The sequence below is a fragment of the Cibotium barometz genome, chromosome 58 (assembly GCF_041138505.1).
Source record: "Cibotium barometz isolate CiBa-2024 chromosome 58, ASM4113850v1, whole genome shotgun sequence".
Lineage (NCBI taxonomy): Eukaryota > Viridiplantae > Streptophyta > Polypodiopsida > Cyatheales > Cibotiaceae > Cibotium > Cibotium barometz.
Genome location: NC_141103.1, coordinates 23,960,103 through 24,097,419, shown reverse-complemented (window position 1 = coordinate 24,097,419; position 137,317 = coordinate 23,960,103). Strand labels below are relative to the sequence as shown.

Sequence of the window (137,317 nt, the reverse complement as noted above, 5' to 3'; positions counted from 1 at the left end):
TTCCTTTGATTTGGCTCAAGGATTTCAAAATGAGAATTCAACATCAAGGATTAACCTTTTGAACGTGATATCCTCTCTAGACACAATTTCTAGAGAAATCTTCTCTCTCTAAAAATGTTTAATCATTTATTCCAATAATTCTAAAGGTTCTAATTCTAATTACTTCTCAGATAAGGGTCATCTATCTCTATGCTATCAATTTAGTCTTAAGTTTGTTAAGTTGGGCATTGCCCTACACTCATCTAGTATGACTTCTCTCTCTAAAATACGCTTTTCTCTCACTAGAATCAGCCCATTCAATTGCATTGGCTTACTCAAATTTCAGAGAGTAATTTCTTAAAATTCCTTTTAATTTCAAGGCTCGATTCACCATCTTGGTTTACAAAAAGATCTACCTTATTTAGGCTTAATTACATCGAGTTGTTGCACACTTGTGCACATAGACACACATGTCAACTTCTTTCATAAGATGTTAATCTAGATTTAACTTGCATCAATTTTTACACATAACTCCAACTCCTAAAAAGCTTAGATTATTTTTATTTTTATTTAAGCATTAATTACTAATCTCTCATCTTTTCTCTCTAGCTTTACTAAGCTAGCTATCCTATGAAAAATTTGAGATGAGTCACCACCAATATCTTCTCTATTTCAAGGTTTAGGTTACTCATCTAGCTAGTGGCACTTTAAGGTTAATGATCTTTAGGTTGGAGGGTCAAGGAAGTACATTGTTTACACAATATGCTTACCTATCAATAAGCTTATTTTGGATTAAGGTTTTAGCTTAGGAAAAAAAATTCTACACCAAGGTCAATTTCATGAGCATAAAGAATAAGGTTCTATACCAACTAACTTCCCATTATAATATACATCCTAAGGTTTGCATGTACAAAGAACTCATTTATTCAATTCTTTGGAATTTCTCTTTTATAGAGAACTAAATATTCAAGGGAAAATTAGTATTCTCTAGGATATCTATTCAATTCAAAGAATAGAATTGATAATGACAATTGGTGAGCCAAACTATGCATTTTTTACCAATTTAAAGCATAAATATATGAAATATGAGTTCAAGGCTTACCTTATATATGCATTTTGATGAATTCTTTAATGGCTGGGAGATCGAGAATTAGGTGAATTGTTCTTTAGGGATTGATGCCCTTCTTTGACTCTTCTCAATTCCCTTCAAGGCTTACCTTATATATATATTTTGATGAATTCTTTGATGGCTAGGAGCTCAAGAATCAGGTGAGTTTTTCTTTAGGGATTGATGCCCTTCTTTGACTCTTCTCAATTCCCTTTTGTCCAACCAAATTAAGCTTGGGTTGATGAAAGACTACTCTAAACTTGATTTATGGACCACTGGTCAGTGTTGCACCTAGTAAATTGTGATTGTATACTTGTTCCAATTAAGTACCCTAACAATGATGAGATCTAGCACCTAGTTGCGCTTTATGACACCCTAATACTATTGAAAGTGACAACTAGTTGCTTCCCCCCAAGATAAGCTATGAACTAAGCATGTGTAAAGCTTAGATTAGAGGTTTTTAATGATGATCATTCTCTCCTAATCAAAAATTGATGAATTTTGCTCGTGGAGGGAGGAGGTGTGCAGAGGCTTTTAATAGGCCAACTAGTCCCTATGCATGCCCAACTAGCCCTCTACCAAGTGGCTGGTTAGCTTCCATCCCATTGTGGGCTTAACTAGATAATTTGTGGGGGGCTGGATTCTCATGACTGATTTTGTGTGATTCTCAACTAGTTAAAATGGTGGCTACATTAGTTAATTATGTTCTATAGTGTGCTAGACTAAGGCTTATCAATTTGCATGGGCATGCATGCACTAAAGTTAACTATTAAAGATATGCACGAGATCGCATTTTTGAAAAACAACTTCCCACGTACCACTCTTGATTTCTACCCATGGGTATTCAACTTTCCACCTAACAAATCCACCCTTGGTTTTTCACCATACCATGGTTTTGGAACTAAGTTAACCTTAGGAGATTTTATTAATTAATGTGCACACTCTTTATTACCAAAGTTGTATATGGATGGTCGGTTGTTTTAAAGCGGAGTTTCTAATTGGATTTAAACCTACATCATGCAAGTTTTATGTGATCCCCACACGTACATTGAAAAAGGGCATCATCCTCGGAAGGGGATGGATCACGGCCACGGATTACATCGTTAGCTAGCAAAAGGGGACCACAACACTCGAGCTCCCCTTCAGAATATTCACTAGACCTAGGGGGTGACCATGGTCTACACGTTGACAGCAGCAGCAGTGCACTACGAACAGTTTCTGAGCAACATGACATCTGTAGCCTTCTTTCATATATGTAGGAAGCATCAACAAAGTCCCGAGATCTCCTGACGACATCAATTAGCAGGCTATCCACAGTAGAGCAGGCTGTCTAGTATGTTTTTTTCCATGGTCTTCTTGGAGTTCATTTTGCGACCAGTATATGCCTTTTCATGGTCTTCTTGGAGTTCACCAGTATATGCCTTTTCAAGGTCTTCTTGGAGTTCACCAGTATATGCCTTTTCATGGTCTTCTTGGATTCGATTTGAAGGTTTAGGCTCATCAAATGGTGGAGTTCGAGATTTCTTGTTGATGGTGTTTCAAAGATACCATGGGATGGTGTATGCAAGCATTGTCATTGAAGGTCTAATTTAAGTTTGATGAAGACAAGGGGTTTTTCTTGGGATTCTTGGAAAAGGTTTCTTGGCCATGGTGCTCAAATGTTGAAGATTCTTGAAGATTTGTTGGGATTTCTTTGAGACCTTTGTTGAAAGCTTCTTGGTGATGATCCTATGCAAGCATCGATGATACAAGGCTTAGCAATCATGCAAATGATCTTCCGGAGGCTTCATACACTTGATTTTGCAAATCTTGGAAGCAAATCTTGGAAGAAATGCATTTCCATGATATGATGCATAGCCCTCACCTCTTTGGAAGCTAAATGTGTATGTTTAGAGCACCATTACACACCATTGATAGTTTTCTTGAAGCATTGGACACTTCCTTGAAGCATTTTGAGACTCTTCATGCTTCACAGAAGAGATTTAAAGCATTTGAGAAGCAGTCAATGTGGATGAGAGAACCTTGAGTTCATCAGCATCATCCCAAGCCTCGTCCTCCACTTTATGAGCCACCACCTTAGGTAACCCCTAACATTCCAACACTCCTCTCACCTCACCGCGCGTTGGCTACCCCCTCAAACCATTATGGAGATCTAAAGCCTTATTGGGGAAAAGACAAATACCACCTCCCAAACCTCAACCTCAACCCTTCTAAGGAAGGTCACACCAAGAAAGAATGGGTACCCAAAAGTTCCATAGCTAGCCAGGGTGAGTACGATGCCCATGAAAGATCTTGATAGCCACTATTTGGCCACCAAAAGCCCAACCGTGAGTGAAGATCTACCAAGAAATAGAGTTTTACCCAAACCTGGAGCCTCGTCGGATCCTCGTCAAGCTTCTTAGAAGCCTAGGGCTTCTACGAAGGAAACCCGTATGTTTGGGTTCAAAAACTTCACCATCTGCATAAATCTAGACACCAAAAAGATCCAAGCAACATTAGTAATAGCCAGTACCACCGTAGAAGTCCGAGCTTCATTGGATCCCGATAAAATGCACAAGGATTCTACAAAGGAAATCCTCACATCTAGGTGCCGAGATCAAAGAAACCCGTGCCCTGGACCCCTGCAAAACGCGCCCTCAAACATCAAATCCAAGTGGGTGTGGAGACCCAAAACCATACCTTTGATGCCGACTCGAAAACTTAAGTAGGAATGAAGAGCAATGGCTTCCACATCAACTCATGTGGTACATGCTAAATAGGATCTCAACAACTGCATTAAGCAAGCATGGGTGGTCGGATCATCCTCCAAAGAGAATAAAATTAAATTAGAATAATCCACTAGGTACTAGATCAAGAATATGCTTCTCCACTAGAATATCATCTAGAGCATCATAATACTCTAACTCAGACATAGCATCATAAAAGATATCATCATTAAAAGAATGATCATCATGACTATGATCCACATAAACAACATCATGAAGAACGTGTGTCACCAATCAAAGTGATATCATCACTAAGAATAAAATCCATGGGCATCATAAGAGAAATATGCTCCTTCCTCCCTATGTGTTGCATAGCACAAGGAGGGCCTTCAAGAAATGTACCTCCAATATCAACATCAAAGATTATAAACACATAGAACCATAAATATATAATATCCACATGCCAATATAGCATGGAAAAATCCATCCTCTCTTGTTGTAACATATAATCCATAAGCATATGCCTAATCATCTATCATATAAAAGAGCACATGAAAATTTCCATAAAGATCCATAGGTCTTGTCACCCATCATAGGCAATAAGGTGAATATATTCTTGTGAATAATTGTAAACCAACTTATGGATGGATAGGCAAATCAACCCTATCATGCCTCACAAAATAATGGAATAAACCCTCCATCACATGGAAAAATCCATCAACATGGATCCCAACATGCATAAAAATATCATGAATATCATCATGGATCACCATAAAAATAATATAATGAGAAACATCATCATCATGGGCAACATCATCACCATGATAATCAAAGAAAGCAAAAAGTACATAATCACTTAATCACCATCATTGCTCGTGATAAAAATAATCATCACAAGTAAGCACATCATCCATGCACAATGCATGATCCATAAAAACACCGTCAACATGATGGAAATTGGACCAAGAATCTGGTCATAGCTACATGAGAACACTCTCTATCCATGACATATGGCTGAACTAGAATATGAGAAGTATCCTCTAATGGAGAATCAAGAATCACATCATCCTGTGCATGTGCCGCATCATCATGGCATCCATCGATCACATTACCTATGTTCTCGAAATCATGAGGTAATATGATATCATCACACACATGTGAGTCAAAACTATGCACATCGACATCTCTGTCATCCTGACTATGCACTTTGATATCTCTACCATATTGATCATCTAACAAACCCTGAGATCCATATGATGTGAAGCTAGGCACATCCGAGAACTCCTCCAGACAATTCTGGCCTTCTAGATTCTCCCATGCACTCTCAACCCCACCATATCCATTCCATCATCCTGGCTATGAAGGTCAATATCATCACCACTATCCTACTCTAAGTCACTCTCATAAGCTTCCTCTAACTCCTCTATGGGCTGATTGCAAGGTTTCTATCCTCCTCAAACTTGAACAAGACTTACATCTACCCCTCTCATGATAACCATAAGCATCATCCAATGTGTCAGAAAACTCTTACTTATCGCTAGCTTTCTTCAAAAATTTTAGGTGAAGATGCTTTCCAGAAAATTTTAAATAACTCCTTTGCTAAATCGATTGCATCCATCTCTCTTACGACAAGGCTCAGTCAAATACGAGCATGCAGATGTGCAATGATCCTTCTTTAAGAAAAAAAAAATCTTCTTCTTCTCCATCACGACAACGAGTAATGTACATTGCAAATAGAGCTTGGTGCTATACCAAGATCAATGCCATGCACAAGACTACTGCTTAGACTTTGACCTCGAACTCAGACCTCAGCTCGAACCTCCAGTTCCAGCGAGCCTGATCGGCCTTGGTAAGCTTGGATCCTTCTGAATCTCGCTTCCGTTCGGACTACGTTAACGTTCTCCGCCTATCCCAAGCACCCGTCTGGTCTCGACCCGCCGACGGAAGGAATACACGTTACCACTGGCTTCCTTCACGACACACGATCATAACAGGCGGATTGCAGCGCGCTGGTTGACATGTTATCAACGTGAGAAAGACACCCATAGCAACAGCGCCCCATCATCGGCAAAGGGTTAATGGAGGATCTCCATTAACGTACTGAGAAAACGCTGCAATTAAATGCACGCATGGAAAACACAACAAGAAAGACATTTCCATTAAAGCTGTGCATTGATTCATTCATCTAATCTATTGCTCTGCATATCATGCCCGATTACAAAAGATGATAATAGTGGTTATATCCCCTATGCCTATGCATGCAACTATTGGCTCCATCCCTTGGGATCCCCCATTTGGCTCCTAAGGTTAATACAAAGACTATAAGGAAATGCCCATCAACACACACGTGCACACTCTACTTTGCACAATTGTACACTCCCGTGCATGTATCCACTCAAAATGCCCATCAGCACACCACTGTGAGAGGAATCTATCACAAGCACCACAACCCAACAAAAATAACAATAGAAGGCACCAGAACACCTAGCCACTATTCCTTGGTCCGCAGTTGCCCCAATGGGATACTTCAATACCCTCCCAGCCTCCCTAACCAATCTAGCAACTGACTCAGGCTGTTCTTTAAGATCAGCTTCTATTTCCAATGATTCTGATCTACTACCTAACAACCTCTTCTGATGACCATAGTTGACATCCGGTGACTAAACTCATCTCCAGCTGACGCAGAAGTGCTCAGATTCTGCCTCCAAAGTCTTCTCTTTGTAGCCTGTTAGAAATCTGCTCTCCAGAGTCCCAAAGTGTCTTCCACTGTCTACCCTGCTAGCCTCAAATCCTTGTCCTAAAGCCTCTTAGAACTAAGCAGCTGACCTCTGTCTGACCACCATAAACTCTTCTGATTGCCACAGACAAGTTAGATTTTGACTTACTTCTACTTCCAAAATCAGATGGCTTACTCCAGTCCAAAATTGATCCTCTAGTATCCACCTCAATCCTCCAGCGCCTGCAAACTTATAGACACACTCCCTAGATCTTTTTGACTGTCTTGTTGACCCTCCTCTAACCTTTTCTTCACCTTCCTCCTATAGAGTTTTGCCTAAGAATTCTGCTACACAGAGCTGTCTACTTTCGAACTCTACAGTTTATCTGAAACCTCCCAAAATGTCTTTTGACAGCTACAGACCTCAGATGTCACTTATCTTAACAAGATATCACCTCCCAAGATCTCTACTGACTACTACAAGCCCATAACTACCTCCGAAAGGACTGTTTCCACCCAACTAGCCTAACTGACTCGGCTGACAAAGAACATCACTCCTTTGACTCAGCTAACACCACAGGGAGCTCAAAGCACTTAAACACAACCAGAACCAATCTTCAGAAACTATCGACTGACCGCTAGTGTCAAAGTGCTGACACAGAAACCCTGTAAGATAACCAGGCCTTCTGGAAATTGTCCTCAGACAGCTCCAAAACTATCAGCAATACCTCACAATCACTTCCTTTCAACTAAAATAGATCAGATTAAGGTCCCATCACAACTTGCTGGCTGACTTAGAATCAAGCCTTTCCAAGCCGACTTGCCTAACTTAAACTCAACCAGAGTTAATTCTCCACCTGCAGCGTAGAGTCACCAAGATCACTCCATCCATGTAACACAAAGTTGAATCAAAACACAGAAGTAGTCATTAATACCACACAAGACTGTGTAACACATAACAAACCTTTAATCTTGAGCAGGTGATTGAAACAAGCAACAGATCAAAAGAAACTCTTACACACATGAACCCAAATAAACCCAAACTTATATTTTCAAACTTCTACAAGATCATCAACAACTATATTATCTACAGCAACTGTCTTGGAGGCTTCATTGGGGCTAATACAACGGGGAGATGCTTGAGCAATCCTCAAGTCTGGTCCAAGTTCCACCAATATTGCACTATGAGAGGTTATGGGACACAATCTCCCACACAAAACCCTCTCCTACTCCTGTAATTCCTTGCAGTGGAAAGATCTTAGTCTTCTCTCATAAACCCCACGTCGCCGTTTACATAGAACAAATCCTCAAATAACCAGCTTCACAGCAATCTCACAACACAGAACTAGCTTTCCTTGCAATCGCTTCGTCCACACTAATGCTCTCACAAAATTCTATCACCCAATAAAACTCGCTTACACATCCCCCTCTCCTTCTTGTGTAGCTATGCTCTATCGCCATGCATACTCTCACCTGCTCTACCCAATTCTGTCCGCTAGCCACCATGCAACAGTCCTAACATCAGCTTATTATACAATGAGTTACCAATGCGTAGCTATCCATGCAAGATCCTATGTTTCCTAAGGTCGTTGATCATACCCAATGTATTATTTTCTTCTCTTGGGGTTGGGGTGAGCACCTTCATGGAGCATATCCTCTTGGCCACAAAAAAAAAACTATCTTTTGCCAAACCCCCCCCCCCCCCCCCCCCCATGGTTGAATTATTCATGCTCAACCACTCGCTATGGATTCTTTGAAACAATCTTCAGCAAAACAATACATCCAGCTCCCAATAACCTTCTTCATGCTCTTCTGGCTAGTAGCTTCATCATCAAGTAAGTCTTCATCTACTATCTTTGAATCTTTCTGGACTATCATAACTGTGCACCAGTATGGCTTTAATCTGTAGCCATTTACTCTCTTTGAATGAAGTTGATCATCTAGACCTACCAGCTAGTAAGTTTCATTCTCATAAATGTGCACAACTTTGAAAGGTCCTTCCCACTTGATTTGGAATTTTGTGTGAACATTTCAACTAGCCCATTACATTGTGGGATAATAAGGGGTTGAAAACATGTGTAATGTACAATTTCTGCATAAGCTCTTCTATAATCTGGCCTCTGAAACCAGGTCCTTGATCTTTGAACAACTCTAAGGGCATACTAAATCTTGCAGAGATATCCTCAAAGACAAACTTGGCCACTTCCTTAGTAGTAATGCTTTTTACACATCTAGCCTCAGCCCACCTGGTTAAGTAATCCACTCCAATTAAGATGTAGATCCTACCCCTGGCAGTTGTGGGTAGAGGACCAATTGCATCTGTTAATCCATGGCGGACATTGCGACATACTATATTTTACGTCATTAATTTAAATATTCTGAGTCATGGGCCGGGCTTGTCGGCACCATATGTTAAGGATGAAGGGATTGGGTGATCGCCGATGAGAGGCGCACCTTGGATATCAGTAGGATAAGGGTTAGGGTCGGCCGGCCATGTATGGCACCCAAGTGTGAACGGCCAAGTCACCTATATGAGTCAAATGTAACCCTAAAATCCTCATTCTCATGTGTTGTGAATACAAGAGTGCTCTTGCCTTATCTCTTTGGTTTCCTTCTCCTGCGTTTGTGAGAGAGAGAGAGAGAGTGAGTGAGAGAGCGATCGAGCACTGTGTAGCGGCACGGCGGCGGCGGAGAGGCGGTAGAGCGGCGACGGCGGCTCCTCCTTCACGGCTGCGACGCGGGAATCCTTCAAGGCGGCAGTTAAGCGGTGAGTGACACACCTTTTGCATTCTGTTTTGAGCTTGCCTTCCTGGTTGTATGCTTGCAGCCATTCGTGGCTCGCATACGGTGTCCGGCAAGTCCCCAGCTACGACCTGTGCGGCAAAAGCGCACATTTTTGGCGCCGCTGCCGGGGAGTTGCCCTGCACCAAGCTCCAGTTTGCAGCTCGGCTACTGCGTGAAGTTTAATCTACACTGTAGGAAAGGCGTCTGTGTTGCTGTTGAGGTGTTTCTGTGGTTTTCAATCTCTGTTTCTGCAATTTGTCTTCTGTATTCCTGTTTCTTTTGTTATATTTTCGCTCCGCGTGTGGGCGTACGTTCTGTTATCTGGTTTCTGCGTGTGAGAGGGATTTCTGAATCCCCAGATCTGTGCTGTGTGTGCGAACTGCGCCGCGGCCAAGGTTGAACCGTAAGGAAACCCTAGAAAACTTATCCCACAGAAAAAACAGAAAATAAAAAATAAGAAAATTATTTAAAAAAAAAAGAAAAAAATTAAATTTTATTTTCAAAGAAAGAACCAAACGTGTGGAGAGGAAAGCTTTTCTAATTGGAGAAAATTTTTTTGAAAAGAAAGAACCCCAATTGACCCACGACCCCGGCCCCGGCCCCGGTCTCGGTCTTTTGATATATATATATAGGAGAGTGAGCCTCCATAGCTTTCTCTCAAGTGAGAGCTTATGGGAAGTCGTGCCCTATATGTAGCCCACTCCCCAAGGAGTAAAGTGAGCATGTGGGATAAAGCCCTCACCCTTTCCTCCACAAGCAAATAGGCTTTTGCCCCTTTCCCCCAAAGGAAACGGACTGTTTTGAGGACTACAAGAGCTCTGGATAGGCAAACACGGTGCTGTAAAGCACACTAGGACCCTTTAAACGATACGCTCGTTTCGAGCTATCACACGCCCTAGTCCAAGTTCGACCGTAAGTAAGGGGGTCAAAAACGGGTTAAAAACAACACAAAAACAAGTAAAAACGGGGTGCGAAACACCTAAGAAACCACTTGTGTGAGTTTCAAGGGTAGTTACCAACGCACGTAGGGTACCCACGTCACATGCATCTACGCTCTGGTCGGGTGCTAGAGCCTGAACCACTAGAAAGCGTTTCAGTCTACGCAGGCTCACACCATCCCTCCACGTTGGCATCTTGGCCTTCGGCTGGAACCCAAGGGAGTGCAACCCAAGATCCACGAATAGTGGATAGTGACTCGTCCTCTGACTCAGAAGCCATGGAAGGACACCCTACCAAGAACCCTGAGGAGACAAGCCAAAACATGCCAGTGTGGGCCCCACAACCCGGATCTAGCATGTTTAGTCGTCTAATAGAGACCTTTAGTAGAGCTACACGCTCTGAACATGCGACAAGCGAAGTAAATGAGGAAGGAGGGGTAGTAGATTCGCCATTCACATCTTATGTAGACCCTACCCTCCCAAAGAGTGTCCATGTGGATATTCTACCCACTTCGTTTAATGAGGGCCCTACTGAGCTACCACATTCCGATGCTCCTCCTAAAGTAGAGGTCCCTAGGAGCCAATCCATAAGAAGTGACATTGCGTCCACTTCAAGAGAACCGTTTGGCACACCAAGTCTGGATGGGATATTTCTCAATGAAAATTGGGAATATGATCTACACACAGAGACTCTAACGGACCTATACACGGGTTACACATATCATGTAGGTTGGTTAGAAGTCCTACGATCTACATCTAGCGCCACTAATCTAGAGGAGCAACAACACATGATATGTGAGGTGATTCATAGAATTATCCAAATTGAGAGGCAAAATAGGGGAGTGAACTTAGTTTCCACTGGCCCTATGAGATTTTTGGATACGGGCAAGGCCAAACAACCAACCCTATCACAATTGGAGACTCCCTCCGTGAGTCCCATAGACCCTTCATATGTTGTTTCGCCTGGAGTCTCAATGCAGGTTGAGCCCACGAGTAGTAACTTTAGCTTTCCAACCTTGGCTCAACTTTCCATTAGGGAATCCGCAATGCCTACCCCAATGATGAGCATGACAGAAAGTGCACCTGTTACCACTGTAGTTAGTACGACACCACTACCTAGTGGAACAGTACCTACAACAGTGCATGGTAGTGCCTATCGGCCTTATGTATCTATTGCTACTCATGCCCATGTAGCTCCTACGCCTCCTAGTATGCCAATGGCGTATGCTCCACGACCGCCTTATCACCACCCTTATCCAAGAGGAGCTAGGCCTAGCCACATATCATATCCTACGTCATTTGCCAACCTACTCAGACCAACGCCAACTCCTATCAGCCAGGCTATCCCAGAAGTGCCTCCACCAACTATGCCTGCTCACCTAGGTGATCTCGCAGCGTTTGCTCAGACGATCGGACGATCTATTGCGGAAAACATGCGGGGTATGCCTGAGAGAGAACCTAGAAGCAAGGCAGTACAAGTGGCTAAGCTCACTCAAAACTTCAGTGGTAACGAGGATGTTAGGAAGCACATTGAAGTCTTTGAGCACGTGTGTGATTCCTTGGAAGAACACAATGAGCTGCATAAGTGTAAAGCCTTAGGCTTAACCTTGAGTGGGAAGGCCGGAGATTGGTATCGAACCTTAAGGGTTGAAGAGCACACTCACTACCCCACTCTCAAGAGATTGTTCTTGAAAGAATACATACGCGAGGGTGTGCTTTGGGGGGTAGCATCTCAACTCCAAAAAGCTGAACGCGAGGAAGGGGAGTCAGTGAGAGACTTTATAAGTCTATTGAAGCATCTAAATTCTCGCTGCACTCCCGATGAACGCTTCAATAACAACCAACTCCTCGATAGATTCATCCGAGGATTGCGCCACGAGGACATTTACAATGGCCTAGTCATTAGAGGTCTTACAACGTGGGAAGCAGTCACTGCCAATGCAATCCAGTTAGAAGACAACTTGATGATTGCAGGTAAAAAGGTGTCTTCAGAAACAAAATCCGTTAGTTCGTAAGTATCTGGGCACGAGCCAATGACGGTAAAACCAATTGCCAAGGAGCCCAAGATATCTGAAATGTCTGTGACCGACCTTACTAAGGCTCTCCAAGAATACTTCAGGGGTAATCGAGCTCCTCAGAATAGCCATATGTACCCAAGGAGAGAGCAACAATGGTGTTCGGTGTGCTTAGGACCACATAGCACGAGTGAATGTCCCACATTCAGAGTCAAATTCAATGGGAATTGCAATGCATGTGGTAAGTATGGCCATCAATCTAAAGATTGCCTAACACTTAAGCGAATGTTGGCAAACCAGGCACCACTAGCTTGGTCAAACACACCTCAAGTACCCGCGCTAATGCCTGCACAACCTATCGAGCAACCGTCACAGCACATAGTTCCAAATAATCCGAATGTAGTCCAGTCTGTGCCGTTACCACCGCCAGTGCTAGGACCACAACCTCCACATCCAAGGATTACCCCTGTAAACCAGATGGGTTGTGAGTCACATAGTGCATGTGGGGATTATGAAGAGGAGATAGACCCCACTGCTCCATACGGGATTGATACGTTTGAAATGATTCCCCAGTACTACATGGAGGATCATTTCGGGCAAGTCAAGCCTGTATATCAAGCGGCTGCTCTTGCCACAAGAGGGCAAAACCTTAATACCATGGCGAGGAGACCACCTCTTCAATGTTACGAGTGTGGTGGACCGCATCGTGTAGCGGAGTGCCCTAATAGGTTACAAAAGATCGCTACTCAGATGCAACCAAATCAAGGGAGCACATCGGGAATGCCGGTACTTACATGTAATCGTTGTGGCATAGATCATTTGATCGCTCAATGTCCACATAATCCTAATGCACCCAAGATTACGCCATTGAATTTGGTTGAGGTCACCAACCAAGCACGAAGAACCACACCCGTTGTACCCGCGAATGTAGTTACACGGTCAATGCTTCAAAATCAAAACTACATTCTTGAAGAAAGGGATACTGCATCAATCGCTCAGGCAAAGAAAAAGAAAACACGGCGGAAGAGATCGCTTAATGCCACGAGCTCCAAGCCTAGTTCAAAGACTAACATAGGGACAGGAGACGACCCCGTGTATATGAATGATCCTGAAGATGATTCCGATTCAATAGAAACCATGGGGACCAAAGCCACTACCTTAAGGGAGGAACCCACTCGGGAGCTCAATGAAGGAGAATCAAGCGAGTACCAAAATAAGGGGAAACGGAAGGAAACTTCCTCGGCCCCACAACCAAGTCAGTTAATGCCCCCTCGACCACCCAAACTGACTGAGACTCCCCAAGACAAGCCACGTGGGCCAAAAACCCTCAAGAAAAAGATTGGAACTTACCCAAACCTAGTTGAGGAGATTGAACAAGTGCAACACTTAAGGGGTTTGGTGGAAGAAACACAAAGAGAACTGGAGCCAAACCCGAGAAAAATCAAAATTCCAGACACAGTGTTTCCTACGCAAGTTCAGCCTCACCGGAACCATAAACCGTTAGCTATACCTAGTATCATTCGGGAAGAAAGTGAGGATAGGACATTTGGAAGTGGGCAAACACCCTTCTTGCTGGAAAGAATGTTTAGTGAGGGAATGCCTGACCCCATCGAAGAGGAAGTGATTCCATCTTCACCAGTCCCTAGTCAAGGGGCGATGTCTCGAAAAGTACCGTTGAATGTGTCTAAGCTAATGGATTTCATGTCCTCTGAGATCAGAACCACGATCATATCCAAATTATACGGAGATCCTGAGCTATTCTTAGCTCTTCGGGCATTTCTCAATGGATAACTAAAGGCGGGGCTACCACAATTTGCAAATATGGATAGACCCGACACGCTTCAAGATGAAGGGGAGCATTGGGATCTACAACCCAACTTTGATGAAGATTCGGTCGTGGAAATACCTGTGAACAAGTTGGGACAGTACTTTGAAGGTGACGAATCTAATGCCACCCTCCCCATTACTACCAAGGGATTAACTCTAAAGGGAATCCTTGATGGTGGTGCTGGAGTGAGCATTGTGACTAAAAACTGTTGGGAATCTATGGGAAGGCCTCACCTCGAAGTCACAAACATAGTGGTTAAGATGGCAAACGGAACCATAGCTAAACCTATTGGAATGTTAAGGGACCTTAAGATCAAGGTCCTGGGATACAAGGTAAAACATACCTTCATTGTAATGGATTTCTCCAAGCATCCTATGTCATATCAAATGATCTTAGGACGTCCTTTCATGAGGGAAGCACAAATGGTACATGACTGGTCGAAAAACCATGTCTACCTACAATTCCAGGACTCTGTCATTCGAGTTGATCTTGAGAATGGTCGTGCACATCCTTTAGGAAGCAAGGTTATCATCGATAATCGATCGGATACCACTGTTCACTCTGCCCCATTAAGGTATTGCTATACATGCAAAAAAGAGACTGATGATGGGAAAGATTCTCCTTATATGGATGTCCTACCGGGTATGACTGAGTCGGATAACGTGGATTGGGTACACCTAGCGGCAACCATAGACACATGGGGAAATAGAGGCACAAGTTGGGTAACACCTGAAGGGCAAGATATGCCACCGTTAGTGCCAATAAACATGATAGGTGTTATGCACATGACTCCTGATGGCGAGAACGTGGCAAACTCCACCGACACTGAAAGTAGCGAAGACTCTGACCAATGCAACTCTGAGTATGAATCTCAAGAAGAAACTGACCCTGAGCCTGATGGGGAAAATGAATCAAATATTCACCCAAATGTGGAAGCAAGGTGCTCAAGGCCTAGGACAGTGGCCTCCTGCAGTTCATCCGAAAGTGAAGATCGACCAAGTGAGTCCGAATCGGATAGAAACAAAAATCAAAAACTTGGTAAGAAGAAAACGAGACATAAGCGCCAACGCTATCGAGCTAATGTACGAACTGCAATAAACAAGGAAAGATCCACTGCAGAATGGCTTAGTTATGTAGGAGCCATTGATGCTCATCGGAAGATAGCGGATAATTGGGGACAATACCTCCAAAGCGTCATGTGGTGTATTCCGCAACCTCATGACGTCGCCCAATTAGAAATCGAAGAGAAGCCGAAACTAAGTCGTACTGCAAGAAGGCGGCAAAACCAAGAGTTGGCTCAACAACAAAAGGAAGCGGAATTGAAAGAAAAAAGTCTGGCACAACAAGAACCAGTAGACTTACACCCCGCACCCGAGCATTTCAAATCATTCACCACAGGGGAACGTAAAGTGGTCTACACAAAAGCCCAACGAACGCCTACCAATGGGAGTAGCGGTGTCTACGATGGCCCTGCGGTAGTTAAGGAGATAGACTTAGCAGATCCGGGTGAGGAGTCTAAACCAGTTTATATTGCTCAAGACCTCACCAAGGCGGAAGAAGCTGCACTTACGAAGCTTCTTAAAGAATTCAAGGACATATTTGCTTGGACATATCATGATATGAAGGGTGTTCCACCCTCGGTGGTGCAACACACGATTCCAATGATTAGCACTGCTAAACCAGTCCAGCAACGTCCCTACCCAATGAATCCTAAGTACGCAAAGATTGTACAAGAGAAAATTGAAAAGCTGGTAAAATGTGGATTCATATACCCAATTGAGCACTCAGAATGGGTTTCTCCGATAGTCATCGTGCCAAAGAAGAATGGGAAACTCAGAGTGTGCGTTGATCTCAAAAAGGTTAATGCAGCCACCAGAAGGGATCATTACCCCTTGCCATATTCTGAACATGTTCTTGAAAGAGTGGCAGGCAAGGAGGCATATAGCTTTTTAGATGGGTACTCGGGTTACAATCAGATCACAATTGCAGTCGAGGACCAAGCTAAAACAGCATTTATCATGGAGTTTGGAGTGTTTGCCTTTCGCGTCATGGCTTTTGGCTTGACCAATGCACCTGCAACATTCCAATGATTGATAAACACGGCCTTTAAGGAATATCTAAGGGACTTCTGTGAAGCTTTCTTAGATGATCTTTGTGTTCATTCCTCTTGGGACGAGCACTTGATGTGTCTACGAAAAATATTTGAAAGGTGTAGATTATATCGCATCTCATTGAATCCTTTCAAATGCCAATTCTGGGTTAAACACGGAGTTATCTTAGGGCATATAGTGTCCAAAAATGGGATTTCCACTGACGAGAGTAAAATCAAGGTCATTCTGGAATTACCCCCACCCACCAACTACAAGGGAGTCCAACGCTTTATGGGCCACGTTGGTTATTATCGAAGATTTATTCTCTTCTTCGCCGAGATAGCTCGACCATTGTATAAGCTTCTCATCGAGTTTATTTGGACCGAAGAATGTGACCGTGCCTATGAGCTATTAAAGAAGGCCTTGGCGAGTGCTCCAATCTTGAGAATGCCTAACTGGGATTTACTCTTCCATGTGCATATTGATGCATCAAACTTTGCTATTGGGTGTGTGTTAACTCAACCTGGAGAACATAAGCTAGACTACCCCATTAGCTTTGCCAGTCGCCAGTTGAACGATGCTGAGATGAACTACACCACTACGGAGCGAGAAGGGTTGGCAATGATATATGCAGTAAGGAAATTTCGTTATTACCTCCTTGCCACCAAGTTTGTTTTCTATGTGGATCATCAAGCATTGTTGTATCTGGTAAATAAACCATGCTCCACAGGAAGAATCACACGATGGCTATTGATTCTTCTTGAGTTTGATTTCACGGTTGTTGTGAGACCTGGCAAGAAACATGTTATGGCTGATCATTTGTCTCGCATACCCAATGGTGAGGCTCCTACAGGGGTTGATGATGACTTACCTGACACTTCCCTGTTCATGGTGGAGACAATGCCTGAATGGAGTGAGAAGATTGTTAACTTTTTGGTTAATGGCTTTCCACCCAAGGAGCTTCGTAAAGATCTAGCTCGAAAGCTGATCAAAGAATGCGAACCCTATTGCCTGATAGCCGGGACTCTTTATAAAAGAGGAAAGGATGACGTTCTTAGGCGTTGTGCCCGAGAAGATGAGTATCTATACATTTTGCAAGAGGCACATATGGGTGTAGCCGGTGGTCACTTCTCGGGAGACTTAACTGCGCGAAAGATCTTACAATCAGGGTATTGGTGGCCCACTATGTTCCAAGATGCATCACTCTTTGTGAAGGGTTGCGATGAATGCCAACGATATAAGAAACCCCAGAGGAAAGATCAGATGCCCCTACATCCAATCAAAGTAAACCAACCATTTGAAAAGTGGGGTTTAGACTTTGTAGGTCCAATTAGCCCAGCGGCCCGAAACACACAATCTCGCTATATTATTGTGGCCACTGACTATATGACCAAATGGGCTGAAGCGAAAGCGACACGTAAGGCAGATGCAAGGACAACAGCCAAGTTCCTCTTTGAAAATATAATCACACGCTTCGGTTGTCCTTTTGAACTTGTGAGCGACAATGGAACGCATTTTATAAATGACGTGATTAAGGAGCTCACAACAAATTTCATGATATCCCATCACAAATCTACTCCTTATTATCCGCAAGCGAATGGCCAAGCCGAGAGTACAAACAAGACATTAATCTCTGTTTTGACAAAGACAGTTGAAGCTCATCGCACGGATTGGGATCTAAAGCTCACGACAGCTTTATGGGCCTATCGTACTGCGTACAAAGTGGCTATTAATTGCACACCATTCAAAATGGTATATGGCCAAGAAGCAGTCATGCCGTGGGAATTTGTCATTCCTAGTCTTCGTGTTGCTACTCAAGAGGGTTGGGATGGTAATCCCTTAGCAGAGCGTCTGTATATCCTTGAGCGACTAAACGAAGAAAGACAATTGGCTGTATACAATGCCCTTGTGGAGAAGGATAGAAGGAAAAAATGGTTTGATCGCCATCTAAAGGACAAGGACATCAAGGTTGGGGATAAAGTCCTGATGTATGGAGTGCGAAACGAAAAGAAGAAGCTCAAATATGCTGGTAAGGGACCATATAGAGTATGTGAAATTACACCGCAAGGTACCATCAGAGTGGAGACTCTCGACGGAGTTGAAACCATTGGATTCCTTAATGGGAGTAAATTCAAAAGATACTATGACCCCCTGAGCCAGGAGGAGTTACACGCAATCCATCAAAAGAAGGCAGCTAAAGAACAGGCTGAGCTTAAAAAGATACAAGCAAGAGTCGAAGCCAAAGAACGTCAACAGCGTGCTAGGAGACGACGAGAAGCCAACTTGGGAATTACGCAAGTATTTTTCGAGGAAGCAGAGGAGGATGCATTGGAATCTGACCCACCTCTAAGATACCCAATTGAGTTACAGAGTCCTTACGGGGAGGTGCTGTATAATGCATTATTGGATACAGGAGCTCAACACAATTTGCTATCATATGGCGTGTGGTGTCAACTGGGAAAACCACCTTTATCCAAGAGTTCTATCCAAGTTCAAGGAATCAGCAAGAAGAAAACCCCTGTCTCAGGAATTCTGCACACTCCGGTTGCTTATGACAAGGGAACCATAATTCAAAGCTTTTTGGTTATGCCTGCTGGTACCATGGAAGGGACTGTAATCTTAGGGCGTAAATGGATGATGGCCACCAAGTGCAATATTGATTGGGCAACCAGACAAGTCACAACGCAAGAACCAACACTAGGTCTGACCGCTCAAAATCCCGCACCTAAGTCATCCACTCAAATATTAGATAACGAAAAATCACAAAGTCCAGTGGCAAAACCATCTTCGATTGTTGGCCACCCCTCTAACGCTTCAACGCCAAGAGTGGAAACAGGCAAGGTGGTCCCTAAAGCTTCGCTTACTATGCCAAAGAGTACATATAAATGGGTCCCCAAAGCTTCGTTAACAGCTACTTCCCCTGCTCAATCTCGTTCAGCCACCAAGAAGCCTCGTAAAAGGAAAGTAGCTACCCACCCGAGAAAGGGCAATGTAACATTGCGGTGGATCCCTAAAAAATTATTAGTAGCCCAAGGGTACTACGAGGGGAATGACCAGATTTGGGTTCCTAAACATAAGGTGAATCCCTCTACATCACCTATAAAACCTTGCAAACCAATTGTTGCCACCCCAATGACAATTCAAGACCGTGGTAAGGGAAAGGTAACAGAGTGCTCCGCACCACTTCCAGAGTTAGTTTGGATTCCCAAACGATATCGATCATTACCACCTAGCTCAGGAAGGGGGGAGCCACATGAAGCTTCTAGCTCCTCATGCCAGGCACACAATCATATAGAAGTTTCTACATGCTCTACACCTACTCTTGTCAACACCCAACAAAAAACCGATGAGTCTACGTCTCCCCTTGTAATAGTATCATCGGAAACCATTTCCTCCATTCGTCAATGGGAGCGTACACTACCATCTCTACAATTGGATGTGGCCACAAGGGTCATAAAAAGCTATTTGCCCACATCACAACCTATGACCCGCTGGACAAATTGGTTCCAAGAGGCTGCAACATCATTGTAAATAATATGATCTACCCAAGGAAAGGGGGAGCATGTACTCACGCTCGACATTCTAATGCTTTCTCCTTAACCTTCTCCCCTGACCATGTAATTGCCAAATTCAAGGGGATGTATATATATAGCTTCATACATAAACAAAACAAAGAAAACAAAATAAAAAAATAGTAAAAAGAGCAAGAGCACGTTAAGAGCAGAGATATCCGTATACAATCAAGAACTAGATTGTCCTGTCATAAACCTACTGATGCTATATCTGTGTTTGCAGGTATGGCAGATGCCCGATCATCATACACTTCATCCACTCCTACCTTTGGTGAGAGGTATCATCTGTACCTTTCTCAGATATTCCACATGTGCTATCCTGTAATTGAAACTGAATGGGATCATATAGATGTACTAGCCAGAGAGGAAAATATTGAGGAATTAGAATGGCTAATTCGCCTATTGACCATGACCGACCCCTACTCCGTAGAGGACATATCCCCGATAGCCCAATGCTTTCCTTTTCCACAAGATGACTATCCTCGCATGGTTACATTTTTGATGAGTTTATGTGGATGGGAAAATGAAAAGGAAATATCTGACAATGATGAATGGACGGATGAAACTCATGGCACTACTGAGGTTGATTTTATTTATTTGGATGATGCGGATAGAGGCTTAGCCTTAGGGCTAGAGCCAGGACTCTACAACATCCTCTTACCGTATCCTCAGTAGTAGTGTGGTGACTGGTAGGTAGGTTAGCGTTTCCAAGTTTTTTCTAGTTTAGATTCCTTAAACAAGTCTTGAAATTTTCACACTGATGTGCCTCTCGAGGTATAGTGCTTGTTAGTTGATTGTACAGGTTAAAAAGTTTGAGGTGGGTTCGCTTCCAAGTCCAGAGACTGCCGCAACGTTCATCAAAATATATCTACATCAAATTGCAAGCTGTCTCGTCAAATCAAGGAGATCTCCAATTACAGGTGTAATTCTTTCATACCCACTCTCTTTCGTTTTTACTGTTCAATCAATTGCATAAACTATAATGCATGACCACATGGAAATTATCAATGTACTACTTAGTTTTTGAAGTTGCTTGCATGCTAGTGTAAATCATTAATGAGCTTAACTTTATTGGAAATATTCCTAGGCAGCATGACGTCTTTAGTTAACCTTGGAATACGATTGTCTTAGGTCTAGGGTCAAACCATCTTAATGTTTGAACACCTGGCTGTGTGTGTGTTGACCTCTAGGACATAGATTTTACCCCTTGTCGAAAAGATGTAAGAACACATTTTAGTTCAGGAGCGAAGATCAAAACAAACTTTAAAAAAAAAAAGCCTACAATAAATGGCAATACAAGTCTATGATGTGCTTTAATGTTGGCCTATTGCCTTATTGATACTTGGTAGGCGAGGAGTATTCTACTCCAGACCGATGCCTTGGTTGGTAGGGGGTAGCCTTGCCTAAAGTGAGCTAATAGATTCCTGGATAATGCCTTGTGTTAAACATGGTACCAGGATCGATGTTAGTTTTGCCTTAGGAAGGTCGCCATTGTGTATAAAAATTGTCATGTGCAAAAAAAAAAAAGAGGCAAAAGGCTCCTGTAACTCTGATGTTTCTTGTGTCCCTAGGCTCGTGGTAACTACTTGTTCTTAGAGTAGACATAGTATGGTCATCTGTTTATTTATTAAGCTTGGTTATTTTCCTTGACTTAGGCCAGTTATAAACCTTGATTAACCTTTGACACCTTGCTAACTCTTGAATTCCTTTCAATAATTTTAAACTCCTATTAATTTGCTACACTAGCTCACTCATGTACCCTTAAACTAAGTTCTAATAGCATCATCCATTGTGGTCTCACACGCTTGAATTTATACACTTTATATCTTTTGAATTCCAGCATACCTTCACTCTACTTCCCTGTTTTGCAGACGGTCTACCACAACAACCCTCTCGAGCTTACCATACCATAGCTTCCGAGGACGGAATCTACATCAGGAAGGGGGGCATGTTAACCCATGGCGGACATTGCGACATACTATATTTTACGTCATTAATTTAAATATTCTGAGTCATGGGCCGGGCTTGTCGGCACCATATGTTAAGGATGAAGGGATTGGGTGATCGCCGATGAGAGGCGCACCTTGGATATCAGTAGGATAAGGGTTAGGGTCGGCCGGCCATGTATGGCGCCCAAGTGTGAACGGCCAAGTCACCTATATGAGTCAAATGTAACCCTAAAATCCTCATTCTCATGTGTTGTGAATACAAGAGTGCTCTTGCCTTATCTCTTTGGTTTCCTTCTCCTGCGTTTGTGAGAGAGAGAGAGAGAGTGAGTGAGAGAGCGATCGAGCACTGTGTAGCGGCACGGCGGCGGCGGAGAGGCGGTAGAGCGACGACGGCGGCTCCTCCTTCACGGCTGCGACGCGGGAATCCTTCAAGGCGGCAGTTAAGCGGTGAGTGACACACCTTTTGCATTCTGTTTTGAGCTTGCCTTCCTGGTTGTATGCTTGCAGCCATTCGTGGCTCGCATACGGTGTCCGGCAAGTCCCCAGCTACGACCTGTGCGGCAAAAGCGCACAGCATCTAAATCCCGTTTCTCAAAAGCCCCATATGGAATAAAAGTTTTCATCAACTTATGGTGTAACACTCTCCTTCCTTGTTTCCAACATGGCTCACAGCTTCTGCACCAATGGTAGACATCCTTCCTCAAAGTAGACTACACATAACGTACAACAGTAAGAATCTTTCTCAAAGTTAACTTTAAGGAAAAGTGCCCTCTCCACATACCCCTTCATGACATGAAGCCATTATGGTAAAGATCTCTTCTCTGGTTTTGGGACCCTTCTCCAAACCAAATCCTTGCCCTTCATATACAGTTGATCATTAACAATACTGTACTACAGGGCCCTCCTTATGAAACCATATTTCTGTTTTCTGGATAAACTTGAAGGTACCGGATCTATGTGCAAAAACTCTTCAACTTCATGTAAACTCTCTCTTCCAACATAACTAGGGTAGGTTACAGTCATGGCATATGCATCTAAATCCTTGCCTAACCCCCCTCTGGCTAATGTATCTATACAGCCTGGTTTTGTTTCCTCTTCACATGTTGAATATGGACCTCTTGAAATTTTCTAGCATCCTTCTGATTTGAAAGCATCACTCCTTCAACTTGGGATTCTTGGCCTTCCAGACATTTTGAAGTTGCCTAATAACCAGTAAATCGTCTCCCTTGATGATAAGTTCACTAATCCCTCTCTTAAGACACTATTGGGGTCCATATTCTAAAGTGGCATACTCAGCTTCATTGCTAGTCTGCACTTGCAATTTAATACCTTCTTCATATACTACTATACCTTTTGGATTCAACAAAACAACCCCTCCATTAGCTACCCCTAAGCTTCTCTTAAAGTCTCCATCAAAAAACATAGTAAAAGCATTGGACAAATCTACTTCAAGGTCTTTCCACTTGGGTACCTTCTTCTTCATCATTGTCTCTTCCCTCAATACCAAAGGATTATATCTATATGTCAAAATATTTGCTAATGTAGCCCATGTACTATCCTCCACTATGCAAGTCAATTGGAACTCTTGTAACTCAACCAGCCATTTAGACAATCTCTTTGATGGAAGGTAAGATTGAATCAAGTGGATTGAATCAAGTGGGAAAGTAAAGAGTAATGTGTCAGTATAGTGAAAGGCTTAGGAAGTAAGTAAGACCTGAATTTTCTTAAGGTAAACACCATAGCTACCATTACAAGCTCTGCCTTAGAATAAGTCCTTTCTCCAACTATATTTGTTCTGCTAACAAAATATACTGGTCTCATATAGGAATGCTCCCTTCCTTGCTGTAACAATATTGCAACTATGGCATCTTCTCCCACACTAGGATTTACAAAGAATTTCTTACTCCAGTCTAGGGACAGTTACAATGGATATAAAGCCTGAGATATAAGATAAATGAATCGAGCCAGGTATCTTACCTTATGTGTGAATGTCATCAGTTGCTTCACATTATGAGGTCCCTCTAACAGTAGAAAATCTTCCACTTTTGCAAGATCTACCTCAATTCCATTCTCAGAAACCACATTTCCAAGTAGGGTTACCTTGGCCTGAGCTAAGTGACACTTGTCAGGGTTCAACTTTCCACCCAGTTCATCCAGCCTTTTCAATGCCATCCTCAGCTTCTCACAGTGAACTAATTTGTCACTATAAATACATAAATCATATATGAACACTCTAATGAAGGACCCCAGATAGGGCTCAAACACCAAGTTCAAAAATATTTGGAAAGTAGCAAGTGCATTTGTAAGCCCAAAGGGCATCACCTTGTATGCAAAGCACCCCCATGGTGTAATGAAAGTAGTTTTCTTCTAATCCTTTTGGGCAATAGAAATTTGGAAGTAACCAGAATATCCATCACAGACACTGTACCTTTCATGCCTAGCTACACTATCAAAGATTTCATCTTGAAAAGGCAATGGGTAATGGTCCCTCTTGGTCACAGCATTCAAAGGCTTGAAGTCTACATAGACTCTCCACTTTCCATTCTTCTTAGGAGTAATCACAACTGGAGAAGCCCACTCAGAGTTGTCAAATGGAAAGATGAAACCTACTTTCAAGAGCTTACTCACCTCTTCTCTCAATACCTAATGTTGCACTACCCCTAATCTTCTCAATCTTTGCACCACTGGCTTAGCTTCAAGCTTCAATTGTATCTCATGTTGCACAGCTGACACCCCCCTAACTTGAGTATAAGAAGAAATAAAAAGATCTAGAAACTACTACAACATTGTCAGATACTCTTTCCCACCACTGCTAGATCTTTAGCAAGAATTTTTTGCAAAACTTCTTCCTTAGCTGACTGCTGTTCCACCTCAGCTTCTACCTTCTCCCTTCTTTTGTACGCAGCTATAAAGACATGCACATGAGGTCAGTATCTGGTTTCAACAATGGAACTTCTCCCTCATCATCGTCTGAGCTATCCTCTTCTGTCTCATAGTCCTCTATTTTAGAATCCTTTGAGGAACTGATTTCTACAACCTCATCTTCATCCTATAAAGTATTCTCTGGGATCAATTCTCTCCCCTTAGCCATGTCATTTGACTTGCTTCCTAGCAAGCTGATCCAAACCCAAAATCAGGTGTCCTCTCCACCAATTTTGCCCTAATCTCATTGCTATCAACCATAGTCTCCCCAAAATCAAAGGGTAAGCTTATGTCCTTACTGACATGAACATCCATCTCAGCTTCCAGCCCAAGAATAGTCACATGCACCCTCTTTACTACTCCCAGACATCTAACCTTTGAATTATTGGCCATTCTAACTCTGAATTTTGAAGATGCACTCACCTTAAGTCTTAAGGCTTCCATAGTTTGCTGGGTCATTACACAAACTTGGGCACCACCATCAATGTACACTCTAGGAACCTTAAACTTGTTAATCCAAGCATCCATGACAAGCAGATAATCCTTGTCTCCTTTAACATGTACTATATTCAACTGTCCTTCTTTCTTCTCCTTCTCCTTCTTGGAAATCCTTGTACTAACCAGTTTGCTCCAAGTTCTCCTGAGTTTGGGACACATCTGTATCAGTGGGGTGCCAAGACAAAGTAGGACCCTTCTGCTGGAGATCCTTCTTCAAATCATATTCTTCCACTTGAAACCCTAGAGAAAAATCTTACATTCCTATATGCCTCCTGGGTCTTCTCTTTTTCTTACCCGGTCCTCTATCTACTTCCCCTTCTTCCTTTTGGATGGTCCTGCTTCATCTTCACCTTCTGCACCCCTGGTTCTTTTGTTGGCTAACATATTTGCTTCCTCATACCTTCCTTCCTCATCCCTTCTAATCAGATCAACCTCACCTAGTCTGGGCCCATTTGTTGGTTGTGGCTAAACTTGAGGTCCTGGTGGGTGTGGAATCTCTTCTGACATCTAGCACTTCCCCCCTTCAAGATGCCAGATGATATACATCTCCTCCCATTCTCCTGGGGTAATTACACTAAGGGGAGATATGACCCCTTTCCATACAATTAAAACATTGGACATTCAAGTTAGGGCCTCCTCTGGCTTTGCCTCTCATACCTTCTCTATCTCTTGCCCTAGGGGCATTTCTGCCTCCTTGTTGCAACAAACTCAAATTTAAGTTCTCCATTTGTTGGGTTAACTGATTGATAGCTCGCATTAATTGTCACAGCAGCCACTGGAATTGGAGCACTCCTCCCTTCCTATGTCCTCCTCCAATCATAGCAAGTCTACTCTCAACTGGAACCTCCTCCTGCTTCTGAGCCAGTTTCTGAAGCTTCCACTCCTCCTCTCTTGTAATCCTTAAAGATTTATCAAAGGTACCTGGTCTTTTTAACTCAACCTTCTCCTTCATATCAAGATGAATGGATTGAATGAACATATCCTTTTTACGAAGTATAGGTGGGCGCTTTGCTCCCAATGAAGCATCTCATCTGCCCCACACGTCCTCAAAATGGTCGACAAATCGATCAAATACATCCGACAAACTATGCTTTAGTTTTTGTATATCTTGCCAAATAGCATCCAGGGGTTCACCTTTCTTCAAATGTTGCACCAGAGCTCCTTTAACATCCTCATATGCCTGCCCCTAGTGTGGCTGATTCCTCTAAGTCTAGAACCACCTTTTTGCATCCCCTTTTAATAACATGGACAACAGTGTCAATTTGTCCTCATCTCTCTTCTTTCCAAATGGAAAAGCTGCTAGCTCCATCCCCGGATAAAAAGTCCTCTGGATCCTCATTAGTATGCCCGTGAAACATAGGATAAGACATCATTGTAGCCATCTCCACAGCTAACACTTCTTAGCTTCCACCAACAGTCTGAAAGGTGCCTTGAAAGACCTCCTCGGTGGGGACACCAAAACAATGATGGCTTCAGGAGATACTTCCTCTATAGTTCCTTCTTTCTGAAGCACACCACCGTGAGAGGAGTCAATCACAAACACCACAACCTAGCAAAAATAACATTAGAGGGCACCAGAACATCCAACCACTATTCCTTGGTCCTCAGCTATCCCAATGGGATACTTCAATACCCTCCCAGCCTCCCTAGTCAATCCAACAGAGCTGACTCAGGTTGTCCTCTAAGATCAGCTCCTATTTCCAATTATTTGGATCTACTACTACCTAACAACCTCTCCTGACCATAGTTGACATCCAGCTGACTAAACTCATCTCCATCCAGACGCAGAAGTGCTCAGATTCAACCTCCGAAGTCCTCTCTTTGTATCGTGTCTCAGAACTCTTCTCTCCAGAGTCCCAAAGAGTCCTCCACCATCTTCTAGCCTCAAATCCTTGTCCTAAAGCTTCTCAGAACTAAGCAACTGACCTCTGTTTGACCATAAACTCTCCTGGCTATCACAAACAAGTTAGATTTTGAATGTCTTCGACTTTCGAGATCGGATGACTCAAGTCTAAAATTGATCCTCTAGTATCCACCTCGATCCTCCAGCATCCACAGACTTATATAGACACACTTAGCAGCCGGCTAACTCTAGCCCTGGCCGCCCGACTCCCCCTAGTCTTACCCTTGTAGGGTCCCTGTATCGGTCTCATGGTGGCCTCACACACTGGTATGAGAGCTATGCGATCTACACGCTAGCCAATTGCACCGTCATTGCATCAGTGCAGCCCTCGCCATAATCCGCATCAACTCATGGGAGAAAGAGGCGCATAGCAATTTGTGGCGTGAGACAATAGCCCAGCCATAGTATACGGCTTCTTTCAGCCTTTGCATAGTCGCCTCGTACGGCTGTTTGCTCAGTCGTTGCATAGCTAGCTGCTACAAGCGCACCACCACAGCCGGCGGCCACAAGAGAACCACCGGCGCTTAACACAAGCAACAGACACACAACAGGCTGCACACAACAGCCATAGCGCAGAGCCAGCCACAATAGCATAAAAGTGTGTTGTATACAACCGGTAGGAGGACGACACCCACGGCTGCGTGAGGCGATCATACTGGCAACAGCGCGGCGCAGAGAGATTTCACAAAACCACAAGCGCAGCACTATAGTGCCACACATCAAACACAAGGGGCCGGCCAAAAGAACCGAAGGCAACGAAACCAGCACCATTAACAGCAGCCGTCGAGCGTGTTTTTTATAAAAAAAGCACACAACACCATCAACAACAAGGTTGAGGAGAGAGGAGAACATACAGTCGCCATATCTCTCTCTCTCTCTCTCTCTCTCTCTCTCTCCCCCGGACAAGACAAGGGGCGATCAATAGTCTCTCTCTCTTTCTCTTGTGTCTGCATGGGAAGGGACTCACAACAGAACCGCCGATTCACGTGCAGCCAAGTTAGAGAAGAGGCTTTCTCTCTCGCTTTCGAGGAGGCTTTTTCTCTACAGTCCGCACACAGCAGGGGGGCAAGAGTGGCCAAGCACCACACAACAAACAAAATGACAGCGCAACAACAACACGGAGCATGTGCAGACGAGCCGCATCACTTCAGAGATAGCAACAAAAATCAGATTTCGGTGAGCCGATTTTGGTTAGGTACTAGTCTTCATCTTGCATACGAATTTGATTTGTTACCATGACCTGTGAAGTTTTTGAGAACCCTGAGGGTCAACAGCATGGTGGTCATCCATCTTTGGATATCAATATGGCTGATCTAGATGTGGGTGATCACGGATTTGTGGATTTATACGCATACACTTTGTTAGAATCACACGCACAACATATTGAACAAAATTTATTGAACAAAATTTACTTGTTCTTTCTCAAAGTTTACAGACCATGCAAGAGACTCTTAAGCAGTTGGTCGCTAATTCAAGGCTTCGGAGTGTCTCGGTTGATACTCTAGGGACATCTACTCTTGGGGGGGTAACTTAAGACACCAAAACGTCCAGAAAGTGGCAGCTATGCTTAAGAGCATGAAGCCTCCTATGTTCCGGAGCAGCGAAGAGGAGTGTAATAAAGATGTAGTGAACACTTTTTTTACAAAAGTGGACATACTTGCACCTTTTGAAGCGTTCTCCTAATGTTGTTCATGCTCTCGAGGCAAGTCTTATGCTTGAGGGCAAGGCCTACAACTGGTGGATGAGCCTCGGCGAGAGCGATCGACCTACGTCATGGATGGCTTTTTTGAGACACTTTTTCGAAAAGAATTCTTACCTGAGAACGAGAAGGATTGCAACTAGAATGCTTGGAACAACTGTAAGATGGAAGGTCTAACGTTGACCCAATACATTTCTAAGTATCGCGAGATAATTCTCAAGCTTGAGGATTTGGATGATTTTCAGAAAGCACGAGGTTTTCTACGTGGTCTAGATAATGAATATAAGACTAAGGTTAAAACTCAATATCCTAAAACTTTAGAAAAGGCCATAAAAAGTGCACAAATCTTTGATGATAATATTGAGAAGAAACGCACGGGTTGGAGTATTCGACTTCCATCGTTCTAAGGGAAATAAACGGAAGGGAGCCAAACAAGGTAGTGACGCGGTTAAGAAGGCTAAGGGGCCAAGGGGTCCCTTGTCTCCGCAAGATTATGAGCAAACTAAAAAGAAAAAATGATATTTTATTTTGCATGGCTATGCTGATCACGATAAACAGAATTGTCCAAAGAATTGTGGCAAAGATGTCGATAAGGGCGGTAGTAAGGCAGTGCACACAATGCAAGTCTTGCCAGTTGAAACATTTTTTGAAGTTCAAGTATTCCATACTAATGCTACGCATGAGTGTTATGTAACCTCTATGATGTGGATACCCCCCTCTTTTGGGCCTTATGATCTGATTTGGATGCATGGACACATCAACAGACGAAGAGTTTATGTCATAATTGACCATGGGGCTACACAACTTTTTGAATTATTACTTGGTTAAAAAAATAAAATTACCACAAAGCCCTAGTGATCACAAATACATGATATCTCTTGCTAATGGGCATGATAAGCATGTATAGGACATGGTGGTTAATCAAGTACTACTCATTATTCAAGGACATGAAATGCACTTAGATTTTCAAGTTATGCATATTAAGAGAGTTGATATTATTTTGGGTCGTGAATGGTTATTTCATTTAAGACCATCTCTTTCTCGTAGTTATTTAGATAATGCTTTTGATTTTGAGGTAAATGCGATGTGCCCCCATCTCCACACTCATTTGTTCTGTTGAAGTGGACCGCCTTGTACATGCTCATGAAATAGAAAATCTCTTTTTGTGTTACATGTCTCCTTCAATTTTTTCTCATGATGATGCTAGTGGTGGTGATTTTAATTCCAGTTTGAGTATTAAATCTCTTAATTCTGACATATGTGAACAACATGTTAGTGTTATGCATAATAATGAACAAACTCACATTTTTCCTAAGCTCACTCAACAAGTTTCTAATTCTTTGCAAAGCCTTTTGCTTGAATTTCATGATGTGTTTCCAAGCAACTTGCTGTTTGGTTTTCCCCCTAGATGCAATGTACAGCATGCCATTGAAGTGCTCAAGGATGTTAAGTCTTAGCGCTAGTGAAGCCAATGAGGTAAAGTAGCAACTTGCTGACTACCTCGCGCCAGAGGCTTCATTAGGCCTAGTAATTCGCCATGGACATCATCAATTTTATTGGTGAAGAAAAAAGATAGGTCTATGCATTTATGCGTGGACTATCGTGGTTTGAATGCAATCATGATAAAGAATAAGTATCCATTACCACGAGTTGATGAGCTTTTTGATCAACTGCAAGGTGCGATACGTGAGCAAGATTGACTTAAGATCGAGCTATCATCAAGTTCGCATCCGCATGGAGGATGTGCCTAACACAGCTTTTCGTACTAGATTTGGACATTATGAGTTTTTAGTTATGCCGTTTCTTCTAATTAATGCTCCAGCTACGTTTAAAACGCTTATGGATAGCGTCTTACGCCCATATCTTGGTTGATTCGTTGTAGTATTTCTTGATGATATTTTGATCTTTAGTCACATAGAGGAAGAGCATTTACAATACTTAAGATAAGTGTTTGACTTGCTAAGGCAAAACGCACTTTACGCTAAAGAGAGCAAGTGTGAGTTCTTTGCCTCAGAGATTCATTATTTGGGTCACATAATCTTGGCAAAGGGAATTCAGGTGGATCCTGCGAAAGTAGAGACAATCCTTAAGTGGCCTCATCCAACCAATTTAGAGGAATTACAAACATTTCTTGGGTTGGTAGGATTCTATTGTAAATTCATCCGAGATTATGCTAAGTTAGCTGTTCCAATGACAGATCAATTAAAATCTAAGGGTCACAACTTTGTTTGGGATGCTAACCAACAACAAAGTTTCGATCCTCTTAAGATTGCCATAGCTACCGCACCTATGTTGGCAATAGTAGATCCTAATCAACCGTTTGTGGTTGAAACAGATGCTAGTGATCATGCAGTTGGTGATGTGCTTCTTCAAGGAGGAATACCAATAGCTTTTGAGAGAAAGAAGTTGGATAGAGCTTAGCGAAATTATTCTGCATATGAATATGAGCTTTATGCCATCATTTATGCTCTAGGAAAGTGGAGACATTATCTCTACGGTGCTAAGTTTGAGATTGTCTTTGATCATGAGAGCATCAAATGGTTGACAACTCAAACTGATTTAAAAGGTCGTAAAGCTTGGTGGGCAGAAATCCTCCAAGAATTCGACTTTCAACTACGGTATCAAAAGGTCCGATACAATGTCGTGGCTAATGCCTTAAGTTGCATGCTTCAAGTCAACTCGTTGAGTTTCACGGAGTTGAAAAGTGAATTTTTAGATTCACTCAAAGGCAAGTGCGAACATGATCAGTCATATGCAAAGGTGTGGAAAGTTGTTACATGCAAGGATCCCTCACACTCCGTAGTAGCAAGTGTAGATGATAGTTCCATACCCAGCTCTCTCTTTCTAAGGACGAGCTTAATTATTGGAAGCATTTTTCCATCGATAATAGGTACTTGTTACATAAAGGAAGAGTATGTGTACCCTCGGACTCAGACACTAGGAGCCAAATACCTTTAATGTCATGATAGTCCATGTGCAGGTTATCCTGGAATTCGGAAGACCTATGCCTTAGTGAGAAGGCGATTTTATTAGCCTGGACTTCACAAGGACATCCAAGAATATGTTTTGTATTGTCAAAAATGCCAGGTCAATAAAGCTGAGCATCTTAAGATAGGTGGGACAACCCTTAGAGATCCTTGATGGTAAGTGGGAAAGCATCTCTATGGATTTTATTGTAGGTCTACCTACAACTAGAAGAGGCCATGATGCCATTTGGGTTGTAGTAGATAGGTTGACCAAGCTATCTCGGTTTATTCCGACTAAAACCAAGGTGAAAACATCAGAGGTAGCTCGGCTTTTCATTGAGAATATCTATCGACTCTATGGGCTGCCACCCAATATAGTCAGTGATAGAGATCAGAAGTTTAATAGTCACTTCTAACGAGTAGTATTCAAAAGGTTGAACACAATGCTCAGTATGAGCACTACTGATGACCACCCCCAGAGTGATGGTTAGACAGAAAGTGTCAACCAAGTACTCGAGGATATGCTAAGGGCATATGTCAGTAAATGGCAAACGAATTGGGAAGATTACTTACCAATTTTAGAATTTGCCTATAATAGTGTGAAGCATGTCGCTACAGGCTTTAGTCCTTCCAAACCTCGATCTCCAGTAGCTGTGGAGTTAGCTACTTAAATAATTCAAAAGGTTAAATATTTTTTGTAACATCTTAACGATATGCTGAAGATCGCTCGAAGGAAAATGTTAAACAAGCCCAACATCGTTACAAGCATTATGCGAACAAACAACACAGAGTGGTCACATTTGAAAAGGGTGACCAAGTATTTCTCAAGGTTCCCCCAAGTTCGGAAACATTGAGGATTGGAAAAGTGCCAAAGTTGTTGCCTCGGTATTGTGGACCTTTCACAGTACTAAAGCGTGTAGGTAAATTTGCCTACAAGTTAGCTTTGCGAGAACATTTCAAGGTTCATCCTGTTTTTCATGTTAGTCGTTTGTGGAAACGACTAGGCGAAGATGCCAATGTGGTGGATATAGGTGTTCTTGTAGATTTAATTGAGCCTCCGATTTTACAACACGAGCTAGAGCGCATCTTGGATTTTCAAGAGAAGTGAACTCGTCATAGAATTAGGCAACAGTGTCTAATTAAGTGGAAAGATAGATTGGAAGAAGGTTATACTTGGGAGGTCGTTAGAACTCTCAAGACCCGATATCCTACCTTTGTTTTCGAGAATGAAAACTCTTCCAAAGAGGGAAGTAATGTCAAGAGACAAGGATAGGACTAAGGAGAGTCGAGCGGTTCACGGAAGTCCGGACTAGTGTGGACGGCTAGGGCTATAGCTAGCTGGCTAGGGTCCCCATATCTGGTGGTTGGGTGGAAAGTTGCCCTATTCTCTTCTAGGAGGTCTCATGGTGGCCTCTCACTTTCTGACTATCCTACCTACCCTCCTCTGACCTTTCCTTCACCTTCCTCCTCTCAAAGTTCTGCCACAAAGGTGTCTACTTCCAAAGTCTACAGTTAATCTAAAACCTCCCAAAATGTCCTCTGATAGCTACAGGCCCTCAGATGTCACTCATCTTAGCAACATATCACCTCCCAAGCTCTCTACAAGTCCACAGCTACCTCTGAAAGGACTGTTTCCACCCAACTAGCCTAACTAACCCGACTAGCATAGAAAATCACTCCTTTGAGTCAGCTAACACCACATGAACCTCAAAACACTTAAACACAACCAAAACCAATCCTAAAAAATTATCAGCTGACCATCAGTGTCAAACTGCTGACATAGAAACCCTGTAAGATAACCAAGCCTTCTAACAGTTGTCCTCAAACATCACCAAAACAATCAGCTATACCTCAGAATCACTTCCTTTTAACTCAAATAGATCAGAATAAGGTCCTAGCACAACTTGCTGACCTTTCTGATGTCTTGCTGACTCAAAATCAACCCTTTCTAGGCTGACTGGCCCAACTTAAACTCAACCAGAGTTAACTCTCCACCTGCAATCTTTTCACCAAGAGCACTCCATCCATGTAACATGGAGTTGAATCAAAACACATAAGTAGTCTGTAATACCACACAACTTGATTCTCTGTGTACTCAAAGAAGACTATGCAACACATAACAAACCTTCAATCTTGAGCACATGATTGAAACAAGCAATAGATCAAAAGAAACTCTTACACACATGACCCCAAAGAAACCCAAACTTATATTTTCAAACTTCCACAAGATCATCAACAACTATTTAATTTGCAGCAACTATCCGCAAGCTTCACTGGCTAATACAACGGGGAGATGCTTGAGCAATCCTCAAGATCCAACAGTATTGCACTATGAGAGGTTTTGGGACACAATCTCTCTCGCAAAACCCTCTCCCATTCCTGCAATTCCCTGCTCTAGACAGATCTTAGTCTTCTCTCACAAACCCCACGTCGTCGTTCACATAAAACAGATCCTCAGATAACCAGCTTCACATTGATCAGCAATCTCTTTGTCTACACCAATGCTCTCACAAAATGCTATCACCCACAAAACTCGCTTACACATCCCCCTCTCCTTCTTATGCAACTATGCTCCAGTGCCATGCATACTCTACCCAATTCTATCAGCTAGCCACCATGCAACAATCCTAACATCAACTTATTACATCGAGTTACCAATGCGCAGCTACCCATGCAAGATCCTATGTTTCCTAAGGTCTTTGATCATGCCCAATGTATTATTTTCTTTTCTAGGGGTTGGGGTGAGCACCTTCATGAAGCATATCCCCTTGGCCACAAAAAAAACCTATCAACGCACATGCATGTACGTACATTTACACCTTCACACCCCGCCTACGCTTTTCCATTCCCACCTCCGTGCATTCACGCACACGCGTATTCACACACATGCACTTGCGCACTTGCACAATTGCACACTCTCGTGCACCCATCCACTCACACACCTGCATGTACCCACATTCACACCTTCACACCTGCCTACGCTTTCCGATTCACCTGTACACACCCATGTGTGCACAAACACCCACACATCAAATATAACGTGAATTCGGCACTGATATATATAGTGACTGTGCTGATGTGGCACTTGAGTCAAATTGACACGTTCTCAAAAGTTTGATCGCCTGATAGGTGATCTAAAGTAAGATCGCGATGATTTGAGGGGTCTGGCGATTTGTAAAGTTGAATCGACAATTCCAAGATAATGATCGGAGGGTGGAATCAAAGGAATAAAATAATGATCGGAGGGTGGAATCAAAGGAATAAAATTATGAATTGAGAAGCAGGATCGATGATTAAAGCTGTCAGTCGGTGAGGTCAGATTGCGATCATGGAAGTAGGACCGATGATCAAAGATGTGTGATTGGTGAGGTGGGATCCGATCTTAGAAGTGAGATCGACCATTGAAAATGTTGAATCGTGAAATGGGATCATTTAGGAGTTACATCGCCCAACCAAGTCTATGGAAAGGGACGGGGGTTTGCGCATAGAGAGAGAAGGGGCGGGGTTTGCCAAGCCTGCGTGTGCAGAGAGTGAAGGAAGCAAGGCCAACGAGGAAAGAGAGCAGGTGGAGAGGGAAAGGGCCAGCCGGGTCTGTGAAAGTGATGTGCTAGCGTGGTCTACAGGTGGAGAGAGAAAGTGCCACCTAGGACTGCGAGAGGAGAGAGAAAGAAGTTGTGATTGCCTTGGCCGCTTGTGCAGAGAGAGGACAAGACTCTGCCTTGGCCGCCAGCAAGCAGGGAGGAAGTGGAGAGAGCAAGGCTTGGGCCAGAAGTAGAAAGGCTGACAGGTTGACTCTTGCCCTTGACAACCTAACAGATCACAGAGAAGACGCAAGGGTCTTGTGCCCTTGACCAATGCAGAGCAAGGAGAAAAAGAAAGGTTGACCTTTCCCTTGGCCACCACGCAGAGCAGCGTGGAGAGGGGGAGCAAAGAAGTCTCTTGGCGCGAGAGAAGAGGACAGGACATGCACCTTGGCCACTAGCGAGCAAAGGGCCTAGTGTCTAGGTCACCTTCACGCCAGCGAGTAGGGAGCACAGAAGAGACAAGTGTCTTTTGCCCTAGCACCTGCGTAGAGAGGAGAAACACCCATATTGCATGAATGTTGATGAGCACCTAGAACAAATTGTAGCAAGCTCCCGAGCTCCCAACAATAGAAGGATCCCATGTGCTTCACAGCATATCACCATCCTGAGTTCCAACAACCCAGACCCACAAATCAAAAGGGGCCTCCATCTTTACAACTTCAGAAGTTGCCCTGTCAACAAGACGAACTGGCCAAGCTCCAACTAGAGCAGTTTAAGGACTCTGAGAGCTTCCTTGAGAACTGATCGTGTCCTCTAGCTGCCCCAAAGCAACGCCTAGAGAAGGAAAGGGAAGGGTAGCCCATGTCGATATTGCACATAGTCCTCAACTTGTAAAGTTGGCCATGGGGAGTTGAATCAGAAGCTTTCCTTCCGTCCACAAATGCTAGAGCTCATATGGTAGAGATAGGAAACTTTGATTCTTTTTATTAGAAGAACAAGCGCATCTTTTCTGCAGAAGAGGTGTTGGATCTTGCTAGGCAAACAAGAAAACTGCTTCCAATATCTGTGGCTATCCCACGTACCCTCACTCTCGTAGACCAGGTTAAGCTTGGAGAGTTGCTTGAAAAAGGAGGTGTTGATATCATCCAAATGGAAGGCGGAACAAGCTCAAACCCCTTAAACGCAAGAGCACATGACTTGCCGCCTTCCCTGTTCCCAACCATCGACAACAAAAAGAGGGAGAGAGAGAGAGAGAGACTTGAATGAGTGAAGGGAGCCAAAATTGCTTTTGTTCCAAGGGCAATACCTAACGAAATCTCCCTCCCACAACCTGAAGAGGTGCAAACAATCGATCTCAAGCCAGATTTGTTTTCATCTACGTGTTTAACCCATGACATGCAGTAAATCAAACTTACACCTTCTTTTATGAACATGCATGTGTAAGTGTCCATTTGTCACAACAAGAGGGCATGCATGCTTGTGCTACAAGCTTGGGTGTGTGTGTGTGTATGAGACATTGAGATAAACCGCTAGTGTACATGCAATCACTTGGGGTTTCTATCCTTGCCTTCTCTTTATAACAACAAAGGCAACTTGGGTGTGTGTATTTAAGGAACTAGTTGGGAACCTGTCTTCCCATGTCTTTTGAGGTTTCAAAAATCAAATTCTACCTAAACCTCCTCCTCCCTTTCCCGAACCTCCAAATTCTTGCCACATGGCAACTTTGTGAAACTCTTCCTTAAGATAATATAGAGATGTGTTATCTTCTTACTTTCATGGTTATTACATGCTCATGCAAGAGCGAGAGTCACTTGTAGGGATCATATCGTAGCTTGCCCACTATCTCCAAAGGTGGTGATTGTGTAGCCCCTTGTGGTACTCAGGTGTGTGCATAAGTAGGGTGAAATTTCATGCGTCCATAGGGTAGACTTAGAACCCTACCTGGAAAAAAACAGGCTATTGCTTGTGACATATTAAGTGCGCCCATAAGATAAACTTAGAACCCTATCTAGAAGAAAAAATGGGTCATTACTTGTGACATATTAAGTGACAAAATGAGCTATGAAATTTCTCTCCATGAATCTATGTTCACTCGAATTTTGCTAGGCCTAGAAGACGAGTGTTGCTCCCTCTTCAAAAAACAACAAAACAACAAAACAAAATAAAACGACTTTCACTATCATAGGCTATTTTACTATTTTTTCTTATAAATTAAATCCATCATCTATTTATGAATGTTTTAAGTATATGTGTTTGTAAATAGACATGTATATATTCGTAAGCATTTCATACACATATACATATATATACATGTGTGTGTGTGTGTGTGTGTGTGTGTGTATATGTATATGTATATGTATATATATATGTATATACCTAGATGAATCCAGATACATGCCCAAATTCACCTTTTAGGAACGTGCATGTTATATACTCATGGTAGTCAACCCACAAGACTATATAACTATCAACTCCATTATGCATAGTATGGACTAGAGATACTACGACATCCCCACTAAGCAGTGCCCAATAGTGGGTGTAGAACTCTGTATCAAGATATGCTCTCACACACGCACTCGACACACACACACACACACACACACACACAAAAGAGCATATATTCACACAAAGGCCTTCGTACTGAGTTTCTATCAAACCTCTGGAGATGTGTGTGTGTGTGCGCGCGCGCGCATACATATATACATATACATATGCACAATACATACATATGCATGCATGTGTGTGTGTGTGTGTATGTATTGTGCATATGTATATGTATATATGTATGCACACACACTTGCGCGCATCTCCAAAGGTTTGATAGAAACTCAGTACGAAGGCCTTTGTGTGAATATATGCTCGTGTGTGTGTGTGTGTGTGTGTGGAGTGCGTGTGTGAGAGCATCTCTTGATACAGAGTTCTACACCCACTATTGGGCACTGCTGACGTTAGCGGGGATGTCGTAGTATCTCTAGTCCATACTATGCACAATGGGGTTGATAGTTATATAGTCTTGTGGGTTGACTACCATGAGTAGATAACATGCACGTCCACACACACACACACACACAGAGATAGAGAGCATGTGTGTGTGTGTGGGCGTGTGTGCCTGTGTGTTTACATACATACATACATACATACGCGCGCGCGCATAGGAGAGAGAATGCAATTGCAAGACCTCATCACAAAGAACATCTCATGTAGCCACAAGGGTACAAGGATAATTGAGATCCATCTGTTAGGATCTATGCTCTAATGAAATGTTAGGATAGAATTCACAAGCTCTTGTCTAACAAAGGTGTATTCTATTAGCAATTAACCAACTTTAGCTAACTACCGGGGATTTATTTATACCCTGATCGAATAGAACTCTGAATAGGTAATCAATAAGCTATTGCAATCCCAGCCATTCTCTTCTTATTCCTACACCACATATATGATCTCATGCTCTTCAAGGGAGTATTTCAATCTCCATCTTCATGACAAGCATCAACGCAATACATATACTTCTCATGCAAATATTGTTTTACCATTGTTGAACACCTCACAGATCTTTGTTGGGGGCTCAAAAGTGAGCATCCTTACTACCTTTACAACATTGTTTCACACAAAGTACCTGCAATTATGGACCCTCGAGCAGCAAAAAATAACCCCATTCATCCTAATAAAAGCCTAACCACATTGAGCTCACAGATCTTGTTGTGTTAGTGCTATCTAAATCAAAAGACTTGAGATACATAAACATCTCAAACCTCCATATTATTCATTTCAAAAGGAGATGTATTTTCTTCTCATGTGATTACTGTCTGCAAAAATAAGGTGGTGTACATGTTAAGCCATTGATCTACATTACCTAGGAAATAAAATGGATATCCAAGATGTGATAACCTGTTATCCTCCATGATGTTGAAGGTTATTATATCCCTATGACAAGGTTAGTAGACCACAAAACTTAATTGCTCAATTCAATGCATTCCTGATGTTGAATAGAGCACACAAAACGAACCTTGAGAGTTGAATGATGGTAATGTACGTGGACAAGAGTTTGTATGGAGATGGAAAGGGAGAGGGTGAAAGGAGTTCAAAGCGCATTGACTTCCAATCACATGCCTACACAGTATGACTTTTGCATAAAGACTCCCAGATAAAAGAGGTGGACTAAAACAGACAGGAAACATTATGCCACCTAATACACACCACCACCTAATAGCTTTTACCACAATGGATAAGACTTCCTGCTCCCAAAAATAGACCAAATAGTGCAGCGCTTCCAAGAGTAGTTTGACCCACATGTCGCAGTTTGAGTACTCCCGGAATCTGTAAAATGTATGCACTCTTTAGCACTTGATACGCTTCAAACGTACAATTCAAACTTTGCACTCATCTCGAACAAGAAAAAGCTCGAGATCACAAGCTGCTCTGATTTCTTAAAAACGCATGCAATTCTCAAATTGAAAAAAAGGGGGGATTACCAACACCAAGGATGGATCTAGATGATCCAGAAGGTTGACCGCAGGGTAGCAAAGTCAGTACAATTACTGGCTTTGAAAGGGAAAAGTCTGGAAAAAGGATCCTTATGAATCTATGTGCCTCGCTATTCAAGCCTTCAAAATTCTCAAGATATACCAACAAAGGGCTTGAAGCCTTTTGGGTGGTGGTGGATAGATCAACCAGGATGATCACATTCATATAGCTAAGACTCAAATAAAAACTTCACCCTTCGCCCAATAGTGTTTAAAGAAGATGTTTGATTGGTATGTATGGCTCGCCAACTGTGCGTTATGTACCAAAGGCTAACCCATGGGTTAAATTGTTAACATAGGGAATAGGTTGGCTAATCTATGGGTTATGGGACCCAAAAGATTAGTAAAAGCAGGCTGATTATAAGGGCTAAGGCTTATAAGTAACTAACAAGTATAGCTTCTTTTGGGAAAAGCTACGTAAGTGGGGGTTATGTGATGAGAGGTTGTATTGTATTGTCATGTGACAAGATGGTCATGTATTGTATAGCTTCTTTTGGGAAAAGCTACGTAAGTGGGGGTTATGTGATGAGTGGTTGTATTGTATTGTCATGTGACAAGATGGTATGTGCCTAGACCATGTGCCACATGCACAACATGTGGACATGCTTAATTCCCAGTTTTAGACTGTGATTAGGCACCTTTTTGGGGCAATAAACAGCCACAATTAAAGGTAGGTTCTTTACCCAAGGCAGTCAAAAGAAGCTGGAGGACATAACCTGGCAGTTTAGCATTTTACTAGTATTTTGGCATTTATTTGCCGAAGGACCTGGCCGACTGCAGCATAGAGGTGTATTTAGGAGCCTATAAGTAGGCAAGTTCAGTTCCTTTTTTAATCATCTGATCCCAGGTTTGTGGGACAGATCATAGGCTTAGGTGTTTCCTTTTGGAGGCCATGTTGTCTAGGATCTTTGTACACATGGATCCATATATACAAAAAAAAAAGCATTGTTTCAGCAACATCTCTCTCTCTTCTTTCTGTTCATCTTTGCGTTTTGCACGCAGCTCTCCGCATGTTACATTGGTGTAAGAGACTGGTGGAAGTCCTAGAGGTGCTGAATTAGTGCAGATTTGGAAAATGCACAATACAAAGATGGTTGTTTTTGGCCCATACAAGAAACGCAGCCAAGTGGTTCTTCAACCTCAGATATCCCAATGGTGCCAGAATGAGGGCAACCATGGAGTATAGAGCTCCCATGTGGATATCATGGGGTATGAAGCCCCTGCATGCTCAACCCGTTTGCCATGGTACAAGGATGAGGGGAGGAACAAGGGGTTGTAGGTTTCCAAGAAGGGATCTAGCACTCAGCCCCAGAAAGGTACAGTTTTAAGCCCAAGGAGGGGACAAGAAGAACACGTGCACGTTTCTCAATGCAAAACAGAGCATTAGTGATTGGAGCAATCCACGGTTGTAGCAAAAGGTTTCCAAGACAAGATCCAAGTGGTCAAGAGTGCCTCAAGTTTTGGAAGCAGAATGCCGAGGATGAAGTCCACATGCACGTAAGGGGATGATGTCAATCATCCAAGATCAGCTGGATTCCCGTCATCAAGCTTAGCAAGAAGGGATGTCATATGCACAACATATGGACATGCTTAATCCCCAATTTTAGGCTGCGATTAGGCACCTTTTTGGGGGCTGTAAACAGCCAAAGGGTCATTCTTAACATTCAAAGACAGAGGTTGCACACCCATGACCAAGGGCATGCAACCATGACATTTGGATTTGAGAACACCTCCAAATCAATGTTTTCCATTTACCCACAAAGAAGGACAGTAAGCTAAGGTTTATGCACACTCAGGCTTAGATCTATTTTGGGTCTTTACCAATCATAAGTACTCACGCTTCCGCGTAGTTAGCATGTTACCTTGGTCACAATACGAACACATTTTATGAGCATTTTCGATGACTTATTATGGCCTCCAAAGGGCTGGCTACCAAAAATCATATATAAAGGCAAGTCAAGAGTCATTCTAAGAATACGACTTGCTACCAAAATCCCTATATAAAGGCAAGTCAAGAGTCATTCTTAGTCACAGACAAAGGTTGCAAAGCCAAGACTAAAGGCAAGAGAGCCAAGACCAAGGGCATGCAACCATGACATTTGGATTTGCAAAGTATACCTCATGCCCAGCCTAGAATCAACGAGAATACTTGTTGAGATATCGAGCTTAGCTAGTATGGACATGGATGACATGCAAATCGATCAGAGTAGCTTGAGATTCAAGTCTGAACCTTTGGACTTGACTTGCATCTAGTCCTTGGATTCAAATCAAGGTGAGAGGAGTTTAGACTTGACTTTCACCCCCAATCAAGAATCCTTGGGTCCAAATCATATGGATGGAAGGATTTAGGAGTTTTGTAGTTGAGTCCAAATCTCAAATCAGTGTTTTTAAGGATCATGCCACTCATACTCACCAGGGTCCCACTGGAGCCGGGCCAAGGGGCGCGCAGCATAAGCCCATATGCGCCAATCAGAGTCCACATCTGCAGGGTCTGGATCAATATGCCACTTCCAGGCAGCGGCGGCTACTACCCGTATCCTCTGAAAGATGCACTCTGCTACCAAAGGCGACTCCGCCTCCACTCTCTGAAGTCTACCCTCATCCTGGATCTCATAGTAAAGGCATCTACCATCCTCAGTGCAAGCTCTGACAGCAATCAGGATCTCCAATTGTGTAAAGGCTCCCATCCACCGTGGGGCCGCTGGCTCGAGAGGCGTGAACCACTCCTCAATGAGTGCCTCCTGAATGTCATCCCTCATAATCAGCCCCCCTCTGAAGTGGCTCAGCCTCTCCACCTGGATCTCCTCTGGGAGACTCCAGAAGGCCTGCCAGTCTCCAAAACTGCGTGCTGGGCCTGCCGCCGCCAATGGTCCCCAGGCTAGACAAGGCCGAGAACCCAGCATATTGTCTTACTCTGTGCGTACCGCGGGGCTCCAGATGAGCGGCTGTCTGGCCCGCTCCTCATCACAAGTAGGAGGTCTCTGAGAAAGCCTCGGTCTCAGCAGCTCCCAAGCTCGCAGGATGCTCAAGGCAAATCTGTCCTCCCATCCTCTACTGAGGCCTGTCCTCCTCATCTCTATGAAGATCCATCGTATCTCTGGTGCCCAAATGCCCCCTGCTGGGGGAGCCCTAGCCTGCAATGGCTGAAAAAGAAGCTCCTTTCAAGGCTCAACGCCTGGAAGCAGCCCCCGAACAATAAGCTTTCCCAATAAGGCTCTACTCTGATCGACTGGATCTATAATGCCCAAGCCCCCCTGGGCCAGCGGAAGAGTAATAACTGCCCAAGCAACCTTAGCCCCGGCTGGCTGACCATCCCGCCCAGACCAAAGAAAGTTCCTGATCAGCCTCTGTACCTGGCTAATGCAAGAGCTCGAGAAGATCCAGCAAGACGTGATGTACCACATGGTCGCTAAAAGCACCTGATTTCTCACCACCACCCTCCCAGCCAAGGATAGCCGAGCTGTACTCCAATACAAAAGCCTCTTCCGAATGCTCAGAAGAAGCGGGGCAATCTGCTGCTCAGGTGACAAATCAAGTCCAATCTGGCATCCCAAATACCGCACTGCTATGCCAGGAGGAATCCATCTAAAACCCGGATCTGGGCTCCATGCCGAAGCGGGAGCTCTACTGATCCAAAAGGCCACTGTCTTGCGCCAATTGATCAATGCTCCCGAAGCTGCACCAAAAACCTGTAGCGACTGCTTTGCCCTCTGAAGATTGGCCTCCTGGCCATGCAAAAACAATCCCGTGTCATCAGCAAACTCAGAATCGAGCAGGTCCTCACCCCGGACTGGGAGTTGGAGTCCTCTCAAACCAACCTCCTCTGCTGTCAGATACATGCTCATAGCCTCAGCAAATAAGAGAAAAAGAAACGGGGCGAGAGGGCACCCCTGACGGACTGATCTGGTCAACTCAAAACTCGGCCCCCGTCCTCCTGCCGTCAGCACCTGGCTACGAGCTGTGGAATATAGAGCCGCCACTCCTCGAATCCAAACTGGCTCAAAACCCAAGCGAAGCATAGTGCCCTCTAAGAAACCCCAATCGACTCTATCGTATGCCTTCTCAAAATCGAGAAGCATCACAACCAGGTCCTCATCGAGAAATCTAGCTCGGGCCGTCGCCTCCCAGAAGGTGAAAATGTTGTCAAGGATACTGCGCTCCTTGACGAATCCTGTCTGGGTAGCATGAATCAGTTCCCCAAGGAAGGGCTCGATCCTCAAACTCAAGGCCTTTGCCAGGACCTTGTAGAGAGTATTGAGGATCGTAATAGATCTCCAATGCCGAATATCATCTGACACTCCCTCCCCCTTGGGGATAAGAAAGATCAAGCCCTCGAAAAAGCTCTCTGGCATCACCCCAGTGTCCAAAACATACTGAAAGCCCCTGCGGAGGCCTGGCCCCAAAAGGTCCCAATAGCGCATAAAAAAGGCAGGCGTCAATCCGTCCTCCCCGGGGCAGCTATGGCGCGGAAGGACCCTCAAAGCCTCAACAAGCTCATCCTCTGAAAGAGGCTCTCCCAGAACTGTGCGCATACGATCTGTGACCCTCCTCTGCACATGGGCCCACACAGTCTGTCTGCAAGCATCACGTGCCTCCGTGGCTGGCTCCACTAAAAGCAGGTCTCTATAGAACTCAGTGGCAATGGCTCTAATCTCCCCAGGCTCAGTGGCTTAAAATCCGTCCTGCCTCCTAAGCTGGCGTACTCCTGCTCGAGCATGGCGGGGTCCGGTAATCTCAAAGAACTCCCCAGTCACTCTATCACCAAGCTGCGTCCACTGAGAGGCCTGGCGATGATAGTAGAACTCATGTCTCTGCTCCTCTGCCTCTCTAACCTCCTAGCGTGCCTGGCTCAGCTGGGACGCCACCCACTCACATATAGGCTGCTGCTCCTGAAGGCGCTGGAGCGAAGCAAGGCTACGTCTCAAGCGACGCTCCCGCTCTCGTGTCTCTCCCAGCCGTGTCAAGGCTACAGTGTGCAAAAAAGAGCTGAGCTCGATGAGCTGCATCTAGGTCAGAGCTCTGGCTATCATGCCATATCCTCTCAATGTCCTCAGAAAGACTAGGATCTGTACGTATTCTCTCTGGGATCCTCAACTGCAAGCTGGTCTCCCGTGTCCTCTCCTCAAGTGTCAAAATAACTGGCGCATGGTCTGAAAAAGAGGTGCCAGCGAGAATGCCAACGGAGCTCCCTCGCTCCCCGAACCTGTCGCCCACATAGAAGCGATCAATCCGTGATAGATTAGTCCCTCCTTGCCGGCGATCCGACCGAGAGAAACTAAGACTGTCCTGAGAGCGGGAGAAAGCCTCATGCTGCCATGCATCAGTGATCCGTAGTGTCATGCAAAATCGCTCCCAAGCTGCAAGCTCCGTGCCGTGCACTGTAACATGACTGCCTCCCACCCTATCAGCCGGGTCCTCAAGCATGTTGAAGTCTCCCCCTACACACCAATGTGCGGCCTCAGGCAATGCATCTGTAACAAGGGTCCAGAACTCTGCTCTGGCACTAGTATGGTTGGGCGCATAGACATTGAGCACGCCAAAGCGCTCATCGTGCATCCTCAGAATAACATACTGTGCTCTACCAGGCACAATGACCCCGCGATCCACAATGGCATGCCGCCATACATCCGCAATGACCATACATACTCCTCCCTGCCCACCCAAGGGGCCAAATCCTGCAGACCAAAATGTGTCCCATCTACGAGGCATCACCGAACCATATCTCCGAATCCTGCTCTCACTCAAATGGTGTTCTTGCATCATCAGAATATCAATACTGCCCCCAACCAGGCATCTCTGAAGCTCTTGCCTCAAGCAACCACAGTAACGTACATAGTGTGCGCCGCCAAGGCCCTATACATTCCATGAGATGATCCTCATGGATGACCTGCTAAGGTGGAGGCTGTCTCAGCCATACGGCGGGCCTTCGCAAGCGGCTTGGATGGAGAATAGTCCCCATCCGAGCGGCTACGAATCTGCCCACCCGGTGTGCTGCAAGAATCTCAGATCAGGCGCCAGTGGCTGTGTCCCATGGCGACTGCCTCCCGCTCAGAGAGAGCAACCTCGTGTATGCATACATTGCTAGGTCGGCCACTATGCGAACCACCAAATGTCGAATCCCGAAGGCATCCGCACTCCCGGTATCAAAGAAATGAGCCAGCTCCCAGAGTCGGCCTATCACGTCTGTCATCTCCAAATCGCTCACATGGTGAGAAAACTCAACTGCTTGAGTCTTCAAAATACTAAGAGCGAGATCCAGAGTCCACTCCCGGTCGCTAGTGCCACAGAGAGGGAAGGAGAAGGCCACCGCTGAATCAAGTGCCTCCTCCCCTCGGGCCAGAGGTATCACCACATGAACTCTGATGGGTGCTGGCTCATGGGGGCCCTCCGCTCCAAAAAGCCGTGTGAAGGAGTAGTCAAAAGGCTCCGAGCGCTGTCGAGTGTCGAGACTACTCAGCCGACTGCGGATAGAGGATATCCGTGAAGCCCGAATCGGCATAGTAGGTCTCCTCGGCGGAGCTCGAGCAAGGTCGATGCTCAGTGCCCGCCGGACTGCAGGTGAGCACCAGGGTACTGCCAGGGCCTCCCGAGGAGCTGAGGCGAGCGGAGGGGGAGGAGGGGGGGGGGAGAAGGGGGTGGGGAAGGAGCCGCTGCCAAAACGGGAGCGGGAACGGGAGGAGGCGAAGATGGAAGCGAGGCGGGAGGGCGGGACGGGGGAGGGGGGGTGGGGGTGGGGGTGGGGGTGGGGGCGAAGGAGGGGGTGCTGGCATCTCCTGATCCTGCGTCTACGCTAGGGTCTCCTCCTGGAGGGGAGCAAAGTTGTTCCTCACTGGAACCCAGTGATGCTGAGACTGTGACTGCTGCTGCATCGATCTCTGGGCATGCTGTTGTGGCTGTCTCCCTCTACGGCGCCCCTGTCCAGGCTGCCAATCCGAGGTCTCTATGGGCTGAGCAGGTGTCCTAGAGGCTGCCTGCCGAGCCGCATCTGTGGGCGGGCCATCGGGCCGGGGTCTCTTGCGAGGGCAGGCCTTGGCCAGGTGGCCAACCTGCCTGCATATAAAACACTGATTCGGGAGCCCCGAAAACTCCACTCTCTGATCGATCCATCCCCCCCTATCCTAGGTAGCTGAATGACCTTCGGAAGGGAGGAGATGTCAGGAACCAAAACCCTGACCGAAGGCAGGCCAGCGGCTCTAGCCACCACTGAAGCTGCTGTGGGACCAGTCTCAAGCACCGAGCCCACCAATGCTCCTAACCTAGAAAGGAGCGGAAGGTACTCGCGGCGGAGTCCAGGGAAGCAAACTGTGACATGGAAGAGGCGCTCTCCCTGCTCGGCTGCTGCTGGGTCGAAGCCATGCTGCCAAGGTCTGAAGAAGGCCCGAGCGCCCCTAATGTCCAGGGGGCTCATGGCTAGGACTTGGGCCACGCTCTGGGCTGACTCGAACTCAATCTGGTAGTGTCTGCGGCCCAGTAACTGAACGTCCATGATCTTGCCCACATCTGCAAGAAGGCGGGCCTGGAGAAGATCCCGGATCTCCCCTCTGCTGGGGCGAGTGCCGACTATACGGCAGATGGTGGAATGTGCCTGGAGGCGTTCCACCTGTGCAGCGAGGCTCGCTTCCTCTTCTGGTGAAAGAGAAAGCCTGATGGAGGTATCCTCAGGGGCGGGCGAGGGGGCTGCGGAAGAGTCCCTCTGAGGCGGGGTGGGAGGAAACTCCATCAGTGTCTGAAGCTTAATCGAAGGCGAAGCGAAAACGGAGTGTCCTGCGAGAACCGAGCTGCACAAAAGGCGGAGCGGGGAGGGGGCGGAGGGGGAAAGGCGGAAGACAGAGGGGGAGGGGGAAAACCAGAGGGGGGTGGAAAAAAGGGAGGAGGAAAAAAGAGGGGGAGAGGCTTAAGGCAGAGGCGGCGAAAGGGCAGGGGGGGCGGAGGAAACGCGAAGAGGTGGGGGGAGAAGGCGAAGGCAGGCGGAGGGGGCGGGTCACGAAGGAAGGGGAGAGAGCAGGGGTGCGAAGGAGACGGAGCAGGGGGGGGGCGCGAAAGAGAAGGGGCGGGGGCCAGGCGGGGGGGGGGAGCAAACGCGAGGGCGGAGAGGACGGGGCAGGCGGGGGGAGCAAACGCGAGGGCGGAGAGGACGGGTGAGCGTGCAGGCTGCAGCGCCAGCAAGGGGGGAGCGGAAGCTTCAGCGAGTACTTCGTCACATTTATTGATGATTACTCCCAATATAGTTGGGTGCATCCATTAAAGCAAAAGTCAGAGGTTTTTATGTACTTTAGGTACTTCGTATCCATGGCTGAAAATGCATGTGAATGTAAAGTTGGCACCCTTCGTTCAGATCGAGAGGGGGAGTATATGTCCAAGGAATTTCATGCATATATGGTTGAAAAAAGCATAAGGCATCGATGTTCAGTGCCATACACACATCAGCAAAATGGTGTGGCTGAGAGGAAGAACAGGTCTCTCATGGAGATGGCACGATGTATGGTGAAAGCCCAAGATTTACCTCATGGTTTTTGGTTAGAGGCAACTATGTGCGCAAACTATGTGTTGAACAAATGCCCTACCAAGGCCTTGCAGTCTAAAACTCCTTATGAAGCTTAGCATGGCAAGAAGTCTTTTGTGGCTCATTTGCGTGTTTTTGGTTGTATTGCTTATGCTCTTGTGCCTGAGCAACAACGCAGTAAGCTTGATGATAAGGCAGTTAAATGCATATTTGTGGGATACAGTTCAGAAAGCAAGGGATATAGACTCTACCATTCGGCCTCAAAGCAGATTTTGGTAAGTAGAGATGTTTTTTTTGTCGAAAACTCAGTTCAGCCCATGCTTTCATGCAAAAAACAACAGAATGTATGCTCACAGGACATGTTTGATTCGCTCCTACCTTTGTTTAATGAAGGGCAGCCATATGTAGAGCAATTGAATGCTCAACCAAGTGCTCAAATTCAGCCTTTGGAGGTGCAAAATCAGCCTTTTGATGAGGCAATTATTGAGGATGTAGTTATGAGGAGAGAGGAGTCATAGAAGAATCTAGGCGTATGCCAAAATGGCTTATGCAAACATTGAGGGATAGCAAGTTGGTAGCTCCTTTACCTAGCAGAACTCGTGCAAGTTCTCATCATACAGATTATTCTCATGTGGATCATGTTCTCATTTCTACTTTATGTAATGAGGAGAAACATGTTTCCTTTGAGGAAGCACAGAATGATAATCATTGGATGCATGCTATGCAGGATGAGTATAACTCTATACTCAAGAATGACACCTGGTATTTGACAGATCTACCTCATGGCAAGAAGGCCATTGATACTAAGTGGATTTACAAGTTAAAACGCAAAGCAGATGGTAGCATTGATCGCTACAAGTCCAGACTTATTGCAAAGGGGTATGCCCAGCAAAAGAGCATTGATTATGATGAGACCTTCGCACCCACATCTCGTATGACTACCATTAGGTGTCTCATTACTTTGGCAGCACATCATGGGTGGAATGTACATCAGTTAGACATTAAGACTGCATTCTTGAATGGTGATTTACATGAGGAGGCGTATGTATCGCAGCCTCTTGGTTTTGTTGTGAAAGGAGAAGAGTCTAAAGTATGCAAATTGAAAAAGGTTCTTTATGGCCTTAAGCAAGCTCCTAGAGCATGGTATGAGAAGATTCATACATACTTGGTTGCAAATGATTACATGGCAAATTTATTCACGAAGGCTCTTCCTCGTGAAAAGTTCGAAGCTTTTTGTAAAGCTTTGGGCTTACTGCCTTTTCACGATTGATCGACCATACCCTATATATGTTCACATCATCACTCCAGGGGGGATTTGTAGCATTCTATGGTAGTGATGTGTGTGAACACACTTAACACCGCCAAGGCACTTTTTCCCTCACACTAAGAGATTTTTTTCCTCGTGAGTATGTACACCCTCTTATCTACTCATTTTGGGGTGTGTACTTATCTTTTGTATCTGGCACACATTTTTTTATTCTAATCTAGTGAGTTTGTGTGCTCTCAAGCTTCTCTATCTTGTGTGTGTGCATTGTTGCAACCCTAACCCTAATTCCAACAAATTGATGCAAAGCATTCAGGGCTTAGATCTATTTTGGATCTTTGCCAATCATTGTAATTACTCATTCATTTAAAAATATACAGTAAGAGTGCGTTAGGTAAAGAGTCTCTCTCTACTTCTCTGTGTCAATTTTGCACATGTGATAGCGTTTAAACTCTGTACATTAGCGTTAATCATCATTAAGCACACTTTCGCACAGTTTGCATGATACATTGGTATCAAATTTCAATGCCTAGGGCAGTTCTAAGTAGGAGTTGTGCATGCTAAAATAGGGTTTGCAAGCAATTAGGGTTTCCCTGTTTTGCATTAGTTCAACCCTTGCATCACTATGCTTTAGTTTGTATGCCTAATTAGGGTTTGGCATTTTGCATAGATAGCCAAATTCGGGCTTGTATATTTGAATCCGCAATCAGCATTGTGTATGTGCGTTAGGGTTCTATGCGCAAGTCATGCATGTAGCCTTAGTTTTGCATGCAAATCAGGTCAAGCCGAGGTAGGCAACCAAGCCCATGATATCGGTGGTGGAAGAGTCAAAGCAAGTACTGGATTTCATCTCAAATAACCAGCAGATTTCCAAAGTGGCAATAACGCCAACCATTCAGGTATGTCTCTCTGAATCTATGAATGAGAATGAGTCCAATGCCACAAGAGTTGGAATCCAAGAGAGCAAAAGAGTCTCCCATGTCAGAAGACCATCCATTGGTGAAGGAGCCAGAAGAAGAGCCAGCAATTCCACAAGGTAGCAATGGCAAAGGCGCTAAAGAATTGAGAGATGAGCCTACAAATTGACCAAGTCGAGAAAGGAGCACAGGTGCAAGGTTTTAGCAAGAGGGGATGTCATGTGCACACCTTAATCCAATGCCAAGTAGCCATGATTATTCCTTGCAAACGTTTGAAGGGCAAAGTTAGAGGCCGTATATGGGTAGTTTGGCACAATTTTGACAGACCTCTAGGTGCCTAGGACATGTATCAATAGTTGGAACAAGTATTGGGCACAATATGAACACATTTTATGGCATTTTTATGGCCTCAAAAGGGTTGGCCAACCTGCCAATCAATATCCCTATATAAAGACAATTCAAGGATCATTCTTAGCATTTAGAGACACAACTTGTAGAGCCAAGACCAAGGACATGCAGCCACGACATTTGGATTTGCAAAGTACACCTCCAAATCAACATTTTCCATTAACACACAAAGGAGGACAGTAAGCTTCAAATGCATAGCATTCAAGGCTTAGATCTATTTCGAATCTTTGCCAATCATTGTAATTACTAATTCATTTAGTAATAAACACTAGGTAAAGAGTCTCGCTCTTCTTCTCTATGATATTTTGCGCATGTGATTAGCATTAATCTCCATTAATCATCATCAAGTACGCTTCCGCATAGTAAGCATGTTACATCAGAAGGCTAATTTTGGATTGGTCTAGTGCTTGTCTTGTATTTAGGTGATCTTGGAAGGATTCAATTGCAAGAATCTTAGATTCTGTCACATGAATCCTTGACAAATTGGTATCAAAGCTACCACAAACCAACAAAGGACAAAGAGGTGATGCACAGAGCGCAAATTCTAAGCTTTCCGATCTGCTTTCCTTCAGTTTCCCAGAAAACGAGTATTTTTCTCTTTCTATAGCTAGGATTTGATGCATACTTAGCACAATGATTGCACGACTCAAAGATACTTTGATTGATGTTAAAAACTTCAAAGAGTACAATACTGAGGAGCCTTAATACACAATACTGACACAACACACACGGAGGCAATGACACATGGCAAGTGCCCATGACATCACTACTTATCGCACACACATAAATGGCTACATGAGGTGGTTCACACACTTAATCACATAAGTGAGTATTTACACACACATACAAGAGCTGTTCACACAAACACAAGCGGGCACAAAAACAAGGGTACATACACATATACAACCGGTTCACACACAGACTCCAAATACCCAACAAACCCCTCTTTGAAGCGAAGACCCTTACACAAGACAAGATTCTATCACCTAGCCCATCCATGCTGCCTCAGAGCAAGACTCACCATGTGTCACCTCCTAATCTCTCTGATCAGGGTTTTGGACCGAGGTAGCGAAGTTCAGCACTTTGTCACCCCCCCTAGCTCCTAACAAGGATAAAAGATAACACAGAGCCTTTTATAACATTAAGGTCCTTTAACACACAGGATTATTACATCTCATTTCGTGGGACATCTTGGGTAAAGAGCCCAACAAAACTCACACAATATTAAAAAGGGGCTTAAAAAGCCCAATCATAGTCTTCCTCGTTGTTGAGGGAGACTTGGACGGTTGCTGCGTCAATTTCTTCGATCAGCTCCTCTTCTTCGGTTATCAAATTTGCATGGTGCTTCTCCTGCTCTTTCGCAAGCTTTTTAAAGCATTGTGACTCCTTGTGTCCCAAAAGTTGGCAGTATCTACACTTCATCTTTTTGTTGGATCTCCAGTTTTGTGCTCCAGCAAAGATCTTATCATCCTCAAGGCTGTTGCTAGATACTTGGCCATCTGTGATCTTTTCCAATAAGTAGGGCTACCATGTCCTCGAATATTGAGGAAGCTAGGCGCAATACTTCGAGGGATGATTGGAATCAAGTAACATCTTGCATACTTTTTGTAAGAACAACCATTTTATCTTCATCATCAGGTTCACACTTCAAGCTAGTGACCTGTTGAACTAATGAGTAGAACTTTGGAAGATGGTCACTTAATTCTTCATTGTTTTCCATCTTAAGATCACAAAATTTAAGCTTCATAAATACTTTGGAATTAGTGATTTTGTTTCCAAAGATACCTTCTAAATTGCTCCGTTGGCTGTCGATTTGAAGTCAACATGATGTATGAGTGAATCTGCAAGTCCGAGGTCGATGATGACGATTGCCCGTTGATGGTGTTGCCTCAAAATTTTCAACTCAGAAACCTCAGCCAGAGGATCACTCTCATAGTCGGAGACAATCTCCCACAGTCCCTCCTGCATCAAGAGTAATTGGTATCCCATATCCAAAACCTAATTTTTGAGAACTTGTCCATAAGATAGATGTTTGATGAAGTGGCCCGATCCATTTTGAAGTTTATGCAGAGCGTACAAAGGCTAGAAGCAGGCGGAAAAAGGCTTTGCCAGTCGGCTCACAGTGAGCTCGAGGGTAGAGGGCATCAACAGGAGAAATGCAAGGGTTCTAAAGAGGTGCAGAAGACGATCCCCAAAAACGCAGCTACAGATCTGACCAAAATGCAGCCACAGATGGCATAGACAGAGCTGGTACAGGAGGGGCTGGGCGAAGCAGACCAAGCCGCGACCACCAGGTGCTGAGCGGCGGTTATGTGGACACTAGTGCTGCCAGCAAGATGGGCAGGCACCGCTGAGTGGTGGTACGCCCAGCAATAGTGCCACCCAAAAGTGGCAGCGGAAATCTCTAGGCAGGCGGCAGACGGCTCCACAGTGGCAGTAGCAAGCTGAATGTGGCTCTGATTCCATTTGTGGTAATTAGGGTTAGCAGAGCCAACAGCTATGGAAGCTGAAACAGATCCACGGTGATGTGTGTAGAGAGAGAGTGAGAGATGTAACAAACTCAAAGAGAGAGGCGCAGTGATTGCACGACTCAAAGATACTTTGATTGATGTTAAAAGCTTCAAAGAGTACAATGCTTTTATAAGCTTTTAGAGCCTTGTCTTTTGACATAACACACACTGAGGCAATGACACATGGCAAGTGCCCATGACATCACTGCTTATCACCACATGTAAATGGCTACAAGAGGTTGTTCACACGCACTTACTTACTCACATAAGTGAGTATTTACAGACATACAGGGGCTCTTGACACAGAGACACAAGCGGGAAGAGAAACAAGGGTGTACACGTATACGACCGGTACACACACATACAGAGACACCAAATACCCAACAGTGGTATCGTCCTCATCCACCTAGGATGTCCAACATAAGGGAGTCGATCACTGTAGAGAGACTCACCATGTCCACTACTAATGGGAAGGTGTCTTGAAGTAATAGAACAAAGCTTTTACCAAAAAAAAGGGGTGTGTGTGTGTGTGAGAGAGAGAGAGAGAGAGTCAACACCAGCTCATAGGTCCCTCAGCTTACAGAGAGCAGTGCCACTTGTTCAAAAGACCAGTGATGTATAGATGGCCTGCAAGGTGGGTGCGTGCTAGTTCGAACAACCAGAATGTGTGCACCCATTCATCCTGCCAGCTACCGAAGGGTAAGTGTACCGGCCACCTACAAAGGAGGTGCAACCTTGGACTGTGCAATGCTGTGCCAACACCCATGTACAGTCAGGATTTGCATGAACACAAGCAGCTGTGCGGAGTTGCATGAGCTGTACGTGTGGGACGTCCACAGTTGTATGGAGGAGGATCAGCAAGTACAAAAATCACGTGTGAAAGAGAGAGTTTGGCTGCCCATAGGCAAGCAATGTAGTGACCAATGTATTTCCTCATTAAAAAGAAGAAAAGTGACTACGACCAGACCAATACTTGATTTTGGCATGCTCTTCTTCACAAGAAGGGCACAGGCAATAAGTTTTGACAGGACTTCACAAGGCATTCTATCTAAGTTGATAATATAAAATCCTAACATAGGAGGGGACCATCTTTGACAGGACTTCACAAAGAGGGCACAGGCAATAAGTTTTGACAGAACTTCACAAGGCATTGTATATAAGTTGATAATATAAAATCGTAACACAGGAGGGGACCATCTTTGGTCCCTAGTGCAGATTACTTCAGCACTCACAGGCACCACATACATGTAACGCATTCTCTATTGCATTATGTTTCCTTTTGATTCAGATCTCAAGGGGTCAAGCCTGTTACATCATCTTCTTCTCCTTATTGATTGCCACTCGGATGGACTCAGCATACCAAAACTGCAACCCTGAAGATCGCAAAACAGCAAAAAACAATCTCGCTTTTTGGTGGTGCTTGCATTGATGCAGCTGTCACTGTTTCACCTGCAGCCCTATTTACAGCTCCACTCACCACTGTCTGCCAATGTTGCCAAACACCATTAAGTCAGGCTATATTAATTTCAACCATGCTCTATATCTTGCACGATAAGGTCCTAGATCTACCTACACCATGCTCTGTACCTCCACCACGGTATGAAAATTCTTGTCAAGACATCCCAAAAACCTTTTGTGGCCGCCACAGTTCGGCCTACAACCAAGTTTCAGCAGACTCTTGCAAAACTAAATGAGCATCTTTGAGTTCTCACCCCTACCTGCCACCACACACAGTCTGCTGAATGAACATATATCCTCACCATGTCCACCACCAGAAGTAGGAAGCAGACTTGCCATGGCAACCATTATAATCTGTAACCACAAAACTGGAGCCACATGGGAGCAAACCCACCAAATACGACAACATAAAGCCCAGGTACACCTTGCTTGCAAATTGCTTTCCTTAATCGGAAGTCAACTTCATGTTCTCCATGTTAAAGCCTTGTTTACCTTTCTCCAGGGTACTCATAGGATTCCCCAAATTGCCTTAAAAATTTAAAGCCCTTTATACAAACTTTTCAATATGTAACATTTCTACAATCTGTGATTCTTGCAGCACACCGGGTGGGCAGATTCGTAGCCGCTCGGATGGGGACTATTCTCCATCCAAGCCGCTAGCGAAGGCCCGCCGTACGGTTGAGACAATATCCACCTCAGCAGGTCACCCATGAGGATGATCTCATGGAATGTACAGGGCCTTGGCGGAGCACATTATATACGTTATCGTGGTTGCTTGAGGCAGGAGCTTCAAAGATGCCTGGTTGGGGGCAGTATTGATATTTTGATGATGCAGGAGCACCACTTGGGTGAGAGCAGGATCCGGAGATATGGGTCGGTGATGCCTGGTAGATGGGACACCTTTTGGTCTGCAGGGTTTGGCCCTTTGGGTGGGCAGGGAGGAGTATGCATGGTCATTGCGGATGTATGGCAGCAGGCCATTGTGGATCGCGGGATCATTGTGCCTGGTAGAGCACAGTATGTCATTCTGAGGACGCATGATGTGCTCAATGTCTATGCGCCCAACCATGCTAGTGCCAGAGCAGAGTTCTCGACCCAGGTTACGGATGCATTGCCAGAGGCCGCACATTGGTGTGTCGGGGGAGACTTCAACATGCTTGAGGACCCGGCCGATAGGGTGGGAGGCAGTCATGTTACAGTGCACGGCACGGAGCTTGCAGCTTGGGAGCGATTTTGCATGTCAGTGAGGATCACTGATGCATGGCAGCATGGGGCCTTCTCTCGCTCTCAGGACAGTCTTAGTTTCTCTCGGTCGGATCGCCGGCAGGGAGGGACTAATCTATCACGGATTGATCGCTTCTATGTGGGCGACAGGTTAGGGGAGCGAGGGGGCTCCGTTGGCATTCTTGCTGGCACCTCTTTTTCAGACCATGCGCCAGTTATTTTGACACTTGAGGAGAGGACACGGGAGACCAGCTTGCAGTTGAGGATCCCAGAGAGGGTTCTTACAGATCCCAGTCTCGCTGAGGACATTGAGAGGATATGGCATGATAGTCAGAGCTCCAACCAGGATGCAGCAGGCCAGTGTGCCCAGGGACTCATCGAGCTTAGCTCTTTTCTGCACGCTGCAGCCTTGACACGGCTGGGAGAGACTCGCGAGCGGGAGCATCGGCTGAGACGCAGCCTTGCTTCGCTTCAGCGCCTTCAGGAGCAGCAGCCTGCATGTGAGTGGGTGGCGTCCCAGCTGAGCCAGGAACGCCAAGAGGTTAGAGAGGCAGAGGAGCAGAGACGTGAGTTTTACTATCGTCGCCACGCCTCTCAGTGGACGCAGCTTGGTGATAGAGTGACTGGGGAGTTTTTTGAGATTACTGGACCCCGCCATGCTCGCGCAGGAGTCCGCCAGCTTGGGAGGCCGGACGGATCGGTAGCTACTGAGTCCGAGGAGATCAGAGCCATTGCCACTGGGTTCTATAGAGACCTGCTTTCAGCGGAGCCAGCCACTGAGGCTCGGGATGCTTCCAGACAGACTGTGGGGGCCCATGTGCAGAGGAGGGTCACAGATCGTATGCGTACAGTTCTGGGTGAGCCTCTTTCAGAGGTTGAGCTTGCAGAGGCCTTGAGGGTCCTCCCGCGCCATAGTTGCCCAGGGGAGGACGGATTGACGCCTGCCTTTTTTATGCGCTATTGGGACCTTTTGGGGCCAGGCCTCCGCAAGGGCTTTCAGTATGTTTTGGACACTGGGGTGATGCCACAGAGCTTTTCAGAGGGCTTGATCTTTCTTATCCCCAAGGGGGAGGGAGTATCAGATGATATTCGGCATTGGAGACCTGTTACGATCCTCAATACTGTCTACAAGGTCTTAGCAAAGGCCTTGAGTTTGAAGATCCAGCCCTTCCTGGGGGAGTTGATTCATGCTACCCAGACAGGATTCGTCAAGGAGCGTAGTATCCTTGACAACATTTTCACCTTCTAGGAGGCGACGGCCCGAGCTAGATTTCTTGGTGAGGACTTGGTCGTGATGCTTCTCGATTTTGAGAAGGCATACGATAGAGTCGATTGGGGTTTCTTAGAGGGCACTATGCTTCGCCTGGGCTTTGAGCCAGGTTGGATTCGAGGGGTGGTGGCTTTGTATTCCACAGCTCGTAGCCAGGTGCTGATTGCAGGAGGACGGGGGCCGAGTTTTGAGCTGACCAGATCAGTCCGTCAGGGGTGTCCTCTCGCCCCGTTTCTTTTTCTCTTCTTTGCTGAGGCTATGAGCATGTATTTGACGGCAGAGGAGGTTGGTTTGAGAGGACTCCAACTCCCAGTCCGGGGGGAGGACCTGCTCGATGCTGAGTTTGCTGATGACACGGGCTTATTTTTGCATGGCCAGGAGGCCAATCTTCATCGGGCAGAGCAGTCGCTCCAGGTTTTTAGTGCAGCTTCGGGAGCATTGATCAATTGGCGCAAGACAGTGGCCTTTTGGATCGGTAGCGCTCCCACTCCGGCATGGAGCCCAGACCCGGGTTTTAGATGGATTCCTCCTGGCACAGCAGTGCGATATTTATTTGTCACCTGAGCAGCAGATTGCCCCGCTTCTTCTGATTCGGAAGAAGCTTTTGTATTGGAGTACAGCTCGGCTATCCTTGGCTGGGAGGGTGGTGGTGGCAAATCAGGTGCTTTTAGCAACCATGTGGTACATTACGTCTTGTTGGATCTTCTCGAGCTCTTGCATCAGCCAGGTACAGAGGCTGATCAGGAACTTTCTTTGGTCTGGGCAGGATGGTCAAACAGCCCGGGCAAAGGTTGCTTGGGCAGTTATTACACTTCCGCTGGCCCAGGGAGGCTTGGGCATTATAGATCCAGTTGATCAGAGTAGAGCCTTATTGGGGAAGCTTATTGTTCAGGGGCTGCTTCTAGGCGCTGAACCTTGGAAAGAGCTTCTTTTGCAGCGGCTGCAGGCTCGGGCTCCCCCAGTAGGGGGCACTTGGGCACCAGAGATACGATGGATCTTCATAGAGATGAGGAGGACATGCCTCAGTAGAGGATGGGAGGACAGATTTGCCTTGAGCATCCTGAGAGCTTGGGAGTTGCTGAGACCGGGGCTCTCTCAGAGACCTCCTTCTTGTGTTGAGGAGCGGGCCAGACAGCCGCTCATCTGGAGCCCAGCGGTTCGCATAGAGCAGGGTCATATGTTGGGTTCTCGGCCTCGTCTAGCCTGGGGACCATTGGCGACAGGCCCAACACGTAGTTTTGGAGATTGGCAGGCCTTCTGCAGCCTCCCAGAGGAGATCTAGGTGGAGAGGCCGAGTCACTTCAGAGGGGGGTTGATTATGAGGGATGACATTCAGGAGGCACTCACAGGGGAGTGGTTCACGCCTCTCGAGCTAGTGGCCCCACGGTGGATGGGAGCCTTTACACAGTTGGAGATCCTGATTGCTGTCAGAGCTTGCACTGAGGATGGCAGATGCCTCTACTATGAGATCCAGGATGAGGGCAGACTTCAAAGAGTGGAGGTGGAGTCGCCTTTGGTTGCAGAGTGCATCTTTCAGAGGATACGGGTAGTGGCCGCCACTTCTCGGAAGTGGCATATTGACCTAGACCCTGCAGATGTGCTCCCTGATTGGCGCATATGGGCATATGCAGCGCGCCCCTTGGCTCGGCTCCAGTGGGACCCTGGTGAGTATGAGTGGCATGATCCTTATGCATCCCTTGAGGCCACAGAGATCACCTTTTTCCAGTATACTGTTCGGTTGGGGCGACATATTTTGACGGCGAGGAGGATGGTCTCTCCAGCTGCATCGGGGCACTGGCGGCTATACAGGGACTCTCACAGGAGTTCCTGGAGGATTTTTGGACCGGGCTCTGGGCTAGTCGACAGGCACGCAAGGTCTCGACTTTCCAGTGGGGCTGGTCGCCCCCACAGGGGCTCAGCAGTTGGCACCTGGCTTGTCTACAGCGGTCTTCCAGCGGCCTGCGTCCGATGTGGCCACCCTCTGGAGACACAGAGACATTGCCTATGGGATTGCCCTCAGGCACAGCAGATTTGGCTGCGGATGCTGCGCATTCTGGCCCCCCTCTCTCCAGAGGGTATGTATACGTGGGGTGCCGCTGCTTGGTCGACTTTGTCAGGGCCTGCTATGGGCTATGAGGCGGAGCAGGACAGCCACGCCATCAGATTCATTAGGGGCCAGCCTCGCCTTGTTCCTTCACCGGATTTCTCGTCCGACAGCTGGACACAGGAGAGGGATCTACGATGGGAGCTCCTCAGCAGCCTCACCATCTAGTTCACCTGGAGGGCCCGGTGTTTCAGGGCCTTTGAGGGGAGACTGGAGCCACCAGCAGAGACTGTTCGGGGGATTTGGCAGGAGTTGATCCACACCCTGCGAGGACAGTATGACCGCATCCGAGGAGACTTGGATGAGGCGATCTTGCGGCGCCAGGCTTTTCACACCACTTGGCGCAGCGGCCCCTTCTATACCCTACACGCGGGGTCCCCCCGTTGGCACTACAGGCCACCTGTTTGGCTTTTCCCCCCTCCTATTGTATGATATAGCCCCTCAGTTCTTTGTACTGATGCTTGTACTTTTCAGCACCTAGGGAGAGTCTCCCTGGCTGCCTTGTTTTGTTCTCTGCTCTGTTTTCTTATGAGCAAGAGAGGATCTTTTGTAGCCCTACGGGCGTTTTTTATATAACTAATGAAAGGATCTTTTCTCGGGAAAAAAAAAACATTTCTACAATTATCCTTAGAGTAAGAAAACAATTCATTGTCTATAACTCCTGCAACAAGCGAGCCTAGTGCCCCCTGTTAGCAGCCATCGTGCCCGCTACGTCTCATACACAAAATCCTAAAGCACCATACTTATGACGATCTTAAAAGAAAAAATCCACGATAGCATGGTGTAGAACCACTTTCTGATTGATCTATATCTTTTCGCATCATATAGCATTGTTAAGGCAGGCAGAGCTATCACAACTAGACCCTTTGGTTCACAGCTTTAAGGGTGGAAGTTGCTGATGATGTGTGCCATGTGCCCTGCAGGACATAAAACCTACACAGACCTTAAAAAGTTTCTAGCATAATTAACAGCGAATGGTAAAGGCCACCTGTACAAACGTGCATGCCAGGCACCCTAGGTCCCTGGTTCGAGACTTACTAACACACAAAATTTGTCAAATTCTCCTATCCAGCTTGGGCACGCCAGACATCTTTTTGTCAAAAAGGTCTCTACTTGGTGGGCCCGACACCACATCAGGTGCACTGTACTCCCCCAAGTGAGCCATTGCTTCCCTCACTTTCGACCTGGAAAGTTGTGAACCCAGCCTAAGATTCTTGCAAACACAGCAAGTTCTACACAAAACATGAATTACACAAGCACAAGATGACAGCCATACTGCAGTAGAAAAACGTATATGTTTTATGCAGCTATCAATATTTGATACACTTATGAAATTATCAAACAGATCATATATATATATATATACCTAGATGAATCCAAGAACATGCCCAAATTCACCTTTTAGGAACATGCATGTTATATACTCATGGTAGTCAACCCACAAGACTATATAACTATCAACTCCATTATGCATAGTATGGACTAGATACGACGACATCCCCACTAACGTCATCAATGCCCAATAGTGGGTGTAGAACTCTGTATCAAGATATGCTCTCACACATGCACTCCAGAAACACACACACACACACATAAGAGCATATATTCACACAAAGCCCTTCGTACTAAGTTTCTGTCAAACCTCCGGAGATGCAGGGCAGACTCGGCCATAATGAAGCCTAGCACTAAGGGAAGTAGCAATTAGAAAGAATTAGTACAGCAAATAAGTAGTTGATAGGGCAAATGCACCGCTAAAGATAGAAAGAATAAGCACAATATCAACTGGCCGTACCTTGTACCGAACAGCCTCATATGTTCCATAGACAGCACCTGTAATAGATAGTTAGCAAAACAACAGCTCAATATCATCTAATAGTGAAACTAAACATAAATGGTTGTTGTTGGAGTATTACTACTATAAGAATGTAGTTTTTTTTACTGTTTTCAAAAAATTAAACAGTACATTGACACAAAAACCTCCTTTATTCTATACAATGGAGTGATTTTTTTTAAATAAAAAACAGCTTTTTATGCTTTTTATTGAGTAAGCATGCTTTAATCATTTTCTTAAAACAAGAAATCCAAGTTTCTTTATAGCTTGATGAGAATCCTTCCAAACCCTCCTCAAAAGAGAGAGCTTGTGACACACCCACGAGTATGCAGGGCAGAGCCAAACATCAATAGCAACCGATGGGCTAAGTCGGACAACACAAGTTACACGTGGCACTACCACGTGGCAATGATGATGTAGTAGTAGTTATGTGGCACTGATGAAATGGCAATCGGGTACAGATGGCCATTTCATCAGTGGGATATACATGGGTAGCCAAATCGTCGTATTCATCTACTTTTCTCAGTGTTGGACTCACATAGTGTTTCTCTGTTGTCAAAGTGCTAGCTAGGAGTGTATAGTAGGTCACAGGGCTGTGATTCGATGTCTTCATTCTCCACCACATCTTGTACTTGAATTTCAGTTGTATTACTTCTTACTTGTACATAATACAACGCAGTAGTTTAGGACTCTTGTGTGTGTTGTATGTGTGATTCCACCGCACTCTTCTTTCTATCTCTGGAAAATACTAGCACATAGGCACAAGTGTTCTACAATTGGTATCTGAGCCTAGGAACCTGCAAATCTCTTTTTTTTTCTGGCACCCGTGTGCGTTGATTGCTTCGATAGGGTAGAGCACCTATATTCCCAAGAATGCACAAGTTCAAGTTTGGGGAAAGTGAATATTTGGGTTCTCTTCATTGCACCTGCCCCACCAAACCCTTACCTCCTCACGCAGGGCTGAAATCCCTCACCCGGTCCTTGATCACTTACTCACTGATTTGCTTCTTGGTATGAAGGCATCCATGGACGCACAAACAACTAAAATGGAGGCTATATCTGCCCGTCTCAACAAGATGGAGTCAGCACCTCGAGCACCTAGTATTCCAGATCTGGAATCTACAAGGGCTTGTGCTTCGGAGCAGGTGTTGCACGATTCTAAGGATGAAGTGGTAAAACTTTCTCGAGGAGGATTTTTTACTCCTTTTGATGCAGGTAAGGATGTACTAGATGAGCTTCACTCCCAATCCAACAATCATGTCTACACCTGCATGCATAGTCACCAGAAACGAGAAATGGGAATGGAAACGTTCGAGGAATGGAAATGGGGAAACGAGTTTTTAGGGTGGAAACGGCCATTTCTTGTGACAATATCACTTGGGAAATGAGAAACGGCCATGGAAACGGATGGGGTCCTGAAACGGAGAAACATGTTTTTCTAGGGACAGAAACGGCCGTTTCTTGTGACTATGCTTGCATGTAATCGGCAAGAGAGACACCATTCACGCATCACCGATGGTCTCCTTCGCAGAGTCCCTCTCCACCGGATTCTCCGACGGTGGACAGTTCCCGTTCCCTTCACTAACTCGACGTCGAGGGACTACCGGTTTGCGGAGTACTTCCTCCATGCCTCGTGAGGAACAAACTCAATTAATGAAGCTTTTGAAACCTCCGAAGTTCATTGGGAAGATGTACAAAGAAGTCGTCACCAATTGGACCTGTGAGATGGCTACCACATTGGCAAGAGCAAGTGGTTTAGATATTTCCATTTGGTGCGAACAGCTTTGACGGGTGTTGCTCTCTTGTGATGGGAAGACCACCTCAAGCACCACTCCGTGACTTGCTGGGCTGACTGCCGCAAGGTGGTCTTGAAGCAGTTTATTCCCGTAGATTACAAGTGTGAATTGAAGAAACACTAGAAGCGTTTTATGCAGAAACATGGCAAATTGATAACCAACTACCTCAATCATTTCTGTTGATGCTCCCAAGGATTGTCCAACGGTTGGAGCAAGTTGAGCGATTTGTGGATGGTTTGAAACCATCTTTGCAAGCAGACATTCGTGCACATCTATCACATGCGAAAGCTCTGGAGTCTTCTTTCAGCCCTAAACATCATCCTCGAACAACCTGATGCAAAACACAAGCAAAAGAGATGAAGAGAAAAGAGAGAGAGAGAGAGAGAGAGAGAGAGAGAAAGAAAGAAAGAAAGATTTTATTAACGTCTTCCAAAAGACTGAACTCGGCCTATGAGACAAATCAGTGTACCTGTGTGGGGTATCCTCTGTCATCCCAACAAAATGAAAAAGTATTGAACTAAAAAGCTGAATCTGGGTGTGCAATAAGTACAATGAGTGGGGGGGAGGGGATGGAGCTCTACTACTAGGAGAATGCAAAGCTATATGCATGGAGTATACAATCATGATATGCAACCTAGCTAGCTCCATCCTGTACCATGAATATCCTGCTGAGTTTCAGTATATTCATATTATACAAAAAGGATACATCTTGGCAAGCGCTTGGCTGCCCCCCAAAAGGTGGAAAACACCTAATCTATACCTATTCTAATGAGTCAATCCACTAGGGACTGAATTAATGTCGAGGAACCAAGCGATGCCTATTTATAAGCCTTGAAAACAATTGTGGGCTGGCCGACCTAAACCGACACAGATATCTCTCCATAAATCCTGGCCGACAGCCTCCTGGATATTCCCACAGTCGTCCAGCCCATGCCTAGCTATTGTAGCTCCAAACTCTACATAGAGATACAATATCACTTTGTTCATGAGAAGATCTTGGCTAGTGACATCTTGCTTCTTTATTGTTCGTCGGAGGACAATGTGGCGGACCTCTTCACGAAGTCTCTACCTCAGGCTATGCTCCGACGGCACTCCAACTCACTGGGGTTGGTTCCACATCTAGGAGCTGAGAGGGGTTGTTAACAGTCATCTCCTGTCTGTACACTATATCAGGGCCTCTGTTGTGGGTGTGCCCGCCCGTTTTAGTGTTTTCCCATTTTTTCTCACTCTCCATGTATTTTCCCCATTTTTCAGAGGTGTGGCTGGGCTGTCGGCTGTCCCCAAATGCTAGCCGACTGTGAGTTGCTGCCCAACTTATGTTCAGTAGTCCTAGCCGACTGCATGCACCTGGCCGACCAGGTTTTTGGTGGTCGTGAGTAGCCCAGGTGCTGGTTGTGGGCATGGGCTGCTGTCGGCCTGTTTTAGGCTGGCCGACCAACAGCCTAGGGCCGTATAAAATGGCCCCTATGCCCCCACGCTTCACACATTGTATTCCGGGATTTTCTTTGGTGTATATAGTAGAGTTACACAGCTTCTCTCTCTCTCTCTCTCTTTCAGCTGTGTCTTGCTCTCTACAGAGCAGTTGTCTTCATTTCCATTGTGCATTCTGACAAGATTGCACTCCCGAAAGGAAGTGCATTTTCCTGCTATGGCGAGCCACGATGACGAGAGAGAACGACACCCTTGGGAACAAAGTGCACCAGGCAGTCCTTGTAGGGCAGTAGGCATGAGTGTACGGGAGATGGTCCAGCAAATGATGCTAGCAATCGCAGAACAGGGTAACAAATTGGAAGAGCACGAGGCACAGATCTTGGCCTTGGAAGAGCGCACCCGTTCTCCAACACCTCTTTCTCCGTCTCCTCCTCCCTCTCCTACCGTTTCCCAGATTCCAGATCCTCTACTACATGACCCTTTTGAAGGGGTACGACCGCACCCGAGTTCGATGCTCGAGTTGCAAATGCGAGCAATGGAGATTCAACAGATAGAAGACCGTGCGGCAGTAGCCCGTGATGCTGCACAAGACGCCGCGAGGCGACGCATGGAACACGAAAGATACCTTGTGGCTTTGGATGCAAGAATGACACCAGCGGCTTCCTCGAGTTGTTTTCCCAACTTCCAAGTGTGAAAGCGTTGGGTTTTATGAGCATTTAATGCTATTTAAACCAGTCGTGGAGATTTTACTACTGGCCGACTTCAGGAGGCTGGCCGACTTGCAACATGAGAGGGTATTTAAAGCCCAGCCAATATTTTCATGTTTGCTCTCTCATAATTCACAACGGATTGTTGCCTTCCAAGGGCCAGGACAGCCAAGGGGAAAGCTTCAATCAAGGTCAAAGGTGCAGGTCAAGATTCTGTCTTTATTTTCTGATTTACATCATTCTAATAAAGCAAATACACCATTCGTGGTGGGGGCCCTACAGAGGGTATTTGGGACCCAATACTGTGTCTTCTTCTCCCTCTTTCTCTCTTTGCCTCCCTTTCTCTCCCTCTTTCTCTCTTCGCCTCCCTTTCCCTATCCCTATCCCTATCCATATCCGCCCTTGCTCAAGCCCCCAAGGCAGCAACATAATCCTATCTGCTACTCCCTCTTGAGTCTTGTCACATGTACCTGCCTCCCCAGTTGCAGCTGGCCACCTATGGGGGCCACCAGCTGAGGACCACAATCAGTACTATAAGGGGGACCCCTTCAGTCCAACATGGACGGCTCGCCAACAATAAGGACTAGAAGTGAGAAGGAGAGGAAATACAACTCGATTCGGGCGAGCACAGAGAAGATTGGCGACCCCCATATCAAAACATGCTTGACCACCATGAGAGAAGTATGCAAAATGCAGGATACGGACATTGAGAACCTGCAAAAGAAATTTGGGGAGAACAAGGATAGTGATGACCTTATGTGTGGGTTGCGTGCCTCCATGCAAGAGGAGATGGATAGGTGGAAGGCAGACATGCAGGTATACATGGCAACTCAACTAAGCAAGATGCAGGAGGAAATGGTCCAAATGTTGGACGCAAAAACTGTCACCATTGAGCTATCTAATGGTCCTCTTATCTTCTTGTGTGAGCTTTGGGCTCTGGATGAGCATACTCCGTAGTGGTGCTCCACCGCTAGGACTGGCACGGCGTGATTCGTAGTGCCAGGGACGGGTGGATTGCACACGGTGTATGTTTCTGGATTACCACCGCTAGGACTGGCACGGCGTGATTCGTAGTGTCAGGGACGGGTGGATTGTACAGTGTGTGTGTGTACCTGGAATTGACTTTCCGGTGGGCCTGTTTGTGCCCGGAAATGTCAAGTATTGTGCAAGTACATGAACGGAGATTATCCTTTAACAATGCTGCATTGTGCACTCATGTTTGCCTGCCTTTGAAATGTTTTCGCGTGAACTGGTTTCGTTTGCATGCTTGACATGTGTGTCTAGCTCAGGGGTCGGGGACGCCCTCCCGTGAGCCGTGGAATGCCTTGTCTTCTGACAGGTTTTGTGGCGTGTGAACAGGTGGGAAATCCTTATTTTAATAAGAGTTTTAAGTTATAAGTCTTATAACTTACAGGTTTCATACTTCATTAAAAGTAGGTGGACACTTTATAAGTGTGGGCACCTTCTTTTGGCCTGGGCACCCTTTTATAGCATGTGGGGTGGGGGTTGGCCACCTACCCCACCTACCACACCCAATCCTTTGCATGGGAGGAAGGCGCCTCACTTCCAGCCCTCTCCCTTGCATTTTGGAGGAAGAAAACACAATTGCTGGCTGGGATTTAGAGAAAACAGGCTGGAGCACTCATTATTTGCTGATTCTGGTCGTACAGCAGGTACAGCAGGTACAGCACCATCATTACTTGCTGATTCTGGTCGTACAGCAGGTACAGCAAGTACAGTACCATCATTACTTGCTGATTCTGGTCGTACAGCAGGTACAGCAGGTACAGTACCATCATTACTTGCTGATTCTGGTCGTACAGCTCGTACAGCAGGTACAGCAGGTACAGTACCATCATTACTTGCTGATTCTGGTCGTACAACAGGTACAGCAGGTACAGTACCATCATTACTTGCTGATTCTGGTCGTACAGCAAGTGCAGCAGGTACAGCAGGTACAGTACCATCATTACTTGCTGATTCTGGTCGTACAGCAAGTACAGCAGGTACAGTACCATCATTATTTGCTGATTCTGGTCGTGCAGCAGGTACAGCAGGTCAAACCAGTGGGGTTATCCGCGTGGATTTAGGACTTACGCATTTCCTACAAGTGGCCCAGGTTGTTTCACTCTTCCTACTGGCTGTACGGTGGCTCCAGAAGATTTTCATCGCGAAGAATGAGGAATTCTCCTGCTCTCCTATGTCTGGACTCCTCTTCCATTCACCGAGTCAACTCCGTGAGGGTGCCCCATCGCTAGGACTGGCACGGCGTGATCCGTAGTGCCAGGGACGGGTGGATTGCACGCGGAGTGTGACTCTGGAAGGTGCTATGGACGGGGCAGCCCTTGGTGACTGCTGACTCGGCATCAACAAACATATTTGGGTTTGATACTTTGTTTTTCATTGTGCATTGCTTATTGGAAATCTGGCCTTGGGCCCGTGTACTTGTAACAAATTCTCCCAAGTAATAATATCATTCCTTGGGGGGGGGGCGGCCGTTCCGGCCTCAGTGTGGTGTCATCTATCTATGCTCAGAGTTGTTAATTACTTTCTTTTGCTATTTTGTCTTGTGCTATTGTCTTTTAAGAGTGCATATTAAAGTGCTAATTGGAGAAGTGAGTCCAGGAAGGGGTGACCCCTGCTTGGGTCTCGTTTCAGTGGTATCAGAGCACGGATCTTCCTTTTTCTACATTGGGAGACGATCCAAAGGCTTCCTGACCACTCTCCATTAGTGACTTTACTCTTATTATGGCTAGCCAAGCAAGTAGCAAGGAAGTGCCAAATTCAAAGGGGCACTCCAGTGGAACACAAGCAAGTGGACGGATGCCTTATGCCCGTGATCATGTATGGTTGGGACAGCCGTCCCGTGGCAAGGAGAAAATGCATGAGCAAGAGCAAGAGCCAAGTGCCATGAATGCTGAAATTCAGCGTATGCGAGAGCTTCTCCATGCCAGGGAGATGGAACTGGCCAGCCTACGTGAGGACCCACACATTCAACAAGTGCTAGATGCAAAGAAAAAGGAGGCAACCGTCTTTCAAGACTTTGAAGCTTTGGCTCGTGGATCAGGGCTGAAACCTCGTGAGCTAGCTCTTTCATTCTTAGTGGAAAAGGGTGATGTATTGCAGGGCCAGGATGGGGAGCTTGTTATAAAGAGATCTCCATTGGTGGACATGCCTGGGATAGCCTCTCCAAAGCTGAAATCTGCTGTCCACAAAGAGGAGCCTTCCATTACATCCCGACGTGATTCTACCTTATATGGGAGGCATAGCCATGCCTATGAAGGTAACATTACTTCTAGAGATGATCGTTACAAGCCTCATTCTTCATCATTGCAGGTTTCTCATGGGCTTAGAGAGCACCGACATCCCCGTACTACTACTTTACCTATTGAACTCTCCCATGAAGAGCCATTTCTTCATGCTCCCATCTCCACATCCTCTCCGGATCATGCTTATGCTGCAAGAGAAAGTGGTGGGGCTACACACATGCATGCAGGTACAGCACATGGTTCACGTCCACGTATGCCACCTAAGTATGCAGGAGCATCTATGGATGCCAGGGCTGATCCACATGAACGTGGAATCAAGAGGACGCATGGGGATTATGAGCATCATGTTCATAAGCAAAAGGAATTCAAAGCCGGGGACAAATCCGTCAAGTTCGAGACATATCATGGTGAGTTTGATGCTTCCAAGGTTATGTCATTTGTTTCCCAATTTGACATTGCTTTTAGTGATGAGGATTTTTCAGAAAAGTCCAAGGTGAGGCATGCCAGCATGTTCTTGAAGGGCACGGCCGCTCATTGGTGGCTTGCAGAAAAGCTCTCAGGCACTCCCGTGGACACTTGGGCTGAATTCAAAACTAGATTCTATGTCCAATTCTTACCCCCTAATGCCAAGAAGAACATCCGCAAGAAGTGGGATTGGGTTAAGCAGAATGAAGGTGAGTCAGTTCATGCTTATGTATCCAAGTTTTGGAAAACACTCTTGGAAGTTTCCCCTATTATGCAGGTAAATGATGAGGAACGCAAGAGAAAGTTTGAATCGGGACTCCAACCGGTTTATCAATCGGGCTTGGAGTTGTACCCAAACCACACTCTACAACAGCTCATTTCAGCTGCTTTGGCCACCGAACAATTGGAGCAAAAGCTGAAGCAAAATTATAGAGATGGACATGCTCAAAAGGGGAAGGACAAGGCTGTCCCAAATCTGCATAAGGGTGGACAGCCACCTAAAAGGGACTCCAATGAAGTTAAGGGAGCTCCAAAAGCTGAAAGTACCTCAGAGAAGAAGCGTCCCAACAAAAGGCCTAACTATGGACTACTCCGGAACAAAGGGTGCAATATATACGTGACGGTAAGTGCTTTTCTTGTGGTAGTAAAGATCACATGGTCCGGCAATGCCCAAAGAAAGCAGGCAAAGAGGATGCAAAGGAAACCAAGGTTAATGTGCATATGGTGCCCGATGTACAAGGGGGGACAGCCCATGATACTTTGGATAGGATGGTATGCAAGGCATGGGGACAGCTCAAAGATCAACCCGCATTATTTATGTTTGATGATTGTGCCACGGACAACTTCATATCATTGGAAATGGCTACAGCATTGGGCATTAGTGTGGATGACATGGGACCGGAGATTGAGGCCGGAAGTGCATTTGTTGGCAAGAAAGTCAAGGTCACACCCCTTATTGGCAAGCTTCGCATGCATATTCAGGGATATTTGGACCATGAGAACTTCCTCATTGCACCATTAAATGGGTGTGATGTATTGCTTGGAAAGCCTTGGCACTCCCGTCTTGATCCTCGCAAGGCTTACAAGACCAACCGGATCACATTCATGCATAGGGGCAAAGAGCATGTTATTGATGCCGGTGTGGAAGGGAATTCTATCCCTATTGTATCCCACATTCAAATAAATAAAGCCATGAGAAAGGGTCTTTGCTCGTACATGATTTTTGTTCGTGATAGAGTAGACCATGTTGATCATTCTCTTGATTCTCTCACATGTGATAGGCTGGAATTTTTGAAACAATATGCAGATTGCTTTACAGATTCACTTCCAGGGGAGCTACCACCACCACGGCCGGAGGATCATCGTATAGACCTTGTGCCTGGCAGTTCTCCACCAAATAGGCCGGCATACCGTGTGAGTGCATCACAGCAGGAGGAGATCATGAAGCAAGTCAATGAGCTCATGCAAAAAGGTTTGATCCGCCCTAGCTCTTCACCGTATTGCTCTCCCGTACTTCTAGTGCAGAAGAAGGATCTCTCTTATCGTATGTGTGTGGATTATCGGGCTCTAAATAAGCTAACCATCAAGAATAGGTTTCCTATTCCTCGTATTGATGATATTTTGGATAGATTGGATGGCTCGGCATATTTCAGCCGAATTGATTTGAAGAGTGGATATCATCAAGTACGGGTAGTACCAGAGGATGTGCATAAGACCGCTTTCAGGACAGCATTTGGTTTGTACGAGTATCGTGTTATGCCTTTCGGTCTTACAAATGCTCCTGCCACTTTTAACCGTATGATGGACAGGATTTTTAGAGATCATCGATCGTTCACTGGAGTTTTCTTCGATGACATCTTGGTTTATTCCAAGAGTGAAGAAGAGCACAGAAAGCATTTGGCCATAGTCTTTGAAGAACTCCGAAAGCATAGACTTCACATCAATGCTAAGAAGAGTGAGTTCTTCCTCTCCGAAATTCATTATCTTGGGCATATTGTTTCTCAAGATGGCATACGAATGGATCCTGCCAAGATTGAGGCTATCAAGAATTGGCCTGAACTCAAGTCAGTGCATGAGGTTCGTAGTTTTCTTGCGTTATGCTCATACTATAGACGGTTCATATGGCATTTTGCTTTGATTGCTGCCCCTCTTCATCAGTTGACAAAGAAGAAAGTCCCCTTTCAGTGGACTTCATTGGAAAGCAAAGCTTTCTATTCACTAAAGGATGCAATCATATCTGGGCCCGTGTTGATCATTCCTGACTTGCACAAGCCATTCTTTGTGGAATGTGATGCATGTGGAGATTGTTTAGGTGCTGTCCTAAACCAGGAAGGACACCCCGTGGCATTTGAGAGCCGCCGTTTGCGTGATACGGAGCTTTCTTTGGGGATCTATGAGAAGGAGCTATTGGCAGTGATTCATGCATTGACCATATGGAAGCACTATCTTCTGGGTGCAGAGTTTATGGTGAAGACCGACAACCAAAGCTTACGGTATTTTCTCACACAAACTAAGCTCTCAGAGAAGCATATGCGGATGGCAAATTTCCTCTCTATGTTTCATTTTCAGATTGTGCATACACCGGGAAAGAAGAATGTGGTGGCCGATGCATTGTCTCGAAGGCCGTATGTAGCTTCTATCTCAATTGCCTCTCATGGAGACTTGTCGTCTATGCAAAATAAGTACCATATAGATGCTGATTTTTCAGATTTATGGGCTGATTTGGTGGCTGGTCATACTCATGCATCATATGTGATCAAAGATGGGTATCTCCTTAAAGATAATTGCCTTTGTGTGCTCACAGATTTGAGGCAAAAAGTGTTGGAAGAATGCCATGCTCCACCGTATGCAGGACATAGAGGTATTCTACCTACTACTCATATGGTTGAACGCTACTTCTTTTGGCCAGGGATGAGGAAGGACATTGAGGCTTATGTACGTGCTTGCCTCACTTGCCAAAAGGTCAAGTTTGATCGTCAGAAGTCTCCTGGATTGCTTCTACCATTGCCTATTCCCTCGCAGCCATGGGAGAGTATAGCTATGGATTTCATCATGGATTTGCCTCGCACTCAGCAAGGTAATGATGCTATATGGACTATCGTTGACCGGTTTAGTAAGCAAGCTCATTTCTTGCCGGTCAAGAAGACGATCAAGGCAGATCATATGGCAAAAGTTTTCTTATCACAGGTATTCAAGCATCATGGCATGCCTAAATCTATTGTGGGTGACCGTGATCCTCGAACTACCAGTCTCTTCTGGAGAGCACTTTTTGACAATATGGGCACAAAGCTGAATTTTTCATCCGCTTTTCATCCTCAATCCGATGGTCAAAGTGAAGCAGCAAATTCAGCCGTATTGGACCTTCTCAAATGCTATGTGGCTGATCAAAAGACTTTGTGGGAAAAGTATTTGCCACTTGTGGAGTTTGCATACAATAACACGGTGCATGCTTCTACTGGGAAGGCTCCCTTTGAGATAGTTTATGGCAAAGTGGTATTGCCTCCCATCCTACGTACTAAGGATGAGATTTTTGCTGCTGATGACTTTGTCAGGGACTTGGATGTTGCCTTTGCACAGGTACGGACAGCCATAGCCCGTTCTCAAGAGAAGCATAAGAAGGCTGCAGACAAGCATAGAAAGCATTTGGATGTCAAGGTAAATGAGTGGGTATTGCTGAAATTCGAAAAAGCTAGACTCCATAAGAGATCTGGTAAGGAGGGGATGTTTCCCAAGCTCTCATCCAGGTATTATGGGCCTTTCAAGGTCATTGAGCAGATCAATGAAGTTGCTTTTCGTTTAGCATTGCCATCCCATTGGAAGATACATAATGCTTTCCATGTTAGCCTCTTACGAAAGTATGTGGGTCCGGAACCAAGTCTTCCTATCATTGAGGATCCACCAGAAGTGGATGAGTTGGAAGAGATTTTGCAACCAGAGCAGATTGTGTTTCATAAAGAGCGTAAGCTATCTGCAGGCAAGCTTGTAAGACGCTATGGTGAAGTTCAAGAACTATCTCCCCATTGATGCTAAGTGGGTTGATGAGGACTACTTCAAAGATTATCCGCAGCTTCTCCATGACTATTTGGAAGCTTTTCAGTTGCGGACAACTGTTTAGAAGACGGGGAGATGTCACCATTGAGCTATCTAATGGTCCTCTTATCTTCTTGTGTGAGCTTTGGGCTCTGGATGAGCATACTCCGTAGTGGTGCTCCACCGCTAGGACTGGCACGGCGTGATTCGTAGTGCCAGGGACGGGTGGATTGCACACGGTGTATGTTTCTGGATTACCACCGCTAGGACTGGCACGGCGTGATTCGTAGTGTCAGGGACGGGTGGATTGTACAGTGTGTGTGTGTACCTGGAATTGACTTTCCGGTGGGCCTGTTTGTGCCCGGAAATGTCAAGTATTGTGCAAGTACATGAACGGAGATTATCCTTTAACAATGCTGCATTGTGCACTCATGTTTGCCTGCCTTTGAAATGTTTTCGCGTGAACTGGTTTCGTTTGCATGCTTGACATGTGTGTCTAGCTCAGGGGTCGGGGACGCCCTCCCGTGAGCCGTGGAATGCCTTGTCTTCTGACAGGTTTTGTGGCGTGTGAACAGGTGGGAAATCCTTATTTTAATAAGAGTTTTAAGTTATAAGTCTTATAACTTACAGGTTTCATACTTCATTAAAAGTAGGTGGACACTTTATAAGTGTGGGCACCTTCTTTTGGCCTGGGCACCCTTTTATAGCATGTGGGGTGGGGGTTGGCCACCTACCCCACCTACCACACCCAATCCTTTGCATGGGAGGAAGGCGCCTCACTTCCAGCCCTCTCCCTTGCATTTTGGAGGAAGAAAACACAATTGCTGGCTGGGATTTAGAGAAAACAGGCTGGAGCACTCATTATTTGCTGATTCTGGTCGTACAGCAGGTACAGCAGGTACAGCACCATCATTACTTGCTGATTCTGGTCGTACAGCAGGTACAGCAAGTACAGTACCATCATTACTTGCTGATTCTGGTCGTACAGCAGGTACAGCAGGTACAGTACCATCATTACTTGCTGATTCTGGTCGTACAACAGGTACAGCAGGTACAGCAAGTACAGTACCATCATTACTTGCTGATTCTGGTCGTACAGCAGGTACAGCAGGTACAGTACCATCATTACTTGCTGATTCTGGTCGTACAGCAGGTACAGTACCATCATTATTTGCTGATTCTGGTCGTACAGCAGGTACAGCAGGTACAGTACCATCATTACTTGCTGATTCTGGTCGTACAATAGGTACAGCAGGTACAGCAGGTACAGTACCATCATTATTTGCTGATTCTGGTCGTACAGCAGGTACAGCAGGTCAAACCAGTGGGGTTATCCGCGTGGATTTAGGACTTACGCATTTCCTACAAGTGGCCCAGGTTGTTTCACTCTTCCTACTGGCTGTACGGTGGCTCCAGAAGATTTTCATCGCGAAGAATGAGGAATTCTCCTGCTCTCCTATGTCTGGACTCCTCTTCCATTCACCGAGTCAACTCCGTGAGGGTGCCCCATCGCTAGGACTGGCACGGCGTGATCCGTAGTGCCAGGGACGGGTGGATTGCACGCGGAGTGTGACTCTGGAAGGTGCTATGGACGGGGCAGCCCTTGGTGACTGCTGACTCGGTATCAACAAACATATTTGGGTTTGATACTTTGTTTTTCATTGTGCATTGCTTATTGGAAATCTGGCCTTGGGCCCGTGTACTTGTAACAAATTCTCCCAAGTAATAATATCATTCCTTGGGGGGGGGCCGGCCGTTCCGGCCTCAGTGTGGTGTCATCTATCTATGCTCAGAGTTGTTAATTACTTTCTTTTGCTATTTTGTCTTGTGCTATTGTCTTTTAAGAGTGCATATTAAAGTGCTAATTGGAGAAGTGAGTCCAGGAAGGGGTGACCCCTGCTTGGGTCTCGTTTCAAAAACCAACCACCATACCTCACTAATCACGAGGTTGTCAAGAAGCAATGGAACCCACCATCATCCCCAAACATCATCAATGACACACTCGAAGAGGAGAAAAGAAGGAAGATTAGGGCATTGAATGTGAGAGTGGTGGGATGGAAGGAAGGAGCCTTGCCGAAAGAGGACGCCATAGCACTATGCAGAAAGCTAGAAATCCCTGATACCCCATTCGTTGAGGCATGGAGGTGGGCAAAGACATCACCAAGGAACGCACACTCATCCTCACGTTTGCGGGGTTGGAGGCGAGGCAAGCATTCCTTACCAAAAGGCGGGTACTAAAAGGAGAGAAGACTTACCTCGAAGACGATCTCACACTAGCTCAGGTGGCACACAGGAGGGAGTGCATGCCACGCATCTTGGATGCACGCAAGGCAGGGAAATGGGCAATGTACAGAGATGGGAGGGTGATCATCACCGAGTGACGTGCCCAATGATGGTGCGAGACCTATGAGACCAAGCTAGAGATTGCAGTTTGGAACTGCAATGGCGCCTTGAGGACAGATGTAGGTCTGTTCGGGGAGATATTTAGAGGGAGAGACTTGGTCTTAAGACTTATACACAGAGACACATCAGTGCCAGTGCCAGGGGAGTAGGCTTCCAGAGGTAAGAGAATACAGATGGGAGTATGTTCACCGCCCACACCCACGCATAACAAGGGGTACCCGAGGGTTGGGAGGGGTGGCTTTACTATACAGAGAGGAGCTTCAGCATGTGATACAGGTGGTCGGGCAGGATGAGGCTGCACGGTTTTTGTGGGTGAGGATCCAGACAGAGAGGGCCCGGGACATCTACCTTGCAGTGTGCTACTTTCCACCCTCCACTTCTAAATATGCCACCCATGGAGAGTCCCTGTACTTGCCCCTTTATGATGACATTATGAAGTTTTCCAATCTAGAGGACATCCTCCTAGCTGGAGACTTCAATGCCCGCACCGTATGTGCACAGGTACTCTTCTTTGACACGAATGATCCCATGTACCAGGAGATTGACACGGTGGGTACGGATCTTGAGCGGACATCACAGGATGCAGCAGCCCGCACAGAGTATGGAGAGTATCCCTTAGCCCTCAGCGGGGCTCGTAGGCTAGCCATTTATAATGGCCTAGCCAAATGGCCTCGATTCAACTCCTTCACCTCCTACCCCTTCAGACATGGAGCCAGTACAGTGGACTATCTAATGGGATCCCTCTCTCTCTCTCATCCCACTCATTCCTGAGTTTACCATCTCACCTCGCCCCACGGTGTTGCAGCCGACCATGCATACCTGACCTTCTCCCTCACATGCCGATACACCACCCAACCACCTACTTTGCCCCATCCCCGCCTGAGATACCACTTCACCAGAGAGACCTCTTCCATCTATTCTGATCATGTCTACCGCATCCTCTCTGACCTCAACCCCACATCCCACTTGATGAGCTTACCACACAACTCGCAGTCACCCTCCATACGTCCGCTGCAACCGCCTTCCCGCCGCACTCCAGAGCCACCCCTACATCACCAGGAGGGACTGTCCCACAAAATAGCTGGTATGACGAGGAATGTCATGATACCCAAGCCCGTCTACAAAAGGAGGTGGCGCTAGGATCCACCACTCACAAACAGGCGCAAGTGACCTTCTGATGTCTCACACGGAGGAAGAAGAGAGCCTACCTAGCCGGGCTTGAGCATGAGCTATACATGCTATTTCTTGGGAGGGACTGTAAGGAGGCCTGGAGGATCTTCCAAGATCATTGCCTGTCGACTCCGATTACTTCACCCGGCACCTGGCACACCCATGCCACCTCTCTCTACCATGCCCCTGAGCAGCCACCTCTCCCCCATCCACCCGAACCTAGTCCCCCACACTCTTCCTTCTTTCACCTGAGCATGGTGAGAGATGCTATTGACAGGATGCAAACTAGGAGAGCACAAGATCATGATGGACTCCTCACCGAGCATTTCTCTCATGCTAGGGACACACTAGCCCCTTTACTGGTTCACATGTTTAACACGGCTCTATGTGAGGGCTTCCCCGCCAGCTTGTCATCGAATACTATTGTACCGATCTTGAAAGCAGGTGACCCCATGGACCCCAACAACTACAGGACTATCATGATTGGTCACACCTTGGCCAAGATTTATGGTTCGATTTTGGAGCATGAGCTTAGTAGATGGTCCGAGGAGCAAAGACTCAGAGCAGCAAGGCAGGCAGGCTTCAAGAGAGGGCACTCCACACTAGATCATATCTTTACACTACGGGGGATCACTGAGGTGGGGAGAGCTCACGGGCATCGGATATAATGTTGCTTTGTGGATTTTTGCAAAGAGTTTGATACCTGTTGGGTGTTGGACTCACACACTCACACACACAAACCTGCACATTAGGGTTAGGTGCAGGGTAGAAAAGCTCACACAGAAATGAGAGAGAGAGAGAGAGAGAGAGAGAGAGAGAGAGAGAGAGAGCCAAAAGTGTGGTATCCACAAAATGCAAGTCAACCCTTGCATGTGTGCCACATCCATATAATATAGAAGTACAAAATATTATATGTTAGAGTGTCCTTTCACACTTGATGTCCAAGGGGAAAAACCACATGGGAAAAAGTGCCCTTGGTTAAGCCCTGTTCACACATAGCACTACCATAAGTGAGCATATGCCTACAAATCCCCCCTGTAGAGTGGAAGTGTGAACCTGTACAAGGTAGCAGATCACTCTCTGCATGAGAGTAAGCCCAAAGCTTTGCGGAAAGCTTCAAACTTTTCTCGAGGTAAAGCCTTTGTGAATAGATCTGCAACATTATCCTGTGTAGGGCAATAAGATAAACTGATCTCCCCTGCATGTAGCCTCTCTCTGACATAGTGATAATGAATCTCTATGTGCTTGGTACGTGCATGAAATACTGGATTTCGTGCCACGGCCATAGCACTCTGGCTATCAGTGAGAATGGTGGTGGGTGTCTGCTGACACTCACGAAGATCAGTCTCCTCAACCATACACAATCTACTGTAGCTGTAAAGACTGCCTTGTACTCAGCCTCACAAGTAGATGTAGCAACAGTGGGTTGCTTTTTATTCAACCAAGATATGCATGAGCTGCCTGTTGGGGTAAAGGTGTTATGCCCACCCTTATAGTGTGTACAAGCCCATAAGTTATAGTACATAGTACACTTAGTACTTTTAATATACTAAGTGCACTATGTGTACTAGTGCAATATACATGTGTGATAGGGGAGTCACACACTCATGCCTCATGAGTTGACTTATCCCCACAACTCTCTCTCTCTCTCTCTCCCTTGTGTTTCTCTGTGTATGTCTCCCACATAACTCTTAACCCTAACTAATTCTCTCCCATCAACTGGTATCAGAGCAGGTTGCCTCGGAAGAGTATGGCGAACTCGGGGAAGCGAGGGTTAGAAACCCCATCCAAGTTGTAGCAGAGATCCAAGCCTTTGAGGGGCTCTGCCAGACACTGCAAATTCTCCTATTCCTACACCGACCAGACCTTCACCAGCGGCTCGCTCGTCTTTGAGTCCATAACTCTCGGCAAGAGCGTGCAGGCCAACTTGCTCCTGGGCTGCGGGCGGCAGTACGCCGGACCAAATCTCGACAAAGCCGGAGGCGTGATCGAACTGGGCCAAGGCCCCCTCTCTCTGGCCTCTCAGCTACTGCCTAGCGGACTTCTTCGGCCCATCGTCCATCACTAGCTCGCTAGCCTTCGGCGAGTCGGCCTTCTAAACCCCGCCGCAGTACACGCCCTTGGTACAGAACCCATTTGCGGAGACGTTCTACTACGTGGGCGTAGAGGAGGTGAAGGTGGGTGGCGTGGCGTGGAGCTGACCATTCCGGCGGACGTGTGGAGAATCGACGGGCAAAGCAACCGGGGGACGATAGTAGGTCCAGCACGACCCTCCACCACCCGTCTTGTAGCTTGGCACTAGCCGAGCGAAGCGCACAGCAGCAATACGAAGCAAACATCCGACGTGAGCGAAGCGTGTAGCGCTGGGTTTAGACTGGCACCAGGTGAAGCGTGGAGTTCCAGCGCATAACGAATCGAGGCAAAGGAGTACTAGCTTTCTTCAAGGCACTCTTTCTGCACCAACAATCTGCAGCAGCAAGAATTGCCCCCATCTCCTGCAACAGCCTGCAAATTGAAGGAAAATCAGAAATTACAAGGTATTTGTCTCAATTTTTTTTGGGATTTGCAATTGAGCAAGTACAATCAACAATTGAGCAGGTACAGGTGCCCAATTGCTCAATTTTTTAGCACAATTGGCAAAATTGGGTGACATTGGTCACAATCAGGATCAATTTGCACGAAATTGGTCAAATCAGGATCAATTTGCAGGAAATTGGATGTCGAAATTTGGGGCTTTTGATGTAATTGTGCAATTAAGCACTCATACATGCTGTATGATGTGAAAAATCGCACATTTGGGCAAAATTGCAGCAAATTGCAGTGCAAATCAAGGGGCTTTTGTGCCGATTTGGTTGATTTGCATGCAGGCGATCGCATTTGATGCTGTGGATAATGTGTTGATGCCTTACAAGCACTCAATGTGCCTGTAAATCAAGGGGCTTTCATGTATTTGATGTATATGTGGCCAGGGGGAAGCTTCATGTGCGCCAATGTACCATGCATGATCAGAAATTGATCTCAAATCAAGGGGCTTTTCAAGTTTGTATGCTTGTTGAGCTTGGCAAAGCAGCAGGCAAGACATTTATGCCTTGAATCCTCAAAAATCAGCTTGCAGTCAAGGGGCTTTTGCCCAATTTCTGTTCGGGACTGTTGTATGCAGCGTACAGGACTGTTAAAGTCTGATTTTCACTCATTTGGACAGCCAGGAGAGCAATTATTGCTATTGTACCTGCTGGTACAGATTTGGCACAGCTTTGTGCATGTTTTGGCATGGCTGTACACTGTTTTGAGTGACCAAAAGGTTCAATTTCAGCTGCTGAACTTGCCGGTACAGGTTTGGTACATCATTGGTGAGCACTTGGTACTGCTGTACAACACTTTGGAAGGGCAAAAGAGCACATTTAAGGTGCTGTCCAAAATCTGCAGCAACCAGATTTTGGTGTTTTCATCACATAAAGTGGGAGAAAAGTTGCATTCTTGCTTCCGCAGTGGGAGATAAAGCTTGGGAGAAAAACTGTGAGCACTTTGTGTGCTTTTGGTGCAGTGTGTTTGCACATTTTGCAGGGAGTCAGGCATTGACAGGTTGCATTTTGCTATGGCAACCACAGGTGAGAGCTCTTCATTGCTTCACATCAAGAAGCTTGAAGGCTCGCAGAATTATGATATTTGGCAAACCCAGTGCTACAATGTGTTGCTCCAGAAAAAGCAGCACAAGCCTATCAAAGAAAGGGGTGTAATGCCCGCTTCTCTTACTGCTGAAGAGTGGGAAGATATGAATGAGCCGACAAGATCTACTATCATGTTGTCTGTGTCAGACTCATTACTTTTCAGCATTCGTGAAGAGAAGACAGCTTGGGGAATGTGGCAGAGATTGCAGGACTTGTATGCCCAACAAAGTGCCTCAAGCAAAGTGTATTGGTTGAAGAAACTCATAGGTCTTCAGATGAAGGAAGGGGCGTCTATGACAGCCCATCTAAATGAGTTTAATGGTATTGTCAGCCAGGTCATCAATCAAAAGTTGGCAATGGACGATGAGTTCAAAGCCACTTTTCTGTTATGCACTTTGCCAGAGAGTTGGGACACATTCAGGACAGCCACTAGCAATTCGCATGCTATGCTATCATATGCAGATGTTGAGGGTGCTCTTCTTCAAGAAGAGATGAACAGGAAAAACAACTCTGTTGGAAAGTCCAATGCAATGAATGCACGTGGGAGATCCCAGCAAAGGGGGAAAAGCCAAGAAAGGGGAAGGAGCAAGTCTCGCTCCAAAAAGGATTTGGAATGCCATTATTGTGGCAAGAAGGGACACATCAAAAAGCAATGCTACAAATGGAAAAATGATCAAAAGGAAAAGGGAAAAAGCAAAGACAAAGAGAAGGATGAAGCCAAAGATGTAAAGCCAAAGGGCAAAAGTGGAGTCAAGATCGAAGAAATCAATGTGTCACATGCAGGTGGCAGTGAGGATGAGGTCCTATTTACTTCTTCACTTGATGCCCATTCACTTCTTACAGGTGGTCATGGTATGCACTCATGGATCATTGATTCAGGTGCCTCCTTTCATGTCACAGGTTGCAGAGACTTGTTTGTCAGGTACACTGCTGGCAATGAAGGAGTGGTTTATTTGGGTGATAACCATGCATGCAAGATTCTTGGCAGAGGTGATGTGAGGCTTGTGTTTTCAGATGGCTCACAGCTTATGCTCCATGATGTCAAGCATGTGCCTGAGATCAAGAAGAATCTGCTTTCTACTGGACAGCTTGATGATGCTGATTATGTTACCACATTTGGTAGTGGAAAGTGGAAGATTAGTAAGGGCTCACTGGTTGTTGCCAGAGGCTCTAAGGTGGACACTCTTTATTTCATGCATGCAGGTGTTTGTCACCATGCTAATGTAAATGCAACCGAGCTGCCGGAAATCTCTATGTGGCATAGCCGGTTGGGACACATGAGTGTCAAAGGAATGGAGCAATTGTCTCGTTTGGGTTACTTGCCTTCTCTAAAGTTTTCAAGTTTTCAATTTTGTGAGCATTGTATATATGGTAGGCAACTACAGTGCCCCCACAAGAAAGCTCTTGGACAGAAAGATGCTCAGTTAGAGCTTGTGCATACAGATGTATGTGAGATGCCTCAGCTTTCTTTGGGAGGGGCAAAATATTTTGTGTCTTTTATAGATGATGCCACACGTAAGGTGTGGGTTTATCCTCTTCGTTTGAAGAGTGATACATTCTCAGTGTTTCAGAAGTTTGTTGCTCTTGTTGAGAATCAAACTGGCAAAACACTGAAGGCTTTGCGTTCCGACAATGGTGGAGAGTATACGTCCAAACAGTTTCAGGACTTTTGTGATGCTAAAGGCATCAAGAGGGAGCTCTCTACTCCTTATGATCCTGCACAAAACAGGACAGCAGAGAGGATGAACAGGACCATTCAGGAGAAGGTCCGTTCTATGTTGTCACATGCTGCATTACCTCATGGTTTTTGGGCTGAAGCTGTTATGACAGCCGTTCACCTTATAAACAAGTCACCTAACACGAGGCTTGGTGGGAAAGTGCCAGAAGAAGTATGGACAGGGAAGCCTCCGTCATACAAGCACTTGAGAGTGTTTGGTTGCGTTGCGTACGTGCACATACGCAGGGAAATACGCACCAAACTTGATCCTAAGTCTCACAAATGCATATTCCTAGGATATGGTGACAGAGGTGAAATGGGGTATAGACTTTGGGATCCCATGAATAGAAAGATCATACGCAGCAATGATGTCATTTTTGATGAAACATGCATATATAAGGAGCCTGCAAGGCAACAGGAGCCTGGCAGAGTCATCTTTGATGATGATGGACATCATGGACAACAACAAAGGGCTGTAAATCAGCCATTACAGCAGGAAAACCAGCCCTTAAATGGTGCTGAAAATGGTCCAAATGGACAGCCAGATATGGCAGAAGATATCCCTATGGATATACCACAGTTGGAGGAGATACCGGGCATGATATTTCAGCCTTATGGCATGGAACAGGAGCCACCAATGGGTGATATGCAGGCTGGACAGCAACCTGCAAATGATGGTCATTGGGTACGGAGGTCCACTAGACCCTCCAGAGCCCCTGACAGGTTTGTTCCAGGGGTTGACTACTTGATGCTCACTGACTGTGGGGAGCCCTCATGTTACAAAGAGGCTTTACAGAGGGCAGACAAAGCTCTATGGGAGCGTGCCATGAAGTCAGAGATGGATTCTCTGCATAAAAATGGAACTTGGAAGTTAGTGCCTTTGCCTGCAGGCAAGAAGGTTTTGCCATGCAAGTGGGTTTACAGGCTCAAAGTTGCACCAGATGCAAAGCCAAGATACAAAGCCAGGTTAGTGGCTAAGGGCTTTAAGCAGGAATATGGTGTGGACTTTGATGAGATCTTCTCTCCAGTGGTCAAAATGACCACACTTAGAGCTGTATTGGCTTTGGTTGCTCATGATGATCTGGACTTGATTCAGATGGATGTGAAGACTGCTTTTCTTCACGGTGATCTCCATGAGGAAATATATATGCAGCAGCCAGAGGGTTATGCAGTGAGTGGAAAGGAGAAGCTTGTATGCAAGCTGAAAAAGAGTCTTTATGGGCTCAAACAGGCACCAAGGGAATGGTATCATAAATTTGATACATTCATGAAATCACAGAAATTCAGGAGAAGTGACATAGATCACTGCTTGTCACCAAGAAAGCTTTGGATGGCAGTCTATTGATTCTCATCTTGTATGTTGATGATATGTTGATTGCCGGAAAATCTCGTAAAGAGATGGATGCCTTGAAGAAGAGGCTGCATGAAACCTTTGATATGAAGGATTTGGGTGATGCAAATCACATCTTGGGTATGCGGATACTTCGGGACAGAAATCAGCATGTGTTGTATTTGTCTCAGAAGGAATACATTGGCAAAGTCTTGCAGAGGTTCAATATGGACGGGGGGAAGAAAGCTAGTACTCCTTTGCCTCCATATGTGAAACTCAGTGCTATGGACAGCCCACAGTCAGATAGAGACAGGGCTGATATGGCCAAGATTCCGTATGCTTCAGCTTGTGGCAGTCTCATGTATGCCATGGTTGCTACTAGGCCGGACATTGCATTTGCAGTGGGAGTGGTTTCTAGATACATGGCCAACCCTGGCAAGAAGCATTGGGAAGCAGTGAAAGGTGTCATGAGATACTTGAAGGGCACACAGGATATGTGCATATGTTTTGGCAAACAGGATGCATTAGTGCATGGTTACACGGATTCGGATTATGCCGGTCATCCAGATAACAGGAAGTCTACTACCGGTTATGTATTTACATTCACAGGAGGTGCTGTGTCATGGATATCCAGGATGCAGAAGTGCACAGCCTTATCTACTACAGAGGCCGAGTATATTGCAGCCACAGAGGCTTGCAAGGAGGCATTATGGCTATCTCGGTTAGTGGTTGATTTGGGCTATACAGGGGATATTCCATTGTTGCATTGTGACAGTCAGAGTGCTATCCAGTTGGCAAAGAACCCTGTCTTTCATGCAAAGACGAAGCATGTGGATGTGAAGTATCACTTCATCAGAGAGGTGATAGAGAACAAGCAAATTCAGCTTGTTAAGATTCATACGGATGACAACCCGGCTGATCTGTTGACGAAGAGTTTGCCTCCGGAGCGGTTTGCTCATTGCAGACACTTGATGGGCATTGGATGAGGCCAGTTTCAGCCTTGATTTGGCCTTGTATATTATCATGTACATGCTGATTTTTCTTTTCCTTTACTTAAGGGCACTTTGCCTTTAAGTGGGAGGTTGTTGGGGTAAAGGCGTTATGCCCACCCTTATAGTGTGTACAAGCCCATAAGTTATAGTACATAGTACACTTAGTACTTTTAATGTACTAAGTGCACTATGTGTACTAGTGCAATATACATGTGTGATAGGGGAGTCACACACTCATGCCTCATGAGTTGACTTATCCCCACAACTCTCTCTCTCTCTCTCTCCCTTGTGTTTCTCTGTGTATGTCTCCCACATAACTCTTAACCCTAACTAATTCTCTCCCATCACTGCCAAGAAAAAAACAATTCCCACTCGTGGATTGCCTGGTATCATAATCACCAGCCCAATCTGAATCACTGTATGCATAAAGCTGCAAGCTGCCCCCCCTGGGATAGAACAAACCAAGATCCAGGGTACCCTTAAGATATCGAAAAATGCGTTTGACTGCTTGCCAATGCTTTGTGCCTGGGCTGTGCATGAATTTGCTCAACAAAGACACCCCAAAAGATATGTCTGGCCTCGTGTTACACAAGTAAATAAGGCATCCCACTGCCTGGCTGTAAATGCCGGCCTCAAAAGGCTCTCCAATATCATGCATAGTAAGCCGTACACCTGGTTCTACCGGAGTAGAAATGGGCTTACATTCATCCATGTGAAACCTTTTTAGCAAACTTTTTATGTACTTAGTTTGCTGCATAACAATGCCATCATCTGTATGCATAAACTGTATGCCGAGATAGTAGTGTAAAGGCCCCAAATCTGACATATCAAATTCAGCTTTCAAATCAGCTTTGAAATCTGAAATTTGTGCTTTGCTTGTACCTGTAATGAGCATGTCATCTACATACAAGATGACTATGAGAATATCGGCATTGGTTTTCTTCACATATAATGTGCTTTCAGCTGGACTATTCTCATAACCTTGGCTGGTTAGATGAGCATGTATCTTATCATACCAAGCTCTTGGAGCTTGCTTTAACCCATACAATGCTTTGTGCAACCTGCATACTTTATGTTCCTCACCAGGAACTACAAAACCAATGGGCTGATTTACATATACTTCCTCCTGTAAATCCCCATTTAAGAATGCAGTTTTGATATCCAATTGATGCACTTTCCATCCTTTATGGGTAGCCAATGCAATCACAGATCTTATTGTGGTCATTCTCGAAGTAGGAGCAAAAGTCTCTTCATAATCTATTCCCTTTTTCTGGGAGTAGCCTTTAGCCACAAGTCTTGCTTTGTACCTGTCAATAGTACCATCAGACTTTCTTTTGACTTTGTACACCCACTTTGTTCCAATTACATGCTTGCCTTTAGGCAATTCCACAAGATCCCATGTATTATTCTTCATGATAGAAGAAATTTCAGCTTGCATAGCTTGCAACCAATGCTCATTCTCATGTGCTTCTTCATAAGAAGAAGGCTCTTCTGAATCAAAGAGACCACCCATTGCGAATGCAGACTCCCCACGATGTACATTCAAAGCATGGCTGGAACTAGCCCTTGTTCTACCTGTGAGTGGAGCTGCAAGTTTGCTTTCTTGCAAAGTTTTCAGCAACCATCTTGGCACTGACTTGGCTGTGTCTATGGCTGTTTGCTCTTCCCTGACAAGATCTTCCACTTCTTCCATAGAAGGGGGCTGAATGGCTGGCTGGTCCACATGTTCTACATGTGGATTTTCTTGTGTAGGGGCTGGCTGATCTGAATCCCCCCTAATTGCAATGGGTAAAAGTCCATCAAACATGTCCTGTAAGCCTGTATCATTGCTTTTATACAAGCTGTACATGGGCTGTTCTGAATTTTCAGCAAATACCACATCTCTACTGACAAAAATCCTTCGTGTAGTTGGATTATAAAGACGGTATCCTTTGCTTTCATTGCTGTAGCCCACAAAAATGCATTTAATTGCTTTGTCATCAAGCTTTGTTCGGAGTTGTTCTGGCACATGTGCATATGCCAAACACCCAAATGTACGCATATAATCCACAGTTGGCTTTCGGCTATACCAAGCCTCAAATGGTGTTATGGTTTTCAAAGCTTTTATTGGACACCTGTTCAACACATGAGTTGCACACATTATAGCTTCCATCCAAAATTTGTGAGGCAACTTTTGTGCTTTCACCAGGCATCTTGCCATCTCCATGAGAGATCTATTTTTCCTTTCAGCTACACCATTCTGCTGCGGTGTATAAGGCACAGTACATTGGTGTTTGATGCCCTTTGGATTTTACATCCACACATATTTTCAGCCATTGCTACAAAGTGTCGAAAGCATGTAAACACATCTGCTTTCGCTTTCAAAGGGTAAGCCCAAGCAAACCTGGAGTAGTCATCAATGAATGTGACAAAGTAAAGATGCCCCCCTATGGATGGTGTCCGCATTGGACCACATACATCACTATGTATGAGCTGTAATTTACTTTCAGCTCTAACAGCTCCATCTTTGGGGAATGGTTTTCGTTGCATCTTTCCCAAAATACACCCCTCACATATATGTCTTGGTGGAGACTCAAGAGGCGGCATATTATCAACCATATGATGCTTCTGCAAAAGCATCAAACTCTGAAAATTTACATGCCCAAAACGAGCATGCCATAGCTCTGCATCATTCATAGCAGGAGTGTGGGCAGCCACTGTATTTGCATCATAAGTGCGCTTGTCATAGCTGTCCAGCTTATACAAGCCTTTGTATCGTGTTCCAGAAGTGACTATTTCATAACCCTTTGATGGGTCTTTTACCAAACACTTCCCATCTTCAAATTCAACCTTTAAACCTTGGTCGTTTATGGCTGAAACGGAGAGCAGATTTTTCTTTATTCCTGGAACATACAATACATTTTTCATACATATATTGGCACCATTGGCTGCAATAAGTATGACATTACCAATTCCCTTTACTGGATATGTGGTATGATCTGCACATGATACAGTGCGGCCATTTGATGCATAAACCAAGTGCTGAAATACATCTTTGCATGAAGTGATGTGGCTCGAAGCACCACTATCAAAATACCATGATGCATTCTGTCTGTCAGATGCAATATCAGTGTCTGAAGCACCTGGTGTGTCACTAGTGCATGTGACCAAAAAAGTGTACTCTTCCTGGATTACATTAGCTGATTGCTGTGCTTTGTCATCCGAAGAGTCTGCTACTGCATTGCCTGCTTCTTTCTTTTTCTCTTTTGCAATCCGCTTCCTACATTCACTGATGTAGTGTCCAGGCTTATGGCAGTAGTGACATTTGCCCTTCTTTTTGGGCTTGTTTGCATCCCCTTTGTCAGACTTTTCACCACTAGAAGAGGGCTGTCCATGACCAGCCTTGCTAGACTGTTGTCCCCCATGCTTAAAGCTCTTTGCTTTACTCTTATCCTTGGCTGTAAATGCCTTTTCTCCACCACGGTTGCTCGATATGTTTGCTCTTGTTTGCTCTTCCTGCAAGAGTAAACCCACGAGCTCTTCAAAAGTGACGGGATCACCACCTCCTCTCATCGAGAGGTTGAGAGAGGTGTGAAAGCCCAAGTAGGAAGGCGGTAAAGAATGAAGAGTGTTGGTGACCATCTGTCTGTCTGGGATAACCTCATCAATGTTGAGCAATTGTTCCTGCAAATCTTTCACTTTGGTGAGATGATCTGCCATGGAGTCACCCTCATCCATAGAAAGAAGATCCAATTGCCTCTTCAAGTAGGCAACTCTTGCCTCGTTGCGTACCTGATACATTGCTTCCAATGTGTCCCATGCAAGCTTCGATGTCTTGCATGAACGAATGTGCGGAATAATAGTCCTTTTCACTGAAAGGGCTATCAATGACATGGCCTGTGCATCTCTAGAGTCCCATCTCTTCTGCTCTTGTGTGGGAGCAGGATCTACATCAGGAGCTCTTTGAGCACCTCCCCTTTGAGGCGTGGCTGGCTGTATGGTAAGTGGGCGTGTGTCATCACCACACACGATGCCCCAAAGCCCTTTGGCTACAAGCAAATTACGGATCATGAAACTCCAGAGGGAGTAGTTAGATCCATCCAGCTTGTCCTCCTGGGTGAGCACACCAAATACATCTGTAGCATTCTGTGCCATGTCAACAAAGTATAACTACAAGCAAACCAAGCACCAATGTGCACTGCCAGGCAACCAAATGTCCTGTGCAAATGTATGCCTGCAAACCAAAGCAAGTGTAAACCTGCACCAAATTGTCCAATTACACACAATGTGTATACATACGCGACAAATCGCAGCTGTAATGCCCAAATACATGCTCCAATCTGAAAATCCCCAATTTTTATGCACTCCAATCGCTTCAATGTGCATCTAATTGGCCAATTTTCACAAAGGCCCCAAATTTCTGCAAATGTAAGAGCTTCAATTTGCCAATTTTGACCTCAATTTTGAAAACCCCCAAATTTCTGCAAATAAGAGAGGTTCAATTTGCTGATTTTGACCTCAATTTCAAAAACCCCCAAATTTGCCTGAATCCTGTACCACCTGCAAGCTTTCAAATCTTCCTGGCAAAATCTGCCTGCAAACCAAATGTTTATTTTTTCTGTTTGGTGAAACAAAGATACCTGGGCAGCAATGATGCACAGCCGGGAAGATGTAGCACGGAAGAGTTGTTTGCAGGTGGAGAATCAACGTTGTTGGCCAAGTCGTTGCAGCTGGAGTGCACACTGAGCTGCGGGCTGGTGTATGCACGTGGCAGGTGGCGAAGGCGTGCAGATGTCGAGGAGGCCTGCAAAACGTGGGTTTGAGCAAACGTCGGACCAACCAGAGGCGGGCAGGCGTGCTGGTGTTGGGCAGGCGAATGTTGGGTAGTCGAGCAGGCGGAATGTTGGGTAGTAGAGCAGGTGTGCTGGTGGCGTGCAGGCGGAAGCGGCAACCGTGGGCCAGCACGGGGAGCGCTGGGCGCGAACAGATGGTGGCTGGAACGGGCGACGGCGGCCAGACGGCAGTCGCGAGCAGAACTGACGTGAACGGGACGACACCGCGTGCACGGAACACTCCGTTGGAGTAGCGCCGGCGGAACAGGACAGCAGTGCCGGAACGGAACGGTGGTAAGCGTCGGCGGCTCTGGGCACCCGGCCGGGGCGCGGACGGAAGAACGGCGAGCGCTGACGGAAACGCCGGACGTGGTCGATAGCTGGAGCGCTGACGGCAAGGTGGCCGGAAGCGTAACGGAGCTGGTCGGCGCCGGCTGAGGAGGTGCCGCCCGGGAGGCGGGGCGGAGGTGGTGGGAGCAGCTGGACGGAAGCCACGGACGGACAGACGTCGACGGAAAAACACAACGTCGACGGAAATTCGCAATCGACGGAAAAAACACAGCGTCGACGGAATTTCACAGTTTTTTCTGCAGATTCACACAAGCACTGCTCCAGGGCAAGCTCCCAGCTCCCTGCTCTGATACCAAATGTTGGGTGTTGGACTCACACACTCACACACACAAACCTGCACATTAGGGTTAGGTGCAGGGTAGAAAAGCTCACACACAGAAATGAGAGAGAGAGAGAGAGAGAGCCAAAAGTGTGGTATCCACAAAATGCAAGTCAACCCTTGCATGTGTGCCACATCCATATAATATAGAAGTACAAAAGAGTGTCCTTTCACACTTGATGTCCAAGGGGAAAAACCACATGGGAAAAAGTGCCCTTGGTTAAGCCCTGTTCACACATAGCACTACCATAAGTGAGCATATGCCTACAATACCGTCCCACGGGCCAGACTAATGAGGAGACTGCAGGATATGGGAGTGCCAGCAGAGATGCTTTGGGGGATCATTACACTCTATGAGTAAGTCACAGGCAGAGTATGGGCTCCAGGAGGTGACTCAGAGATCATACACAGCACTATCGGGGTGAAGCAAAGCTGCCCCTTGTCTCCTACTCTATTTGGTCTATACATTGACGAGATCTCGGATTACATAGACAGACAAGGAGGACCAGAAGCACATTTAGCAAGAGTCCTAATACCGATCCTCTTGTATGCAGATGATATTGTTCTTATTTCTGATTCACCAGAGGGGCTGCAGAGGCATTTGGATGCATTACGGGCCTTTTGCGAGGATCGGAACCTCATTGTGAACGTTGGAAAGACCAAGGTCATGATCTTTAACACCTCCTCACAGTGGATAAAATCTGCTATACAGTTTACATACAGTGGAGAGCCTGTGGAGTATGTTACCTCATATGTATACCTTGGGATCACTTTTGCTGGACCTCGGTTCTCGATGCGGAAGGCGGCCGAAGCTAGATTGATGAGGGGATATGCAGCCCTTGGCTCGCTAGAGAGGCAATGCTCACAGATACAATTTCAGGAGCCGAGGACGAAGCTTTGGCTATTTGATACTCTAGTTACACCTGCACTACTGTATGGTGCCCCCATCTGGGGTCCCAACTCATACGATAGGAGGAGAGAGGAGAGAGCCGGCCGAGACAGAACAGAGGAGGTAATGGGTGGAAGCCGATGGAGAGGCCCCTAGTGGTGATGATCTTGCACATGATTAGGAGTAAGCCATCAGTGCCACATGAGATTGTACGGGCAAAGATGGGGGCTGCACCAATAGTGACAAAGGCTCTATTCTTGACAATGACATACTGGCACAGGCTATGGGAGCTTCCACTAGATAGATACTCCCGGCTAGCCCTGGAGTCCTCGAGACAGCTGACACTCGAGGGAGATACAGAGTGCTGGTATTCACAGGTAGGCACTTGGTTAGGCATGCACGGTATGCAGATGGAGGCACTCCCCGCGTTCTAGTACAACATAGAGGCCCCGTCATTTGCTCTCAGTCGCATAGAGCAGAACACGGTTATCAGGAAGGACATTGTCAGACTGGATACTCAGAGGACATGGAGTTCACCTAGTCGTCCACTGGGGACGAAGATGGCCTTCTACAGAGATCACCTCCTATGTCTGACAGAGGATGGTTTCATCATCCACCCACGCTACATGGCACACACCTATCTTTTGGGGTGAGGTGCGATTGGCCAGTTCCCCCCGTTCCAGTACGGTATGCAGATGGAGGCACTCCCCCCGTTCCAGTAGGACCCGTCATTTGCTCTCAGCCGCACAGAGCAGAACATGGTTATCAGGAAGGACATTGTCAGACTGGATACTCAGAGGACATGGAGTTCAGCCAAGGGGAATGCTACAGCTAAGGTGAAGGTAAAAGGTCAAGAACCAGAATACTTTTACAGATTTGCATCATTCTAATAAAGCAAATACACCATTCGTGGTGGGGGCCCTACAAGGGGTATTCAGGACCCAATACTGTGTCCGACTCCCTCTGTCCCGACTCCCTCTCTCTCTCTTTTTGCACATCTCTCTCTATGTTGTGCATTATCTTTGTCATGAAAAAATGCTGAGTTCTGTCCATTTAAGTACCAATCTTACTCATCAAGCTTCCACATGTTACACTACAGGCAAGCTTTCCTGCGATACCTTTTGAAGTTTAAAAACTACCTTCCTATTGATGCAAAATGGGATGACAAAGAATACTTCTCCGACTATCCACAGCTTCTTCAAGCGTACCTCAACGCTTTTCAGTTGAGGACAATTGTTTAGCAACTGGGGGATGTCACCATTTGGCCACTTAAATGGTCCTCTCCAATTTCTCATGCTCGTTGGTGACCAGTTGCGAGTGTCCAGAGTCCCAATTCTTCGCGCCCGTTTGTGGTCAATGTGTGGATCCAAGTGCCCTCGACCCCAGTTCCGCATTGTCCGATGTGCCAAATTTGTATTTGAAAATGCCAATGCTGCAATTGTGCCATGACCCAAATATTTGTTCATAACGAAGTGCACATGCACACATGTTTGAATGTTTGAAATTGTTCTCGCATGAACTGTTTTCAAGTATTTGCTTGCTATGAATGTCCGGTTCACGAGCTTGGGACGCCTACCTGTCATGTGCACAATGTGTATCTACCGTGTGCTACACGCACGCAAGACTAGTTTCGAGGCTTGGGGAAGATTGGAGCTAGGCAGGCTGATTGACGAGCTGAGTTAGGGATATACTAACGGGCGGGCACCCAAGTATGGACGGACGGGCGCCCAAGTGTGGACGCCCGATGACCGGCCAAGAGCTTATAAAAGGGTGGCCAAGGTTAGTTATTGCGATATAGAGAGTCTCGCAAGTTTGTGAGAGCTCTATGGTCTTGGAGCCTGGATCTAGTGCAGACGTGCACCTACTTTATGCAGCCAAGGCCGGCAACAATCTCGAGGCCCGCGAGGGTAGCTTTGTGGCGGTATGGGACGTCGCGAGGAGGAGATTGGTCGGTACGTCAACCTAGTTAGCTCAGCTCGTGGCTCAGTGGGGACAGCCAAGACTATGGGCTTGCCCACGGCTGTCATGGTTGGGAGGTGAGTCAGGCCTGCACCCCCTTGTTGTTTGTTCGTTTGTTTGCAGGATTCGAGTTTCATACCAGGAACGATCACGAGGAGATCCGTGGGGATTTGACAGTGGTATCAGAGCATGCCTCGTGAACGAGCAAGTCGGTAGGTAGCGAAGATGAGGTCGAAGAAAGGTATGTGTTAGAAAAGCTTGCTGTTTTTTCTGTGCATACTGCTGTTTTCAAATTCAGTATGTGTTTTTCTTCATCAAAGAAACCCATGTTGATAGGAGGTGGTAGTCTAAGTAGGGTTATTTGCTTTGCAAAGAAGAGGAGAGATTCGTTTGTGCAGTCGTATGAACGTAGAGAGAGAAAACAAAAAAACGCGAACGAGAGCAAGAGAAGGAGAGCAAGCGTGTGAGAGGAGGCGCTGGCGGGTGTAGCGTTTGGCTATCGGAGGCTGGCAGCCGGCCAAGCCTCTGTAGGCGACCCTGCAGGCGAGCGCATGGGCTTGCGTAGCCAGGCAGGCCAGGCCCACATAGGCGCCCAGGCCAAGCGGGCAGGCACCCAGGCCAGGCCGGCAGGCGCCCAGGCCCACGCTGCCATGATGCCCATGCCCACGCCGCCTAGGCAGGTGGACAGATGCCCAGGCCTACGCCGCCATGTGGCCAAGCTGGCGCAGGCGCAGCCTGCCGTGAAGGCACCGGTAAAAGCGAAGGTGAAGCCGGCGGCGCTTTTTCCGGTGGGACCGAGAAAAAAAAAAGCAAAACAGCAAACGCATGCACCAACCCGATTCGGCGTTTTGATTTTTTTTTTGTTTTTTATTAAACTTTTTTTTTACAAAAAGTTAAGGGTCCCTAAGGTTCAACGTGTGTTTTTTTTTTTTAGAAAATTGAATATATATATATCCTCTCCTTCAATCTTCAATGATCTTGTTTATGGTACTACAAGAGAAATCCTTTTTATACTTGTAAGAGACCTTCCTTTTTGCTAAAAAGCCTTCATGCTTTTGCTTTGCCTTTTTATGGTACTACAAGAGAAATCCTTTTTATACTTGTAAGAGACCTTCCTTTTTGCTAAAAAGCCTTCATGCTTTTGCTTTGCCTTTTTATGCTTTGTTTTTCTCTTTTTACTTTTATTAATAAAATATTACTCAACTTTTGTGCTTTGCTTTTATGGCTTTAAGGCCTTGTTTTTTGGCCTTAGAGTTGCTTTTTGAGAAAGCGCCTTTTAGCTTTTTGGTCCGGCTCAGTCTCCTCTTTCCAATGGTGCCCTTGGCTCGCGGTAAACTTTTTGCTTTTTCTTGCTTTTTTACGAAGAATGATGCTTTTTCTCAATCAAACCTTATGGACCCTGTCCCTATGTCTTCTTCCACCTGTCTAGTGTCCGGGCATGGATTTCATCATGTGAAATAGAGCTAGGAGGGCCAAATAGTTACACATCTCTCATTTAGGTGCAATGTGTCATTGGACAAATCCGCACCTCATCCCACCAGTTGAGAGTGGACATAGCTAGATATGGAAGAAGGGCAGCTGCACCAGAGGACATGGCATGCTAGCTTTGCTATACAAAGGCTGAGAGAGAGGCTCATTATATATGCAAATGCCCAATATACTATGAGATCAAGGGGAGGTTCCACTGCCTCTTCCAAGAGAGATTTGGACCACTCTCTAGAATCATGGATTTTCCAGACCAGAGATGCCTAGGGATCTTTCTTCTGGAGCTCCGCAGACACAGGGAATCCCTACTGCAGCCCAGATCAATTGCACCCATCCGAGAATTACATGTTGCAGGTTTAGGAGAGAGAACCAGCAAAGAGAGCTCTCACTGACTTCTTCCAAACTAGAGCCCCGAGAGCATATCCACACACTCCCCCCAACCTCCAGGCTGATGCAAGAGCCTGGCCGAGAGGAGTGACATTGGACAGAGCCACCGAGCTATGTAGAGCCCGACGCACCCTACATAGTGGCCGCCGTCCACGCTCACATCATTTCCCACCACCACAGGACTTTCTCCCGCCCTATCATATGGTACCATGTTGCAGCGTCCTATGCAAGATATTCTTGGCTGATGCAAGAGCTTGAGGCTCTTTGTTTTTTTCACGGATATTTTCTTTTAGTTTTACTTTCAGTACCATGATGATGTATTCCATGGACATGCTCTAACATTTTGGTCTCATAGGTCATTTTGGCCTTTTGTAGACGTGAACACAACTCTCTTTCTCTCTCTCTCTCTCTCTCTCTCTCACCACATATTATCATTATTTAGCATTACATGGATACTTTAGCTTCTGTAGATAGTTTCGTACATTGTTTCTTCCATGGTTCAGTATTCATCATGGAGTCTCATAGACCCTCTGGATCTTTTGTAGACGTTGATCTCTCTCTCTCTCTCTCTCTCTCTCTCTCTCTCTCTCTCTACCATGTCAAAGTGAGCATCTACAGGCTTTGATATCTCAAAAAACTAACAGTAAAATGACATCTCCCCACCAGCACGAAAAATGCATACCAATGGCACCACCAACGGCACCTCCCATCGCAACTCCAGCAACGACTCTTGTTAGGCAGCTATCGCGAGCCATGGTAGGAGCGCTTTTTTTTCCTTCAAAAAATAACAAGACAGGCTGAAACGGCAAATTTGCATCAACATCAAAAGTCCCCTCCAGTACAGAGAGCGTTCACCTTGCTTGAAGGGAATCTGCTGTGGTTTGTCGGAAGAACTTATTAACCCTTGCTTTCTTTTGGATATATATCCAAGCTAACAAAAAAAGATAAATGGTCTGGGTAATTAACGTTGAATGCATTCATTTCAAAGGTTTTGTGAAGATTGCACCTTAGGAATGTCAAAATTTAGCATTTGCATGGTTCTTGGCAAGACCACATTCACCTATGTGGCAAGTAGTGGTTGGTCAGAAAAATGCAGCTTTTTTTTTATTTCTGGGCCTTTAAAACCACATTGATATTCATGCAATCTTCTCATTGGCCTTTAAAAAAAACCACATCGATATTCATGCAATCTTCTCATTGGTTCAGAAAAATGTTGTTGTGTTTTTGTTTCACACCATCAATGACACCTTTAATGCTTATGTGTGCTTCAATGCTATCACTGACTCATGTCTAATGGTGTGTATGAGATCTTCGTGGCTCAACGTTCTCATGCAATGGGGAGACTATTCGCCAAGCAACTTGTGAATCATGTCTCTTTAGTGGAGACCATGCGGCAAGCATGACAAATAGAATAGGTCACCATGTCTTACCTAATGGTCAAGTTTGGAAACCATAGTTGGTGCTTCTCTGGTTTTTTTCTAAATTTTTACCTTTTTTTTAGGACTTACTGTAAATGGCTAAATAGGTTGTTTTCTAGTATCAATGTGCTAGTTACATCTAATTACTGGCTCCTAAGTGTTTGTTTCTTTTTTGACATTCTACACAATTGACCTTACAGTTTCTAGCTTATTCTTTTAGTGTGGTTAAGCTTAGAAAAGGTGATTTTGGTTAAGCTTTAAATGTGGTTAAGCCTTACGATCAACCATTTTTAGTATGTATACCATTTGTAGCATGGTTTATGCACTTAGATCAAGCTATAGTATTGTGCTTTAAGACTTTGAAAAGGTAAATTTTTTGCCATAAAAGCCCTTTTTAGCTATAATTTCTTAATCGTGTTAAGCCCAGAGAGAGGCTTACCACGGGTAGCAGGGTACCAGTGGGAATCATGTTTCTGACAGAGACACATGAAAGCCCAGAGAGAGGCTTACCATGGGTAGCAGGGTACCAGTGGGAATCAGTGTATAGACAAGGGATGCGACACGGCACTTCCAGAGGCTCAGGTGGGATCGCTATACTATTCAGACGAGCACTACACCAACATATCAAGGTGGTGTCGAGAGACCCAGAGGCTAGCCTACAGCTCTCAGAGGTGAGAACAGTTTACTTGGCAATATGCTACTTCCCGTCGAAGGGGTCGAGATTCAACACAGGTCACATGGAGGACCAGATTGGAGGAGGAGAGGAGAGAGGGGCCCTTCCTAGTGAGTCTCCATACGCCACTCTATCCGCATTCGACCATGGGGGAGGTTCTCCTAATGGGGGACTTCAATGCACGCACACAGAATCGACAGTGTGAATCATTCGACTTCACAGATCCCCTCATCCTACAGGCACTTGACAATGTAGATGCAGGGACCATGAGGATGTCAGAGGTCAATGGGCCAGACAGTATAGGTTATGGGCAACACCTTCTGGACCTAGGAGCTAGACACCATCTCGTTATTTATAACGGGATGTCACAATGGCCAGAATCGGGAAGACTCACATGTTTCCCATCATCAGGAGGCAGCAGCACTGTGGACTACATATTGGGCTCGCGGGAGAGCACAGACATGATAGACTCTTTCACTATCCCTACATGCCCCATTGGTGCGGACCATACTTATTAGGCTTTTTCTCTTAGGAGCTCTCTTGATCTGCCACCCCCGACCACTCAGGCATCTCGTACCATCTTCCACTTTAAGCCTTCGGCACAGTCCCGAGAGAGCACCTCTTCCACCGCTTACAGACACTGGGCATACCCCCATGATGTGGGGAATTTACAAATTATATGAGCAAGTGTTTGGACGAGTTAGATGCCCAGGGGGACTATCAGATATGATTGCCAGCACCATTGGTGTGAAGCAGGGCTGCCCTCTCTCCCTGACACTCTTTGGCTTATACATCGACGAGGTAGCAAACTACATCATACACGAAGGAGGCTCTGGGATTGACATCTTAGGTACGACTGTACACATTCTATTATATGCTGATGATATCATTCTTGTGTCGGATACTCGGACAGGGCTACAAAGGCATCTACAGGCCCTGGATACTTTCTGTGCGAAAGCGAGGACTCACAGTGAACCTTGGGAAAACCAAGGTTATGGTCTTTCATACATCAGCAGCAGCAGAGTCAGATGCCAGACTATCCTTACACTAGCTCGAGGACAGGTAGAGGTGGTGGGCTCATATGTATACCTTGGTGGGGTCACATTTACCAGCTCATCAGGGAGATTCTCTATGGCACAGGCAACCAGAGACAGAGTGACACGAGGGTACGCAGCACTAGCAATTTTGGAACGCCAGTGTCACCAGGCACACTTCCAGGAGCCCCGTACGAAGGGGTGGCTATTTGATACACTAGTTACTCCAGCATTGATGTATGCAGCAGTAGTATGGGCACTAGGTTTGGCTACATCCTCATGGACACAGATAGAGCGCCCTCAGATTTTGATGCTCTCATGGATGATCCGCAGCAGCGAACCTTCAGTATACCACATGATATCCTTTGAGCGGAGTTTGCTGTACCACCTATGTTAGTAGAGGCCATGTTCCAGACTATATCTTTTATACACAGGATGCGGGAGCTCCCACTAAATCGGGTATCTCGGGCTGCTTTTGAGGCATCTAGACAGCTTGCTGAGGAGGGACATACCTGGTCATGGTACTCCCAGGTGGTACAGTGGATATCATCACACAGGATTGATATTGACAGATTACCACCCTTACAGTATGACCTAGCTACACCACATAGACGCCTCTCTCAGACAAAGAGGAACAAAGTCACGAGACATGACATTTGGCAGGGCCACATACAGGAGACTTGGCTATCTCCCAGTCAGCCACTCCCGACGAAGATGCTCTACTACAGAGACCACTTCTTGAGCACCTCCACAGACGGCTTCATCCAGCGACCACGATACTTGGAGGTCCACTTATCACATGGAGCCAGAGTAGCCATTGGGCGACTAAGGGTCTCATCACACCAACTAGAGATCGAGACTAGGAGAGCAGCATGCATCCCTCGAGCAGAGCGCATTTGCAGATTATGCAAGACGGGGGTAGAGACAGAGGAGCATTTTGTTTGCCAGTGTGGTGCTTTGCAGGAGATCAGGGCATGCTATCCTGAGGTTTTTAGAGGGACCACATCACTTAGACAGATCTGGGAGAGATCGGACCTAGGCAGACTACTACTAGCACTACAGAGACATAGGGAGATCTTACTTCAGACACCTGCACATCATAGCGGAGGAAGACAGTCCCAGTTGACTGACTTCTTCCAGAGATTGGCACCAGTAGCCCAGCCACACACATTGGGAGTGACATCTCAGCGAGCGGAGGAGATTGCTAGGCGATGACCCAGACTAGCCGGCTATACTAGACACCACGGCTACACCACAGAGAGATCGCGGCCATCCGGTCTCGACACCAGCAGGAGGTCCAGGAGCAGCTGGCACATTTTCGCTCTGATCCAGGATGCATGTTCCAGACATTTATGGCATCCTCAGATCGGATGTATGACATATTGTACCCAGACTATGGGACTGGATGGAGTTAGGAGTAGATAACATATCATACTTGTATCACCCCTTCAGCATATAGAGATGCATTAGTAGCCCTAGTACTCGATCCACAACCTCTCGTTTGTACACCACCATTGAGTCCCCTATGGTCGTGTTGTCATACTTGTACATTTTATTCTCACTCCACATTTTTCTCTTGATGACTGGAGGAACATCATTGTACTACTTGTTTGTCTCATAGGCCAATTTTGGCCTTTTGCAGACGTTAATATATCTTTCTTTCTTTCTCTCTCGTGTTGGATGTTTCATCTCACTCCCTCTCTCTAATTTCTCTTTTCTAATTTTTTGATTCTCATCTCTCTTTTGAAAAAAAAATTGTTATTGTATGTATTTATGCAAGCAACAAAGAGGCAACAAAACCAATGCTCTCCTCTTGTTGCGCCACGTGGTATGGGAAAAAAAGTTATTAAAAAAAACGTTCACAAAAAACATTGTTTTCTTGTTCCACTACCAAAAAAAGCGAAGGTTGTTGCACTTGGTAAAAATATAATAAAGCTTAACCGCTTACGATAAAAATTATGAACCTTAATAAAGTTTAACCACTCACTGTAAAAACTCGTTTAAAAAATCGCACATTGCTTGTTTTTGCAACAAAGGAAGGGCTTTTCTATATAAGGAAATTCTTCATACTAGGGCTAGAACCAATCAAATAAGGGTAGCTTTAAATGCAAGCCATCCATCAATAGCAAAATCATGTGAACTACATTTGTTTTAACTAATCAAAAGATATGATTTTCTCAAAAAAATTTAATATTACTATTAGCTTTTATTATTGTTGATATTGAAATTAGAAAATACTTGGAGTGGCACCCTTATCAATATGGTGCATTGAAAAGATGACTTTATGGTGCGTAAGGAAGATGGCGACGTTATTGGGGTTTGCATCATTCATCTCGCTGTGTTACAACCCTAAATTGAATATTTTGAGCCTTGCAATCTTGTCTTTCAAAATAAAAATTTGCCTCATAAAATAGAACATCTCCTACTTTGGTGTGCATCTCTCAGTTGAAAAACGAAGTGCTTCACTTACAGGTATGAGCTCTATTTTGCACTGTTCAATTATGTGATAGCCTTAAGAAGTACTCTTGAGAAGCTCAAGGAGCACCTGCACGTGTGGATGCTCAAAGAGCTCAGAACAATGTGTCATCCAGGGAGGTCAAAGCAGTTAGCATAATACTCCACGGACGTGGTCAGCCAAGGGCATAGCCAAGTTCATGTGAGCTGTATATTTGACATCACCACATTTTGCTTAATGTGGTGGTATTACGGCATGCGACTGGCTTTAGGGCTTTCTTTTACTACTCTTTGAGCACCCACATACAACAGCCTAGTCATACAATGTGCAAAAGGTGGCATCTGGACATGTGAGTTGCTTTAGGTCTTTCTTTTACTACTCTCTGAAAGCTTAAGGAGCACCCACGCATGTGCGAGTGCTCAAATATCTTAGAGTCGCTTGATGTTGCTATTGGGGTTGTTGTTGCATATACCATTGTTGGTTGCAGTTGTTGATTGTGTGATTAAAATGATCGTGAACCCTCCTCACCCTAGCAACTAACGATCGTACCCTAGCAATTGGCAACCGTACTAAAAGGAGCAACAATGACTAGCAACTGGCCACAACGACAAAATTTTGGGGTTTCTTTAGTACTCTTTGAAAGCTCAAGGAGCACCTACGCGCGGGTGCTCAAAGAGCTTAGCTTGTCAAGACGTTGTACATTTACCCATGGCTTGTACGGGGATACACAAAGAAGGATTTGCGTAAGGAGAGGAAGCCGAAAGGGGCCGCTCACAACGTGTGAGGAAGGGGAGGAAGGAGTATGATTCCTATAACTGCTCGCCATGGTTAGGAAGGTGCCAAGAGGTTAGAAATGTTTTCAATTAGTCTTTTTTGAACCGTTAAGTTGCCACAGAAGCAATGGCATGGACAGTGCCTTTCTACAATTTTATGGTTGGTAGGATGCCTGAAGGTGCCTTGTCATGGCCAAAATGCATGTGACAGGCATGTCATAGAGTTATATAACTAAGGTTTTGTGAGAAAAAGACAAGGCAACACTCTGGTATGTGCCTATCTTGTAAATTTACTTGGTTTACATGAGTTCAATCTATGGCATAATTTTATCTTGATTTACTTAAGTGACTGTTTTTGTTTCGAAAGTTTACAATTCTATTGATTGCAAGCATCACGATGCATTTGCATTTTTTATTGTTTATGGGAAGAGATCTATCATCTACTAGAGTTCTGCATTTCCATCGGTGCAAAATGCCATGTACCCATACATTTTGTCATGAGGTGAAGTTTGTGTACGTTGCTTAGGATTCAAACAAATGATTCAGCTTACTTAGTTGAGGTATTTCAACAAATGGTTAGTCCTACTTGGCTTTAATTGAATAGCATCGATTAGTATTTCAATGGCATCAATTGTACATGTGCATAGATAGATAGATAGGTTGAGTATAAATTAGTGGGCTGATGTTTATAACGGATTTTGGCATGGTTTCATGTTTTGATTGCATGTGTAGGATGCGACATACAACTTAGATCTGGGCCCTTTGGTCACAAACATGCAGCTAGGAGGCCTCCTTTAGGAGTAGGGTGGCTAGAAGCAAAGGATGACCTTAAGACATTGTATGTTTGTTGATGATGAGGCATTCGAGGAAGCTTCAAATGTCCTTAGTGAGAGCATGCAGCCCACAACTATTGGGACTACTAGCCAAACAATGGTGGAAGGTACTTATGATGGTGGGCACATAGAGACTCAAGTTGAGGACAACATTGAGGGGTAGTATGAGAATGCTGCCCAAGGTGTTAAAAAAGATGATCCTCGTCATCGCCGTCAATTGGGTAAAAGGGTTATGTTAGGCTTGATGAGTGATGTTTTGGAGTCACTCTATGTTAAACGCTCTACCACTCCTCCCAAAGTTCATCTATGTCACCTTGTTCCACATGAGGCCATTAGGCGAGCATCTCATGACACCTAGTATATCCACAATCAATACTACGACCTACATGGAGAATATGGGTAGTTTTTGGGTATTTACAAGAGGACCAGATGGTGTATGGCAGTCTCTTAGAAAAACCTAAAGGAGTGGGGACCAATCTAGAGATAGGTAAATGAAGAATTTTAGAGAGAGATTACTGATGAATGGGCTGATTTACGAGGTTAAAAATTCTTGGTCAGGGATGGGAACCACCGACTAAAAGCATGGATGAAGAGAATCAAGGATGGTATGTTTTACACTATGTTTGGTATATGAAAAGTGTTCATCTCTATGAAATTGTTTCTTTATCTCAAACTTGAATATTACTTGTTAGTGCATTCTGATCATGCTCCACATAATGTTCGCATTTTGATCATGTTCATCTCTATGAAATTGTTTCTTTATCTCAAATTTGAATATTACTTGTTAGTACATTCTAATCCTGCTCCACATCATGTTCGCATCAAATGCATGTTCCTTGATGTGGAGAAGAAGAAGGAGGGAGAGCTCTTATTGGCCCTGGACACCACCAATGCGTAAGTCCCTATTTTTGTTTAATGTTTTATGTATGCATTTGTGAAAGGGAACTTATTTGTACTTATTGTGTGTTCTATTAGTACTTATTATGTGTTCTATTAGTATCACATGAGCACACATGAAGCCAAATTTAGGGCATGAAATAAACATGTCTCAAAATTTTGGCATCGCAGACAAGGAGAGTATCATTGATAGATTAACTCCTGAACAGAGGAGGTGGGTGGAGATTGAGATGGAGACACGCCAACAGCATGACATCCGACCTTGGTACAACTCTCCATGCATCCTTATAGCACATATTGCTTGCAAAGTGTGGCTTGGAATATTTAATGTGCTTGTATGCATCAACAGGATGAATTTAATGCCTTCTCAAAGAGGAAGAGCATCTTAAATCATTAGGACTTGATGGAAGAGAATTGGAGATGAAATTAGAAGAATCCACCAAGAAGGAGGAGGAGAGTCTTAAGGACAGAGGGTACAAATAATTGGGTATTGTAAATCCAACACATGGAGAGGATTTCTTCATGGCCCTCTATAACCTTAAGTGGGAGGACAAGTAAATGATTTGCGTCTCGTGGATAAGCTCTATTGCCTTTGTACATCCAAGGTCCAAACCGAGAGGTACTAGCATCTTTAGGTTCTTTTTATGTTTTCAAGATTGTAAGAATGAACACGGGGTACATTGAATGTATAATCCAAGTAGAATGGTGTGTATGGTTCTTGTATACATTGTATGGTTTGATAATGTCTTATACATTGTATGTTATAATAGTCCCGCATGTAGGTTCATAGCCACCAGAAGTGGCATAGAGTGCAATGCAACAATCCATGTGATGGCTTGGACTTGCGGCCCATTCATTGTGCCGCATGCAAGCATTTAGCCATAAGTGGCACAGATTACATTGTGCCGCATGCAAGCATTTAGCCATAAGTGGCACGGATTACATTGCAATAATCCTAAATGGATTTGTTGAGGTGCCTTTGACATGTATGGCTCTTCAATGCTCTGGAAGTTTCTAAAATTATTTTGATCATGTGCATAACCACATTTTGTTTGTGCGTGCTTATCCTTGAGTATTGTTTGTGTCACGAGTGTTTGATAGGAAGAAAGAATTGCTGTCCAAGGCAAAAGACCCAAACACAGCACACTTTTTCGATTATAAAAAGTTTAGGAGCTACATGAGGAGAGAGGCATATTGGGCTCACATGTATGGTGAGGCATGTCTTATCAGTTATGTGCTAGAGGTAGATGGGCCCACACTATACAAAGATTTTGAAGCCTTCTTTAAAGTGCAACAAAGACATCATGTGTTACATGCATATTGTCACCTTCTAGGCAAAATTAAAAGTTCCATGGATGCTGAGAAGATGCTTGAGATAGTGCCCTCAAGCAGGAGGCTAGTTTATAGGTACATGCCGTTCTTTTAATTTCTTTGAAAGTGAATATTGGTAGATGTCTTTGTGAATGTATGACTAACAAACAAATATGGCATGTCTAAACTTTTGTAGATGGCTTTGTGAATGTATGGCTAATAAATAAATTTTGGTCATGCCTCCTATACGAGAGAGTGGACGGACCTTGGGGATGAGAACACAATGTTATCTCCCACTATACAAGAGATGGGAATCACTCGATGGGAGTGTTTAGAGTGTCCATGGTGGATAGAGTATCCCATAAGAGTGATTCCTAAAAAAGGAAATGACCTACATGCAAGTGAGTATTGTTTAGCAAATATGTCTTTTGATATGTATATCATTGTGACTGTGTAAAATTATATGTTTGTGTCATTTACATCCATTTGTAAGGGTTTCTTGAGGAAGTTTGTCATGCGGATGGGAGGGAGAAATCCCCAAAGCCAAAGAAGAGAAATGCAAAGGAGAGGGGGAGTGCAAGGAAGGGGAAGGAGAAGAAAAGTCAGAGAGGAGATGAAAATCCCACATTCACAGCTCTCTCCTCTTAAGGTGGATGCTACTAAAGAGGAGACAGTGACAAAGAACAAGAGAGGAGGGATGTCATCCAAGGGAGAGGCACATGATAGTGACCCATCAAATGACAGCAAAAAACCCAGGAGGAGCAAGTTGTCTTCCTTTGTAGGAGAGTTATCCATGGATATAACACCATGTGAGATGCAATCGTCTACATGGCAAAGAGATATAGTTCCAATATCTTCACTTGAATATATTTTTGAGACATAAGGGCTTGCATGTAGTCAATATTATACTTATTTACTTATGACCCAATTTAGGTTTCCAATATATCACTACGGTCAATGCATTGCTCATGGATGTGGAGGAGGCCATTGATGACTTTGCTCCAAACATTGTGTTCTTTTTTAAATGGTTACGTTGTGTTCTATTTTAAATGGTTATTGTCTGCGAGCGATGATTTATAGTAAATTACTATATGCAGTATTCGAGAATTCATGGAATCTCACAAGAATGACATGTAGACCTATCATGGTGCATGATCTGTGAGGGTTGGTCAGTTTGTCTGCCGATTTTCCCACCTCGCTACTACTAGTTTCTAGATTTCTTGGGCCAATCACAGAGGGTAAGTCATGTGACTACACAAGCAAGTGTAATAATCTCTTATGTGATTTCTCTTTGTTTATGGATAAAATATTTACTTTGTTTTTTGCACCACACAAAATATTGTCGAGGGCATTGAGAGAGAGATTCCGTAATGGACGTGAAGGGAGTTGTGGAGTTGACACAAGAGTTTCTTGCAGACCAAGGGTTTCTAGTTACTTTATGCCTTGCCAAACATATTGGGAAGGTTTTGAGATGTGCAAGCAAAGGTGGGTTGAAACTCCATCGTACATGGACTCTCATGTGTGACGAAGGATATCTGCATCCCAACACTTGCGAGGAGGTATGTTTATGTTTAGTTATTTTTGTATGTTTGATGGTGTCTTCATTGAAGACCATTATCTTGAACTATGATCGTTTTGGTGGTGTGTAGGTAATTTGACCTCATTGTAGGCTTGTTCTACCATGCCAATGTGCCTATACCTTGCTATGATAGAGAGGAGGTAGAGAAGGTGTCTCATTGTATGTTCCCTAAAAACAAGGAGTTTTCTTCACAGGAGACTATGATAACAGGTGGAGATGTAGACCCTACGATGGTGCATGGAGTATCCGTTTGGAGAGGTGCTGAATGCTCGTGTGATTTTTTTATGTATGTGAAACAACTTTCTTCGATAAGCATTTGCAAACAACGAGAGAATATAGAAGCGTAAATGAAGATATGTGGGTCTTTTATTCTTGGGGTTATTGTGTAGGTGGTTGCTCGCCACATTCACGATGGAGTTAGATTTTGTACTCGATATTTTTATAGGTTATGGAGGCCTTGGTTCAGCAAGTGTGGAGTTGTTTTCGGCACTGCTTATGCTTAGAGTTGGACTTTTATGCATACACTGAGTGCTTGATGAAGGTGGTATGTGGTCCACCTATGGAGTAGCGCTCTAAAGAGATTGGACTAATCTTTATGAGTCTTTATTTCCTATGGATTATGTAGGTGATGGCTTTTGATGTTGTTATGTTTTTTTGTGACTACATTTGTAGAAAATCTCTATAGCTCTTTTATTGGACATCTTGACTGTGTTCTATTGCTATAAATTTAGGAACATGACTTATTGACACATTTATATGTCGTGTAGCTCTCCACTACTATGTAGGTGAGGTTCTTTGTGGTAGTATGTCTGATTATAACTGCAATGCTTTGGTATATGCCTTTTCTTCTTCATATGAATGTATGGCTTATGTGGACAACAAAAAGTCCTATCAATGTATGTCTGATTATAATTACAATGCTTTGATATATGCCATTTCTTCTTCATATGAATGTATGGTTTATGTGGACAACAAAAAGTTCCTATTAATGTATATAGATACCCATAAGTAGTTAATATTATAAAGTAGCCTTGAGATTTCATTTGCTATGTATTGCATAAGTGATGATAATTTTATGTATCTAGCTACATCATGGTGCAAAATTTATGGTTATAATGAAAAACAATGAGTAACGATTATGTCCCCAATAATGAGTACTATAATTTCTATATTAAGCACATTTCAAAAAAAGTTTAAAATTTTGTTGAAAATTGCATGAAAGCTCAAAATGCAAAGCTCGCAAAATAATTTCACTCTCCTTTAGGCACTTATAGAATCCCTTTTAATTCTAGGAGTAAGTTGTACCATGGGTTGAGGATTGCTCTTTCCTAGTAATCTTTCCTCCATTAATTGTTGCCCTCGACTCCTGGGTCTTCTAGTGTCTACTTCCCTGTCTGAGCTCGACGGTTGTCCCTTTGGTAGGCCTATGGAGCTTCTCTTTTAGGCTCATAATTGTATCACATGATTCCTTAGACTAAGCCTATGAACCCATCAGATAATGTTGGAGAAGAAGTACCCTTCTCCCTGTTATTTCTCATTAATAGGTTTTTCCATGATTTTCTCACTACTTGATAAAGAATTTAGTCTTTGCAAAGTAAACACACTCCTTTGTGTGTTCGTTGGGCAAGATGGCCCTAGGCTTCTTTGGTAGGAGTATCTCGGTTGGTTAGATGCATTGTCATCAGGGGCAATGTCATCACCAACAAGCCTTCCCGACCTTAAGTGTATGAAAAGGTTTTAACTGGACAAATGTTGTTAATCCCAGTTTGGATTAACAAAGATGCTCCTCCAATTGTGAACATTAATAAGTGTCATGAAAAGGAACTATAAAAGTTGTATTGAGATTATGGCCACCTAAGGCCTTACTTAGTAAGTTTTGGGCGCCCAAGTGTGAATTAGGGCCAGTTGTATAAAAGGTAATTCTCATAATGAAATGATACAATCCCCCTTTGTGCTATGAGAACTCTTGTGCTTTGTTGTGAGAGAGAGAGAGAGAGAGAGAGAGAGAGAGAGAGTGCGTGCTCTAGTACATGTGCCTCTTTGTGTGAGATAGTGAGAGGTTGATTGCCTTGCATTCATGGTGCGAGCAACGCATTCATGGTGACAATGTGGAGGTGGTGTTCAGAGGAGTGGAGCTTCCAAAGTGAGCTTGGGGAGCCTCAACGGATGTGAGCTCGAAGCATTGGTAAGTACCCAACGATTGTTGTGTCTATTGCTTTTCCCGTTTGTGATTATGTGGAGTTCTTTCTTGGGAGGTGCAGTAGCCCATAACATTTTTGGCACCACTGCCAGGGAAACACCTTTGTTTCTTCCACCCTCTAAGAGCTTCAGCTCCCACTATGCAAGATTCATCACTACCTTTGCATTTAGAAGGTGCAATGTGAAGAAACTGTGTAGATAAGGTTTGAATGGTAGAGAAGAAATTGTAGAAAATCGTGTGTTGAATGTGTGGTCGAGTACTTAGAAGAGCTTAGAGGAAAGCTACATTGGTTTTTCTTTCAGTTTTGATACTTTTGTCACTAATCGTGCTATCGTGGGCTAGCAGGGGTGATACCTTAATTTTCTTTTTTTTTTCTAAAAATTCACAAAAATTACAAAAATAAAGAGCCATTGGTTGTGTTAACTTGCATTGCATTTCCAATCCTTAAGCATGACCATTCTCGATCAATTGGATAGGGAAATAACACTCCAAAACATTATTCTGTCGGCGCGATAGTTAAACACGTGAAAGTGCAAAAAATGGTTCACCGCATGAACCATTTCTTGTTATGGCGTGAAGCACGTTCCATCAGTGCGCTGAGATTTTTGAGATTACCTTGCTCAAATTAGGGTGCCTTATCCTGACACTAGGAAACTGGAGAATCTTATCACTGAGATAGCAATGAAGCATTTCACGACATGAACCAATTTTTATTTCATGGTGTGAATCATTGCCTGCTACTTCATCGGTTAAGCCTTCACACAACCTAACACTTCACGCCTTAGCAGTTCACGAGTTAAGCTCTCATGGACTGCTAGTTCATGAATTAAGGGTTGTTAGACCAGCTGTAAAAGAGGTACTCTAATTGGACTATTTGGGTCTATTCGACTCAAATTGAAGTAATTCTAAGCTAAAAATTTTGAAACGTGAGACCTTAGTTGCCGCAGTGTGAGGAAAACTTCACGACATAAACCATTGCATGTTACTTCACGGTGTGAACTGTGCTTTGCTACTTTATGACGTGAACATGTGAACTGCGCTCTGCTACTTCACGACGTGAACCATTCTTTGAGGTTTCATGGATTACAGCTAGTTCAAGGCCATAAGAGATTGTTTGGGAGAAAACCAGTTGAAAATGTTGGAGTGGTAATTTTGCCTGTCGAAATACACTCTTATGCACTTGAGGTTTGGTAAACTCATTGGAGACAACCTTACTGCCGATGATAGTGCATCAAACCGCCTAGTTTCTTCCTACCAAGGGAGTGTTGGTTCAGGCCACTTGGCGAGCACTCAATTGAGTGTTTCAGCTCAGAGGAATCTGACCACCATTGATACAAGTAGTGAAGAATCCATGGAAGAAGGGCTACGATTCTCTAGCCTTGGAGAGGAAGAAAAACCATCTTCCCCTGCAAGATCCAGTGGAATCTTTGATATGGCCAGAGGATTTTTTGGCCTCCAACATGGCATGGAAGATGACGCGCAATCTGTGGGCACGGGCCCGTTAATCAGCGCTGGACATGGTCGAAGACCAGATTATCAACCCAACCTTTTGGCTCCAGGCATAGTAGCACAGTGAGGATAAGTGGGACGACCCCTAGGGTTAGGAGGGATAAGGAAAGTGCGACCAGGACAGAGAGGTCTAGGTAGGAGGGAGTAGCTCCTTTAAGACTAATTGTGGATCCAAATGCAGATCTGAACACCATCACAAGGGCATATCTATGTTATGGGCTACCACACCTCCAAGAGGGAACTCAATGCATTCACCTGAAGGATGAGCAATAGATCACAACTGTCATAGGGCTCTTACCAATGCTTCGAACTTGAGTCCCTTGAGGCCTCCAAGCTCGCTTGTTAAGCTCCAACCTCCAAGCTCTACCTCCACGTTGTCACCGTAGAGTCGCTCACACCATTGCATAAGGCAATCACTCTCTCTCTCTTTCACTCTTCCACACAAGCATGAATCACACAAGCATAGAAGAGAAACAATGCTAGAATGCTCTCTCTCTCTCTCAATCTCTCTCAAGATACAAGGAAAAGCTCTCTATAGCACAAAGGAGATTGTATATTTTCATTTATGAGAAAGTGCCTTATATACATTTGGCCCTTATTCACACTTAGGCGCCCAAAACTTATATACATTTGGCCCTTATTCACACTTGGGTGCCCAAAACTTACTTACTAGGCCTTGGGTGTCCAATATCTCATAATGTACAACTTTTATAGTGTCATTTCATGACACTTATTAATATCCTCAATTAGAGGATCATGTTTGTTAATCTAAAACGGGATTAACATTAGGAAGGGGGGGATTAACATCCCCCCCTTCCTAATGTAGGTTTTGTCCGTAGAACCTGTTTTACTGAGGTCTAAAGACCTAGTCACCAAACTCATGTTGGTAGAAAGTTCCTCTGGATTGGAGCTTTCTGAGTGTGCGTTGGAATGCTGAGTGGGATCTCCAGAATCCTGTATCCACCATGTCTTCGAATGTTATATGCATGTAGCCTGGAAGACATTGCAATCGATGGTAGTAAAGCATGATGCCCCTGTCGCGGATGGCCCTTGGTTAATGTCGAACTTCACGTGTTCTGCTTCATACCCATCATAGGCCTCCTTGGGTTGGTCTATCAGCACCACCACCAATTTTAAAAATCTGCCGCTAGCCACAATTGCTGGGTCTGGAATTCTGTGCCATGCCTGTATCCATGTAAGCATTTGTTGTCTTTTTTCCTGTATGTTTGCAATGTTGCTGGTATGAAAATTGGGAAGTTGTTGCAAACATGTGAGTCGCACCTTTTGGCTTCCTGAAATTCTAGCAGTGTCCATCTTCTTTTAACTCGCATGTATAAAGGATCCACCTACTGTGTTGGTGGCACGCCCATATAGACTTGGCTATATTCCGGAATTGCCAGGTACTCCTTTTGCCAGTTTGGTTGTATGCCAAAGTCTTCCAATCTGGGTTGCCCTTCATTGGTGACTATGGTGGCGTAGCCGCCTCTTGTGTGTGCACAGGGTGTGCTTTCCTCCACCTTCGGAAGCAGTAGCTGATCATGAATGTAAAGATCAGTATTTCCAACAGATCAGCTAACTGGGAGTTTGCCAACTTTTTGTGCTTCGCCACATTCGCCCATAATGTGCCCTCTCCAGCCAATGGAATTAATTCTTCTAATTCAGGGTGTGTGTTATGTTGGGGTGATTTTCGAATAAGCTTCTAGCATGATTTGTCTAGTTGGCTCAAATGGAATTATCTGCATGAGGACCTTGAACATTAACTTTGGCTTTAAAAGAGGGTTGCCAATACCAAGTTGTCTTTCAATTTTTGCACTTGTGTGGATGCATTTGTTAACTTGTTTCCAGAGGGCGGCATTACAATCGTGGAGCATATGCGTTGTGAGGAGGTGGCATCGCCAGACCTTTTGTTCTTGCTCCCAAATTGCACTTGTGCTTGCTTCTTCTTCCAGCCCAGTCTATGGTTGGTTGAGCAGCTCATCTAGTCCTTCCATGGTCTCTTGTGAGAATTGTTGATAGTCTATGTTCTATAGGGAGGCCATCTAGGGTATTCTTACTTCATCTTCCAACCGCCTTCTTTTGCTTGGACTGGATGGCTCTGGACTTCGTTGTCTTTTGCTTGCGTCACTTGGGGCCTCTATTTCTTATACTGGAGCTGTGGTCGCCTCAATGCCTTGTCTTTCCTCCTCAGCCTGTATTGGTGCTTCTTGTTTGGGCGTTGTCTCTATTGGCGTGTCTACCAAAGTTGATTCTTTGAGAGGAGATAGATCTGTAAATATTAGTTAAGCCGGGCTTGTCGGAGGAGTAACTTGTTGTAGGGGCTCCTGTGTGGCTTGGCTAAGAGTGGTCTCTTGCAATGCCTCTTGGTATGTTCGGATTTCCTGGGCCACTTCCGCCTCTAATCTTTGTGACTCAGTAGCTATATCTGGAATTACTCCCCTCATCTTCTGATTTGTCTTCTTCATTCGCCCCTTCTTGATTTCCTTCATGATTGTCTAGGTCTCCATCAAAATAGCATGTCCCTTTTGCATATCTTCAGCTGTTAATTTGGGTCATTCTGGCAGTAGTGCCAACTGCAAGTGCTCCTCTGGTTTGAGCTCTGGGAGAGGTCTTTTTGCTACGTGATTTAGAACTTGTGTGAGTAGGTACGGGTTATAGATTTTGGATTGGTGGGCCTTTAAGTAGTTCTCCATCTCTTTATGGACATAGTAGGCCAATCTTCTTCTTTCTCCTCATGTGCTTTTGCAATCCTGTTCAATGTGACCGTGTTATATCTGTCCACAGGCTTCACTTGCATCATCAAGGACATGGCCCATGCAAGCTTTTTCTGTAGCTTCATCGGGGATGATTTCGTAATTGGCCCCATTTGAGTTGTAAGAACTTTTCTTGAGCATTGCATCCATAGGCATTTTGTCAATGGCGTGTGTGTGGACCTGGGCTGCGGCCGGGCAGAAGCTATAGAGCATCCCGTATGAGATCTTCTATGATGAGGAGTTGCTCGGAAGTGCCGTCAGCTTTGGTGATGGTCCCCCTTTTGGTGCCCTGTCTCGTAGGTCTTGAGGTATTTAACGCAAAGTTCTATGTCGATACTTCTTGGGAGTATCTGTGCCATTTCCCCAAACCAACCTTGTCCAGCTTTGCTTTGACTTCGACCTCCTCCAGAATTTGGAGGCATTCTGGGCTGTGGTAATATAGGGCTACCTTTCCATGGGGGCCATGAGAGCTTCTTTGTTGATGATGGCCCCATGGAAGGCTTGGGCATAAGGGCCCAAAAAGTTCAACTTTGGGCCCCGCGGCTAACCTCTTTCTCTGACTTGCTGGGGATCAAGTGGTGTTGGCTTGAGTTGCAGCTGGGGTCTCGACAGCTTCTGACTCTGAGATCGACATCTATACATGAACATCACATCAGTCTACCAACTGGTGGAGTTGATATCATCTTTTTCTTTTCTTTTCTTTTTTCCTTTAAGAAAAAAAAAGGATAATTGGTCAGTTGAATTGAGCAGTTTGTTAGTGTAGGAGCAATCATAGGATATGTCAATAGATAGGTGAAGGCTATGGTGTGAAGGTGCAGGGTTAGAGTGGTTTTGTGAATCTATAGACCGTGTAGTAGGTTCCGTGAAACAGTTAGTTTTCGTGAAAAAATGAGGTTCCGTGAAAAAGTTAGGTTTTGTGAAAAAGTTAGGTTCTGTGAACCTTTGAGGTTCTGTGAAAAGTTTAGGTGTGAAAAGATGAGGTTCCATGAAAAAGTTAGGCTCTGTGAAAAGGTTAGGCGTGAAAAGGTGAGGTTCCGTGAAAAGGTTAGGTATGAAAAGGTGAGGTTCCGTGAAAAAATGAGTTTTCGTGAAACTGCAGGTTCTGTGAAAAAATGAGTCTTTGTGAAACTGCAGGTTCTGTGAACCTTTTAGGTTTTGTGAAATTGCAGGTTCTGTGAAAAAATTAGGTTTCGTGAATCTGCAGGTTCACGAACCTGAGTTCTGTGAAACTGCATGGGTGTTGATATTGTGAATCGTTTGTTTGTTTATGAGGGTTTTCATTTTTGCTTTGTGAATCTTTGTGAATTTGTTCACGGCATGAACCTTTGTGAATTTGTTCACGGTGTGAACCTTTTTGAAATTTGAATGTATAAGATCGATACCTTCTCATTTTTTCCTTCATGCTCAAGCAGTCAAACATGCACATAATGAGTGAATGATACCTTGCTTACCTCGTACCTATTGTGCAACCATTGGACACCCTTCTGTCTTACTGCAACAAGAACCACGGGTCACCTGGGAACTTTTGGGTGTTTGTTGATGCAGTCGTTTTAGCTTTATGTGGGAGTTTTTAATTGTTCCTTCCACCCAACTGAACAATGTTTCACTGTGCCTTGTGGTGGAGGGCTTCTATCTGTGTCTCTTTGCTAAACTTCTTTGTTTCTACCTTTAGGTTCCCTGTTCAATTTTGTAACTGGAGTGGGTACTTTCATTGCTTTGGCAATTCCCAACCCATTTGCCTGAGTTATCTTTTTCCTCCACACAAGGGTTGGCGAGGTTCTTGCTTGAGTTGGGAGTTGATGCTGTATGCTCTTACTACTCTCTTTTTTTATACTTGAACTACTTGTGGCGTTGGCCAGTGAGTGGGGTTTGGGTACCCATACTGCCGTATTGCCTTGGTAGTATCCTTGTGCTCATAGTAAGTCCTTTTGGACCCATTGCTTATGGAACCTTTGAGGTCTATTGGGACGCTCGGAGTCCTGCTAATATGTTTGTGTCAGCAAGGTCTGACTTTTGAATTTTTTATAGATTCTTCTTGTGGTCCCCATATTATTCATGGTGTTCTTTTTGTTGAGTTGATTTTTAAGTTGAATCTTGGTCACCCACTTCTGTGTACCCTTAGATGTTGGGTATTGTGTGTGCAAGCTTCGTGGGACTGATGCTTGTTCTATTTTATGAGGTGTTGCCACTGCACTTGGTGTTTTTTGTTCATCTTTTATTATGTGTTTTCCTTTGTTTGTCAAGCTCCATAAGGGTATGGACATGACCTTGTCACCCGTGCTTAATAACGATGTTCTTTCTTTCCATTGGATATTGCATTTACTTGCATAGATCCAGGATCGTCCTAAAATCATTTCCTCTTCCATGGAACCTGCAGGCATGACAAACACCTTCCCGACCAAGGAATTATTTCTGATGGAAATGTTAACATTTAAAAATCCCTCATCTCTCGTAGTTATCAAGTGAACACTACATACTTGCACATCAGTGGGTTCGAGGTGTGGTCTATCTAATGCTACCTAGGTTTAATATGAGATCAACTTATGACTTGACCTCGTATCTATTAATGCAAGGCTTGTTGCATGGCCTTTAGTTGTAGTAAGTCCCACCTTGAGTCGTTCTGGCTCAATGTTTAGTTCCTCTTCATCCAAGAGAGTCATAGAAGCCATGTTGACATGTATCAGTCTATTCTGTAGTAATTGTTTGGATTTGGCCTCCCTAGCCTTAGCTTCTTCTTGAGCCTACTGGATTTTTTCCTTTGCAAGCTGTTTCTGTTGTTTTAAGAGATGTTCTTACAAGAGTATCTCTTGGGTTAGTGGTCCAAAATCTGTTTTTAATTTGCTTCCATTGACGTAACCCTCCATCTGATGCGGTTAATTGTCTCAATTCGAATAGACCCCATGAGGTGTGATCTCCGATACTCGGAATGGTCCCAGGTCTTAGTATTTGAGTTTCTTTTTCCTAGTGCTTCCGACACCATACATGAGGACAAGGTCCCCTGTTTCCAGTTCTTTTTGCTTTAGATTTTTGCCGAACCAATGTTTCCTGCATAGTTTTTTGACCATGAGTCCATGTGATGCTATCAGTTTGGTCTCATCAAGCTTCTCTAAGTCAATTAGCCTTTTTGCTAATGCATTCTCTGTCAGACGTTCTTGTACAGCAATCCTTAAGCTTGGGACTAGGTATTCCATGGGCATAACTGCTTCAACACCATAAGCTAGATGAAAGGGGTTGTACCTCATTGCTACCTTATATGATGTTCGATACGCCCATAGGGTTGTTGTCAGCTTATGTTCCCAGTCTGTTTGACTTACTTCTAAGGTTTTGTCAAGATAGTACACAAAACTTTGTTTGTACTCTCTACTTGACCATTGGCCTATGGATAATGAGGAGCTTGTACAATGGTCTGGCTATTTTAGCATAGAAAATTATGAAGCACGATAATACCCCACATGGCCCATAAATCTTTGCACACCCTTGTAATTGGTGGGCGGTGGCAGCTCCAATATCAGCTTGACCTTGCTATCCATGGATATACCATTCTTCGAGACAATGTGTCCCAATATCACACCATGCTTAACCCAAAACTGACACTTTTAAAGGGTTCAAGGATATGCGATATAATCGACATCGCTCGAACACTTTCCTCAAGCATGCCAGATGGTCTGCCCATCGTGAGTGTGCACGTAGATCGTCATCAATGAATACCTCCAACCACTTTTGTAAGTAGTCCTTGAAGAATGTGCACATCAACCGTTGAAATGTTGCTGGGGCATTGGTGAGGCCAAAGGGCATAACCTTGTATGCAAATGTCCCCCACATTGTATTGAAAGCTATATTGTGCTGGTCCTCTAGTCCTATGGACACCTGATTGTAAATTGGAGAATCCATCCAAGAAGCTGTAAGCTTCTTCCCCAGCCACTCTTTCCAAAACATGTTCTGTTATAGGGCAGTGGATAATGGTCTTTCCTAGTGGCTGTGTTGACCTTTTTAAGATCAACACATACCCTAAGTTTTCCATTCTTTTTTGGCACTATCACGATTGGTAACAACCAATCCGTATGTTCGATTTCATAGATGAAATCCGTGTAATGAGCTTGTCTATTTCCTCCTTTACAATTGCCACATACTTAGGATTCATCTTATATGGTTTCTGCCTAGTTGCTCTTGACCTTTCCATGATTGGAATTGTATGCTATACTACCTTAGGTGGTACCCCCTTCATCTCTTTGTAATTCCAGGCGAAACAGTCCTTAAATTCCTTAATAAGGAGAGCAACGAGCTCATCTTCTTTCAGCCAAAGTCAAGTCCTTAGCAATGTATATGGGTCGAGCTTCCTCCCCTGGTCCTGCAATATCCACTTCCTTGACTTTTATCGGGCCATTGCAGCCCGTCCTCCTTAACCCTTATTGCCGTCAGTCGGACCACTTTCTGTTCACCCACATCAGTATAGGTTTTGAAGTGGTCGGGTACTGCTGGTTTGTCCTCATTTTCACTTTTGGTTTTAGCCACGATCTTTCTAGCCTCACGTTCTGCTTTTGTCAAGGCTTTATTACTTTTTCGGCGTCCAACTTTTGTAAGCTTGGGTGTTTTTAGCTCTTGAAGAGTGACTTTCTCCTTGTGTCCTCCCTCCAATGATATCTTACTCAACTCCTCACCCCATTCCTTGGAGAACTCATCGTGGACCTTAGTGGCCTCAAGGTATCTCAGCCCACTGGGCATTCGTGGGTTTTCTTTGTAATAGGGCATTTCGTCAGGCTATATATCATTTCTGTTTTTGCCACCATCTGAGGCCTTGAGCATTGGTATGGCCTTGTGCTATGGTCCCTTCAGTACTCAATGTCTCCTCTTCTGATGCTTCATCAATGGTCTGCCAATTGACCATACAGATAGAAGTCGTGGGGATGGTTGTAGATTCCACATATTGGGATCACATCTATGGTGCCCCAACACATGCATCCAATTTTCACTGAAGTTCGAAGGGGGAAGTGACGCATACATTTTCGTTTCCTCTTCTTCCTTGGGATCTCCCACCAAGGGCTCGCATATTTGTATAGAGGTGGTCCGTTCCGTTGTTGTGACCAAATCATTACCAAACAATTGCCCTTCCATGGGGTGTGCTTTCCATGTTCTCATATCAATCTTTAAAATTTACGAATCCCTACATACATACACGTGATCTAAGGCCCAATCATGTGCCAATTTGGATTCCCTCATGAAGGGTCTTCCCAATATTATGTCATATGAATCAGGTTGGCACAGGAAGTCCATGACCACAAATGTATAATGGTAGTGAAATGTAAAGAGTTTGAACTTCACATTCTCTAGAAGTCCAATGGGCCTCGAAGATGTTCCTTCAGCCATTTTAATGATTAGATCTACTTTTTTTAGATCAAGTTTCTCCCAGTTTTCCCAACAACGTTTTGTGTGATGATGCTGCTGACCCCCGCCCCACCATCCAGGATGGCTAGTGCCTGGTACCCATTATGATGAATCGGGATTGTAGCATTTGTGTCGTTGCTTTTGCAGTAACGTCCTAGTTGATCTTAATGACTCGGGTTTTCCTTGTGTGTCTCAAGGTTCTTTCTACCGAGGTGGCAAAGCCTCATCTATAGTATCAGCTGGCTTTAGTCCCCGCCTTCTACCCATTCTTTTATGTATGTCCATAGGGTTAGTGAATTGCATAACAATTGCCCTAATGGCATTTGTACAGGCATGGACAACATAGTCGCGAAACTTCCTATGTCTCTGGGTTCTTTGGAGATAGAGGGTTCTCCCCATGTATGTGCCTGTCTAGGCCTCAAGCAAGTCAGGGATTCCATGCAATTGCGGTACTTCCATTTGAAGACCCAATCACATATTAGGGAAGGAATGGACGGACTCCCCCAACACATTTTCCTCAAACATTCTGGATAGTGTGTTTGCTTGGGAACCCTCTTCTATATCTTTCGGAATTGGGGTAGGCACATCCAATTCCCTCTCCTTGGTTTGCTCGTTTCATGGATAAACTGTATCCTTGACTCGGTTAAAATGGCTTCTTGAAGCCGTTGGCACTCTTCGACTAAGGCCCTGGTGTCTTCGAGCTTGGCATTGGGGTATTCACCAACCCCTTTAGGAGTTGTTGGTTTATTCCTTTGCTCTTCTTGGCCCCTGGCCCCTTGTGATTGATCCTTTGATCCCCCTCTATGTTTTTGATTTTTGTGAATTTTTGAAAAAGAAGAAAAACAAAACACCAACCTGTTCATTCACGTTGGTACGCCAATGATTCAAATATCAAAATTAACAAGAAAAAATAGTGAAGCTCTATCCTAAGACCACTCCACCACACACATATACCAATTTCTCACGATTTCTTCCTACCACACAAATCTTTTCCATTCATTTTCTACACAAATCTTATCCATTCATTTTCTACACAAATCTTATCCATTCATTTTCTACACAATGCACTACTAGCAAGGGCAATCATGAATCTTATGCAATGGGAGCTGAGACTCCAAGAGGATGGAAGAAACAAAGGTGTTTCCTCGGTAGCGGTGCCAAAAATGTTATGGGCTACCACACCTCCAAGAGGGAACTCAATGCATTCACCTAAAGGATGATCAATAGATCACAACTGTCGTAGGGCACTTACCAATGCTTCGAACTTGGTCCCTTGAGGCCTCCAAGCTTGCTTGTTAAACTCCAACCTCCAAGCTCCACCTCCACGCTGTTACCGTAGAGTCGCTTGCACTGTCGCATAAGGCAATCACTCTCTCTCTCACTCTTCCACACAAGCATGAATCACACAAGCATAGAAGAGGAACAATGCTAGAATTCTCTCTCTCTCTCTCAATCTCTCTCAAGACACAAGAAAGAGCTCTCTATAACACAAAGGAGATTGTATCTTTTCATTATGAGAAAATGCCTTATATACATTTGGCCCGTATTCACACTTAGGCGCCCAAAACCTACTTATTAGGCCTTGGGTGGCCAATATCTCATAATGTACAACTTTTATAGTGCCGTTTCATGACACTTCTTAATGTCCTCAATTGAAGGATCTTATTTGTTAATCCAAAATGGGATTAACAATCTACTAAATATGGCCGTGGAAATGAGCCAAGGTATGGTTAGAGAACTAGGCACTGCATACCTGTTTGTAAGCTAGCAATAGAATATTAGTACAATATACTTGAATTACCACAACCAAAAGATGCCAAGGTAGCTTCAGTAGTGGCAACATTGTGAGTTTCAAGTCACCAGGACACAGGAACCTGGAGCAAGCAAGTTGGAAATATGACAGTGGAAGAGCTCAGTAGTGCTATACTAGAGAAATTAAAGGTCAGGGATAGGAGAGAAGCATTAGGGAATGCTCATCTCTACCCCTGGAGAGATCTAATTTGGTGCTCTATTTGTAGACAAAATCACATAAGCATCGAATGCCTTCACTTAAGACTAAGGCAATTACTTTATTGTGCTCATTATGCGAGACTGGAGAACCATGAAACTGCCATGTGCCAATATCCGAGGGTCCAGCCTTTAGCACAATTGCCAGCACCTAGAGCAGCTAGACTTACCACCAGCACCACTAGTGTAAACCACTGCGGTTGCACGATAGCCAAACCGATCGGACTTACCAAGAGATTTGCCACCACCTGTTCAACCACCATAACCACCACAGGCTAAAATTAACTAGGTGTTGATTGAGGAGCCCTTGGATGAAGGTGAAGTCATGCGTGAGGTAGAACTCAATAATGATTACTATGAGAAGCCCGTGGAGATCGTGCCAAAGTTTTATGTCTTACAGAACAACACGCGAGTGCTAGTGTTTTAAACCACGGTATAATGGAAAGGTAAAGACATAAACTCAACTATGAGAAGGGGACCAATATAGTGTTTTGGTTGTAATGGACGTCATCGAGTAGCAGAGTGCCCTAATAAGAATGTGGTTAATGCGAGCCAGCCCAAGCCCTTGGCAGCACCGACCAACGTCATGCCAACACTTTCCTGTGTTCAGTGTGTGGGGTTGACCATTTGATTAAATACTGTCCATATGGCGCTAGTAGTTCAGCTTCCACTTCTAACCATGCCACTATCAGGACTATAAGTGTGCAGCTTGGGAATATCACGTCGTTGAATGTCTGGACACGAGCGCAAGCGCAAAACAAGTGGGCAAAGGGAAAAACCCAGTAGATGTCACAACCTCTAAAATTGAGAGAAGAGAAGAGTGAAAAAAGTGGGTAAAGTTGATACCATGGCCATAATTTAGGATGGATCCGAAGAAGATACCATCGACACCGGATCCACCCAATCAAGGGAAGGAGACAACCAAATGCCGAAACAGGATGGGCACACCCAAGAAATCACAAGGGAGAGAGCAACAACCCATAATGGGATTGGGGAATACCTAAACGCGCTGATGAGGAGATAAGGAAGCTTGAGGAAGCTAAGGTCCTAGTTGAGAAGTGCCAACAAAATCATGAAGCCAGATTAAGGGCTAACATGGCTAGGGATACAGTGTATCCAAGAAACAAGCTGATAAAGGAAAGGAAATCGGATGTGCCTACTCCAATTCTAGAAGGACTTGAGGAAGGGACTCACAGTGACCTCATGGGGAGGCGAGAATGTTTGAGGAAGCAGAGCAAGAATTGCCCATCCCTTCAATCCCTAGGGTTGAATATGCGATAAACACATGGAAGGAATCCTCACTTGCCATGGAGCATAGAGACATAGGTGGTCTCGCAACCATATTGTCCACCACCGTCTACGCAATATGCCGGCATTATGGGCAGATATTAAGGACTGGGTAGAGGGAATATTAAACCCAATGTCCATTGCAGTCACTCTAGCAGAGAAAAACCTAGTACCTGAGGAGGAAGGAACTCCTAGATTCATTAAAATACCTGTCACAATCAACAGGGCTGGTATTATGAGAGTGATGATACAAATGCTATGATTTCAATTCACCATAACGGATACCAAGCACTGGCTATCTTGGACAGAGGAGGGGGTGAGCATCATTACAAAATGATGTTGGAAAAACCGGGGTAAACCAAACTTGGAACGACTAGATCTAATTGTCAAGATGGCAGACATAACATCTTCAAGACCTATGGGGTTAGTGAAAAACGTCAAACTTAAGTTCTTTTTATTATGCTACCATCATACGTTTGTTGTAATGGACTTTTTGCAATATGGCATTATCTTGGGTAGATCTTTCATGAGGGAAACCAAATTGGTGCATGATTGGGTGTTATGTTCGAAGGGACTTACACATTCTAAAGATTGATCTACAAACGTAGAATGCACACCCAATGGAAGGGAAATTGTTTAGAAATGATTTGGTCACCACCGAACGAACCATGTCCCTACAAGTTTGCCAACCAATGGAGGAGAATGCACGGGACAAGGAAGAGGTTGCAATGTACGCGTCACTTCCACCCTCGAATTTTGGTGAAAATTGGATGCATGTGCTTGTTACTATAGATGTGTTGCCTTCCAGAGAAACCCAATACGTTGAATTGAGGAACATTCCTACCACCTCAGTACACATGGTAGATGTGCAACCAAGAGAAGAAGAAATGGAGGATGAAGCCTCCAGCACGGATGGTTTTGGATCACAAGGCTACAACAACACCCAACACCCAACACCTCAGGAGATGGCAAAAACAAAAGAGGTATATCGCTCGATGAAATTCCTTATTATGAAGTAAACTCATGGACGCCCATTGGCTGAGATATCTCAAGGTCACTAAGGTGCACGAGGAGTTTTTTAAGAGCTGGGGTGAAGAGTTGAGTAAGATAAACCTAGAAGGAAATCGAGAGGAGAAGGTTATACCTCAAGAGCTAGAAGCGCCTAAACTCACGAAGGCAAGATGTATAAATTGAAAAAAAATCTCTGGTTGAGGCCAAGCGCAAGGCTAAAAAGGTGATGGCTCAGGCAAAAGATGAGGCCGGACCTACTCTCAGTGCCTAACCATTTTAAGACATACAACATTGACGAATGAAAAGTGGTCCAACTGATGGCTAAAAGGGTAAAGGAACATGGCCAATCCACGTCTTACGATGGTCCAGTTCAAGTTAAGGAGTTTGACCTTGCTGAGCTAGGGGAGGATCCCAAACTTGTCTATATTGCTAAGGATTTGACCTTGCTGAGCTAGGGGAGGATCCCAAACTCGTCTATATTGCTAAGGATTTAACTACAGCTGAAGAACAAGAACTCATTGCTCTTCTCATAGAATTCAAAGATTACTTTACTTGGAAATACACTGAAGTGAAGGGTGTACCACCCGAGGTGGTCCAACACACTATTCCCATCCTGGATAGATCAAGACTATCCAAGCAAAAGCCATATCAGATGAATCCGAAATATGTAGCGATTGTAAAGGAGAAAATCGATAAACTCATTGTTGCTGCGAATTTCATTTATGAAATTTAGCACACAGATTGGCTCTCACCAATCGCGATTGTGCAAAAAAAGAATGGGAAATTGAGGGTGTGTGTTGATCTCAAAAAGGTCAATGCAGCCACCACAGGAAATACCACTACCCACTACCGTATATTGAACATGTATTGGAAAGGGTAGCAGGTGAGGAAGCTTACAGCTTCTTGGATAGATTTTCAGGTTATAATCAAGTGTCCATAGCACCAAAAGACCAGCACAAAATGGCCTTCAATATGATGTGGGAAACAGATGCTTATAAGGTTATACCTTTTGGCCTCACCAATGCCCCAGCAACGTTTTAACGTGATTGATGTGCATAGCATGTAAGGACTACTTGCAAAAGTGGCTGGAGGTATTCATTGATGATCTATGTGCACACTCACGCTGGACTAAACATTGGCTTGCTTGTGGAAGGTTTTTGAGTGATGTCGATTATATTGTATATCCTTAAACCCTTTAAAATATCAATTCTGGGTCAAACACAGTGTAATCTTAGGGCACTTTGTGTTTCCCCCACCAATGGTAAAATTGATGAGAGCAAGGTAAAATTGATCTTGGAATTATCCCCACCAACCACTACAAGGGTGTACAGAGGTTTATGGACCAGGTTGGGTATTATCATCGTTTCATCTTATTCTATGCTGAAATCGCTAGATCATTATACATATTACTCATTGTGTTTGAATGGACTGATGACTGCCAAAGGAAGCGTACAATAAGTTGACAAAAAGCACTGGCAAGTGTACCTATTCTAAGGCCACCCAACTGGGATCTTGTATTCCACGTACATATTGATTCATCGAATTTTACAATAGGATGCGTATTGGAGAATTCAAATTGGATTACCCAGTTTGCTTAGCAAGTCATCAAATAAACAATGTAGAGATGAACTACACCACTACGGAGGGACCATCATGCCCTATTATATTTGGTGAACAAACCTTGCACCACAGGAAGAATCACACGCTAGTTACTTCTAGTCTTAGAATTTGACGTTACGGTTATAGTAAGAAAGGGAACACAACATGTGTCTAGAATTCCAAATGGACAATCTGGAATTGATGATGATCTCCTCGATGCTTGTCTATTCAAATTTGACATGGTGCCTGAGTGGAGCGAGGAAATTTTGGACTACCTAGCTCATGGTTTTCTACAAGATCGACTTTTGAACAAGGATAAAATGCGTCGGCTCATTAAGTTGGCCGCACCTTATCAATTGATTGCTGGAGAATTATAAGCTAAGCAAAGATGATATCTTGAGAAGACGTGTGCGAGAAGATGAATTTGTCATGATATTAGAAGAAGCACACTCAGGAATAGCTGGAGGAAATTTTGTAGGAGAATCTATAGCTCGCAAAGTGCTTCAAGGCAAGACTATGGTGGCCTATGTTATTTGAGGATGCCATAGAGTTTGTGAAAAGGTGCAAGGAATGTAAAAGATTTGATATTCCACAAGAAAAAGACAGGATGCCACTCACCCCTGTAATTATAAGACAACCCTTTGAGAAATGGGGGATTGATTTTGTTGGACCCATTAGTCCAATAGCGCATCCGTCTCACAAGCCCGATATGTGATCGTGGCCACATATTATTTTATAAAGTGGGCAGAAATTCGATCTTCATCGCTCTTCATTGCCTAATTGTGTCCACGTTGATGTGTGTTACTTCCTCCTTGCTTGTGACCATCACTTTCAGGTAGGAACACGTTATTCACCTTCGTTTGTTTCATTCGTTGAATAAAATCATTGTGGGTACAAATTAAGTCGATTCATATCTTATTAATCGATTGCATATGCCACTTCCCCTTTCTTTTGTTGTTGTTTTTCACAATCCATTGCATATAAAAATGTCCATCTCTTCCCAAATCAATTCACAACAAGAACATGAGCTTTTAAACCCGTGAAATAGTAGTCTACTATTTCACGAGATTCACAAAAACCCCTTGGGTGGAATAACACTGCACCCAACCCTTGAAATTTGTTGTTCATACCACACCTACATGAGTAACCCATGAACCCTGCTATCTCATGAAGTAATAATCTGCTATCTCACGTGCTAAAGCCATTCATGGCTTTAGCATCTCACATCTTAACCATGTCACGTGCGTCACAACTTTATCATCTCACGTCTTAAGCATCTCACGTGCTAAGCCCTTTTACGGCTTTAGCATCTCATGTCTTAACCATCTCATGTGCTAAGCCCTTCATGGGTTTATCATCTCACATCTTAACCACCTCACATGCTAAGCCCTTCACGGCTTTATCATCTTATGACTTAACCATCTAACATGCTAAGCCCTTCATGGCTTAAGTATCTCACACCTTAACCATCTCACGTGTTAAGCATCTCATGGTTTAATGCCTCATGCACTGCTATTTCATGACTTACACCTTCACGAACTAAAGCTCATTTCCACACACACCCATTATTGCTCACCCCTCTAACACTCTTTACATATCAGTACACAAACACACAAACACACACACAATGTTCCAGATGGCTTCCTCTGCTACATCAGACCCGGAAGTAGAAGGGAATCTAGCCTCACTCAGATCAGTACAATGGGGTCGCCAGTAGAAGGAAGAGAGCATCTCGAGGCACTAAGCTATCTTGGGCCATATGTGTAGAAGTTTCAGGGCTCTATAATCAGCACACATATACAAACAGCTCATGGAAAGATTTTTCTCCAGTACCACAGCCCAGAGTGCTTACAGATATTAGAGAATACCGAAGTCAAAGACAAGCCGAAAATGGTGGGCCTTGTCCGAATGGCAGAAATCTTCCCCTGCACTATCAACACAAACTTATGTGCGGAGTATTTGAAGACTTATGACAAATCTACCAAGAGGGGTACAGTGACAAAGTTAGATGGCAAACTGAGTAGGTCCTCATAGAGGAGCTGATACACGATGCTCTGCAGTTGCCCCCACCAATCCCAACATATATACATAGTTTTGAGCAAATGCTCATGGAAGACATGTTGAAGAGGATTTATTTATTATAACTCCAATGGGGTAGAATATGATAACATAAGGAATGAAGTTGATGAAAAGGCTTGCAGAGCCATGTCCATGCTCATGCAGGTTAAACCCGTGGATAGGTATAACAGGGTCCCCCTAAACTGCCTCGCCAAGGTTCATGAAGAAAAAGAAGAAGACTGGGTGTGGTACATTCATCATGAAATGGAGAATTATCTAAAGTCACACCAATCCAAGGTGTGTAACACCTATCTCCTTATTATGAGAGTGCTCAACCATACAGCTAACCTTCTAGTTCCAGAAGGCACACAGGGAGCACAGGTACCCCAGGCTACAGCACTCTTGGAACCATCTATTATCGTTCTCGCAGAGCTGCAAAACAAGGACAAGCAGTCTTAAAAGAAATGAAAGAGATGTTATAGGAACTGAAGAAGGGTAAGAGGACCAAGAAAGACAAGAAGATGAGGGGGATCCTCCAGCAAGTTGAAGTTGAATCCCAGCGCTTGGACATAGAAGTGTCACAAGAGATAGCATCATTGAAGCAAGCACTGGAGCAAACAGAAGCACAGGGCACTGAATACCAGCAAAGCACAGCTCCTGAGATGCCTCTTCACACACCACCCTCAAGCCCTGCTCAAATGGTATTCCCGAACCTCTCACCACTCCGTGATCCTATCATTTCGGATCAGCCACCTTCGAGATAGATGCAGAATAGGCTCCATAACAACAAGTGCACCAAACAAATGTGGATACGAGATATGAAGAAGCTACATCAACTGAACCAAATGCCATAGGGGAAGGCTGCCATGAAGAAGCTACATCAACTTAACCAAATGCCACAGGGGAAGGCCATGATACTGAAAAGAGAAAGAGAGCAGAAGAACCTACAAGCCCCAGTAAGAAGAGGAGAATCAAGGATATGAGCACAATTAGAGAAGGTTCTTTCCTACACAACTTGGAGGGGCTGATACATTTCTAGAGGAAACCATGGAAGGCCTCGATAGCATGCTGCAACTACAATTTCATGAAACACAGAACTCGGCATCCACAAGTGCCTCTATGTGGGGACAAAAACAAAAGGTATGGTGATGCCACCTACTTACCACTCACATGCTCCATGACAGGATTGCCACCCTATGGAGACAATTATAGGAAGTGAATGGTCAAGTGCAAGCACTTAAGGAGCAAATGGCTGCTCTGCAGCAGATGCAACACACAGGGAGGTATACTTAAAAGCTTAAAAGCAGCACAAGAGTAGGAAAACAAGTTCTAGACATTAGAGGAGCACAACAAAGTTCTTAGCAAGATAGTGGTTCATCAAATCAACGAAAACACAGAGCTCAAAGCACAAGTCGACCCAGCTTCAAAAGGAAGTGGCACATGTGAGAGAAGAAGAAGACCAACTTACACAGTAACTTCAGGATGCCCATGCCAAGTTCACGGCCAAGGAAGAAGGGTTTAAGGGGGAAATCACTCAGTTAAATGAAGTCATTGTTGCAGCCAAACAAAGAGTGGTCAGCCTTCAAATTGAAAGGGAGCAACTAAACAAAGCACAAGCTGACAACCTAAAAGCTTTAAATGAGGTAATCTAAGCAAAGAATGTGGAAATGGATCATACATTGGCTAGCCACCAGCACATGCTAGAACACGTAAATCAGGAGCCAAGCGTAGCAGCCAGAGTTTAGCAGCAAAAAGGCTAAAGTAGATTGAAGATCCTTATGTACAAGCCACAGCTGCAAGAAGGGAACAAGAAGAAGCCACAAGAAGATACGATGAGTTGGTCACTATTAGAGAGGTCCGAGAAGCTACCATTTCCAGCCTCCTTTCCACAAATGACTCAAGGATACAAGATTTGGAATGCCAACTCGCCATGCAACAAAGGACTCACAGAGGGTGGAAATAACTGACAAATTACGACTCCTCATCGAACGAGCCTCGGAGATAGGTTTGTTGCCGGTATCCCCTTGGGTCCCTCCTCAAACACTAACATTGTTCTTATCTACACTAACACTCTCTCTCCTTCAATATGAGATTAACCTCATAGAAGACCTCAGCCTAGGAGCCCTTACACTCATCCGTCAAAATATGGAAAGAACTGCCTACCCCACCATAATCATGGGATTTCTTCGAGGGGATATAGTACTAACTGACCCAACTAATATCTTTTTCTATCCTTTATATCTCATAGTGCTCAACCTTCATAGTTGGTGCCATGTGCTACAACAATCAGACATATTGGATAATAGTGTTGATAAACCTGACCTGTTCATGCCAGATGATATCCCAACAATACCGGCCAACTACGAGGTTGGTGCAAGGAGTTATCAATGGGTCATAAGCCATGGTTAGATATAAGTATATAATACCCATCATCATCTTAATCTTTAAGAATCTTCTTTATATCATCCTTTTGGTATTATAAAGCTTTATCAAAATATCCATAAACATTTAGAGTTTATGCTCACCACAATGTGGTTTATAATTTTGATAAACAACATATTGAGTATCTTGATATAACCCCAAACGATATAACTGAAATATAACTGAACTCCAGGAATTTATGAAGACTAACATTTAGAGTTTATGCTCACCACAATGTGGTTTATAATTTTGATAAACAACATATTGAGTATCTTGATATAACCCCAAACGATATAACTGAACTCCAGGAATTTATGAAGACTAACAAGCCAACCCACCCACCCCTTATTTCAGGTGAGGGTCAAGAAGAGACACAAGGCTCCTCTATCTCAGCTACTTATCATGTGTTTTCTTCAATAGCAAGTAAATTATTAAACCCCTTTCCGAGTGTAGCTCCTACTAACCAATCTGAGGCAGAATGCACTTTCTCTCTCGCGTACCTTCTATCCCTATCGATATTCCCACTAACCCTCTAGCCCCCCAAGGAGATGCCGGCACCCAACGTATCCAACACGGCCGTTCAATGAGGTATGTAATATCCAACCTCAAGATAATATTGAAGCTTTTACTGACATGACTGTCCTTTAGTCCTTAATAATTGTAGAATATGAGGGGTTCATCAGAATAGGAAATCCACTCTTAAAGCCAAAGCTCATGTTCAAGGTGTTGATGCAAATCACACCATTTGAACCTACCCAAAGGATCATGCTCGACACTTACTTTGTAGTGGAACCAAGAAGGCATCCTTATGTGCCTTACCCTCTCCGCGCACCAATGCCAAATCTAGAGGAGCTGTTACCAACTAGGGGTGAAGGTAAATTATGGGAGAACGTGGCAAAGCACACCAAGCTGGCAAACCCCCACCTAGCCAACATGTTGGAAATCAGGATTGTTACCTTCATGATTAGCTATATTGTTTCCACAAAGTGGCGCAAGGCACATCCACCAATTCGTGTACAAGGGGAGGCTACATAGCCATCACAATAGATGATACCAATCCCTGTATTGAGGATTTTGGTCTATAACTAGATTGGTGAAAAGAATACCTGACGATTCTAGAATATAGTCATCAGTACCAGTGTTCTCTACCGCAACAGGGTGGATCTGCTCTACATGCCTATCAAGTAGAGGCTCACACCACTACAATTTCATGATGCAAAGTGAGGAGATTCTCATGTCTGCTACAATTTTCTGCATTTCTTGCCATCTACCTTCCCAGATATTACAAGCCAAAGATAACAAATGCTCACATGGATCAGAGTTTGGCAGCACCAAATTCCTGATCTAAACATCATGTGGTTGCTGTTAAATTCCTAAAGTTGATCATAGTCCTTATCGATCAACAAAGGAAAGGTATGATGGATTTGATGCAGAACAACTCCGCATTGACATGAACATAGGGCCCAATGAAAGAGGCATGATGTTGTATTATCATCGCCTATGGTGTCTTCCCGCTACATGCACATCACTTTTGAAGACATGGTGGAGATCGGGTTCTGGACATCCACTCAGCATTCAAAAGAACCCTAAAAAAGCTTAAATCACGCTGGAACTTCTAGCCGAAACTTCTACAGACACGAGTTTGGTGACTAGGTCTTTCGACCTCGGTAAAAGGTTATGAGAGGACAGAACCTACATCAGGTAGGGGGGATGTTAACCCCATTTTGGATGCTCCTCCAATTGAGGACATTAATAAGTGTCATGAAAAGGCACTATAAAAGTTGTATTGAGATTCTGGCCACCCAAGGCCTAAGTAAGTAAGTTTTGGACTCCCAAGTGTGAATAAGGGCCAGTTGTATAAAAGGCAATTCTCATAATGAAATGATACAATCCCCTTTCATGCATGCATGTGTGTGAGAGAGTGAGAGGTTGATTGCCTTGCATTCGTGGTGCGAGCGACTTTGTGGGTGACAGCGTGCTGATGGTGTTTAGAGGAGTGGAGCTTCCAAAGTGAGATTGAGGAGCCTCAAGGGATGCGAGCTCAAAACATTGGTAAGTACCCAACGATTGTTGTTTCTATTGCTTCTCCTGTTTGTGATTGTGTGGAGTTCTTTCTTGGGAGGTGCCGTAGACCATAACAAATGTAAATTTACACACAATTGAAATTACTCGCATTTTTAATTACTAGATTTTTGTAGGATCACGACATGATTGAGAACAGAATCACATGCATGATCATGCCAAGAATCATGGCAATATTTTTGCACTCTTAGTTGTTTGCAAAATAACTATCCCTAGTGTTAGGGTGACCTTATTAAAAATAGCCCTGAACACTTAATTTGATGACACTCAATATCTCAGTTCGACAATTTTCGAGGGCCCAGAATCATGTCCATGCTCCTTTATAGAATCATGGTGATGATCTTCACCCTAAGTTCAATGAAGGTATATATGAGTTCCCTGAGGTCCCTAGTAACTATTTCAGATGTTGATCCAATCAAATTATCAAGTTGGATCATCGTGATTGATGATGTGTCATTGTGATTAATGATGCCATAGCACGGGCATGAGCCGTGAGCCATGAAACTCTGATCCCACAATCCGTGATCCATGATCACGGTTGGATAAGATAAGATACGATGAAATCTAATTGGTCAGAGATAAGGTGCAATTAATGCACCTATCTCAAAGTCAGAGATAGGGTGCAATTAATGCACAATCTCAAAGTCAGTGGGACAATTGGAATTTTAGAAAATCATGGGCATGATAAAAAATCACGGGCATGATTTTGTAGTCTGTAGAATCACACCAATGCGAGTATGTAGGTTTTGACAAAAAAATCAGTGGTTTGGGAGTGTAAATCTTAACTTCTCTAGTTCAAAATTTCAAGATTGTTCCTTTGTAACATGAAAATTGATGTGATATAACAAGCAATAGGATCAATGGCTCTTTGTATTTCTAATTTTCACGATTTTAAAAAATACAAAAAGGGTGTTCATTGCATAATCATGATGTGATCAATGACCTCCCACCATGCAATTACAGATGCAAATGAATTATTTTTTTAACTTCTAAACAGTCATTAAAAATGCTAAAACAATAAAAATAACCCTTATTTTTCTTTTTTTTTCCTTCCTTTCTCACAACCTTGTCTACAATGTATCCTCTTCTTAACCAACCACATAGCTTCAAGAAGCTATATCTAGGGAAAAGGGACTTGTAAAAGAAGATGCTAGGGAGTGCAAATAGAGTAAAAAGAGGCTAGTTGCTCCTTGCAGTGGTGCCAAAAATGTTAATGAGTACACTAGACCTTTTCTAATGCAATGGATAATGACATGCCATGGGAACTTGCCAAAAATGTTAATGGTTCCAACTACCCGTTTCCTAATGCAATGGATAATGCTTACCTTAACACGTTGTGGGGAACTTGCCTACTCTAAGATTTTATCTCTAGAAGATTCCAAGCCGCATTAGTGGTTGCTAGCTCCATTCATTTTCCTCCTTCCTCAAGCTGTTACCAAGAGGTTTCCTCTCATATGATGCAAGGATTTTGACTACTCTCAACTCTCACTCATGAACACAAGCATACAAGGAACATGCACTAAGAATGAAGTACTCGCTCCTCTCAACTCTCTCTCTCACACCCCATAGACACAAGAGAGAAAGGAGTTAAGAATGAGACTCAATTGGCACAAAGGGGGATTATGTCTTTGCATTATGAGAATTTGATATTTATACAGCTAGCCCTTATTCACACTTGGGTGCCCAAAACTTAAAAAGAGATGAACCAAATGTCTATGAGTTACACAAGCTTGGGCATGGCCAATCGTTGTCATAATTACAATATTTATAGTGCCTTTTCATGATGCTTATTATGCAATCTCTCATATGTAGTGGGATAGATGCTAGGGTTAACCTTAAAATGGGATTAACATACATATAATGTACTCCCTTGTAGTATCGAGTATTCGGCAAAGTGTGGGACCCTTTGTTGATTTTGAAGGCCAATACATATTGACCTTCATCAAATGTGTGCTAGTGTAGAAATTCCATTGAAAGGACAATGATGAGCCTAAAAAAGAGGATGGTGGGTGACCATATCTGGGTCTGACACAATATCTAATCTTGGATGAGCTTACACATGGTGCGAAGAATTCATTCTTCATGGAGGATAAGGGTGATCAAGATGAAAGGATCCATGGGAAGTTAAACTGCATCTTGGGGTTCTTTTCTAGCTCCTATTGGTAGAAAGAATAATCTTTGATATTTTATGTGGATAAATCACCAAATTGATATTTACCCAAAATTAGATTCAAAAAGGTCCCAGGCCCATCTACGTTCTATAAGAAATTAAAATGAGTTGATCCTGAGATACCACGGGGCATATGAGTACTCCTTCCAACACCTGGCCTTAAGAAGGTACATACATTGCCACACAGGTTGTTCTCCCATGAGATCATGCATGATTGGGCTTGCCCTTGTCTCTCTTTTGTGATGAGATAAAACTTGATAAGGGGAATGTCGAGGCGATCAATGATCCTATTAGTGTTGGGGGTAGGGTTTGGGCATTTTTGCTAGGCCAATATTCTGAGGGCTCTATCAATATCAATTATGTCAAGAGGATCACGAACATTTGAATGGGCGGGTTAGGGGGTGCATTTGTTATTCTTTAACAGGGGCTTCATGGATATCACCTTCTTCCAAGATCTATGGTGGGAGAAAGGGGTGGTCAGCTTGCGAGGTTGAGGCCTTGGTGAGTCCATTGAGGATGTCTTCGTCGAGAGAGGTTGGTGGTGGGGTCGGCTTGGGAGATGAGGGGTCTGAGGATAGAGTTAGAGAGGCAGGTGGGGTTATATGGGGAGGCGTGGTAGGTGGTGAAGTGAAGGTGAGGAGAGGGGTAGCTAATGTAGAGGTTTGGTCCAATGGTCAAGGCTTGTTTCTTCTCTTTACCTTTGGTGGAAGTGCCTGTAGTAGGTGTAACTAAAGGGGGGCCTCTTGATGATGAAGGGTCATGGTAAGGGAAGTTGGATGCATCATCATCTTGTTGGTCCTTGGCACTGTCTGTGGTGTTCCCATTCTCATCCTTGACTTCAAGTGCCAGCTTCACGGACTGATAAAACTCAAGGGCCTCTCTAGATTCTTCATCAAAGATGTCATGTGGGTAAGCCACATGGACCATGTCAAAGAGGTGGAATTTGTTGGTGCACATTAGAACTGCTTCCAGGATGCAATGATATAATACCAGGATGCTGATGGAGGCATAAGCAATGTTGGCCTCTATGATGAGATGGTGGTACCCTTCATCTATGGTATGCTAGGCGTGTGTGTGTACATCTAATAGATTACCTAGCTGATGATGTTAGTGTGGGAGGCATGGTACATGCATAACTCCATGGGGATGAAGAGGTCCATGAAATTCCCCTCATTCACGTAGTTAGAGAAAGTGAGGACTCTACGTTAGGGCTAGAGGTCGAGGCAGAGGACATGGTGGAGGAAGTAGAAGATGGTGGAGAGGGCTTGATAAGCGAGATGGTATTTTGGAAGAAGAGCATGGTGAGGGTGGTGTGGGAGGCATAAGGGACTTTAGAGAGGATGGTGGAGGAAGATGTCTTGTTGGAGGAGGTTGAGTTGGATGGTACAATGCTACAGCTCGAGGAGGCTTGAGAGTGGTTGGGGAGGGATGGAGAGGTTTGGGAGGGATGGTAATCATGTCCAACAAGTAGTCCACCTTCTTCTCAGTGGTGGCTAGAGTGATCTACTCGGGTTAGGGTACAATCTTGAGCTTTGCTAAAAGTTACTCAAGCTGAGCAATGGTGGCGTATCCTTGGAATCGAGTGCTGCCCCTTTCTGGTGCTTGGACATCGAGTTGTGGACTTTGTTCACAACCACGAGTTGTTGGCAGTTGCATGCCATTGTCAGCTCTCTAAAGTGTATGCGACGGTGGCTTGGGTGAGCTCTTCCTGGGTTTGGGCTTTGGCAGCTCGGGCCCCTTCGAGCTTTGTGTGAAGGGCTTCTAGCTCGCACTGTAAGTGGGTGATCCTGGAGTTAGCCTCTAGGGCCTGGACTTGCAACCTGTCACATTGAGGGCAATGGGTTACATTCTTTGTTGAAATTAGAGCAATGTGATGAGCTATGGTGGATCAAATACTAGAAGCAACATCATTAACAAAGTGATTAGCAAATAATTAAGATGTAATTAGTAAATAATTAATATGTAATTAGCAAACAAATAATTAAGATATAATTAGCAAATAGCTTAATGTAGGCATGGATAATTAGCAAATAGCTTAATGTATAATTAGCAAATAGCTTAATGTAGGCATGGATAATAAAAAACCAGCAAATAATTAAGACGTAATTAGCAAATAACTTAATTCAGGCAAATAGCTTAATGTAGGCATGGATAATTAAGATGTAATTAGTGAGTAATTAATGTAGGCATGAGTAATTAATGTAGGCATGGATAATTAAGATGTAATTAGTGAGTAATTAATGTAGGCATGGATAATTAAGATGTAATTAGTGAGTAATTAATGTAAGCATGGATAATTAAGATGTAATTAGTGAGTAATTAGCAAATAGCTTAATGTAGGCATGGATAATAAAAAACGAGCAAATTCTCATTAAGCCAATGCTCAATTTATAGTGTTTACATCCAAGCATCTAATCCCACTGATTTCTCCTTGATTCACTCCACCTCTCCTAGAATATCTCCACCTCTTTTGCTTGATTCTCTCCACCTCTTCACTTTTCCTAGAATATCTCCACACTTCCTAAATCTTCTCATGCTACCCTTTATTCTCTCTCGATAGATTCTTCTCACCTTTTCACAGGTTCTCTCACATTTACACATCCTCTTTTACAGCCTCTAACCAAGGGCTTGTTCCCGCACACACCCTATTCACTTGTATATTTCAACACTCTACTTTCTTTTATTTCTTTTTCTTCTTTTTTACTCAACAAGATAGGCCCTTCCCAATGTAAGTAGTCTTGGAATTCTGTGAGTAGGCATCTTGACTCTCCATCCCTCTACCTCCTTCTACTTCTTTTTCTTCTTTTTTACTCAACAAGATAGGTCCTTCCCAATGTAAGTAGTCTTGGAATTCTGTGAGTAGGCATCCTAACTCTCCATCCCTCTTGTTTCTTTTATTTCTTTTTCTTCTTTTTTACTCGACAAGATAGGTCCTTCCCAATATAAGTAGTCTTGGAATTCTGTGAGTAGGTCAATGAGGTCTTTTTCTTCTTATTGGAGATAGGTCCTTCCCAATGTATATATGTTTGGGATCCTCGTCATGTTGTGCTAGGTTGACCTATTTAACCTCAGTCGGTTCATTGTAAGATGTTACAGGGCTTTCCTTCAGGGGTTCTTTTTGCCTTCTTAAAGTGTACAAAGTGGTCACCCACATTGTATGTTTTGAAATGCTCTGGCACATGCCACTTGTCTAAGTTCTCCCATGCATGTGCTATCTTGTAGGGTGTGCTTAGCTTCCTTTTAGCTTCTGCCAAGGCTTTGTTTTTTGCCCTTCTTGGAGCAAGAGAGTTTTATGGACTCATTCAATCATGTGGGTTCCTCTCTCTTCGTGGCCATTAACCTCATGAAAATTTCAAAAAGATTGAGCTCCTTTTGCCAGACTGATTGTGGCAGAAGTCTGCATGGGCGTCTATGGCTTTGACATATTGAAGCCAATGGTCTTCTTTTCCTCCCTGGAAAAGATATGTCATCCCTTTTTTATATTTTTAGGCCCTAAGCTACCTCTTGGTCATGGATTGCCTTTAAATTTTGGCATACATTGTATTTTTCAGTGCTCAGCATATATATGAAAACGATTTCCTTGCCATCTTCCATGGCATATCTTGTGTTGCCTATATGTCCGTATAGTTGCAAGGATGTGTTGCCTATTCTTGGAAGGAGGATGTCCATAATTGCAAGGATGTGCATCCAATTTTCAGAGTCTTCCAGCTTTGGAAGTGAGGCAAACTCTGAGCTTTTACATTCCTCATCCAACTTTTTGTGATAGGTTTAGCACAGGCAAACTCTGAGCTTTTACATTCCTCATCCAACTTTTTGTGATAGGTTTAGCTAAGTGGTGTTATTGATGGTGATTATAGAGTCTTTGGTAAAAGGTCCACCACTCATAGGATGAGTTTTTGATGTTTGTAAGTTTACCTTTAGGGTGGGTTTCATTCCTTTTTCAAACATAGATGTTGTCTATGTCCCAATCATGGACCATTCGGGTCTCTCTCATGAAGCGTTGACCTAGGATGCAGTCATAGGAATTAGGTTACTATGAGAAGTTTATCACCACAAAAGAGTGGCGGAAACTTAGGCCAAAAGTTTTAATTCTTAGGTTTCACAAAGCCCCATGGGTTTTGCTGTGGCTCCATCTCAGTGAGCTTGCTGTTTTAACTATTACACGGTCTTCCCCTTGTCCTAATTTCTTGGTTTTTTGTCTTTTGGTTTTAGGGGCAACTCTAGTCTATTCCAAAACTTTATTAGCTACTAGTAGGACTTAAGTTGGCTTACACGCGCTTTGAGTATAGGGAGCTAAGCCATGTCTACCTTCGTGGGTAGAAGCTCTTTTCCAATTCTACATTCTATTCACAACATTGAGCGGAACAATTTGTAACAACCCATCCTTGATGCTTAGTAAATTAAGGCTCGTACTTGGTTTGTGCTCATGGGCTGGTCTAGATTGGATGCTCCTAATGGGAAATCCTTGATGCTTGATGCTTAGTAAATTAAGGCTCGTACTTGGTTTGTGCTCATGGGCTGGTCTGGATGCTCCTAATGGGAAATCCTTGTACATGTGAACAGTGCCACATCCTGTGTAGAGTGGTACTAAATGTTGTGGATTAGCTAGTGTGGCTTCCATAGCCTTCTAAATGGGACACTCTGCCACCTAGTGAGGTCCCTTTTACAATGTAGTGGCATACGGGATTCTAAGGCATACGGGATTCTAAGGCATTAATGTCCTTTTCTCCATTTGATTGCACTACGGGCTATATATAGAGGTTAGATGACGTTAAGAATGAAAGCTCATTGATAGCTGGTGGTTGGATAGCATTAGATGTGTGGGTAGTATCTAGTAGTGTGTGGACAATAATGGCCATGCCCAACTGGCCAAGTGTGTGTGGACATTAGTACTAGCTTATATTATGTGTGAACTTATCACTTGTAGAATATGTTGATTTTGGTGAAGGAGAATGAAGCTAGCTATAGAGATTCTCTACATTGTGTGAGATGGATTAATGAGAGCAATTAGGGTTTATGTGTGTCTCCTCTAGTGTCATCTAGTATCTTTTCATGATATCAGAGCATAGGTTGCTCTCACATTGAGTGAAAAACCTAAACTTGAATTGGTTGGAGATTAAAGCTATGAAGGTCACTATTGAAGTTGTAAAGCACCATTGGAGTGAAGTTTAGAAGAAAATCATAGAGCTTGGCTAAGAGATAAGTTAAACAGACCCTTCCCTTGTGGATTACAGGTATTTGGAAGTCGCATCAAGCAAAGTTGAATCTCTCCATTTAAGCTTGCAAGCAGAAATGTGCTAATTACAAACATATCATGAAAAAACTATAGTTTGCCTGAACAGCGATAATTTTCACCATACTACTTAGAAATCTACTATCCCATGATAGACAAAAAGCTTGTTTTGCATAGATATGCTTAGACTACTCAAACATTGAATTTGGAGTTCTTTAGCTCAAGTTATAAACGAAACAAGATAAAAGT

The 137,317-nt window shown here is 44.5% G+C and overlaps 1 protein-coding gene across 2 annotated transcripts; it reads right to left on the bottom strand.

Annotated features, from left to right (window-relative positions):
* Window positions 1-38,809: 38,809 nt before the first annotated feature.
* LOC147606049 (uncharacterized) lies at window positions 38,810-95,501 on the bottom strand. Of its 2 annotated transcripts, XM_086792592.1 has the most exons (4): window positions 95,069-95,419; window positions 61,170-61,207; window positions 52,597-52,773; window positions 38,810-39,513 (listed from the first exon to the last, which is right to left on the bottom strand). In XM_086792592.1, exons 1-3 carry the CDS (start codon window positions 95,139-95,141, stop codon window positions 52,600-52,602), a joined length of 285 nt encoding a protein of 94 aa, XP_086648718.1. In that variant the 5' UTR covers window positions 95,142-95,419; the 3' UTR covers window positions 38,810-39,513; window positions 52,597-52,599. The 2 variants fall into 2 exon arrangements, with proteins under 2 accessions (XP_086648718.1, XP_086648719.1); XM_086792593.1 differs by lacking the exon at window positions 52,597-52,773 and having other exon boundaries at window positions 39,153-39,513; window positions 95,069-95,501.
* Between the last annotated feature and the right edge of the window lie 41,816 nt (window positions 95,502-137,317).

Coding starts and splice junctions, on each gene's coding strand:
- LOC147606049 (XM_086792592.1), bottom strand. CDS start 95,141: ATGGCTCGCGATAGCTGCCTAACAAGAGTCGTTGCTGGAGTTGCGATG. Junction 61,208..95,068: donor TGCCGTTGGTGGTGCCATTG/GTATGCATTTTT, acceptor TATCTATTACAG/GTGCTGTCTATGGAACATAT. Junction 52,774..61,169: donor ATGAGGCTGTTCGGTACAAG/GTACGGCCAGTT, acceptor CTCTTGATGCAG/GAGGGACTGTGGGAGATTGT.